Source organism: Lissotriton helveticus, chromosome 7, assembly GCF_964261635.1.
Source record: "Lissotriton helveticus chromosome 7, aLisHel1.1, whole genome shotgun sequence".
In the NCBI taxonomy this organism is placed as follows: Eukaryota; Metazoa; Chordata; class Amphibia; order Caudata; family Salamandridae; genus Lissotriton; species Lissotriton helveticus.
In genome coordinates, this window is record NC_136068.1 from 1943842134 (window position 1) to 1943986312 (window position 144179).

Here is a 144179-nt window from a genome sequence, read left to right on the forward strand (position 1 = left end):
CAGTGCCCAGGGTGAGGTGTCAGTGCCGTGGTGAGGGGTCAGTGCCTGTGGTGAGGGGTCAGTGCCCAGGGTGAGGGGTCAGTGCCCGTGGTGAGGGGTCAGTGCTCGTGGTGAGGGGTCAGTGTCTGTGGTAAGGGGTCAGTGTCCAGGGTGAGGGGTCAGTGCCCGTGGTGAGGGGTCAGTGCCCGTGGTGAGGGGTCAGTGCCCGTGGTGAGGGGTCAGTGCCCGTGGTGAGGGGTCAGTGCCGTGGTGAGGGGTCAGTGCCTGTGGTGAGGGGTCAGTGCCCTTGGTGAGGGGTCAGTGCCGAGGGTGAGGGGTCAGTGCCCGTGGTGAGGGGTCAGTGCCGTGGTGAGGGGTCAGTGCCTGTGGTGAGGGGTCAGTGCCCAGGGTGAGGGGTCAGTGCCGTGGTGAGGGGTCAGTGCCTGTGGTGAGGGGTCAGTGCCCAGGGTGAGGGGTCAGTGCCCGTGGTGAGGGGTCAGTGCTCGTGGTGAGGGGTCAGTGTCCGTGGTAAGGGGTCAGTGTCCAGGGTGAGGGGTCAGTGCCTGTGGTGAGGGGTCAGTGCTCGTGGTGAGGGGTCAGTGCCTGTGGTGAGGGGTCAGTGCCCGTGGTGAGGGGTCAGTGCCGTGGTGAGGGGTCAGTGCCTGTGGTGAGGGGTCAGTGCCCTTGGTGAGGGGTCAGTGCTGAGGGTGAGGGGTCAGTGCCCGTGGTGAGGGGTCAGTGCCGTGGTGAGGGGTCAGTGCCTGTGGTGAGGGGTCAGTGCCCAGGGTGAGGGGTCAGTGCCGTGGTGAGGGGTCAGTGCCCGTGGTGAGGGGTCAGTGCTCGTGGTGAGGGGTCAGTGTCCGTGGTAAGGGGTCAGTGTCCAGGGTGAGGGGTCAGTGCTCGTGGTGAGGGGTCAGTGCTCGTGGTGAGGGGTCAGTGCCCGTGGTGAGGGGTCAGTGCCGTGGTGAGGGGTCAGTGCCTGTGGTGAGGGGTCAGTGCCCTTGGTGAGGGGTCAGTGCCGAGGGTGAGGGGTCAGTGCCCGTGGTGAGGGGTCAGTGCTCGTGGTGAGGGGTCAGTGTCCGTGGTAAGGGGTCAGTGTCCAGGGTGAGGGGTGAGTGACCCACAGGGAAGGGGTTAAAATACACAAGGGTCAGTGCCCGGGGTGAGGGGTGAGTGACCCACAGGGAAGGGGTTAAAATCACAAGGGTCATTTCCCGGGGTGAGTGACCCGCAGGGAAGGGGTTAAAATACACAAGGGTCAGTGCCCGGGTGAGTGACCCGCAGGGAAGGGGTTAAAATACACAAGGGTCAGTGCCCGGGGTGAGGGGTGAGTGACCCGCAGGGAAGGGGTTAAAATACACAAGGGTCAGTGCCCCGGGTGAGGGGTGAGTGACCCACAGGGAAGAGGTTAAAATACACAAGGGTCAGTGCCCGGGGTGAGTGACCCGCAGGGAAGAGGTTAAAATACACAAGGGTCAGTGCCCGGGTGAGGGGTGAGTGACCCGCACTGAAGGTGTTAAAATACACAAGGGTCAGTGCCCGGGGTGTGTGACCCGCAGGGAAGGGGTTAAAATACACAAGGGTCAGTGCCCGGGGTGAGTGACCCGCAGGGAAGGGGTTAAAATACACAAGGGTCAGTTCCCGGGGTGAGTGACCCGCAGGGAAGGGGTTAAAATACACACGGGTCAGTGCCCGGGGTGAGGGGTGAGTGACCCGCAGGGAAGGGTTTAAAATACACAAGGGTCAGTTCCCGGGGTGAGTGACCCGCAGGGAAGGGGTTAAAATACACAAGGGTCAGTGCCCGGGGTGAGGGGTGAGTGACCCGCAGGGAAGGGGTTAAAATACACAAGGGTCAGTGCCCGGGGTGAGTGACCCGCAGGGAAGGGGTTAAAATACACAAGGGTCAGTGCCCGGGGTGAGGGGTGAGTGACCCGCAGGGAAGGGGTTAAAATACACAAGGGTCAGTGCCCGGGGTGAGTGACCCGCAGGGAAGGGGTTAAAATACACAAGGGTCAGTGCCCGGATGAGGGGTGAGTGACCCGCACTTAAGGGGTTAAAATACACAAGGGTCAGTGCCCGGGGTGAGTGACCCGCAGGGAAGGGGTTAAAATACACAAGGGTCAGTGCCGGGGGTGAGTGACCCGCAGGGAAGGGGTTAAAATACACAAGGGTCAGTTCCCGGGGTGAGTGACCCGCAGGGAAGGAGTTAAAATACACACGGGTCAGTGCCCGGGGTGAGGGGTGAGTGACCCGCAGGGAAGGGTTTAAAATACACAAGGGTCAGTGCCCGGGGTGAGTGACCCGCAGGGAAGGGGTTAAAATACACAGGGGTCAGTTCCCGGGGTGAGAGACCCGCAGGGAAGGGGTTAAAATACACAAGGGTCAGTGCCATGGGTGAGTGACCCACAGGGAAGGGGTTAAAATGCACAAGGGTCAGTGCCCGAGGTGAGGGGTGAGGGGTGAGTGACCCGCAGGGAAGGGGTTAAAATACACAAGGGTCAGTGCCATGGGTGAGTGACCCACAGGGAAGGGGTTAAAATATACAAGGGTCAGTGCCCGGGGTGAGGGGTGAGTGACCCGCAGGGAAGGGGTTAAAATACACAAGGGTCAGTGCCCGGGTGAGGGGTGAGTGACCCGCAGGGAAGGGGTTAAAATACACAAGGGTCAGTGCCCGGGGTGAGTGACCCGCAGGGAAGGGGTTAAAATACACAAGGGTCAGTGCCCGGGGTGAGTGACCCGAAGGGAAGGGGTTAAAATACACAAGGGTCAGTGCCCGGGGTGAGTGACCCGCAGGGAAGGGGTTAAAATACACAAGGGTCAGTGCCCGGGGTGAGTGACCCGCAGGGAAGGGTTAAAATACACAAGGGTCAGTGCCCGAGGTGAGGGGTGAGTGACCCGCAGGGAAGGGGTTAAAATACACAAGGGTCAGTGCCATGGGTGAGTGACCCACAGGGAAGGGGTTAAAATACACAAGGGTCAGTGCCCGAGGTGAGGGGTGAGGGGTGAGGGGTGAGTGACCCGCAGGGAAGGGGTTAAAATACACATGGGTCAGTGCCCGGGGTGAGGGGTGAGTGACCCACAGGGAAGGGGTTAAAATACACAAGGGTCAGTGCCCGGGGTGAGGGGTGAGTGACCCGCAGGGAAGGGGTTAAAATACACAAGGGTCAGTGCCCGGGGTGAGGGGTGAGTGACCCGTAGGGAAGGGGTTAAAATACAAAAGGGTCAGTGCCCGGGGTGAGTGACCCGCAGGGAAGGGGTTAAAATACACAAGGGTCAGTTCCCGGGGTGAGTGACCCGCAGGGAAGGGGTTAAAATACACAAGGGTCAGTTCCCGGGGTGAGTGACCCGCAGGGAAGGGGTTAAAATACACAAGGGTCAGTGCCATGGGTGAGTGACCCACAGGGAAGGGGTTAAAATACACAGGGGTCAGTGCCCGGGGTGAGGGGTGAGTGACCAGTAGGGAAGGGGTTAAAATACACAAGGGTCAGTTCCCGGGGTGAGAGACACGCAGGGAAGGGGTTAAAATAAACAAGGGTCAGTTCCCGGGGTGAGTGACCCGCAGGGAAGGGGTTAAAATACACACGGGTCAGTGCCCGGGGTGAGGGGTGAGTGACCCGCAGGGAAGGGTTTAAAATACACAAGAGTCAGTGCCCGGGGTGAGTGACCCGTAGGGAAGGGGTTAAAATACACAGGGGTCAGTGCCCGGGTGAGGGGTGAGTGACCCACAGGGAAGGGGTTAAAATACACAAGGGTCAGTGCCCGGGGTGAGGGGTGAGTGACCCACAGGGAAGGGGTTAAAATCACAAGGGTCATTTCCCGGGGTGAGTGACCCGCAGGGAAGGGGTTAAAATACACAAGGGTCAGTGCCCGGGTGAGTGACCCGCAGGGAAGGGGTTAAAATACACAAGGGTCAGTGCCCGGGGTGAGGGGTGAGTGACCCGCAGGGAAGGGGTTAAAATACACAAGGGTCAGTGCCCCGGGTGAGGGGTGAGTGACCCACAGGGAAGAGGTTAAAATACACAAGGGTCAGTGCCCGGGGTGAGTGACCCGCAGGGAAGGGGTTAAAATACACAAGGGTCAGTGCCCGGGTGAGGGGTGAGTGACCCGCACTGAAGGTGTTAAAATACACAAGGGTCAGTGCCCGGGGTGTGTGACCCGCAGGGAAGGGGTTAAAATACACAAGGGTCAGTGCCGGGGGTGAGTGACCCGCAGGGAAGGGGTTAAAATACACAATGGTCAGTTCCCGGGGTGAGTGACCCGCAGGGAAGGGGTTAAAATACACACGGGTCAGTGCCCGGGGTGAGGGGTGAGTGACCCGCAGGGAAGGGGTTAAAATACACAAGGGTCAGTGCCCGGGGTGAGTGACCCGCAGGGAAGGGGTTAAAATACACAAGGGTCAGTGCCCGGGGTGAGGGGTGAGTGACCCGCAGGGAAGGGGTTAAAATACACAAGGGTCAGTGCCCGGGGTGAGTGACCCGCAGGGAAGGGGTTAAAATACACAAGGGTCAGTGCCCGGGTGAGGGGTGAGTGACCCGCACTGAAGGGGTTAAAATACACAAGGGTCAGTGCCCGGGGTGAGTGACCCGCAGGGAAGGGGTTAAAATACACAAGGGTCAGTGCCGGGGGTGAGTGACCCGCAGGGAAGGGGTTAAAATACACAAGGGTCAGTTCCCGGGGTGAGTGACCCGCAGGGAAGGAGTTAAAATACACACGGGTCAGTGCCCGGGGTGAGGGGTGAGTGACCCGCAGGGAAGGGTTTAAAATACACAAGGGTCAGTGCCCGGGGTGAGTGACCCGCAGGGAAGGGGTTAAAATACACAGGGGTCAGTTCCCGGGGTGAGTGACCCGCAGGGAAGGGGTTAAAATACACAAGGGTCAGTGCCCGGGGTGAGTGACCCGCAGGGAAGGGGTTAAAATACACAAGGGTCAGTGCCCGGGGTGAGGGGTGAGTGACCCGCAGGGAAGGGGTTAAAATACACAAGGGTCAGTGCCCGGGGTGAGTGACCCGCAGGGAAGGGGTTAAAATACACAAGGGTCAGTGCCCGGGGTGAGGGGTGAGTGACCCACAGGGAAGGGGTTAAAATACACAAGGGTCAGTGCCCGGGGTGAGTGACCTGCAGGGAAGGGGTTAAAATACACAAGGGTCAGTGCCCAGGTGAGGGGTGAGTGACCCGCACTGAAGGGGTTAAAATACACAAGGGTCAGTGCCCGGGGTGAGTGACCCGCAGGGAAGGGGTTAAAATACACAAGGGTCAGTGCCGGGGGTGAGTGACCCGCAGGGAAGGGGTTAAAATACACAAGGGTCAGTGCCGGGGGTGAGTGACCCGCAGGGAAGGGGTTAAAATACACAAGGGTCAGTGCCCGGGGTGAGTGACCCGCAGGGAAGGGTTAAAATACACAAGGGTCAGTGCCTGGGGTGAGGGGTGAGTGACCCGCAGGGAAGGGGTTAAAATACACAAGGGTCAGTGCCCGGGGTGAGTGACCCGCAGGAAAGGGGTTAAAATACACAAGGGTCAGTGCCCGGGGTGAGTGACCCGCAGGGAAGGGGTTAAAATACACAAGGGTCAGTGCCCGGGTGAGGGGTGAGTGACCCGCAGGGAAGGGGTTAAAATACACAAGGGTCAGTGCCCGGGGTGAGTGACCCGCAGGGAAGGGGTTAAAATACACAAGGGTCAGTGCCCGGGGTGAGTGACCCGAAGGGAAGGGGTTAAAATACACAAGGGTCAGTGCCCGGGGTGAGTGACCCGCAGGGAAGGGGTTAAAATACACAAGGGTCAGTGCCCGGGGTGAGTGACCCGCAGGGAAGGGTTAAAATACACAAGGGTCAGTGCCCGGGGTGAATGACCCAAAGGGAAGGGGTTAAAATACACAAGGGTCAGTGCCCGGAGTGAGTGACCCACAGGGAAGGGGTTAAAATACACAAGGGTCAGTGCCCGGGGTGAGGGGTCAGTGCCCGTGGTGAGGGGTCAGTGCCCGTGGTGAGGGGTCAGTGCCTAGGGTGAGGGGTCAGTGCCTAGGGTGAGGGGTCAGTGCCCGTGGTGAGGGGTCAGTGCCCGTGGTGAGGGGTCAGTTCCCGGGGTGAGGGGTCAGTGCCGTGGTGAGGGGTCAGTGCCCGTGGTGAGGGGTCAGTGCCCGTGGTGAGGGGTCAGTGCCCTTGGTGAGGGGTCAGTGCCGAGGGTGAGGGGTCAGTGCCGTGGTGAGGGGTCAGTGCCTGTGGTGAGGGGTCAGTGCCCGTGGTGAGGGGTCAGTGCCCAGGGTGAGGTGTCACTGCTCGTGGTGAGGGGGTCAGTGCCCGTGGTAAGGGGTCAGTGTCCAGGGTGAGGGGTCAGTGCCCTTGGTGAGGGGTCAGTGCCTGTGGTGAGGGGTCAGTGCCCAGGGTGAGGGGTCAGTGCCCGTGGTGAGGGGTCAGTGCCCGTGGTGAGGGGTCAGTGCCCAGGGTGAGGGATCAGTGCCCGTGGTGAGGGGTCAGTGCCCGTGGTGAGGGGTCAGTGCCTGTGGTGAGGGGTCAGTGCCCGTGGTGAGGGGTCAGTGCCCATGGTGAGGGGTCGGTGCCCGTGGTGAGGGGTCAGTGCCCGTGGTGAGGGGTCAGTGCCCGTGGTGAGGGGTCAGTGTCCAGGGTGAGGGGTCAGTGTCCAGGGTGAGGGTCAGTGCCCGTGGTGAGGGGTCAGTGTCCAGGGTGAGGGGTCAGTGTCCAGGGTGAGGAGTCAGTGCCCATGGTGAGGGGTCAGTGCCCATGGTGAGGGGTCAGTGCCCATGGTGAGGGGTCAGTGCCCGTGGTGAGGGGTCAGTGTCCAGGGTGAGGGGTCAGTGTCCAGGGTGAGGGTCAGTGCCCGTGGTGAGGGGTCAGTGCCCATGGTGAGGGGTCAGTGCCCGTGGTGAGGGGTCAGTGCCCGTGGTGAGGGGTCAGTGCCCATGGTGAGTGGTCAGTGTCCAGGGTGAGGGGTCAGTGCCGGTGGTGAGGAGTCAGTGCCCATGGTGAGGGGTCAGTGCCCATGGTGAGGGGTCAGTGCCCGTGGTGAGGGGTCAGTGTCCAGGGTGAGGGGACAGTGCCCATGGTGAGGGGTCAGTGCCCGTGGTGAGGGGTCAGTGCCGAGGGTGAGGGGTCAGTGCCCATGGTGAGGGGTCAGTGCCCGTGGGGAGGGGTCAGTGCCCATGGTGAGGGGTCAGTGACCATGGTGAGGGGTCAGTGTCCAGGGTGAGGGGTCAGTGCCCGTGGTGAGGGGTCAGTGTCCAGGGTGAGGGGTCAGTGCCCGTGGTGAGGGGTCAGTGTCCAGGGTGAGGGGTCAGTGTCCAGGGTGAGGGGTCAGTGTCCAGGGTGAGGGGTCAGTGCTGAGGGTGAGGGGTCAGTGCCCGTGGTGAGGGGTCAGTGCCGTGGTGAGGGGTCAGTGCCTGTGGTGAGGGGTCAGTGCCCAGGGTGAGGGGTCAGTGCCTGTGGTGAGGGGTCAGTGCCCGTGGTGAGGGGTCAGTGCTCGTGGTGAGGGGTCAGTGTTCGTGGTAAGGGGTCAGTGCCCATGGTGAGGGGTCAGTGCCCATGGTGAGGGGTCAGTGTCCAGGGTGAGGGGTCAGTGTCCAGGGTGAGGGGTCAGTGCCCAGGGTGAGGGGTCAGTGTCCAGGGTGAGGGGTCAGTGCCGAGGGTGAGGGGTCAGTGCCCAGGGTGAGGGGTCCTGGTAATGTTGGGGCGCCCAGTGACCCCCCCGCCGCCCGTGTGTACCGGACTCCCTCTTTGCCCAGGGTCACACGGTGCGCAGTGAATGAATGAATGAATGAATGAATGAATGAGCTCCAGTACCTGTGGGCTGCCCCCCGCTCACCTGACACAAGGACGCCTTTATTTCTGGTAGGCGCAGGGACACTGGGTGATTGGCCCAGGATCACAGGATGCTGCGCCGACGCCGAGACTCCAGTCCGGCTCCCCGAGTCTAAGGTCGGCCGCTGTGGCCGCTGCGCCACAATGCGCATCCCTCCCATGCACAGATGCGTCCCCCGGGCGGGGGGTGAGGGGGTCCGAGCAGGGCTCAGTCTCGGGGCCTCATCTGCCCCCCGCTTGTGTGGCGCCCCCCCTCTTCTTGCATTCCCTCTTATGCAGGCCCCCTGGTCCCACTGCGCATGCGCACCGGACGCCCTGCTGAGCACCGAGCATGCCCCGATGGGGCCCACAGGCTCAGCATCAAAGGCATCAAACTCATCTTATTCACTTCTTGTGTTTTCCTGCTTTGATGTAGCGCCGACGCAGCTTGGGGGCCTCGGAGCGCTTTACGGTGGAAGCGAAGAAACAAACATCATAAGAGGAACATCAGAGAGAGTCACCGAGGAGGAGTGAGAACCAGGGGGAGGGGAAGGAAGGAGAGTGAGACACAGAGGAGGAGTGAGAACCAGGGGGGAAGGAGGGAGAGTGAGACACTGAGGAGGAGTGAGAACCAGGGGAGGGGAGGAAGGAGAGTGAGACACAGAGGAGGAGTGAGAACCAGTGGGAGGGAAGGAAGGAGAGCGAGACACAGAGGAGGAGTGAGAACCAGGGGGAGAGGAAGGAGGGAGAGTGAGACACAGAGGAGGAGTGAGGACCAGAGGGAGGGAGGGAGAGTGAGACACAGAGGAGGAGTGAGAACCAGGGGGAGGGGAGGAGGGAGAGTGAGACACAGAGGAGGAGTGAGAACCAGGGGAGGGGAAGGAAGGAGAGTGAGACACAGAGGAGGAGTGAGCACCAGGGGGGGAGGGAGAGTGAGACACAGAGGAGGAGTGTGAACCAGGGGAGGGGAAGGAAGGAGAGTGAGACACAGAGGAGGAGTGAGAACCAGGGGGACGGGAAGGAGGGAGAGTGAGACACAGAGGAGGAGTGAGAACCAGGGGGAGGGGAAGGAAGGAGAGTGAGACACAGAGGAGGAGTGAGAACCAGGGGGAGGGGAAGGAAGGAGAGTGAGACACAGAGGAGGAGTGAGAACCAGGGGGAGGGGAGGGAAGGAAGGAGAGTGAGACACAGAGGAGGAGTGAGAACCAGGGGAGGGGAAGGAAGGAAGGAGAGTGAGACACAGAGGAGGAGTGAGAACCAGGGGAGGGGAAGGAAGGAGAGTGAGACACAGAGGAGGAGTGAGAACCAGGGGAGGGGAAGGAAGGAAGGAGAGTGAGACACAGAGGAGGAGTGAGAACCAGGGGAGGGGAAGGAAGGAGAGTGAGACACAGAGGAGGAGTGAGAACCAGGGTAGGGGAAGGAAGGAGAGTGAGACACAGAGGAGGAGTGAGAACCAGGGGAGGGGAAGGAGGGAGAGTGAGACACAGAGAAGGAGTGAGAACCAGGGGGAGGGGAAGGAGGGAGAGTGAGACACAGAGGAGGAGTGAGAACCAGGGGGAGGGGAAGGAAGGAGAGTGAGACACAGAGGAGGAGTGAGAACCAGGGGGAGGAAGGAGGGAGAGTGAGACACAGAGGAGGAGTGAGAACCAGGGGGAGGGGAGGGAAGGAAGGAGAGTGAGACACAGAGGAGGAGTGAGAACCAGGGGGAGGGGAAGGAGGAGAGTGAGACACAGAGGAGGAGTGAGAACCAGGGGGAGGGGAAGGAAGGAGAGTGAGACACAGAGGAGGAGTGAGAACCAGGGGGAGGGGGAGGAAGGAGAGTGAGACACAGAGGAGGAGTGAGAACCAGGGGCAGGGGAAGGAAGGAAGGAGAGTGAGACACAGAGGAGGAGTGAGAACCAGGGGCAGGGGAAGGAAGGAAGGAGAGTGAGACACAGAGGAGGAGTGAGAACCAGGGGGAGGGGAAGGAAGGAGAGTGAGACACAGAGGAGGAGTGAGAACCAGGGGGAGGGGAAGGAAGGAGAGTGAGACACAGAGGAGGAGTAAGAACCAGGGGAGGGGAAGGAGGGAGAGTGAGACACAGAGGAGGAGGGAGAACCAGTGGGAGGGGAGGGAAGGAGAGTGAGACACAGAGGAGGAGTGAGAACCAGGGGGAGGGGAAGGAAGGAGAGTGAGACACAGAGGAGGAGTGAGAACCAGGGGGAGGGGAAGGAAGGAGAGTGAGACACAGAGGAGGAGTGAGAACCAGGGGGAGGGGAAGGAAGGAGAGTGAGACACAGAGGAGGAGTGAGAACCAGGAGGAGGGGAAGGAAGGAGGGAGAGTGAGACACAGAGGAGGAGTGAGAACCAGGGGGAGGGGAAGGAAGGAGAGCGAGACACAGAGGAGGAGTGAGAACCAGGGGGTGGGGAGGGAGGGAGAGGGAGACACAGAGGAGGAGTGAGAACCAGGGGGAGGGAAGGAAGGAGAGTGAGACACAGAGGAGGAGTGAGAACCAGGGGGAGGGGAAGGAAGGAGAGTGAGACACAGATGAGGAGTGAGAACCAGGGGGAGGGGAAGGAAGGAGAGTGAGACACAGAGGAGGAGTGAGAACCAGGGGGAGGGGAAGGAGGGAGAGTGAGACACAGAGGAGGAGTGAGAACCAGGGGAGGGGAAGGAGGGAGAGTGAGACACAGAGGAGGAGGGAGAACCAGGGGAGGGGAAGGAGGGAGAGTGAGTCACAGAGAAGGAGTGAGAACCAGGGGGAGGGGAAGGAAGGAGAGTGAGACACAGAGGAGGAGTGAGAACCAGGGGGAGGGGAAGGAAGGAGAGTGAGACACAGAGGAGGAGTGAGAACCAGGGGGAGGGGAAGGAGAGTGAGACACAGAGGAGGAGTGAGAACCAGGGGGAGGGGAGGGAAGGAGAGTGAGACACAGAGGAGGAGTGAGAACCAGGGGGAGGAAGGAGAGTGAGACACAGAGGAGGAGTGAGAACCAGGGGAGGGGAAGGAGGGAGAGTGAGACACAGAGGAGGAGTGAGAACCAGGGGGAGGGGAAGGAAGGAGAGTGAGTCACAGAGGAGGAGTGAGAACCAGGGGAGGGGAAGGAAGGAGAGTGAGACACAGAGGAGGAGTGAGAACCAGGGGGAGGAAGGAGAGTGAGACACAGAGGAGGAGTGAGAACCAGGGGAGGGGAAGGAGGGAGAGTGAGACACAGAGGAGGAGTGAGAATCAGGGGGAGGGGAAGGAAGGAGAGTGAGTCACAGAGGAGGAGTGAGAACCAGGGGAGGGGAAGGAAGGAGAGTGAGACACAGAGGAGGAGTGAGAACCAGGGGGAGGGGAAGGAGGGAGAGTGAGACACAGAGGAGGAGTGAGAACCAGGGGGAGGGGAAGGAAGGAGAGTGAGACACAGAGGAGGAGGAAGAACCAGGGGGAGGGGAAGGAAGGAGAGTGAGACACAGAGGAGGAGTGAGAACCAGTGGGAGGGGAGGGAAGGAGAGTGAGACACAGAGGAGGAGTGAGAACCAGGGGGAGGGGAAGGAAGGAGAGTGAGACACAGAGGAGGAGTGAGAACCAGGGGGAGGGGAAGGAAGGAGAGTGAGACACAGAGGAGGAGTGAGAACCAGGCGAGGGGAAGGAAGGAGAGTGAGACACAGAGGAGGAGTGAGAACCAGGAGGAGGGGAAGGAAGGAGGGAGAGTGAGACACAGAGGAGGAGTGAGAACCAGGGGGAGGGGAAGGAAGGAGAGCGAGACACAGAGGAGGAGTGAGAACCAGGGGGTGGGGAGGGAGGGAGAGGGAGACACAGAGGAGGAGTGAGAACCAGGGGGAGGGAAGGAAGGAGAGTGAGACACAGAGGAGGAGTGAGAACCAGGGGGAGGGGAAGGAAGGAGAGTGAGACACAGATGAGGAGTGAGAACCAGGGGGAGGGAAGGAAGGAGAGTGAGTCACAGAGGAGGAGTGAGAACCAGGGAAGGGGAAGGAAGGAGAGTAAGACACTGAGGAGGAGTGAGAACCAGTGGGAGGGGAGGGAAGGAGAGTGAGACACAGAGGAGGAGTGAGAACCAGGGGGAGGGGAAGGAAGGAGAGTGAGACACAGAGGAGGAGTGAGAACCAGGGGGAGGGGAAGGAAGGAGAGTGAGACACAGAGGAGGAGTGAGAACCAGGGGGAGGGGAAGGAAGGAGAGTGAGACACAGAGGAGGAGTGAGAACCAGGCGAGGGGAAGGAAGGAGAGTGAGACACAGAGGAGGAGTGAGAACCAGGAGGAGGGGAAGGAAGGAGGGAGAGTGAGACACAGAGGAGGAGTGAGAACCAGGGGGAGGGGAAGGAAGGAGAGCGAGACACAGAGGAGGAGTGAGAACCAGGGGGTGGGGAGGGAGGGAGAGGGAGACACAGAGGAGGAGTGAGAACCAGGGGGAGGGAAGGAAGGAGAGTGAGACACAGAGGAGGAGTGAGAACCAGGGGGAGGGGAAGGAAGGAGAGTGAGACACAGATGAGGAGTGAGAACCAGGGGGAGGGGAAGGAAGGAGAGTGAGACACAGAGGAGGAGTGAGAACCAGGGGGAGGGGAAGGAGGGAGAGTGAGACACAGAGGAGGAGTGAGAACCAGGGGAGGGGAAGGAGGGAGAGTGAGACACAGAGGAGGAGGGAGAACCAGGGGAGGGGAAGGAGGGAGAGTGAGTCACAGAGAAGGAGTGAGAACCAGGGGGAGGGGAAGGAAGGAGAGTGAGACACAGAGGAGGAGTGAGAACCAGGGGGAGGGGAAGGAAGGAGAGTGAGACACAGAGGAGGAGTGAGAACCAGGGGGAGGGGAAGGAGAGTGAGACACAGAGGAGGAGTGAGAACCAGGGGGAGGGGAAGGAAGGAGAGTGAGACACAGAGGAGGAGTGAGAACTAGGGGGAGGGGAAGGAGGGAGAGTGAGACACAGAGGAGGAGTGAGAACCAGGGGGGGGGGAAGGAAGGAGAGTGAGATACAGAGGAGGAGTGAGAACCAGGGGGAGGGGAAGGAGGGGAACGAGGGAGAGTGAGACACAGAGGAGGAGTGAGAACCAGGGGGGGGGAGAGAGGAGAGTGAGACACAGAGGAGGAGTGAGAACCAGGGGGAGTGGAAGGAAGGAGAGTGAGACACAGAGGAGGAGTGAGAACCAGGGGGAGGGGAGAGAGGAGAGTGAGACACAGAGGAGGAGTGAGAACCAGGGGGAGGGGAAGGAAGGAGAGTGAGACACAGAGGAGGAGTGAGAACCAGGGGAGGGGAAGGAAGGAGAGTGAGACACAGAGGAGGAGTGAGAACCAGGGGGAGGGGAGGGAGGGAGGGTGAGACACAGAGGAGGAGTGAGAACCAGGGGGAGGGGAGGGAGGGAGAGTGAGACACAGAGGAGAAGTGAGAACCAGGGGGAGGGTAAGGAAGGAGAGTGAGACACAGAGGAGGAGTGAGAACCAGGGGGAGGGGAAGGAGGGAGAGTGAGACACAGAGGAGGGGTGAGAACCAGGGGGAGGGGAAGGAAGGAGAGTGAGACACAGAGGAGGAGGGAGAACCAGGGGGAGGGGAAGGAAGGAGAGTGAGACACAGAGGAGGAGTGAGAACCAGGGGGGGGGGGAAGGGAGAGTGAGACACAGAGGAGGAGTGAGAACCAGGGGGAGGGGAAGGAAGGAGAGTGAGACACAGAGGAGGAGTGAGAACCAGGGGGAGGGGAAGGAAGGAGGGAGAGTGAGACACAGAGGAGGAGTGAGAACCAGGGGGAGGGGAAGGAAGGAGAGTGAGACACAGAGGAGGAGTGAGAACCAGGGGGAGGGGAAGGAGGGAGAGTGAGACACAGAGGAGGAGTGAGAACCAGGGGGAGGGGAAGGAAGGAGAGTGAGACACAGAGGAGGAGTGAGAACCAGGGGGAGGGGAAGGAGGGAGAGTGAGACACAGGGGAGGAGTGAGAACCAGGGGAGGGGAAGGAGAGTGAGACACAGAGGAGGAGTGAGAACCAGGGGAGGGGAAGGAAGGAGAGTGAGACACAGAGGAGGAGTGAGAACCAGGGGGAGGGGAAGGAGGGAGAGTGAGACACAGAGGAGGAGTGAGAACCAGGGGAGGGGAAGGAGGGAGAGTGAGACACAGAGGAGGAGTGAGAACCAGGGGGAGGGGAAGGAAGGAGAGTGAGACACAGAGGAGGAGTGAGAACCAGGGGGAGGGGAAGGAAGAAGAGTGAGACACAGAGGAGGAGTGAGAACCAGGGGGAGGGGAAGGAAGGAGAGTGAGACACAGAGGAGGAGTGAGAACCAGGGGGAGGGGAAGGAAGGAGAGTGAGACACAGAGGAGGAGTGAGAACCAGGGGGGGGAGTGAGACACAGAGGAGGAGTGAGAACCAGGGGGAGGGGAAGGAGGGAGAGTGAGACACAGAGGAGGAGTGAGAACCAGGGGCAGGGGAAGGAAGGAGAGTGAGACACAGAGGAGGAGTGAGAACCAGGGGGAGGGAAGGAGGGAGAGTGAGACACAGAGGAGGAGTGAGAACCAGGGGAGGGGAAGGAAGGAGAGTGAGACACAGAGGAGGAGTGAGAACCAGGGGGGGGAGTGAGACACAGAGGAGGAGTGAGAACCAGGGGGAGGGGAAGGAGGGAGAGTGAGACACAGAGGAGGAGTGAGAACCAGGGGCAGGGGAAGGAAGGAGAGTGAGACACAGAGGAGGAGTGAACCAGGGGGAGGGGAAGGAAGGAGAGTGAGCCACAGAGGAGGAGTGAGAACCAGGGGGAGGGGAAGGAAGGAGAGTGAGACACAGAGGAGGAGTGAGAACCAGGGGGAGGGGAAGGAAGGAGAGTGAGACACAGAGGAGGAGTGAGAACCAGGGGGAGGGGAAGGAGAGTGAGACACAGAGGAGGAGTGAGAACCAGGGGAGGGGAAGGAGGGAGAGTGAGACACAGAGGAGGAGTGAGAACCAGGGGGAGGGGAAGGAAGGAGAGTGAGACACAGAGGAGGAGTGAGAACCAGGGGGAGGGGAAGGAAGGAGAGTGAGACACAGAGGAGGAGTGAGAACCAGGGGGAGGGGAAGGAAGGAGAGTGAGACACAGAGGAGGAGTGAGAACCAGGGGAGGGGAAGGAAGGAGAGTGAGACACAGAGGAGGATTGAGAACCAGGGGGAGGGGAAGGAAGGAGAGTGAGACACAGAGGAGGAGTGAGAACCAGGGGAGGGGAAGGAGGGAGAGTGAGACACAGAGGAGGAGTCAGAACTAGGGGGATGGGAAGGAAGGAGAGTGAGACACAGAGGAGGAGTGAGAACCAGGGGGGGGGGAAGGAGAGTGAGACACAGAGGAGGAGTGAGAACCAGGGGAGGGGAAGGAAGGAGAGTGAGACACAGAGGAGGAGTGAGAACCAGGAGGAGGGGAAGGAAGGAGGGAGAGTGAGACACAGAGGAGGAGTGAGAACCAGGGGGAAGGGAAGGAAGGAGAGCGAGACACAGAGGAGGAGTGAGAACCAGGGGGAGGGGAGGGAGGGAGAGGGAGACATAGAGGAGGAGTGAGAACCAGGGGGAGGGGAAGGAGGGAGAGTGAGACACAGAGGAGGAGTGAGAACCAGGGGAGGGGAAGGAGGGAGAGTGAGACACAGAGGAGGAGGGAGAACCAGGGGGAGGGGAAGGAGGGAGAGTGAGTCACAGAGAAGGAGTGAGAACCAGGGGGAGGGGAAGGAAGGAGAGTGAGACACAGAGGAGGAGTGAGAACCAGGGGGAGGGGAAGGAAGGAGAGTGAGACACAGAGGAGGAGTGAGAACCAGGGGTAGGGGAAGGAGAGTGAGACACAGAGGAGGGGTGAACACCAGGGGGAGGGGAAGGAGGGAGAGTGAGACACAGAGGAGGAGTGAGAACCAGGGGGAGGGGAAGGAAGGAGAGTGAGACACAGAGGAGGAGTGAGAACCAGGGGGAGGGGAGGGAGGGAGAGGGAGACACAGAGGAGGAGTGAGAACCAGGGGGGGGAGGAGGGAGGGTGAGACACAGAGGAGGAGTGAGAACCAGGGGGGGGGAGGAGGGAGAGTGAGACACAGAGGAGGAGTGAGAACCAGGGGGAGGGGAAGGAAGGAGAGTGAGACAGAGAGGAGGAGTGAGAACCAGGGGGAGGGGAAGGAAGGAGAGTGAGACACAGAGGAGGAGTGAGAACCAGGGGAGGGGAAGGAGGGAGAGTGAGACACAGAGGAGGAGTCAGAACCAGGGGGATGGGAAGGAAGGAGAGTGAGACACAGAGGAGGAGTGAGAACCAGGGGGGGGAAGGAGAGTGAGACACAGAGAAGGAGTGAGAACCAGGGGAGGGGAAGGAAGGAGAGTGAGACACAGAGGAGGAGTGAGAACCAGGAGGAGGGGAAGGAAGGAGGGAGAGTGAGACACAGAGGAGGAGTGAGAACCAGGGGGAGAGGAAGGAAGGAGAGCGAGACACAGAGGAGGAGTGAGAACCAGGGGGAGGGGAGGGAGGGAGAGGGAGACACAGAGGAGGAGTGAGAACCAGGGGGAGGGGAAGGAGGGAGAGTGAGACGCAGAGGAGGAGTAAGAACCAGGGGAGGGGAAGGAGGGAGAGTGAGACACAGAGGAGGAGGGAGAACCAGGGGAGGGGAAGGAGGGAGAGTGAGTCACAGAGAAGGAGTGAGAACCAGGGGAAGGAAGGAGAGTGAGACACAGAGGAGGAGTGAGAACCAGGGGGAGGGGAAGGAAGGAGAGTGAGACACAGAGGAGGAGTGAGAACCAGGGGGAGGGGAAGGAGAGTGAGACACAGGGGAGGAGTGAGAACCAGGGGGAGGGGAAGGAAGGAGAGTGAGACACAGAGGAGGAGTGAGAACCAGGGGGAGGGGAAGGAGGGAGAGTGAGACACAGAGGAGGAGTGAGAACCAGGGGGGGGGAGGAAGGAGAGTGAGACACAGAGGAGGAGTGAGAACCAGGGGGAGGGGAAGGAGGGGAACGAGGGAGAGTGAGACACAGAGGAGGAGTGAGAACCAGGGGGAGGGGAAGGAGGAGAGTGAGACACAGAGGAGGAGTGAGAACCAGGGGAGGGGAGGAAGGAGAGTGAGACACAGAGGAGGAGTGAGAACCAGGGGGAGGGGAAGGAGAGTGAGACACAGAGGAGGAGTGAGAACCAGGGGGGGGGGAGGGAGAGTGAGACACAGAGGAGGAGTGAGAACCAGGGGGAGGGGAAGGAAGGAGAGTGAGACAAAGATGTGGAGTGAGAACCAGGGGGAGAGGAAGGAAGGAAGGAGAGTGAGACACAGAGGAGGAGTGAGAACCAGGGGGAGGGGAAGGAAGGAGAGTGAGACACAGAGGAGGAGTGAGAACCAGGGGGAGGGGAAGGAAGGAGAGTGACACACAGAGGAGGAGTGAGAACCAGGGGGAGGGGAAGGAAGGAGAGTGAGACACAGAGGAGGAGTGAGAACCAGGGGGAGGTGAAGGAAGGAGAGTGAGGCACAGAGGAGGAGTGAGAACCAGGGGGAGAGGAAGGAGGGAGAGTGAGACACAGAGAAGGAGTGAGAACCAGGGGGAGGGGAAGGAAGGAGAGTGAGACACAGAGGAGGAGTGAGAACCAGGGGGAGGGGAAGGAAGGAGAGTGAGACACAGAGGAGGAGTGAGAACCAGGGGGAGGGGAAGGAGGGAGAGTGAGACACAGAGGAGGAGTGAGAACCAGGGGGAGGGGAAGGAAGGAAAGTGAGACAGAGAGGAGGAGTGAGAACCAGGGGGAGGGGAAGGAAGGAGAGTGAGACACAGAGGAGGAGTGAGAACCAGGGGGCGGGGAAGGAAGGAGAGTGAGACACAGAGGAGGAGTGAGAACCAGGGGGAGGGGTAGGAAGGAGAGTGAGACACAGAGGAGGAGTGAGAACCAGGGGGAGGGGAAGGAATGAGAGTGAGACACAGAGGAGGAGTGAGAACCAGGGGGAGGGGAAGGAGGGAGAGTGAGACACAGAGATGGAGTGAGAACCAGGCGGAGGGGAAGGAAGGAGAGTGAGACACAGAGAAGGAGTGAGAACCAGGCGGAGGGGAAGGAAGGAGAGTGAGACACAGAGAAGGAGTGAGAACCAGGGGGAGGGAAGGAAGGCGAGTGAGACACAGAGGAGGAGTGAGAACCAGGGGGAGGGAAGGAAGGAGAGTGAGACACAGAGAAGGAGTGAGAACCAGGGGGAGGGAAGGAAGGAGAGTGAGACACAGAGGAGGAGTGAGAACCAGGGTGAGGGGAAGGAGGGAGAGTGAGACACAGAGGAGGAGTGAGAACCAGGGGGAGGGGAAGGAGGGAGAGTGAGACACAGAGGAGGAGTGAGAACCAGGGGGAGGGGAAGGAAGGAGAGTGAGTCACCGAGGAGGAGTGAGAACCAGGGGAGGGGAAGGAAGGAGAGTGAGACACAGAGGAGGAGTGAGAACCAGGGGGAGGGGAAGGAGGGAGAGTGAGACACAGAGAAGGAGTGAGAACCAGGGGGAGGGGAAGGAAGGAGAGTGAGACACAGAGAAGGAGTGAGAACCAGGGGGAGGGAAGGAAGGAGAGTGAGACACAGAGGAGGAGTGAGAACCAGGGGGAGGGGAAGGGGGGAGAGTGAGACACAGAGGAGGAGTGAGAACCAGGGGGAGGGGAAGGAGGGAGAGTGAGACACAGAGGAGGAGTGAGAACCTGGGGGAGGGGAAGGAAGGAGAGTGAGTCACCGAGGAGGAGTGAGAACCAGGGGGAGGGGAAGGAGGGAGAGTGAGACACAGAGGAGGAGTGAGAACCAGGGGGAGGGGAAGGAAGGAGAGTGAGACACAGAGGAGGAGTGAGAACGAGGGGGATGGGAAGGAGGGAGAGTGAGACACAGAGGAGGAGTGAGAACCAGGGGAGGGGGAGGAAGGAGAGTGAGACACAGAGGAGGAGTGAGAACCAGGGGGAGGGGAAGGAAGGAGAGTGAGACACAGAGGAGGAGTGAGAACCAGGGGGAGGGGAAGGAAGGAGAGTGAGACACAGAGGAGGAGTGAGAACCAGGGGAGGGGAAGGAAGGAGAGTGAGACACAGAGGAGGAGTGAGAACCAGGGGGAGGGGAAGGAAGGAGAGTGAGACACAGAGGAGGAGGAAGAACCAGGGGGAGGGGAAGGAAGGAGAGTGAGACACAGAGGAGGAGTGAGAACCAGGGGGAGAGGAAGGAGGGAGAGTGAGACACAGAGGAGGAGTGAGGACCAGAGGGAGGGGAAGGAAGGAGAGTGAGACACAGAGGAGGAGTGAGAACCAGGGGAGGGAAAGGAGGGAGAGTGAGACACAGAGGAGGAGTGAGAACCAGGGGAGGGGAAGGAAGGAGAGTGAGACACAGAGGAGGAGTGAGAACCAGGGGGACGGGAAGGAAGGAGAGTGAGACACAGAGGAGGAGTGAGAACCAGGGGGAGGGGAAGGAAGGAGAGTGAGACACAGAGGAGGAGTGAGAACCAGGGGGAGGGGAAGGAAGGAGAGTGAGACACAGAGGAGGAGTGAGAACCAGGGAAGGGGGAGGAAGGAGAGTGAGACACAGAGGAGGAGTGAGAACCAGGGGGAGGGGAAGGAGGGAGAGTGAGACACAGAGGAGGAGTGAGAACCAGGGGGAGGGGAAGGAAGGAGAGTGAGACACAGAGGAGGAGTGAGAACCAGGGGGAGGGGAAGGAAGGAGAGTGAGACACAGAGGAGGAGTGAGAACCAGGGGGAGGGGAAGGAAGGAGAGTGAGACACAGAGGAGGAGTGAGAACCAGGGGAGGGGAAGGAAGGAGAGTGAGACACAGAGAAGGAGTGAGAACCAGGGGGAGGGAAGGAAGGAGAGTGAGACACAGAGGAGGAGTGAGAACCAGGGGGAGGGGAAGGAGTGAGAGTGAGACACAGAGGAGGAGTGAGAACCAGGGGGAGGGGAAGGAAGGAGAGTGAGACACAGAGGAGGAGTGAGAACCAGGGGGAGGGGAAGGAAGGAGAGTGAGACACAGAGGAGGAGTGAGAACCAGGGGGAGGGGAAGGAGGGAGAGTGAGACACAGAGGAGGAGTGAGAACCAGGGGGAGTGGGGGGGAGGAGAGTGAGACACAGAGGAGGAGTGAGACACAGAGGAGGAGTGAGAACCAGGGGGAGGGGAAGGAAGGAGAGTGAGACACAGAGGAGGAGTGAGAAACAGGGGGAGGGGAAGGAGGGAGAGTGAGACACAGAGGAGGAGTGAGAACCAGGAGGAGGGGAAGGAAGGAGAGTGAGACACAGAGGAGGAGTGAGAACCAGGGGGAGGGGAAGGAAGGAGAGTGAGACACAGAGGAGGAGTGAGAACCAGGGGGAGGGGAAGGAAGGAGAGTGAGACACAGAGGAGGAGTGAGAACCAGGGGTAGGGGAAGGAAGGAGAGTGAGACACAGAGGAGCACAACAAAAGGAAAGAGGCGTGGTAGTAGAGGGCCCCAGCAGGCAGGAGGCGCAGATGGAGAGGATCTGGCTTTCCTCACAGGCTATAAAAGCGCCCCCTTCTCCTTTGTTAGGGACCAAGGTGGTGCGAGTTTTGTTGCAGCCAATATTAGGAGAAGCCGCGACCACTGTTCGGGTGAAGCAGCGACCACTGTTCGGGTGAAGCAGCGACCACTGTTGGGGTGAAGCAGCGACCACTGTTCGGGTGAAGGCCGCAGGTTCACCCCTGTCCGCACCATTCATTCCGTGCAATCATCCCCACGACACTCTTCTGCGTCATCTGTAATGCAAAGACTGGATCAGGAATGGCCAAACTAGCAGGTCGATGTGTTGACTACGATGTCTGTTAACTACGAATAATCAATTGATTATTCGTAGTCAACACACATCGGAGCCCGGTAAACCTCTTCAACATGAAGGAGACTGCCACTTAATATCATCCCGCAACCGCGAGCGGCACGAGTTCTACACTCCGGACACAACTCCAAGCCTTGGCCACAAACGTTGGAGATTCGTCATTCCGCAGTAACCAAGTTTTGGGCGCTCGTTTTTACTTACCTCATCGATACCTTACATCTCGTCGCCACACCAGGGATACAGTTGCAGTTTCCTAGACTGACCGGCACGGTCTTGAAATCCAGAAACGTTATTATACAGAGTTGAGCATCAGAAGTTTATCTCCGCCGCCTAAATCCACCACGACTTAGGATTTTTCCCCTGAAGAAGGGTACCTTCAGGTCCCGAAATGCATTGGGCACCATGTCTCCAGAAAATTGACTCTATGGAACTATAGTCACTATGGATCATGGTTTTCTATTCAACAAAGATATGACCAAATAGCGTATCTGATTTGCTATTTATTTAAATTTAAGAATACAAACCAATGTTATGTTTTATATTCTTGATGTTCTTCTGTAAAACCAATAAGGAATTGTTATACAACATGTTGAACAACCAACATATGAATTAAAATCAAAAAACTGAAAGTGAAATTTCGAGTATTTTCATGTTAATTACCATTATTTGATTGGTATAGAATTGTTGGAAAAGGGTTTCTTTTCCCATAGGAACAGTGCACACTACAAGTAGGTTCTCCCTACTTAACCTCTTTGTTCTTCACTTTTGTGTTAGCCAAACACAATACTGTAGTGCAGCACCCCTGGATTACACTAGATTATTTGTGTTAAAATTGCATGAGTGCTCCTCAATTTCCTATTTTTGCTTATTCACTTGATGGCGTTGTGCCACATGACTCCTTTCTACTTCTCTTTCCTTCATGGCGTCGTGCCCTTCTTCTCCGTTCTCCTTTTCGCGACGCGGCCTGGTCATCTCGCTGCTCTTGTCCTCCTGACCAGGTTTCTCGGAGCGGCGTGCACTCCGCCCGTTTCCCTCTGGTCTCGTCCTGGCTCTAGGACACTGTCTTCTTTTCCACCCTGTGACTGGACCGGTCGCCGCGACCTTCTCCTGTTGATGGTTTTACTTCTGGTTCTTGAGGATGTCGAAGTTCTTTGGTCCCTGTTCGCGGACCACGTCTTACTTGAACTTCTAGGACCTCTTGCCAGTCCACACTGCCGGTCTCTGGCAGAGGTGTTGTTTGGCGCAGGTGCTGATGGCTGGGGTGCAGGTGGTTGCCAGCCATGTAGTGACTCTGGATGATAGGCGTTGGTGACATGCTGGGAGCGTTGGATGTCCGGAGGGACTTGGCAGCCATGTGCCTCCGCATTGCTGATGTTGATCTTAGGTGGCGGCTTGACACGTAGTGTAAGGTTCCTCTCTTGCCTGTTGTGGGGCCACTGCCGACTCCATCTTGAGGCGGTGAGAGGGCGGGCACTCAGTGCTGATCTTCACCCGTGGCATCTGCGGACAGGAGCAGGGATGCCGATTGACTCAGACTGCCGACGCTCGGGGATGGACGGTCGCCTGGGGAAGCGTTGGGACGAGACGTGGTCTGCGCTTGCTGCGGCTTATGTTTGGTTAGTCCGTGGGGCTGTATCCTGGGACGTCGGTCCGCCTTGGTGGCTGTCTGGTGTGTCAGGGTGTGCTTCTTAGCTGACTGTGGGTCCCCGGTCTTCTCCCTTTGTTGGCTTGTTTAGCCCACCTGTGCTCATCCGGTCTTCGGGGTGACAGGGCTGTCACTCTTCTTCTCTTCTTCGAGGTCGTTGCGTTTGGACCTCGAGGCGGCGCTGTCGCGGCGCCGGCTTCTGCCTTTGCTCTGGAATGCTTGTCTGGACTAGTCACTTGGCGAGGTGCTCCTTGTTTGCTGGGCGACGTGACGTCAGGTCTTGTGTCGCTGTTCGTTGGAGCACACAGTGCTGTGGAGGTCTGCCATGTGGGGTGTGTGACTCCGCTCTCACCGATCTGGGTCGCGGCTGAGTCCATCTTGAGGCAGTGTGAGGGAGGACACCGTGGGTGGTCTTCGGCCTACTGCAGGGCTTCGCTGGGGCGGTGGAGACGTGTGTGATCTCCAACCTGCGTTCAGCAGTGTTTCTGTGTGGAGAGGTTTCCTGGGTGCTGGCTGTGCAGTCAGGTTCACTAGCACGACCTCCTGCGCGTTTCTGGCTTGGTGTGTCCTTTGCGTACTTAGTTTTCTTCTTGGATGCTTCCGATGATCTGTCTGATCACTGTTCTTTTTCCGTTGCAATGCTTTAGCGTTGGCGCGCTTTTGTCAGCGCTCTTCATGTGCTTTGCTGTGTCCGGAGGGTTGCACCACCGCTCCTGTGACTTTCGCTGGCGTTCCCGTGTGGGGTACCGGCTTTGGTGTCCGTGTGGTGCTTCAGGAGGGTTGCGTCACCGCTCCGTTGACGTTTTCATTGGTGCACGTGCTGTGCGTTCTCTTGAGTGTTCTTGGGTGGAGTTAAAACACTCCTGGGGCGTTCCTGCGCTTCTGGCGCATTCCTGCGCCGTCTCGTTTTGCCCGTGACGCCTGTGTAGTGGTCTGGTGCCACTCGGGCATGGCAGTGTTCATGCACACTCTTCATGCGCTCGCTGTTACCGTTCTTTTCTGTTCGTGGCGATCTGAGGTACAGGTCTCACCCTTGGTTTTGAACCTGGTGCGGTATGCAGACAGTCTTCCTGACGTCCCTGGTTGTGTTCCAGACAAGACTGCCTTTTCCTTTGGGCGCTGATGCGCTGTGCTCTTGTAGAGGTGTCACAATCCTTTGTGTGCACCGATGTTAATCTTGGATGTGTCCTGGTGCAGCTACAGGGATTGATTGTCTTGTTGCAGGCTTGTTTTTGTTCTTCCCGCAGTACTGGGAAATGGCCAAGTTGCCTATTATGAAACGTGGGCCCGGGCTGTTTGCCGGGAACTGAAGCTCCGCTCTTTTCCACTCGTCTCTGGGTGCGCAGTTGTAAGGCTTCCAGTGACCTCGGCTCCCTTTGTGGTTCCACCCCACTGGGCATAGGCAGGTAGGCTCTTTTCACACGTTATTAATCAACTGTGTGCTGTTTGAAAAGACGCCATTTGCTTGGGTGCACACGATCGGGGCACTTCTCTGCTGTTTTTGGCTGTTGGCACTGCGGGGCTTCAAAAGTGAGAGCTGCCTCCTTCCGCTGCGGGCGCTGCCGGGCACACACTGTCCTTTGGTGCCCTTTGTTCCCCTCACTTCAGGTGCCACGGGGACACGCTAATTGTTGGCCAATTGAACATTTTGGAGGTTGGCCGTTCCGGCCGGCTGCATGCCGTCACTTATCTCTGCGCTCCTCCTTAGCAGGCACTCATCTCACGGGCTGTGTGGGGGTCATAGCTGCCCAATACTGTTGCTTTACTGCTGTGTCTATGAAAACGGCCGTGGGTCGCACGCTTTCTTCCCTAGAGCTCCCCTCCCACCCGCAGCAGCTTCGCTTGTTCTTACGCTGCGGGCGAAACATTAGCGCTATCACTTTCCCGCTGTGCTGGAGCCGGGATGGGAGCTGGGGACGGCTCGCTCTCTTCGGCTGCAGGATAACTCTTCTGCGGTGAGTCAGTTTACTTTACTCTCCCCTCAGCTGGCTTGCTGCCCTAAGACGTGCGGGGTGAGGGGGGTGTCAGTGCAGCTCTCATGTACCACGCTGGGGGGGTCAGAGTGTAGCTGGCACCAGTGACTGCACGTCGAGTTGGGGCATAGTCCCTCTTTACTGCGGGTGGGCTCCGCTTTTTGACTAGGCCTTCTTGGGGTTTAAGAGAGCGGGGTGAGCTCCTGCTTCAGCCCTCGCGTACCCTCGCAGCCGACGCGGGTGGGCTACAGTCGGTCTGCTTTTTAGTTGGGGCCTCTCACCTTCGGCCGGCGGGCCTCTTCTTCCACGCGGGTGGGCTCCGCGTGGATGGTCACACTCGTGGGGGCAGTCAGCTGCGGCTCGGTTGTGGTCGTTGCGGGTGGGCTCCGCTCGTCCTCCACACGGCGGGGGTCACACTGTCGCGGCCGACGTGGATGGGCTCTGGTCGGTCCACTTGTCTTTTCTCCCCCACAGCACTCCTCGCAGGGGCAGTTCAGTGCGGGCGCGTGAGGTGCGGGGTGGGCTCCCGGTCACCTCGACATTTGCATATGGGCCCGGGGCATGGCACACGCCCCGCGGGCCTCTCGGCGGCACCGATCGTTATAAGGGGGTGCCCCTAGGTGGGCACTGTTCTCCCCTCTTCTTCCTGGGCTGTAGCACGCCGGGGTACAGCCACCCTCGTCGCCAATGGAGTGTTGGGCACTAGGCCCGCATTACGGTAATCATGGTGACGCTGACACAGGGTATTAGCTTGGTAAACTGGCCACGAGCACGAACGCTCGGCCCCCTTTATTAGCCAGGTCACCTGACTCGTGACGCTGGTGGTGGGTGGGTGCATCAGTGTGGGTTACAGATTGTAAAAGACTAGAACGGGTCCAGCAGGACACTACACACTGCACGTTTGCTCCGTCCATCCAGCTCTACTCCTATCTCGTTAGCAATCAGTCCCTCCCCCCTTTTGGGCCCCCCACGGAGCCTTCGGTATTTCACGCCTGGGAACGGGCGGGGGCCAGCACTCCACCAGTTGCGGATTGTGCGACAATGTACGGGGCGGAGGGCGTGCGATCACATTAGAGGCGTCAATAAATGCACATACAGGACGGTGCATGCTTCTCCATTAATGGCAGTGACACATAGTTTACTCGGCAATATAATCGAAGAATCGGGACAATATAACGAATACTCCACGTATGCTTCTGACTTGACATTATAAACAATATCGCGGTATAAAACCTCTCCCGGTTTCCGCCCATACACCCTGCCGATCCAGCCAGTCCAGAGCAACAAACATATACGCACTACCACCCAAATGGGCACCGAAGCACATTCCCTGAACTCCAATCGCGCCACAGAAGGATACACCAAAACACGAATACAGTGACTGCCAGGACCGCAAAAGAGCGCTGAAGCTCCAACCCACCTCCTCGAATTCTCGGCTGAAAGAACTGCCCCTCAAGTGCGTGTCGGGGTCACCAGTCCTACACGCCCCACATTATCCGGTACCCCTTGTTGGTAACACCAAGAGATAACTAGCCGCTCCCAACATAGGCGCCACACTGCCCGAATACTATGGGAGCCAGCCGCACGTTCCACTCCTCGGGCCCGTTGGTAGACCACCCCAAGAACAGATGGTGAACACGTTGCGGACGTCATCCCGTTCACGGAAGGAGAGTATTTAATCTCTTCATGTGAACCAGGCGGGTGCCGTTTACTCATGCTGCTGAGCCGCAAGGATCCATTGGAAGGTCTGGTAAGAGTGCAACGCGCACCGCCCATTCTGTTGTTTTTGTGTTCGTTGAGCGCTCAATGGATGTGGCATTTTCCCAGGAATTATCCTCGTTGCTAGTTCGCACCTCCGGGTTCTTGAGGGGTAAACTCGAGCAGCGTGTATTTTGTTTTTGGAACTTGACAGTGATCTTCTCTCTAGTGACATTCAAGTGGGGTTGGTAGGCGGCTGCCTTTCCAGCTCCTACGGCGTTGTTTCGTGCTGGGGAGTTGAAGCTCAACTCGTGCAGAGAGAACGCATTCGCCAGGATAGGCTGGCAATCTTTGTCGTTTCTCTTCTGACGTAAGAAGTAACACTTTTCCCAGGAACTACATTGGGGAATACTTGCTTTGTTAGATACAGGACGTGAGGTGTTTACTTTGCACATTTCAGTTGTTCATACAAAGTAATAGGAAGCTATTGTGATATTCTGTTTACGTTTGGATCTGAGGACATATCAGACAGCATGTCATGGCACTATCCACAGAAGAGTGTAATGTTATGCGTGGATCACTGTTGATGACCTATTCCTAGTTTAGTATCACCTCCATTTTATCCTCGTGATTTACAGTGCAGATGCACTGGTGCCTTTTGTGTTATTTCACTAACAGGGGAACAGGAACACACCAAGGTCAGCTCTTCCCCCCTGTTCTGCTTCAAGCTACATATTGAGGGTAGGTGTTTTATCATGAGCAAGAAGAGGGGCGAAGGGTTACTCTATTACGCTGACTAAGAATACCGAAGGATTTTGCTTTACAGGTATATGCAAAACCCCGTAAGGCAGGAATATGCATTACTGTGCATGTATGGTGTGTATCTTGTATTATATGGTCTCATTCTCATTACAGGTCTCCTTCCCTGCTGTCCCCATCCTTCCATTCCCCCGCTTGATCACTCCTTGAGTCTGTATACTCAACCAGACATTGGGGCTATCAGGAAGTGGACCATATAGAGCAACATTTGATCCTGAGGATTCAAGGCGGCGACACTTATCCCTTATACCCAGTAGGTAACCATGATTACTAAGGATGTCTCCATAATGACATAATAATGGTTTTCGTGTGTGTGTGTGAATAATGAAAAACTACGCAAGGTGTAATCGTAAGTTACAAGCCACTTGTTGGACACCAAATGTTGCCTAAACTACAACTTTGGTGTAGTTCTATAAGGTTTGCTTTTACACCCATGGGTGACATCAGCGATCTCACTTCAATGCACCAGTGTTGATTGTGAAAGACACTATAAGTAGGCCCACAGAATCCTATTGAATACATTTTTAAAATAGAGTTATTGCTTTTGGGTTACTAACAGTCCCTATAAACGGATCAAGGGCACCATGGTAATGGAACCAACCCTATTTTGTTGTTCACAGTATCACTCACACACAAACACACATACACCTACACGCAAACACACACACACACAAACACACGCACATACACGTTGCATTAAGACAAATGGACACTTTAGAGTAAAATAATTTATTACAATAAGAACAACCTGTTTTTCAATAAGTCTACAGCTACCCACAGTATCATAAAAACAGCAAGAAAGTATTTTAAGAGTAATAAGATTAAAGTAAACATTTCTACATGGTTAAAATGTCATCAAAAACCTGACACCCTAAAATATATTTCTAAGCGCTACAGTAGATGGCAATGAAAGCAGAGCAATTTGCAGTCTAGAGTTTCTTATGGAGGAGCGAAGCTCTGCATACTTTGTTGACACCAAAGGCTGTTGTTATCAGTGGAGGAATGAAGGCAGTGTTCCCTGCGAAGGGCACACATGTGCCGCGATAGCAGCCTTCCTCTGTGACTTGGCATTATCAGCACCGAGTGAGATGTTGCATCTTTGCAGTGCGCCAACAGTAGATGAGATCATCTTCTGGCACAATCTCAGGCGATAATCTGGGTGAAAGACCTCTGTCCTAAATGGTAAAACAGTGGTGCTTCTATACTAAATCTGATAAGAGATTGGAACTTCTGACATGAGAAAGTCAATTTAGACTACACTCTTTGACAATATGTCTAGACTTGTTCATGTGTGACATAGACATAGTGACAAGTTGACACTTAACCCAGACATATGCCACAGCAGGTGTTATATATCAATATATCTAAATAAACCTCATGTCGATGTTTACATATGCGTATTTGTACGCGATATATATGCATGGTCTAGTGTTCAAAAGTTTGCGTATTTTGCACATGGTACACAGGATATATGTGGTTATATACATATGTGTTTGTTGTAACTACCGTGAACAAGAACAGAGTTCAAAACGCGTAGGAGACTTTGCAACTGAATAAAATAACTTTTTGTAGCCAAAAGGAGTGCCGCGTTATCATCTTTGCGGGATAATTAAAAGCGAGGCACTGTCCAGGTCTCGCTGCAGGCATCAACTGTTAAGGTGTTCCTCTCACACAGGACATTGTGCGGTTCAATATATATATATATATACATATATATATATATATATATTTATATATATATATACACACACATTTATATATATATATATATATATATATATATATTCACTGAAAAAACCATAGGTTATAGACCATATATAGTTAGGAATTAGCATTTACAAAACCTTGAAAATTCACTGAAAAAACCATAGGTTATAGACCATATATAGTTAGGAATTAGCATTTAAAAAACCTTATTTTACTCACACAAAACCATTGAAATTCCATATATAGTTAGTTGCACTAACTATATATTGCGCACCCGCAATCCACTGCTGATGATGTCACATATTACATCATTCATGACATGGTCAGTGACATCACTGATGACAACATCCAGTGACTATGTTTCTGTAAAGTTAAAATATGTCTTACATATTGAAGAATGAGTGGATGTATAAGTGTCTGGACGAAGGATTTAGTAGGTGCATGACTGAATGTATGAGTGAGTGATTAAATGTGTCTCACTGAGTGCATGGGTTAGTGACTAAACTGTCTTAATTTGTGCATCATTATGTCTGTTATTCTGTAAACTGCTGCATGTGTTGATCAGTAGCTATATGAGTAACTATATGGGTTATTGATTGATTGCCCAAGTATTTGCATGGGAGACTGAGTGTGTGTGTGGCTGGATGGGAGGTGTGTGACTCTGTACAGATCAATGTGTACTTGTATCAATGATTGTATAAGAGAGTAAGTATGTGTTAGTATATGGTTGAAAACGTAAGGTGCTCTATGTTTAACTGTATAGAGTAGAAAATGGAAGTGTGATTGATTCTTTACAGGACTGACTAGGTGTGTGAGTAACTCCATGGATGAGTGGCAGAGTGTGAGTGTCTGTATAGGTGTATGAGTGCATATGATTGTGTTGTAAACATGAGTGATTGTATGTATGAATGATTGTATGGGTGAATGAGTGAATGTGTGTGTAGACGTAGGAATCAGTGAGTACGTATGTAGTAACTAGTATTGGTGTGTCAATGGTTTCAAAAATTATACTCTGTTTTTAACACTGGGTGAAACAGAGGTTATATTAAAATGTGAGGAGATGCATTGTATTGTCACATGAATGATATCATCAGTGATGTGGTCATTGATGTCAAATGAGATGTCATCAGTGATGTCATTTGAGATGTCATCAGTGATGTCATCAGTGATGTCACTGACCATGTCATGAATGATGTAATATGTGACATCATCAGCAGTGGATTGCGGGTGCGCAATATATAGTTAGTGCAACTAACTATATATGGAATTTCAATGGTTTTGTGTGAGTAAAATAAGGTTTTTTAAATGCTAATTCCTAACTATATATGGTCTATAACCTATGGTTTTTTCAGTGAATTTTCAAGGTTTTGTAAATGCTAATTCCTAACTATATATGGTCTATAACCTATGGTTTTTTCAGTGAATTTCAATGGTTTTTTAATAGCAAATATCATAAGCTGTCGAATGTCAAGTACGTGGTAAGAATTTTTTTTTTCGTGTTTATGCACACTGATCTGCTTTGATTGCTGCCCCCCACCCCTCATTTCTATTAGGAGTACTCTCTCTTTGCAGATAGTGAAGGGTAGTTAACGCAGCCCTTTCCCCCTTTGTAATCCGTCGTGCCTGCTTCTCTCTCCATTTGATTGATTGTTCTCTTTGGTTCATTCTCTATTTACAAACAAGCACAGAGTCGCAATACTCTGTTTAGTCTTTGCAGATAGCGAAAAATCGTGTAAAAAAACAAAAGGAATCGAGCAAAATCAGTAGGCCACTAATGGGATCTCTTTTTGACCTCGCTAAAATAGAAACATTAGGAACAACCTGTTGAAAATAGCAATGCGTATGTACATAAGCGGCGTTCATTTGTGTTCACAGTACCCCTTGTTGATTGTTTCAATCGAGCATTGAATTGTTCGATGTTAATTCTCTTAAGGATCTTCTCTACCTGCAAACGAGGAAGAATAGGAATATTCTCTCTCCCTTTGCAGATAGTGAAGGGTAGGTAACGCAAGCCTTTAACACGTCGTACCTATTTCATTCCTCATTGATTGATTGATTGTCCGAACATTGACTGTTTGAGAATTAGTTCTTTTTGGAGGTATTCCCTGTTTGCAAATAAACGTAGGAAAATCTTTGCAAGTAGTGAAAGGGTACGTAATGCGGACCTTTCTCCCCCGTTGTAATCTATCATGCCTATCCCCACTGATTGATGCACCTGTTTCACCCGGACCATTTACTAGACATACGTCATCTGGCCCGACCAGAGAGCACCCCTAGTGAAAAGGACATATGCAATAATAACGAAGTGATCACTGTATCCTGTTAACAGAAACTTTAGCATGAAACAACCTGGAAAGAAAAGAATAGGAAAACGAAAATCAGTAGGCCACTGATGAACATGAACTTTTATTAAACAACGAACAAAGAAACGATAACATAACGTAATGATAAAACCTATTAATGTCCTAGAAACAAGAAAACGTTAAAATATGCCAGTGGTGAGAGACCAGAAAAACAGTAAGAGAAACCAAATCACCCCTCGCTGTCCCACCGCCTGCCACGCCAAAAAAATCGATAGACTAGGGAAAATGCAAGTCAGTAGAACATCCGCCCCCACTCTGGAAACTTCCAAGGTGGGGCAGGGTTCCGGCTACGCCCAGCCGGGAGCAGCCCATATAAGGCAGGTCCTGCTGCCACGCCTCGGCCAGGAGATCCTAACGTAGGGTGTAGCCGGAGGAGAGGCCGAGACCAGCGGGACCCGGCCAGGGGATTGCCTTTACAACGCTGAACAGTTGCAGGGGGGGGGAATGTCTCCTCGACCCTCCCCTCTCTCTCCCAGTCCGGCCGCGGTGGCCCTTGAGAGTTGCAGGTAGTCCCGCCACATGCTCTTCCGGTCCGGCCACCAACGGTCGGGGGGCCGAGGCCGACGGAATCCGGCTGCAGCCGATAAACCAAGAAACCCGTTCATGGGGCCAGAGCCAGGGGCGTCCGGCCGACATCCACCGGAAGCCCGGCCCGAAGACGGACGGGACACTTCTTTCTTTTATAATGGCTGCGACAACACTGGGGGGGGATGTCTTGCACATGCCTCCGACCCCCCCCTCGTCCTCATCGCCTGGTCCGGCCATAACAAATCTCAAGCGAGACGCCGTGGGGTGCACTGGGAGGGAGAGACGGTGCGAACAGGCCTCTCCCGCCTCCCCAGTGTAGGCTTCCCAGCTGCACCCTCAGCGGTCCAGGCGCCCGGAAAAGAGTTCTTCCACTGTGGCCATGCTGCAACGTCTCGCCCGGCAGGGTGGAGCCCGTCCGTTCATTTGACCCCGCGATCGCCAGTAGCTACCGAACTCTCAAAATGGCGGTCGACCTGGCAAGAGCGGGCCCAGCATAAAGAAATGGCCCGGTCACTGGTTGACTCCACCACCGTAGTCCTCCACGACCTTGAAGATTCTAGAGGAGCCGCGGGAGTCTCCCACCCCCGATGGGGAATGACTGCCATGATCACCCGTGGAGTGACGAAACTGTATCCGCGGGACGTCGGCGCCAGCCTCACTTTGAATTACTAGAATCCTGCAGACCTCACTTCCGGTGAAAGCACAGTGTGACCCGGTAGGAAAAATTGTTGCACCCCCTCCCCTTTTTGACTGATAGTTCAAACCACCGATCCTTTCCTTTGCCCTTTTAACGGAACTTTGGACTGCCTCCCCCTCTTTTACATTTTCTAGAGAAAACAAAACATTAACCACTACATTAGCATAGCAGTTGACACCAGAACTGTTTTCAAATTGAAAACCAACAACATCTTCAACAGAATCCTTTTTGTTTCTGCTGTGACCCTGCTCCAGCACAGGCATTGTCCCCAGCAGTAATTCTGCAATGCCGGTAAGAATAGCTGTGGTGCCTACTGGACTCACTCACCCCCGCGGCGCCCCACGCCGTTATTTGCTGGGCGGCAACTTGCTAGACATCACCTTCGTGACATCCAGATTTCAGCGCGTTCTGCTGCCTTGGAACTATTCGCACAACAGACCGCTACTGACAAGAATATTTCATTATTGGTGCTGTCAATTTCAATAAATCTATTACTGTTTTTGTTTTGTTGTATATATTTATATGTTATTAAAGTTTTATATTCCTACTACTTTGTTGGAGTGCTATATATTTTTTATGTGACACATAATTGTAAAAACTTTGATGTACAAAGAGTCATTCCTGGAATCTTCCGCTTCAGGCTCGGTCCCCTCCCCAATCACAATACAGGATAGTTTTCAGATAGTAGGAACACGTGTGGTGTGACGGATCTCATCGGGTGTGGGCCTTGATCTACTATAACTCCTTTGAAGAGGGGTGATTCTTTACAGCTGGGGCCATAAACTACATCTGCAGGGCTAGCTGATAGCCTGGACAATCGGACACAGAGGAAGAGGAGTGTCAGAGGGTGCGGTAGTGAATAGGGCGAAAGGGAGGTGTCGGGCGGGCACAGTGTGATTCTCAGGGAAGAGCAGCGCAGATGGGGGGAGGTTTATTGCCCATGCATAAGACAGAGAGCGGGGGTGACCAGTGCCTGGGGAAGATGCTTGCGAGGGTGAGGAGCCATGCTACGAATCGACAGCGTGCAGAGAGTGGGTCTGGTCAAGACATCTAAAATGGCTGCCGTGCACGACAAAAGTGTGGCATTTCAAAAAAGGCAAGATGGCGCAGACAATGTTTTTCAACACTTCCTCATTTCCTTCGAATCGAACGTTAACAGACGTTGGGGCATATTACCAAAGTTAAGCGATATTTATCGCTAACGATGCTTACCAACCAATTTTTTACCACTAAGCATCGTCAGAAATTATCGAAGATAAACCTTACTATTATCAAGGTTTATCGCAAATGCGATAATAAACGGCCGCAATGCATGAATATCGCTAAAAACTCAGCGATATTCATGCATTACCGAGCTAATACTCTTAGCCATGTTATCCACCTCCCATTGGATAACATGGCTAAGAACTGCTCAGGGCAGGTGTTACTTTTTGGAGATATTCGCGCTTAGCGCGAATATCTCCAAAAGTTGGTAATAGGAGATAGATATCTTGCATGTTGTAATGCAAGTTATTGTGGTATATGGAACTCATACCATAATCTCTCAGGAAAGCAGAAACTGATCCTTTTGGGACCGCCTAAAAAGGCCTAGGGGGTGAGGAGTACTCTACTTTGCCCCCTTTTCACGTTCCGAACTATTTTATTTTACTCTCTTCTGTAATTACACAAAATACCAGCGATAAGATGCATCGGAGACACACAGTGAGAGAAAGGAGGCCGGAGATGAAGAAGACATGTCAAATACACATTGGAGATAATATAGTGGCAGAAGGGAAGTAAATATGAGTAAACTTACCATGTAACATAAAAATGTTGCACTCTATACTATAAGTCTCATTTTATACTACAATCACTTCGCTACAACCTCATAAATTAAAAATAAAAATAAATAATGTCTCAAACAATTTTTGATTTCTAAATATAAATGTATTCTTCAAAATTTTCTAAATTTGAAACAACTAGTAACATGTCCTCATCAGTAATTTCCTCTTCAATCATCTCATCTGGAATCTCCTCATTAAAAGTCTGCAATGATGATTCTTGTAACTCTATGGTCTCCAAACACTCGATAAATTCGCCATCAAGAGATTGATCAAAAAAATCATTCAAGTCATCTCCTCCTTCTGACAATATTTCATTATTGGTGCTGTCCATTTCAATCAATGTAGTGGAATCATTCAAGTCATCTCCTCGTGACAATATTTCATTATTGGTGCTCTCAATTTCAATCAATGTAGTGGAATCATTCAAGTCATCTCCTCCTTGTGACAATATTTCATTATTGGTCCTGTCCATTTCAATCAATCTAATGGAATCATACAAGCCATCTCCTCCTTGTGACAATATTTCATTATTGGTGCTCTCAATTTCAATCAATGTAGTGGAATCATTCAAGTCATCTCCTTGTGACAATATTTCATTCTTGGTGCTGTCCATTTCAATCAATCTAATGGAATCATACAAGTCATGTCCTCCTTGTGACAATATTTCATTATTGGTGCTCTCAATTTCAATCAATGTAGTGGACAATTCAAAAGAAATTGCCACGGTCTCTTCATTGTGAGCCATTTTATTTTGAAATTGCTTGCTGTAAATTGCAGAAAAAAATAATCACTTTCATTTATCGTTTTTAGTAATACATAATATAAAACTAACTTCATCAAGTATTTAGTATAACAGAAGGACTGCAAATAAATAACAGAAAACATTTTTCAAATTATCTTCAAGTGTACAACATAGTTCCCCTTACAAATTAACAACTCACCTTTTTAAAAGTAGCAGAAGTGTTAGTACTGTGTAAATCAAACACCAGAAATTCACCACCAAAAATTCCTCACAAATGTACCTCAGACAGTAGTATCACAAAATGGCTGTGGTTTCCTCTCATTTGACATATATACATAACCAATTAACTTTCATCACACACAAATACAAAACCAAAGTAACATTTTAATTGGTTCTAAATTTCAACACTTTCAAATGTGTTTTCCCCATGCAATTTTCCATAGGACATTTACATACGTCTACAGCCTGAATGGCTGAACGGAATTACACCAAACTTGGCAAAATGGTACATCAAACCTAAGAGGTCAGGAAGGATCTACTATGCCCCCTTATGGTCATTTCCCCCTTCGCTTTGGCCTCCTCTTGTCTCTCAATCCTACCGAGAGACAAGATGGCGGCCGCTACGGACTGTTTGGAATGTTGACAGACGCCGGAGAACCAATCAGCTTCGCAAAGCTCCGTAACGCGAAAAGTACGCGAAGCGGAGCGCTGTTACAGATATATATCTTTTTTTGAACGTTAATTTCTCAAAATCCACTGGAGCACATATATTGAGACCTAGCAAAGGCACATCGGGCTACCAGTCCCTAATATTTTGCCAAGTTTCGTGCAAATCCATTCAGGTGTTCGATTATTATTATTATTATTTTTTTTTGCCCCGCGGGGCCCTTTTAAAACCTCCACATCAAACCTAGGGGGTCAGCGAGGATCTACTATTCCCCCTTATGGTCATTTGCCCCTTCGCTTTGGCCTCCTCTTGTCTCTCGATCCTACCGAGAGACAAGATGGCGGCCGCTACGGACTGTTTGGAATGTTGACAGACGCCGGAGAACCAATCAGCTTCGCTTCACAAAGCTCCGTTGCGCGAAAAGTACGCGTCCTAGGACGCTGCCCGGTCCGCTGTTACAGATATATATCTTTTTTTAAACGTTAATTTCTCAAAATCCACTGGAGCACATATATTGAGACCTACAAAAGGCACATCGGGCTACCAGTCCCTACAATTTTGCCAAGTTTCGTGCAAATCCATTCAGCCGTTCGGGCTAAAAGTGAGGCCAACCGCCCTATGGAAAACTCAATGTTAAAAACACGTTTTGGGACCCCCCTTTTTTCTCGGCCCCCCCTTGACGAACCCCCCCCAAATTTTCAAGGGCTGCTCAGAAACAAAATGTGCCATTTTCCTGAAAATTTCAGCCAATTCCGTCCACAAACGCCAAAGTTATTAGACATAGAATTTTCAAAAAACCCATAGAGAAAAAATCCTAACTATATATACCTACTGGCGACCGCCAGTAGGTAATATATATATATATATATATATATATATATATATATATTACCTACTGGCGGTCGGTAATATATATATATATATATATATATATATATATATATATTACCTACTGGCGGTCGCCAGTAGGTATATATAGTTAGGATTTTTTCTCTATGGGATTTTTGAAAATTCTATGTCTAATAACTTTGGCGTTTGTGGACGGAATTGGCTGAAATTTTCAGGAAAATGGCACATTTTGTTTCTGAGCAGCCCTTGAAAATTTGGGGGGGGTTCGTCAAGGGGGGGCCGAGAAAAAAGGGGGGTCCCAAAACGTGTTTTTAACATTGAGTTTTCCATAGGGCGGTTGGCCTCACTTTTAGCCCGAACGGCTGAATGGATTTGCACGAAACTTGGCAAAATTGTAGGGACTGGTAGCCCGATGTGCCTTTGCTAGGTCTCAATATATGTGCTTCAGTGGATTTTGAGAAATTAACGTTCAAAAAAAGATATATATCTGTAACAGCGGACCGGGCAGCGCTCCGGTTCGCGGACTTTTCGCAGTACGGAGCTTTGTGAAGCGAAGCTGATTGGTTCTCCGGCGTCTGTGAACATTCCAAACAGTCCGTAGCGGCCGCCATCTTGTCTCTCGGTAGGATCGAGAGACAAGAGGAGGCCAAAGCGAAGGGGCAAATGACCATAAGGGGGCATAGTAGATCCTCGCTGACCCCCTAGGTTTGATGTGGAGGTTTTAAAAGGGCCCCGCGGGGCAAAAAAAAAAAATAATAATAATAATCGAACGGCTGAATGGATTTGCACGAAACTTGGTAAAATATTAGGGACTGGTAGCCCGATGTGCCTTTGCTAGGTCTCAATATATGTGCTCCAGTGGATTTTGAGAAATTAACGTTCAAAAAAAATATATATCTGTAACAGCGCTCCGCTTCGCGTAACGGAGGTTTGCGAAGCTGATTGGTTCTCCGGTGTCTGTAAACATTGCAAACAGTCCGTAGCGGCCGCCATCTTGTCTCTCGGTAGGATCGAGAGACAAGAGGAGGCCAAAGCGAAGGGGCAAATGACCATAAGGGGGCATAGTAGATCCTCCTTGACCTCTTAGGTTTGATGTGGAGGTTTTAAAAGGGCCCCGCGGGGCAAAAAAAAAAAAATAATAATAATAATCGAACGGCTGAATGGATTTGCACGAAACTTGGCAAAATTGTAGGGACTGGTAGCTCGATGTGCCTTTGCTAGGTCTCAATATATGTGCTTCAGTGGATTTTGAGAAATTAACGTTCAAAAACAAGATATATATCTGTAACAGCGCTCCGCTAGTAGGAGATAGCGACCATCTTGGGCTCCACTTTGCATGTGAGTGATATTTATCACTAATGACATGCAAAGTGGGCATGCCAAGATGTTAGCGACTGGAAACAGTTGCTAACATCGCTATCTCCTATTATCAACTTTTGGAAATATTCGCGATAAGCGCGAATATCTCCAAAAACTAACACCTGCCCTGAGCAGTTCTTAGCCATGTTATCCAATGGGAGGTGGATAACATGGCTAAGAGCATTAGCTCGGTAATGCATGAATATCGCTGAGTTTTCAGCGATATTAATGCATTGCGGTCGTTTTTTATCGTATTTGCGATAAACCTTGATAATAGCAAGGTTTATCTGCGATAATTTCTGACGATGCTTAGCGGTAAAAAAATCGTTGCTAAGCATCGTTAGGGATAAATATCGCTTAACTTTGGTAATATGCCCCAACGTCTGTTAACGTTCGATTCGAAGGAAATCAGGAAGTGTTGAAAAATATTGTCTGCGCCATCTTGCCTTTTTTCAAATGCCACACTTTTGTCGTGCACGGCAGTCATTTTAGATGCCTTGACCAGACCCACTCTGTGCACGCTGTCGATCCTTAGCATGGCTCCCCACCCTCGCAAGCATCTCCCCCAGGCAGTGGTCACCCCCGCTCTCTGTCTTATGCATGGGTAATAAACCACCCCCCATCTGCGCTGCTCTTCCCTGAGAATCACACCCTGTGCCCGCCCGACACCTCCCTTTTGCCCTATTCACTACCGCACCCTCTGACACTCCTTTTCCTCTGTGTCCGATTGTCCAGGCTGGTCCTAGGGTATCAGCTAGCCCTGCAGATGTAGTTTATGGCCCCAGCTGTAAAGAATCACCCCTCTTCAAAGGAGTTATAGTAGATCAAGGCCCACACTCGATGAGATCCGTCACAGCAGACGCGTTCCTATTATCTGAAAACCATCCTGTATTGTGATTGGGGAGGGGACCGAGCCTGAAGCGGAAGATTCCAGGGATGACTCTTTGTACATCAAAGTTTTTACAATTATGTGTCACATTAAAAATATATAGCACTCCAACAAAGTAGTAAGATTATAAAACTTTAATAACTTATAAATATATACAGGAAAACAAAAACAGTAATAACATATAAACATTTTTAGGGAAAAACAACGAAGTAGCGGTCGGCTGTGCGAATAGTCCCAACGCAGCACAACGTCCAGATTTCTGGCGTGGGGCGTCGCGGGGGGTGGGTCATCAGTAGCAAACTGTTGTGCGAATAGTTCCAAGGCAGCAGAACGATGGCACCAAGGTGATGTCCAGTAAGTTGCCGCACTGGTTTTGGTATCCTACAATGCTGCTCCGAATAACGGCGTGGGGCGCCCCGGGGGAGGCGGCGTGAACGGGCCTCTCCAGGTGGAGTCTCGTCTGTTGTAGTGGGGCGCCCCTTTACCGTTTCAGTTGCCATTCCGTCCGCTTTTGGTCCACTGTGTCAAAAGCCGCAATTCAGCTGAGTTGCGCCCACTCTTGCGGTGCTGCGATAGGCGGCTGTCACAGGACTCTCAAAATGGCGGCAGGCTGTTTCCTTTTTGGGCCTGGTCCACTGAAATGGCCCTGGGACACCTTGGAAATCGGACGCTTGTCTGCTAGGTCTTGGACCCCATTCTCGAAAGCGTCCCCTCCGCCTTGAGGATTCATCAAAAGTTTTGGGGGCCCCCGACTCCTGTAGGCTTCTGGTGGGGAGCGGCTGCCATGATTGCTCGCGGAATGACCACGACGGAGCTACGAGATGGTGGTGCTCTCATGCTGACGCCAGCTTCAGTCTGAAACATCCAGAAACAAGGTGGGGCTTTCATCGTTTGGGGAAAAAAAAAGTTTTCATCCAATGAAAAGTGTTGTTTTTAGGTCATATGATCAAGCCTTCCATCATTAGGAAACCAAAAGTAAAATGAACCAATGAAAAGTTTTATAAACAAGTCACATGACCTGTTATGCGGCATAGGGTATAAAATGCGGAGAAAATACGTTGGTACGTGAGGCGGCGTCAGTAGCGGACCGATGTGCGAATAGGCCGAAGGCAACACAACGCGCCAAGATCCGGATGGCACCGAGGTGGTGTCCAGCAAGTTGCAGCACTGGTGTGGCCATCCTACAATGCTGAAAGTCGGCGTGGGGCGCCCCGTTGGCCTGTGAGTTTGCGTCAGTAGCGGACCGATGTGCGAATAGGCCGAAGGCAGCACAACCCGCCAAGATCTGGATGGCACCGAGGTGGTGTCTAGTAAGTTGCCGCACTGGTGTGGCCATCCTACAATGTTGAAAGTCGGCGTGGGGCGCCCCGTTGGCCTGTGAGATGGCGTCAGTAGCGGACCGATGTGCGAATGGGGCCAAAGGCAGCGCAACAATATTTTCTGACTAGAAGACACCACAAGGCGCTGAGATGCCAAGATTCGGATGGCACCGAGGTGGTGTCTAGCAAGTTGTGGTACTGGTGTGGCCATCCTACAATGGTAAAAGTCGGCGTGGGGCGCCCTGTTGGCCTGTGAGATGGTGTCAGTTGCGGACCGATGTGCGAATGGGGCCAAAGGCAGCGCAACAATATTTTCTGTATGGAAGATACCACTAGGCGTTGAGATGCCAAGATCCGGATGGCACCGAGGTGATGTCTAGCAAGTTGCTGTACTGGTGTGGTCATCCTACAATGCTGAAACTCGGCGTGGGGCGCCCCATTAGCCTGTGAGATGGCGTCAGTAGCGGACCGATGTGTGAATAGGCCGGAACCAGCACAAGGCGCCAAGATCCGGATGTCACCGTGGTGGTTTCATAGTTGAGAGGCACTTCATCTGCAGTGGGGCGCCGAGATCCGGATGGCACCGAGGTGATGTCTAGCAAGTTGCTGTACTGGTGTGGTCATCCTACAATGCTGAAACTCGGCGTGGGGCGCCCCATTAGCCTGTGAGATGGCGTCAGTAGCGGACCGATGTGTGAATAGGCCGGAACCAGCACAAGGCGCCAAGATCCGGATGTCACCGTGGTGGTTTCATAGTTGAGAGGCACTTCATCTGCAGTGGGGCGCCGAGATCCGGATGGCACCGAGGTGATGTCTAGCAAGTTGCTGTACTGGTGTGGTCATCCTACAATGCTGAAACTCGGCGTGGGGCGCCCCATTAGCCTGTGAGATGGCGTCAGTAGCGGACCGATGTGTGAATGGGGCAAAGGTAGTGCAAGAATATTTTTGGAATAGAAAACACCACAAGGCGCTGAGATTCGGTTAGCACCGAGGTGGTGTCTAGCAAGCTATGCAGCTAAGTTGCGTGCGCACTTGCGGCGAATAGGTCGAAGGCAGCACAACAATGTTTTCTGAATAGAAGACACCACAAGGCGCTGAGATTCGGTTACCACCGAGGTGGTGTCTAGCAAGTTGCTGCACTGGTGTGGCCATCCTACAATACTGCTCCGAATAACGGCGTGGGGTGCCCGAAGGGGGGGGGGGAGGCGGCGTGAACGGGCCTTCCTAGGTGGAGGCTCGTCTGCTGTAGTGGGGCGCCCCTTTACCGTTTCAGTTGCCATTCAGCTGAGTTTCGGCTGCTCTTGATGCTACAGCGACAGGCGGCTGCAACAGGACTCTCAAAATGGCGGCCTGTTCTTTGGATTTGGGCCTGGTCCACTAAAATGGCCTTGGGACACCTTAGAACTCGGACGCTCGATTTTTTTTTCCTTTCCTGTACATGCAAAAAAAGGTAAATGCCCGGTACGTTACACGCTTCATCTGCCACGATGAACTCTCCAGAGGAACCGAAAAAAAATATAGTTATGGTAACTATACCATGCATCGTCATATGGAGAGGTGGCACCAATTAATTATAGTGCTGCATAAAAGAGAGATTTGGAGGAGAACCCCTGACCTGGTAGTACATTCATCAAAGAAGTGGCACTGACAGCATCAGAGGCAAGGGAAACGGTCCCAAATATTTAGAAGAACTTTGGAAAGATTAAAATGACATGTTTAGATTGTGGCAAATTAATTTCATGTGGACAGATGAGTGTTACTCTAATAAATACAGCATATGAACATCATCATAGTCGATGGTTGGTAGAGACATTTTGACTATATCCTGGACCTGCCCGTCCTCGCCCAAAATGGCGCAAGAATAAATGGGACTCGTAACTCATTGTTGTGTACTGGTTGCAGAACCTTGAAATCACGAGATACGTATGCAGTTTTGAAGCACATGGCGGGCGGGGACGAGAATTGATTGAATATTTCGACATCCCTATTGATATTAAGTTCTGATGTGTTATTGATTACTGTACTATTGAAAGTTCGAATTAACGTCACCCATGGTACTTGCCCGCAAATGTATATCTAGATAATTTTATTGTAACTGGCCCTGTCGTATTTTAATTATAAAATGTACGTCCACCGATTCCGTAACTGTTAGACACCTTAGTTCTTGCAACCTAATGGCCCGCCCGTTACGTTCCTCTACAGTTTAAATGTCTACTCATCATATACGATTACAGTTTGCTCCGTGGCCGGCCCACGTGGTTATAGGCTCGTATTTGTATAATGAAATTTTCACAATAAAGGTTTTTAAAAGAAAACATGGTAGTAGTATATACATTGGTAAAGTTTTTAATAATAGTCACTGTTTTAGAATCATTAAAAGGCAAGTGAAATAAAGCAGACCAATTACATGAAGGGTAAAAGGTATAATACGAAGGAAGGCAGTAAAGATAAATGGTCAAGGGCTGTTGTGTTTTCTACTCCTGCAACATAAAGTGATCGATAAGAATCTCATATTCAGGCGTATCGGCGACTAAGACAGCAGGTCGACCCTCTTTTGCTCAACGGCTCCGTCATGGGATGAAGAAACGCTCTTTTTCTCGAAAAAAGAATATATTTTACTTGCAGGACAGTTGTAAATTTTCCGGGAAAGTACATTAGCCTGGAACATTATAACATATATTTAAGAAAAAATAATGTTTGGAAGTAATAAAAAGCGTAATTTTTAGGTCATATGACCAAGCCTTTCATCATTAGAATAAGAAAAGTAAAATGAACCAATGAAAAGTTTTATTAACAAGTCACATGACTTGTTATGCTTACGTTACGCGCTGCGCGCCCCGGATGACTTCCGGATGCGCTAACGCGGCGCGTCATATGACGCATTACGCGACAACGCAGGTCCAGAATATAGTCAAAATGTCTCCACCAACCAGCGGTCGGAACACAACCCCTTTCAGCAGGCTAAATAGTTCTGTTAAATGACAACAGAAGGGACAGGCAACAAGAACCATCAGTCAAAGAGGGGAGGGCTAGTTCTTCTCTACCGGGTTACATTGGGGCGCTACCGGAACTGATCGAATTGGTAGTCTACAGTGTTTCTGGATGTTTCAGACTGAAGCTGGGGTTAGCATGAGAGCAGCACCATTTCGTAGCTCCGTCGTGGCCATTCCGCAACCAATCATGGCAGCCGCTCTTTATCGTTATTTTGGGCGGGGTGGGTGGCGGAGCCGAGCTGTTTTGCAGCCATCATTGTGTGGAGTTCAGTTCATCTCACTAGTTTTGTATTTGTCATGAGGGGTTGTTCCTAATGTTTCTATTTTAGCGAGGTCAAAAAGAGATCCCATTAGTGGCCTACTGATTTTGCTCGATTCCTTTTCTTTTTTTTTTACACGATTTTTCGTTATCTGCAAAGACTAAACAGAGTATTGCGACTCTGTGTTTGTTTGTAAATAGAGAATGAACCAAAGAGAACCAATTCTAAAACAGTAAATACTTGGATAACAATCAATCAAATGGAGAGAGAAGCAGGCACGACGTATTACAACGGGGGCAAAGGCCTGCGTTAACTACCCTTCACTATGTGCAAAGAGAGAGTACTCCTAATAGAAATGAGGGGGGGGCACCATTCAAAGCAGATCAGTGTGCATAAACACGAAAATGTTTTCACTTACCACGTACTTGACATTCGACAGCTTATGATATTTGCTATTAAAAAACCATTGAAATTCACTGAACAAACCATAGGTTATAGACCATATATAGTTAGGAATTAGCATTTACAAAACCTTGAAAATTCACTGAAAAAACCATAGGTTATAGACCATATATAGTTAGGAATTAGCATTTAAAAAACCTTATTTTACTCACACAAAACCATTGAAATTCCATATATAGTTAGTTGCACTAACTATATATCGCGCACCCGCAATCCACTGCTGATGATGTCACATATTACATCATTCATGACATGGTCAGTGACATCACTGATGACATCACTGATGACATCTCAAATGACATCACTGATGACATCACTGATGACATCTCATTTGACATCAATGACCACATCACTGATGATAACATTCATGTGACAATACAATGCATCTCCTCACATTTTAATATAACCTCTGTTTCACCCAGTGTTAAATACAGAGTATAATTTTTGAAACCATTGACACACCAATACTAGTTACTACATACGTACTCACTGATTCCTACGTCTACACACACATTCACTCATTCACCCATACAATCATTCATACATACAATCACTCATCTTTACAACACTATCATATGCACTCATACACCTATACAGACACTCACACTCTGCCACTCATCCATGGAGTTACTCACACACCTAGTCAGTCCTGTAAAGAATCAATCACACTTCCATTTTCTTGTCTATACAGTTAAACATAGAGCACCTTACATTTTCAAACATATACTAACACATACTTACTTTCTTATACAATCATTGATACAAGTACACATTGATCTGCACAGAGTCACACACCTCCCAGCCAGCCACACACACACACTCAGTCTCCCATACAAATACTTGGACAATCAATCAATAACCCATATAGTTAATCATATAGCTACTGATCAACACATGCAGCAGTTTACAGAACAACAGACATAATGATGCACAAATTAAGACAGTTTAGTCACTAACCCATGCACTCAGTGAGACACATTTAATCACTCACTCATACATTCAGTCATGCACCTACTAAATCCTTCGTCCAGACACTTATACATCTACTCATTCTTCAATATGTAAAACATATTTAAACTTTACAGAAACACACAGTCACTGGATGATGTCATCAGTGATGTCATTTGAGATGTCATCAGTGATGTCATCAGTGATGTCACTGACCATGTCATGAATGATGTAATATGTGACATCATCAGCAGTGGATTGCGGGTGCGCGATATATAGTTAGTGCAACTAACTATATATGGAATTTCAATGGTTTTGTGTGAGTAAAATAAGGTTTTTTAAATGCTAACTCCTAACTATATATGGTCTATAACCTATGGTTTTTTCAGTGAATATATATATATATATATATATACATATATATATATGTGTTTTAACAATTCAGGCATTAGTATTTTTAGCATAATATTTAAATCAGCTTCCTGTCAATGTTTACATATGCGTATTTGCACAGGATATAGATGCTACTCTTACCCGCATTGTATGTAAAGAAGAGTCTAGTACTTTTTAAATTTTGGCACTTTATTGAAATAGATTTGTTTACAAATTAGATTCTTTTTGCTTTAACATCATGCACTTACTTTATGGCCATTGAATATCAGTTTGGAGCATCCTTCGTAACTACATATATATATATATATATATATATATATATATATATATATATATATATATATATATATATATATCGAAGCTCCCAGTCCTACTACAACGGACAGAACACTCGCGGGTGGGTGCAGTCAGCGGTGGTGACTGACACTGACAAAGGCTTGAAGCCGAAACGCGTCTGTTGACTCTGTGTGAATAAACACGAGTGTGAGTATCAGCGAGTCTACGAGTGCTGTTTTCCAAAGGATCTCTAAGGATTATGAGCTACATATATATATATATATATACATATATATATATATATATATATATATATATATATATATATATTCACTGAAAAAACCATAGGTTATAGACCATATATAGTTAGGAATTAGCATTTAAAAAACCTTATTTTACTCACACAAAACCATTGAAATTCCATATATAGTTAGTTGCACTAACTATATATTGCGCACCCGCAATCCACTGCTGATGATGTCACATATTACATCATTCATGACATGGTCAGTGACATCACTGATGACATCACTGATGACATCTCAAATGACATCACTGATGACATCTCACTTGACATCAATGATCACATCACTGATGATATCATTCATGTGACAATACAATGCATCTCCTCACATTTTAATATAACCTCTGTTTCACCCAGTGTTAAAAACAGAGTATAATTTTTGAAACCATTGACACACCAATACTAGTTACTACATACGTACTCACTGATTCCTACGTCTACACACACATTCACTCATTCACCCATACAATCATTCATACATACAATCACTCATGTTTACAACACAATCATATGCACTCATACACCTATACAGACACTCACACTCTGCCACTCATCCATGGAGTTACTCACACACCTAGTCAGTCCTGTAAAGAATCAATCACACTTCCATTTTCTACTCTATACAGTTAAACATAGAGCACCTTACGTTTTCAACCATATACTAACACATACTTACTCTCTTATACAATCATTGATACAAGTACACATTGATCTGTACAGAGTCACACACCTCCCATCCAGCCACACACACACTCAGTCTCCCATGCAAATACTTGGGCAATCAATCAATAACCCATATAGTTACTCATATAGCTACTGATCAACACATGCAGCAGTTTACAGAACAACAGACATAATGATGCACAAATTAAGACAGTTTAGTCACTAACCCATGCACTCAGTGAGACACATTTAATCACTCACTCATACATTCAGTCATGCACCTACTAAATCCTTCGTCCAGACACTTATACATCCACTCATTCTTCAATATGTAAGACATATTTTAACTTTACAGAAACATAGTCACTGGATGTTGTCATCAGTGATGTCATCAGTGATGTCATTTGAGATGTCATCAGTGATGTCATCAGTGATGTCACTGACCATGTCATGAATGATGTAATATGTGACATCATCAGCAGTGGATTGCGGGTGCGCAATATATAGTTAGTGCAACTAACTATATATGGAATTTCAATGGTTTTGTGTGAGTAAAATAAGGTTTTTTAAATGCTAATTCCTAACTATATATGGTCTATAACCTATGGTTTTTTCAGTGAATTTTCAAGGTTTTGTAAATGCTAATTCCTAACTATATATGGTCTATAACCTATGGTTTTTTCAGTGAATTTCAATGGTTTTTTAATAGCAAATATCATAAGCTGTCGAATGTCAAGTACGTGGTAAGAATTTTTTTTTTCGTGTTTATGCACACTGATCTGCTTTGATTGCTGCCCCCCACCCCTCATTTCTATTAGGAGTACTCTCTCTTTGCAGATAGTGAAGGGTAGTTAACGCAGCCCTTTCCCCCTTTGTAATCCGTCGTGCCTGCTTCTCTCTCCATTTGATTGATTGTTCTCTTTGGTTCATTCTCTATTTACAAACAAGCACAGAGTCGCAATACTCTGTTTAGTCTTTGCAGATAGCGAAAAATCGTGTAAAAAAACAAAAGGAATCGAGCAAAATCAGTAGGCCACTAATGGGATCTCTTTTGACCTCGCTAAAATAGAAACATTAGGAACAACCTGTTGAAAATAGCAATGCGTATGTATATAAGCGGCGTTCATTTGTGTTCACAGTACCCCTTGTTGATTGTTTCAATCGAGCATTGAATTGTTCGAAGTTAATTCTCTTAACGATCTTCTCTACCTGCAAACGAGGAAGAATAGGAATATTCTATCTCCCTTTGCAGATAGTGAAGGGTAGGTAACGCAAGCCTTTAACACGTCGTACCTATTTCATTCCTCATTGATTGATTGATTGTCCGAACATTGACTGTTTGGGAATTAGTTCTTTTTGGAGGTATTCCCTGTTTGCAAATAAACGTAGGAAAATCTTTGCAAGTAGTGAAAGGGTACGTAATGCGGACCGTTCTCCCCCGTTGTAATCTGTCATGCCTATCTACTCCCCACTGATTGATGCACCTTTTTCACCCGGACCATTTACTAGAGATACGTCATCTGGCCCGACCAGAGAGCACCCCTAGTGAAAAGGACATATGCAATAATAACGAAGTGATCACTGTATCCTGTTAACAGAAACTTTACCATGAAACAACCTGGAAAGAAAAAAATAGGAAAACGAAAATCAGTAGGCCACTGATGAACATGAACTTTTATTAAACAACGAACAAAGAAACGATAACATAACGTAATGATAAAACCTATTAATGTCCTAGAAACAAGAAAACGTTAAAATATGCCAGTGGTGAGAGACCAGAAAAACAGTAAGAGAAACCAAATCACCCCTCGCTGTCCCACCGCCTGCCACGCCAAAAAAATCGATAGACTAGGGAAAATGCAAGTCAGTAGAACATCCACCCCCACTCTGGAAACTTCCAAGGTGGGGCAGGGTTCCGGCTACGCCCAGCCGGGAGCAGCCCATATAAGGCAGGTCCTGCTGCCACGCCTCGGCCAGGAGATCCTAACGTAGGGTGTAGCCGGAGGAGAGGCCGAGACCAGCGGGACCCGGCCAGGGGATTGCCTTTACAACGCTGAACAGTTGCAGGGGGGGGGGATGTCTCCTCGACCCTCCCCTCTCTCTCCCAGTCCGGCCGCGGTGGCCCTTGAGAGTTGCAGGTAGTCCCGCCACATGCTCTTCCGGTCCGACCACCAACGGTCGGGGGGCCGAGGCCGACGGGATCCGGCTGCAGCCGATAAACCAAGAAAACCGTTCATGGGGCCAGAGCCAGGGGCGTCCGGCCGACATCCACCGGAAGCCCGGCCCGAAGACGGACGGGACACTTCTTTCTTTTATAATGGCTGCGACAACACTGGAGGGGGATGTCTTGCACATGCCTCCGACCCCCCCCTCGTCCTCATCGCCTGGTCCGGCCATAACAAATCTCAAGCGAGACGCCGTGGGGTGCACTGGGAGGGAGAGACGGTGCGAACAGGCCTCTCCCGCCTCCCCAGGTGGAGGCTTCCCAGCTGCACCCTCAGCGCTCCAGGCGGTGGCATCCTAACAACTACAGTGCTGCACAGTTTCGGAACGACCTAGATAACGGTTCTTCCACTGTGGCCATGCTGCAACGTCTCGCCCGGCAGGGTGGAGCCCGTCCGCTCATGTGACCCCGCGATCGCCGGTAGCTGCCGAACTCTCAAAATGGCGGTCGACCTGGCAAGAGCGGGCCCAACATAAAGAAATGGCCCGGTCACTGGTTGACTCCACCACCGTAGTCCTCCACGACCTTGAAGATTCTAGAGGAGCCGCGGGAGTCTCCGACCCCCGATGGGGAATGACTGCCATGATCGCCCGTGGAGTGACGAAACTGTATCCGCGGGACGTCGGCGCTCCCATGCTGGCGCCAGCCTCACTTTGAATTACTACAATCCTGCAGACCTCACTTCCGGTGAAAGCACAGTGTGACCCGGTAGGAAAAATTATTGCACCCCCTCCCCTTTTTGACTGATAGTTCAAACCACCGATCCTTTCCTTTGCCCTTTTAACGGAACTTTGGACTGCCTCCCCCTCTTTTACATTTTCTAGAGAAAACAAAACATTAACCACTACATTAGCATAGCAGTTGACACCAGAACTGTTTTCAAATTGAAAACCAACAACATCTTCAACAGAATCCTTTTTGTTTCTGCTGTGACCCTGCTACAGCACAGGCATTGTCCCCAGCAGTAATTCTGCAATGCCGGTAAGAATAGCTGTGGTGCCTACTGGACTCACTCACCCCCGCGGCGCCCCACGCCGTTTTTTGCTGGGCGGCAACTTACTAGACATCACTTTCGTGCCATCTAGATTTCAGCGCGTTCTGCTGCCTTGGAACTATTCGCACAACAGACCGCTACTGACAAGAATATTTCATTATTGGTGCTGTCAATTTCAATAAATCTATTGGATAATTAAAAAGAAATTGCCACGGTCTCTTCGTTGTTTAAATGTTTTTACTGTTTTTGTTTTGTTGTATATATTTATATGTTATTAAAGTTTTATATTCCTACTACTTTGTTGGAGTGCTATATATTTTTAATGTGACACATAATTGTAAAAACTTTGATGTACAAAGAGTCATTCCTGGAATCTTCCGCTTCAGGCTCGGTCCTCTCCCCAATCACAATACAGGATGGTTTTCAGATAGTAGGAACGCGTGTGCTGTGACGGATCACATCGGGTGTGGGCCTTGATCTACTATAACTCCTTTGAAGAGGGGTGATTCTTTACAGCTGGGGCCATAAACTACATCTGCAGGGCTAGCTGATAGCCTAGGACCGGCCTGGACATTCGGACACAGAGGAAGAGGAGTGTCAGAGGGTGCGGTAGTGAATAGGGCGAAAGGGAGGTGTCGGGCGGGCACAGAGTGTGATTCTCAGGGAAGAGCAGCGCAGATGGGGGAAGGTTTATTGCCCATGCATAAGACAGAGAGCGGTGGTGACCAGTGCCTGGGGGAGATGCTTACGAGGGTGAGGAGCCATGCTACGAATCGACAGCGTGCAGAGAGTGGGTCTGGTCAAGACATCTAAAATGGCTGCCGTGCACGACAAAAGTGTGGCATTTCAAAAAAGGCAAGATGGCGCAGACAATGTTTTTCAACACTTCCTCATTTCCTTCGAATCGAACGTTAACAGACGTTGGGGCATATTACCAAAGTTAAGCGATATTTATCGCTAACGATGCTTACCAACCAATTTTTTACCACTAAGCATCGTCAGAAATTATCGAAGATAAACCTTACTATTATCAAGGTTTATCGCAAATGCGATAATAAACGGCCGCAATGCATGAATATCGCTAAAAACTCAGCGATATTCATGCATTACCGAGCTAATACTCTTAGCCATGTTATCCACCTCCCATTGGATAACATGGCTAAGAACTGCTCAGGGCAGGTGTTACTTTTTGGAGATATTCGCGCTTAGCGCGAATATCTCCAAAAGTTGGTAATAGGAGATAGATATCTTGCATGTTGTAATGCAAGTTATTGTGGTATATGGAACTCATACCATAATCTCTCAGGAAAGCAGAAACTGATCCTTTTGGGACCGCCTAAAAAGGCCTAGGGGGTGAGGAGTACTCTACTTTGCCCCCTTTTCACGTTCCGAACTATTTTATTTTACTCTCTTCTGTAATTACACAAAATACCAGCGATAAGATGCATCGGAGACACACAGTGAGAGAAAGGAGGCCGGAGATGAAGAAGACATGTCAAATACACATTGGAGATAATATAGTGGCAGAAGGGAAGTAAATATGAGTAAACTTACCATGTAACATAAAAATGTTGCACTCTATACTATAAGTCTCATTTTATACTACAATCACTTCGCTACAACCTCATAAATTAAAAATAAAAATAAATAATGTCTCAAACAATTTTTGATTTCTAAATATAAATTTATTCTTCAGAATTTTCTAAATTTGAAACAACTAGTAACATGTCCTCATCAGTAATTTCCTCTTCAATCATCTCATCTGGAATCTCCTCATTAAAAGTCTGCAATGATGATTCTTGTAACTCTATGGTCTCCAAACACTCGATAAATTCGCCATCAAGAGATTGATCAAAAAAATCATTCAAGTCATCTCCTCCTTCTGACAATATTTCATTATTGGTGCTGTCCATTTCAATCAATGTAGTGGAATCATTCAAGTCATCTCCTCGTGACAATATTTCATTATTGGTGCTCTCAATTTCAATCAATGTAGTGGAATCATTCAAGTCATCTCCTCCTTGTGACAATATTTCATTATTGGTGCTGTCCATTTCAATCAATCTAATGGAATCATACAAGCCATCTCCTCCTTGTGACAATATTTCATTATTGGTGCTCTCAATTTCAATCAATGTAGTGGAATCATTCAAGTCATCTCCTTGTGACAATATTTCATTCTTGGTGCTGTCCATTTCAATCAATCTAATGGAATCATACAAGTCATGTCCTCCTTGTGACAATATTTCATTATTGGTGCTCTCAATTTCAATCAATGTAGTGGACAATTCAAAAGAAATTGCCACGGTCTCTTCATTGTGAGCCATTTTATTTTGAAATTGCTTGCTGTAAATTGCAGAAAAAAATAATCACTTTCATTTATCGTTTTTAGTAATACATAATATAAAACTAACTTCATCAAGTATTTAGTATAACAGAAGGACAGCAAATAAATAACAGAAAACATTTTTCAAATTATCTTCAAGTGTACAACATAGTTCCCCTTACAAATTAACAACTCACCTTTTTAAAAGTAGCAGAAGTGTTAGTACTGTGTAAATCAAACACCAGAAATTCACCACCAAAAATTCCTCACAAATGTACCTCAGACAGTAGTATCACAAAATGGCTGTGGTTTCCTCTCATTTGACATATATACATAACCAATTAACTTTCATCACACACAAATACAAAACCAAAGTAACATTTTAATTGGTTCTAAATTTCAACACTTTCAAATGTGTTTTCCCCATGCAATTTTCCATAGGACATTTACATACGTCTACAGCCTGAATGGCTGAACGGAATTACACCAAACTTGGCAAAATGGTACATCAAACCTAAGAGGTCAGGAAGGATCTACTATGCCCCCTTATGGTCATTTCCCCCTTCGCTTTGGCCTCCTCTTGTCTCTCAATCCTACCGAGGGACAAGATGGCGGCCGCTACGGACTGTTTGGAATGTTGACAGACGCCGGAGAACCAATCAGCTTCGCAAAGCTCCGTAACGCGAAAAGTACGCGAAGCGGAGCGCTGTTACAGATATATATCTTTTTTTCAACGTTAATTTCTCAAAATCCACTGGAGCACATATATTGAGACCTAGCAAAGGCACATCGGGCTACCAGTCCCTAATATTTTGCCAAGTTTCGTGCAAATCCATTCAGCCGTTCGATTATTATTATTTTGGTTTTTTTTTGCCCCGCGGGGCCCTTTTAAAACCTCCACATCAAACCTAGGGGGTCAGCGAGGATCTACTATGCCCCCTTATAGTTATTTCCCCCTTTGTTTTGACCTCCTCTTGTCTCTCGATCCTACCGAGAGACAAGATGGCGGCCGCTACGGACTGTTTGGAATGTTGACAGACGCCGGAGAACCAATCAGCTTCGCTTCACAAAGCTCCGTTGCGCGAAAAGTCCGCGAACCAGAGCGCTAACCGGTCCGCTGTTACAGATATATATCTTTTTTTAAACGTTAATTTCTCAAAATCCACTGGAGCACATATATTGAGACCTACAAAAGGCACATCGGGCTACCAGTCCCTACAATTTTGCCAAGTTTCGTGCAAATCCATTCAGCCGTTCGGGCTAAAAGTGAGGCCAACCGCCCTATGGAAAACTCAATGTTAAAAACACGTTTTGGGACCCCCCTTTTTTCTCGGCCCCCACTGGACGAACCCCCCCCAAATTTTCAAGGGCTGCTCAGAAACAAAATGTGCCATTTTCCTGAAAATTTCAGCCGATTCCGTCCACAAACGCCAAAGTTATTAGACATAGAATTTTCAAAAAACCCATAGAGAAAAAATCCTAACTATATATACCTACTGGCGACCGCCAGTAGGTAATATATATATATATATATATATATTACCTACTGGCGGTCGCCAGTAGGTAGTTATAGTTAGGATCGTTTTATCGTTTTCCATAGGGAATCCGCAACATTCTATTGGGAATAACTTTGGCGTCGAATGAGGGATCTGCCTGTAATTTTCCTTAACTTTGCCTCGCTGCGCTCCGCTCCTTCCCCGAAAGTTTCGGGGGGATCCGTCAATCGGGGGCCGAGATAAAAGGGGGGTCCCAAAACGTGTTTTCCCCATGTTAATTTCCATAGGGCGGTTGGACTCACTTTTAGCCCGAACGGCTGAATGGATTTCCACCAAACTTGGCTAAATTATAGGGACTGGTACCCCGATGTGCCTTTGCTATGTCTCAAGATATATGCTCCAGTGGTTTTTACGAAAATTAACTTTGAAAAAATATATATTGGGCTACATTGGGCTATATATATGTTAGAGCCCAAATGTAGCCCAAAGATGGCCACCAGAGACAAAAAAAAAACAAATGTAGGCCAAATATCAGCCAGATGTAGCCCAACTATAGCCCAATGACAGAATGTCCCAGAGTGTTCTAAAGAACAACTAGAGCGCTAACAGTCTTACTTATGACAAAAGTATGGCACACCTCAAGTCATCTTGATTGGAATAAAGTGTTAACACTTAAAACATTTAATTTGCAAAGGAACAAAATGAGGGGGTTCATTTTGCCATAGAAATTATGATTAGTGCTGAAGAAAGAAAAATTGGGGCACATTTTGAGTGACTTCTCAAATCCTCTTATATTTCATTAAAAAAATTCTGATATGCAGTCTCCCAAGATGGCCACCAGAGACAAAAGAGCCCAAATGTAGCCCAAATATCAGCCAGCTGTAGCCCAACTATAGCCCAATGACAGAATGGCCCAGAGTGTTCTAAAGAACAACTAGAACGCTAACAGTCTTACTTATGACAAAAGTATGGCACACCTGAAGTCATCTTGATTGGCATAAAGTGGTAACACTTAATACATTTCATTTGAAAAGAAACAAAATGAGGGGTTTCATTTTGCCATAGAAATGTTATATATATATATATATATTCACTGAAAAAACCACAAGTTACACACCAGTTATAGTTAGGAATTAGCATTTAAAAAACCTTTGAAATTCACTGAAAAAACCATAGGTTTCACACCAGTTATAGTTAGCTGGAAATTTTACTCGCATAAAACCATCGAAATTCCCACATTATAGTTAGTTGGACTCGCTATAACTTGCACGTCTGCAATGCACTGCTGATGACGTCACATATTACATCACTCTTGCATATATTTAAATATTTAAACATTACTCGCTAATATATGTGTTCACTAAGATACACTTAATAAGCCAGTTAACCAATCATTTTTTTTTTTTTAAAACACTGTCATGAGTGATGTAATATGTGATGTCATCAGCAGTGCATTGCAGACGTGCAAGTTATAGTGAGTCCAACTAACTATAACGTGGGAATTTCAATGGTTTTATGCAAGTAAAATTTCCAGCTAACTATAACTGGTGTGAAACCTATGGTTTTTTCAGTGAATATATATATATATATATCCACCAGCAGTATCCATGTGCGAGCGCGCACAAACAGGACCACGGACTCTGGATATAGCTGTTGCCAATATTCGTGCTTTATTCCAAAGTGAAAAGGTGCAGCCTCAGAAGTGTTTCGGACACGAACTGTGTCCTTGATCACTTGACGACGTAATCCAAAGCGGGAACTTTAAACACACACAGCACTTCCGGTAAGGTGATCGGCATGGTGATAAACAATGAAAAAATACTACACAATAGTATTGTATTTACAAAGGAAGACAAGGAAGTAGTCATCTCTTCTGTCCAGTTTGTCGCCTGGTGAGTAGTGCGGCTTCATTTCATTCTATACTTTTACCATATTCTCAGCATTGATATGATTTCTAACTTTGTGTACCATAATGTGCATTTTAAGACTTCTTTAACATCATAGTGTTTCACGCATTCTTAGCACTGATAAGGTTTCTCGCCAATGTGCCTCCTCTCATGTACAGTAAGATTTCCTTTCTCATTGAACCTTTTCCCACATGCACAGCATTGATGAGGTTTCTCACCTGTGTGTGTTCTCTCGTGACAAGTGAGAGTTCCTTTAATGCTAAAACGTTTCCCACATTCAATGCATTGATAAGGTTTCTCGCCTGTGTGTGTCCTCTGGTGGCAGAGGAGTCTCCTTTTCACATTGAACGTTTTCCCACATTCAGTGCATTGATAAGGTTTCTCACCTGTGTGTCTCCTCTCATGTACTTTAAGATTTCCTTTTTCACTGAACCTTTTCCCACATAAACAGCATTGATGAGGTTTCTCGCCTGTGTGTGTTCTCTCGTGATGAGTGAGATTAACTTTAGCACCAAAACGTTTCCCACATTCAATGCATGAATAAGGTTTCTCACCTGTGTGTGTCCTCTGGTGGCAGAGGAGTTTCCTTTTCACATTGAACGCTTTCCCACATTCAGTGCATTGATAAGGTGTCTCGCCTGTGTGTGTCCACTTGTGATCAGTGAGCCTTCCTTTGAAACTGAACCGTTCCCCACATTCAGAGCACGGATATGGTTTCTCACCTGTGTGTGTCCTCTGGTGTTCAACGAGAATTCCTTTCCTACTAAAACGTTTTCCACATTCTGAGCATTGATGAGGTTTCACCCCTGTATGCATCCTCTCGTGTACAGTAAGGGTTCCTTTCGCTCTGAACCTTTTCCCACATTCACTGCACTGATGTGGTTTCTCACCTGTGTGTATTCTCTGGTGCATTATAAGATCTGTTTTCTGCGCAAAGCATTTTTTGCATTCGGAGCACTGATATGGTTTTTCACCTGTGTGTACCCTCTGGTGAGTTGTAAGATGTGCTTTTGAAATAAAACTTTTCCCACATTCTGAGCACGGATATGGTTTTTCACCTGTGTGTACCCTCTGGTGAGTTGTAAGACCTGCTTTTGAAACGAATATTTTCCCACATTCTGAGCACGGATATGGCTTCTCACCTGTGTGTATCAGCTGGTGAGTTGTAAGACGTGCTTTTGAAATAAATCTTTTCCCACATTCTGAGCACGGATATGGTTTTTCACCTGTGTGTACCCTCTGGTGAGTTGTAAGACGTACTTTTGAAATAAATCTTTTCCCACATTCTGAGCACGGATATGGTTTTTCACCTGTGTGTATCCTCTGGTGAGTTGTAAGACGTGCTTGTGAAATAAATCTTTTCCCACATTCTGAGCACGGATATGGTTTTTCACCTGTGTGAATCCTCTGGTGATCAATAAGCTTACTTTTTTCATTGAACCTTTTCCCACATTCGCTGCATTGATAAGGTTTCTCCCCTGTGTGGCTCCTCAGATGAATTGTAAGCGCTTTTGTCGTACGGAACCATTTCCAACACTCCAGGCATTCATAAGGCTTCTCATCTATGTGTGTTTTATAATGAAGAACAAGAGCTGGTCTCCTACTGAACAATTTTCCACATTTGGAGCACTGATGAAGAGTTACTCCTGTATGTGTCCTGTGGTGCCTGATTAAGGTGTTCTTGTAGCTGAAGCATTTTCCACATTCAGTGCATTGATAGGGTTTCATGTCTGTGCGTGTTCTCTGGTGTGCAGAAAGATTTGTTTTCTGACTAAAGCTTTTCCGACATTTAGCGCACGGATAGGTTTTTCCCCTGTATATTTTCTCTCATGCGTACTAAAGCTTTGTCTCTGAGTGAAGCTTTTGCTACATCATCTTCAGTCATAAGGGTTCTCACCAGTATGTGTTCTCTCACATCTAGTAAGATTTCCTTGGTGGCTGAAGCTTTGATCACATTCATTGCACTGATAAGGCTTCTTGACTCTGTGCACTCTTTGATGCGAAGTTAAACTTATTTTTTGAATATGCCGTTTCATACATTCAATACATTGTTATGGGTTCTCTTTGTATGCATTCTTTGGTAAGAGAATTTCTTTTATTCAAAGTTGCCTCATAATTAGTGCTCTAATAAGGTTTCACTCCCAAATGAGTTCTCTGGTGCTGAGGGATCTTTCCAATTATGTATTTGTCACCTTTTGTATGTATGTACATTTTGTCTGCATGCAGTATCAGGTGGACATTTAAATGTGAATCAGGTTCCTAATTGGTATAGGTTCTTCTGATACACTGTTACACTTACACTTTATTGAAGCTATTTTCACATTTAGTACATTAATAGTGTTTATTCCAGATATGCATTCTTTTGTTGACGGAAAGAGTTTCGGTGTGACTGAAGCGTTTCAAAAATTCACTGCATTCATATTGATTATTGCTAATTTTTTCTGCAAATGCTCAACATTTGTTAACTATACTTGTCTTAGATATGATCGTTAATCCCAGTGTTTCTTCGTGAATAAAAACTTTATTACTCGGACCTAAACTTTGCTTCCAGATTTCCTTTGTGTGTCTGATGTGTAAGATGTCATATTCCTTTGACTTGTTGGGACATTGAATTGGTAAGGTCACTTTCTTTTTAGAATTAGGCTGCCAGCAGTATGAATCTTCAAAGCACTCAACAGGATGTTACTTGTTGCTTTTCAGCTCACACATCAGTCACCTATAAATTAAAAAGTGTCATAGTATTAGCTTTATTCATGTTAACACATCATTATCTACATGAAACAGTGTATTTTTTCACTGGCATTACAGAGATATATCTATTTTTACATGTTGTAAAAACCAAGGCTCTGAATTTCTGTGGATTCAGGATGCATGCAGACTATCTGTACCCCAGTAGCACCCAGTCATTGAGCTGCAGAGAATAAGAGACCGAAGACAGGATTGTGATTAGCCACGGATGCCTGAAGTCATCATCCCTTGGTTCTTACCAACACCACACAGGTAACACAGCAATCTCACAACTCCAGGTCACTGAGAGATTAAACCCAAACTCCTCCCTTCCACAGAACACTTCTGAAGTCAGAGGGGAAAACAACGACCTGGAGGAATTGTTTGATGAATTGTTCTCAAAGGAATGGGCATCACAGATTTTCTTGGGTAGTTTGCTCCTTGAAGGACAACTAATCTCTGTAGCCACTTTCCCAACCAGAGGACACAGAACACAAAGCTAGGGACCATCTTTCAAAAGATGCATAGATAGCAGAAGGAACAAACACTGGCCAAGCCTAAATATCACCCCTTTGAAAGGAATTAGCTGATATTTTGGCTTTAATAATGCTTGTTGCTGCAAAAAGAAAATAATAGTCCTGGCAAAGCCAATAGGTCTAGCTTTTTAATATTGAGTGACTATTAACTGATGGGAGACTTTTTGCGTGTTTCTGTGGGGTTATATGGAAGGGTGAATCATTGAATGCAGGGGAAGTGTCAGTGCGTGACTTTAGGGTAAATAAGTGGGAGTGCTTACTAAATTAGATAATCACTAACAGTTCTCTTTGAGGTAGTGTGGTTGAGGAGTTAGGCTTATCAGAGGGTGTGTTAAGCATTTGTTGTATTCACTCAGACAGGAGTGATAGCACATACTCAAGAGACAAATCCAGACGAGTTAGGTAAGTACAAACAAGCATTTGCAATGCAATAGATCTTGCAGTTCTGAATATTTGAGCTATTGGCGTTGCTAATAATAATGCAACATCAATAGCTCAAACTCTCAGGAATGCGAGACCTATTGCATTACAAAGCAATCGCGGCATTCTCGCTTTAGCTTTAAACATGTGAAGTGCGAGTGCTGCTGTCTATTTCCAATGCATTAGCTCTCCCATTACTGAAAGTTTGAGCTACTGGTGCTGCATTTTTATTAGCAACACCAATAGCTAGTGCCTAGGCCTAGTGCCTTCAGAGACACATTCAATCAGTTCATGGGAACAGAAGATAAACTGCGCTTGAGACCTGTTTGTGGAAACCCACAACACATGCTTGAGAAACAGCTGCTTTCAGATAAACATCCAGACCCTTATGTATGAAGGGCATGCTCCACCGTCGCATCACTTTTTTTTTACGCTGTGTGGAAAAGTAAATTTTGCCATGTTCTGTGTCCCTACGTGTTCCCCACCTTATGTTATATGTGCATGATCAATATGCATATGTATTCCCCTATGATCGATTAAAGACGCAATTACAGTTGTGTCCAACTCTAGTATGCCAGTTCCCAGTTCTCGTGAAAGCTACGAGTATTAGGCCTATGTAAAGCTATGTTGCCACGTTTCACAGTGTGCACGTTAAATTCAGTAAAAGTCCCCGTTTCTAGGCCTCAAAAGGGCCCGGACACCAGATTCAGCTCCTGTCTCCTGAACCCTCGCTGAGGAGCGATACAGCCCCCACCTGCATCCCTGACCCTTCACTTACTTCCTGCCTCACAGTGCCCGGCTCGGCCTGGCTCTGCCTGCCAGTCTGCCAAGAGTATATTATGATTCTAGTTATCAGTCCAGCCCTCCTTCTCTGCATTCCTAAGCTACTGAATCGCATCAATAGTTTCAGTCATCGTCTAGCCTTTACGTCTCCATGTAAGAGAAATACTGTATTAATGGTCATTTAATATTCCTCAACACGCACTACATGTAGAATAATGCATGCGCCAGTCTTAGAGTCTGTTAGCCTTTACCCTGATAACTTTTGGATTCTATCAACATGTTCTCTAAACATCAGATACTAGATAGTGTTTAGGTACATGTCTCTCTGACTCTCCAGACTTTAGTCTCCTCTTCTAGCGCAGAAGTCATAGCCCCCAGTTCCTCCTAGTAACACGTCATTGCCAGCTTGCGCGCACCTCTAGGTCAGAGGTCCCGGCTCCTTAGGTAGCCCCCTCCATGTTTCCGCCCCATTTATGACATATTCTGTTACGTTTACATCACATGTCTATGTATACGCCCTGTACACGCCTCTTGTTACACCTACTTACTGCCTTATCTTTCGCGACTGCTACGAACCCCGCCCACTGCTACGCCTACTGTATTCACTGTAATGCAATTGTTTTAGTATATATATGTTATGTACTGTTATTAAAGCTAGCGCGCTCATCCCAGATCCTGCCCCGGCAGCTGCCGGGCCCTGCCATCCTATTCCCGTGCAGGTTGTCCTGTTGCTGTCCTTTATGCTGTATTAAAACCTGCAAACTCAAGATACCTCGAATCTTGACTCTTATTTATTGAGCTATCTGCTATTGTATATCTAGTCAAAAATAGAACAGGTATTTAATTATTTATTTACCACAGCTGGGCGGTGTAAATAATGTGCCATATTGTCGGTTATTTACAAAGTAACGCATCTAGGCAGCTGTGTCACTTTGGAAAGCCCTGCGCTACATTTGACCTGCATCAGGTATAATGTATGCGCAGTGTGTGTTCCCACGAGAAAATGCCTCGTAGAAGTGGTGCAGTGAAATGTATGAGATTTCGCTGTGCCACTACTACGACTTGACTGCGTCACAATCGTTACACCTGCTTCAAGCAGGCATACGAAGTGATGCAGGTCTTTTCACATGGGACTCACCCACGCATAATGACACATTGCTGAAGTTGCGTCAGTTTTACAACAGACTCCAGCTATGTGTCATTTTTGCGCCACCCGATGTGTCAGGATTCCTGACGTATTTGTAAACCATTGTGCCATGAAGCCCCGTATTGTAAATATGATGCATCCATGGTGTCACCAAGAAGACGCTATGAAAAGTGACGCATCGCAGTTTTTGACCAGCGATGCGCCGTTTTTCATGAATGAGGCCCACAATCAGTTAATGGGAAGAGGAGAGAAACTGAGGCTGTGGCCTAGAGCGGGGAGACACAGCCAATACAAGCTTGAGAAGCAGCTGCCCTCGGCACACAATCATTTAATTGAAATAGAAGAAAAACTGCTATCATGATCGTCATGTTGAGGTTAACATATGGACATGAAGCAGCTACCTTCATTGACGCATTCATTCACTTCATGAGAACAGAAGAGAAACTGAATTTGTGGTCTTTATGTAGTGAGACACTTTCAACACATATGTGAGAAGTACCTGCCTCCAGAGACACATATGTAGTGAGACTCTTCTAATACATACATGAGAAGTAAGCTGCCTTCAGTGACACATTTAATACTGTCATGGAAACAGAAGAGAAACTGGGATTGCGACCTACATGTGGCAGTACAGTGCTAGCACATACATACTAAGCAGCTGCCTTCAGAGACACATTTAATACTGTCATGGAAACAGAAGAGAAACTGGGCTTGTGACCTACATGCAGCACTACAGTGCTAGCACATACATACTAAGCAGCTGCCTTCAGAGACACATTTAATACTGTCATGGAAACAGAAGAGAAACTGGGCTTGTGACCTACATGTAGCACTACAGTGCTAGCACATACATACTAAGCAGCTGCCTTCAGAGACACATTTAATACTGTCATGGAAACAGAAGAGAAACTGGGCTTGTGACCTACATGCAGCACTACAGTGCTAGCACATACATACTAAGCAGCTGCCTTCAGAGACACATTTAATACTGTCATGGAAACAGAAGAGAAACTGGGCTTGTGACCTACATGTAGCACTACAGTGCTAGCACATACATACTAAGCAGCTGCCTTCAGAGACACATTTAATACTGTCATGGAAACAGAAGAGAAACTGGGCTTGTGACCTACATGCAGCACTACAGTGCTAGCACATACATACTAAGCAGCTGCCTTCAGAGACACATTTAATACTGTCATGGAAACAGAAGAGAAACTGGGCTTGTGACCTACATGTAGCACTACAGTGCTAGCACATACATACTAAGCAGCTGCCTTCAGAGACACATTTAATACTGTCATGGAAACAGAAGAGAAACTGGGATTGCGACCTACATGTAGCACTACAGTGCTAGCACATACATACTAAGCAGCTGCCTTCAGAGACACATTTAATACTGTCATGGAAACAGAAGAGAAACTGGGCTTGTGACCTACATGTAGCACTACAGTGCTAGCACATACATACTAAGCAGCTGCCTTCAGAGACACATTTAATACTGTCATGGAAACAGAAGAGAAACTGGGCTTGTGACCTACACGTAGCACTACAGTGCTAGCACATACATACTAAGCAGCTGCCTTCAGAGACATATTTAATACTGTCATTGAAACAGAAGAGAAACTGGGCTTGTGACCTACATGTGGAAGTACAGTGCTAGCACATACATACTAAGCAGCTGCCTTCAGAGACACATTTAATACTGTCATGGAAACAGAAGAGAAACTGGGCTTGTGACCTACATGTGGAAGTACAGTGCTAGCACATACATACTAAGCAGCTGCCTTCAGAGACACATTTAATACTGTCATGGAAACAGAAGAGAAACTGGGCTTGTGACCTACATGTGGCAGTACAGTGCTAGCACATACATACTAAGCAGCTGCCTTCAGAGACACATTTAATACTGTCATGGAAACAGAATAGAAACCGGGCTTGTGACCTACATGTAGCAGTACAGTGCTAGCACATACATACTAAGCAGCTGCCTTCAGTGACACATTTAATACTGTCATGGAAACAGAATAGAAACTGGGTTTGTGACCTACATGTAGCCCTACAGTGCTAGCACATACATACTAAGCAGCTGCCTTCAGAGACACATTTAATACTGTCATGGAAACAGAATAGAAACTGGGCTTGTGACCTACATGTGGCCCTACAGTGCTAGCACATACATACTAAGCAGCTGCCTTCAGTGACACATTTAATACTGTCATGGAAACAGAAGAGAAACTGGGCTTGTGACCTACATGTAGCCCTACAGTGCTAGCACATACATACTAAGCAGCTGCCTTCAGTGACACATTTAATACTGTCATGGAAACAGAAGAGAAACTGGGCTTGTGACCTACATGTAGCCCTACAGTGCCAGCACATACATACTAAGCAAGCAGCTGCCTTCAGAGACACATTTAATACTGTCATGGAAACAGAAGAGAAACCGGGCTTGTGACCTACATGTGGCCCTACAGTGCTAGCACACACATACTAAGCAGCTGCCTTCAGTGACACATTTAATACTGTCATGGAAACAGAAGAGAAACTGGGCTTGTGGCCTACATGTGGCACTACAGTGCTAGCACATACATACTAAGCAGCTGCCTTCAGTGACACATTTAATACTGTCATGGAAACAGAAGAGAAACTGGGCTTGTGACCTACATGTAGCCCTACAGTGCTAGCACATACATACTAAGCAGCTGCCTTCAGTGACACATTTAATACTGTCATGGAAACAGAAGAGAAACTGGGCTTGTGACCTACATGTAGCCCTACAGTGCTAGCACACACATACTAAGCAGCTGCCTTCAGTGACACATTTAATACTGTCATGGAAACAGAAGAGAAACTGGGCTTGTGGCCTACATGTGGCACTACAGTGCTAGCACATACATACTAAGCAGCTGCCTTCAGTGACACATTTAATACTGTCATGGAAACAGAAGAGAAACTGGGCTTGTGACCTACATGTAGCCCTACAGTGCTAGCACATACATACTAAGCAGCTGCCTTCAGTGACACATTTAATACTGTCATGGAAACAGAAGAGAAACTGGGCTTGTGGCCTACATGTAGCCCTACAGTGCTAGCACATACATACTAAGCAGCTGCCTTCAGTGACACATTTAATACTGTCATGGAAACAGAAGAGAAACCGGGCTTGTGACCTACATGTGGCAGTACAGTGCTAGCACATACATACTAAGCAGCTGCCTTCAGTGACACATTTAATACTGTCATGGAAACAGAAGAGAAACTGGGCTTGTGACCTACATGTAGCCCTACAGTGCTAGCACATACATACTAAGCAGCTGCCTTCAGAGACACATTTAATACTGTCATGGAAACAGAAGAGAAACTGGGCGTGTGACCTCCATGTAGCACTACAGTGCTAGCACATACATACTAAGCAGCTGCCTTCAGTGACACATTTAATACTGTCATGGAAACAGAAGAGAAACTGGGCGTGTGACCTCCATGTAGCACTACAGTGCTAGCACATACATACTAAGCAGCTGCCTTCAGTGACACATTTAATACTGTCATGGAAACAGAAGAGAAACTGGGCGTGTGACCTCCATGTAGCACTACAGTGCTAGCACATACATACTAAGCAGCTGCCTTCAGAGACACATTTAATACTGTCATGGAAACAGAAGAGAAACTGGGCGTGTGACCTCCATGTAGCACTACAGTGCTAGCACATACATACTAAGCAGCTGCCTTCAGAGACACATTTAATACTGTCATGGAAACAGAAGAGAAACTGGGCGTGTGACCTCCATGTAGCCCTACAGTGCTAGCACATACATACTAAGCAGCTGCCTTCAGTGACACATTTAATACTGTCATGGAAACAGAAGAGAAACTGGGCGTGTGACCTCCATGTAGCACTACAGTGCTAGCACATACATACTAAGCAGCTGCCTTCAGAGACACATTTAATACTGTCATGGAAACAGAAGAGAAACTGGGCTTGTGACCTACACGTAGCAGTACAGTGCTAGCACATAAGCAGCTGCCTTCAGTGACACATTTAATACTGTCATGGAAACAGAAGAGAAACTGGGCTTGTGACCTACATGTGGCAGTACAGTGCTAGCACATACATACTAAGCAGCTGCCTTCAGAGACACATTTAATACTGTCATGGAAACAGAAGAGAAACCGGGCTTGTGACCTACATGTAGCCCTACAGTGCTAGCACATACATACTAAGCAGCTGCCTTCAGAGACACATTTAATACTGTCATGGAAACAGAAGAGAAACCGGGCTTGTGACCTACATGTAGCCCTACAGTGCTAGCACATACATACTAAGCAGCTGCCTTCAGAGACACATTTAATACTGTCATGGAAACAGAAGAGAAACCGGGCTTGTGACCTACATGTAGCCCTACAGTGCTAGCACATACATACTAAGCAGCTGCCTTCAGAGACACATTTAATACTGTCATGGAAACAGAAGAGAAACCGGGCTTGTGACCTACATGTAGCCCTACAGTGCTAGCACATACATACTAAGCAGCTGCCTTCAGTGACACATTTAATACTGTCATGGAAACAGAAGAGAAACTGGGCGTGTGACCTCCATGTAGCACTACAGTGCTAGCACATACATACTAAGCAGCTGCCTTCAGAGACACATTTAATACTGTCATGGAAACAGAAGAGAAACTGGGCTTGTGACCTACACGTAGCAGTACAGTGCTAGCACATAAGCAGCTGCCTTCAGTGACACATTTAATACTGTCATGGAAACAGAAGAGAAACTGGGCTTGTGACCTACATGTGGCAGTACAGTGCTAGCACATACATACTAAGCAGCTGCCTTCAGTGACACATTTAATACTGTCATGGAAACAGAAGAGAAACTGGGCTTGTGACCTACATCTGGCAGTACAGTGCTAGCACATACATACATGAGAAGTAAGCTGCCTTCAGTGACACATTTAATACTGTCATGGAAACAGAAGAGAAACTGGGCTTGTGACCTACATCTGGCAGTACAGTGCTAGCACATACATACATGAGAAGTAAGCTGCCTTCAGTGACACATTTAATACTGTCATGGAAACAGAAGAGAAACTGGGCTTGTGACCTACATGTGGCAGTACAGTGCCAGCACATACATACTAAGCAGCTGCCTTCAGTGACACATTTAATACTGTCATGGAAACAGAAGAGAAACTGGGCTTGTGACCTACATCTGGCAGTACAGTGCTAGCACATACATACTAAGCAGCTGCCTTCAGAGACACATTTAATACTGTCATGGAAACAGAAGAGAAACTGGGCTTGTGACCTACACGTAGCAGTACAGTGCTAGCACATAAGCAGCTGCCTTCAGTGACACATTTAATACTGTCATGGAAACAGAAGAGAAACTGGGCTTGTGACCTACATCTGGCAGTACAGTGCTAGCACATACATACATGAGAAGTAAGCTGCCTTCAGTGACACATTTAATACTGTCATGGAGACAGAAGAGAGACTGGGCTTGTGACCTACATGTGGCAGTACAGTGCTAGCACATACATACTAAGCAGCTGCCTTCAGTGACACATTTAATACTGTCATGGAGACAGAAGAGAGACTGGGCTTGTGGCCTACATGTAGCAGTACAGTGCTAGCACATACATACTAAGCAGCTGCCTTCAGTGACACATTTAATACTGTCATGGAAACAGAAGAGAGACTGGGCTTGTCACCTGCATGTGGCAGTACAGTGCTAGCACATACACACTAAGCAGCTGCCTTCAGTGACACATTTAATACTGTCATGGAAACAGAAGAGAAACTGGGCTTGTGGCCTACATGTGGCACTACAGTGCTAGCACATACATACTAAGCAGCTGCCTTCAGTGACACATTTAATACTGTCATGGAAACAGAAGAGAAACTGGGCTTGTGACCTACATGTAGCCCTACAGTGCTAGCACATACATACTAAGCAGCTGCCTTCAGTGACACATTTAATACTGTCATGGAAACAGAAGAGAAACTGGGCTTGTGACCTACATGTAGCCCTACAGTGCTAGCACACACATACTAAGCAGCTGCCTTCAGTGACACATTTAATACTGTCATGGAAACAGAAGAGAAACTGGGCTTGTGGCCTACATGTGGCACTACAGTGCTAGCACATACATACTAAGCAGCTGCCTTCAGTGACACATTTAATACTGTCATGGAAACAGAAGAGAAACTGGGCTTGTGACCTACATGTAGCCCTACAGTGCTAGCACATACATACTAAGCAGCTGCCTTCAGTGACACATTTAATACTGTCATGGAAACAGAAGAGAAACTGGGCTTGTGGCCTACATGTAGCCCTACAGTGCTAGCACATACATACTAAGCAGCTGCCTTCAGTGACACATTTAATACTGTCATGGAAACAGAAGAGAAACCGGGCTTGTGACCTACATGTGGCAGTACAGTGCTAGCACATACATACTAAGCAGCTGCCTTCAGTGACACATTTAATACTGTCATGGAAACAGAAGAGAAACTGGGCTTGTGACCTACATGTAGCCCTACAGTGCTAGCACATACATACTAAGCAGCTGCCTTCAGAGACACATTTAATACTGTCATGGAAACAGAAGAGAAACTGGGCGTGTGACCTCCATGTAGCACTACAGTGCTAGCACATACATACTAAGCAGCTGCCTTCAGTGACACATTTAATACTGTCATGGAAACAGAAGAGAAACTGGGCGTGTGACCTCCATGTAGCACTACAGTGCTAGCACATACATACTAAGCAGCTGCCTTCAGTGACACATTTAATACTGTCATGGAAACAGAAGAGAAACTGGGCGTGTGACCTCCATGTAGCACTACAGTGCTAGCACATACATACTAAGCAGCTGCCTTCAGAGACACATTTAATACTGTCATGGAAACAGAAGAGAAACTGGGCGTGTGACCTCCATGTAGCACTACAGTGCTAGCACATACATACTAAGCAGCTGCCTTCAGAGACACATTTAATACTGTCATGGAAACAGAAGAGAAACTGGGCGTGTGACCTCCATGTAGCCCTACAGTGCTAGCACATACATACTAAGCAGCTGCCTTCAGTGACACATTTAATACTGTCATGGAAACAGAAGAGAAACTGGGCGTGTGACCTCCATGTAGCACTACAGTGCTAGCACATACATACTAAGCAGCTGCCTTCAGAGACACATTTAATACTGTCATGGAAACAGAAGAGAAACTGGGCTTGTGACCTACACGTAGCAGTACAGTGCTAGCACATAAGCAGCTGCCTTCAGTGACACATTTAATACTGTCATGGAAACAGAAGAGAAACTGGGCTTGTGACCTACATGTGGCAGTACAGTGCTAGCACATACATACTAAGCAGCTGCCTTCAGAGACACATTTAATACTGTCATGGAAACAGAAGAGAAACCGGGCTTGTGACCTACATGTAGCCCTACAGTGCTAGCACATACATACTAAGCAGCTGCCTTCAGAGACACATTTAATACTGTCATGGAAACAGAAGAGAAACCGGGCTTGTGACCTACATGTAGCCCTACAGTGCTAGCACATACATACTAAGCAGCTGCCTTCAGAGACACATTTAATACTGTCATGGAAACAGAAGAGAAACCGGGCTTGTGACCTACATGTAGCCCTACAGTGCTAGCACATACATACTAAGCAGCTGCCTTCAGTGACACATTTAATACTGTCATGGAAACAGAAGAGAAACTGGGCGTGTGACCTCCATGTAGCACTACAGTGCTAGCACATACATACTAAGCAGCTGCCTTCAGAGACACATTTAATACTGTCATGGAAACAGAAGAGAAACTGGGCTTGTGACCTACACGTAGCAGTACAGTGCTAGCACATAAGCAGCTGCCTTCAGTGACACATTTAATACTGTCATGGAAACAGAAGAGAAACTGGGCTTGTGACCTACATGTGGCAGTACAGTGCTAGCACATACATACTAAGCAGCTGCCTTCAGTGACACATTTAATACTGTCATGGAAACAGAAGAGAAACTGGGCTTGTGACCTACATCTGGCAGTACAGTGCTAGCACATACATACATGAGAAGTAAGCTGCCTTCAGTGACACATTTAATACTGTCATGGAAACAGAAGAGAAACTGGGCTTGTGACCTACATCTGGCAGTACAGTGCTAGCACATACATACATGAGAAGTAAGCTGCCTTCAGTGACACATTTAATACTGTCATGGAAACAGAAGAGAAACTGGGCTTGTGACCTACATGTGGCAGTACAGTGCCAGCACATACATACTAAGCAGCTGCCTTCAGTGACACATTTAATACTGTCATGGAAACAGAAGAGAAACTGGGCTTGTGACCTACATCTGGCAGTACAGTGCTAGCACATACATACTAAGCAGCTGCCTTCAGAGACACATTTAATACTGTCATGGAAACAGAAGAGAAACTGGGCTTGTGACCTACACGTAGCAGTACAGTGCTAGCACATAAGCAGCTGCCTTCAGTGACACATTTAATACTGTCATGGAAACAGAAGAGAAACTGGGCTTGTGACCTACATCTGGCAGTACAGTGCTAGCACATACATACATGAGAAGTAAGCTGCCTTCAGTGACACATTTAATACTGTCATGGAAACAGAAGAGAAACTGGGCTTGTGACCTACATGTGGCAGTACAGTGCTAGCACATACATACTAAGCAGCTGCCTTCAGTGACACATTTAATACTGTCATGGAGACAGAAGAGAGACTGGGCTTGTGGCCTACATGTAGCAGTACAGTGCTAGCACATACATACTAAGCAGCTGCCTTCAGTGACACATTTAATACGGTCATGGAAACAGAAGAGAAACTGGGCTTGTGACCTACATGTGGCCCTACAGTGCTAGCACATACATACTAAGCAGCTGCCTTCAGAGACACATTTAATACTGTCATGGAAACAGAAGAGAAACTGGGCTTGTGACCTACATGTAGCCCTACAGTGCTAGCACATACATACTAAGCAGCTGCCTTCAGAGACACATTTAATACTGTCATGGAAACAGAAGAGAAACTGGGCTTGTGACCTACATGTAGCCCTACAGTGCTAGCACATACATACTAAGCAGCTGCCTTCAGTGACACATTTAATACTGTCATGGAAACAGAAGAGAAACTGGGCTTGTGACCTACATGTGGCCCTACAGTGCTAGCACATACATACTAAGCAGCTGCCTTCAGAGACACATTTAATACTTTCATGGAAACAGAAGAGAAACTGGGCTTGTGACCTACATGTGGCACTACAGTGCTAGCACATACATACTAAGCAGCTGCCTTCAGAGACACATTTAATACTTTCATGGAAACAGAAGAGAAACTGGGCTTGTGACCTACATGTGGCACTACAGTGCTAGCACATACATACTAAGCAGCTGCCTTCAGAGACACATTTAATACTGTCATGGAAACAGAAGAGAAACTGGGCTTGTGACCTACATGTAGCCCTACAGTGCTAGCACATACATACTAAGCAGCTGCCTCCAGAGACACATTTAATACTGTCATGGAAACAGAAGAGAAACTGGGCTTGTGACCTACATGTAGCCCTACAGTGCTAGCACATACATACTAAGCAGCTGCCTTCAGAGACACATTTAATACTGTCATGGAAACAGAAGAGAAACTGGGCTTGTGACCTACATTTGGCACTACAGTGCTAGCACATACATACTAAGCAGCTGCCTTCAGAGACACATTTAATACTGTCATGGAAACAGAAGAGAAAGTGGGCTTGCGACCTACATGTAGCACTACAGTGCTAGCACATACATACTAAGCAGCTGCCTTCAGAGACACATTTAATACTGTCATGGAAACAGAAGAGAAACTGGGCTTGTGGCCTACATGTAGCACTACAGTGCTAGCACATACATACTAAGCAGCTGCCTTCAGAGACACATTTAATACTGTCATGGAAACAGTAGAGAAACTGGGCTTGTGACCTACATGTAGCACTCCAGTGCTAGCACATACATACTAAGCAGCTGCCTTCAGTGACACATATAATACTGTCATTGAAACAGAAGAGAGACTGGGCTTGTGACCTGCATGTAGCACTCCAGTGCTAGCACATACATACTAAGCAGCTGCCTTCAGAGACACATTTAATACTGTCATGGAAACAGAAGAGAAACTGGGTTTGTGGCCTACATGTGGCAGTACAGTGCTAGCACATACATACTAAGCAGCTGCCTTCAGAGACACATTTAATACTGTCATGGAAACAGAAGAGAAACTGGGTTTGTGGCCTACACGTAGCAGTACAGTGCTAGCACATACATACTAAGCAGCTGCCTTCAGAGACACATTTAATACTGTCATGGAAACAGAAGAGAAACTGGGTTTGTGGCCTACATGTGGCAGTACAGTGCTAGCACATACATACTAAGCAGCTGCCTTCAGTGACACATTTAATACTGTCATGGAAACAGAAGAGAGACTGGGCTTGTGGCCTACATGAGGCACTCCAGTGCTAGCACATACATGCTAAGCAGCTGCCTTCAGAGACACATTTAATACTGTCATGGAAACAGAAGAGAAACTGGGCTTGTGACCTACATGTGGCAGTACAGTGCTAGCACATACATACATGAGAAGTAAGCTGCCTTCAGAGACACATTTAATACTTTCATGGAAACAGAAGAGAAACTGGGCTTGTGACCTACATGAGGCACTCCAGTGCTAGCACATACATGCTAAGCAGCTGCCTTCAGAGACACATTTAATACTGTCATGGAAACAGAAGAGAAACTGGGCTTGTGACCTACATGTGGCACTACAGCGCTAGCACATACATACTAAGCAGCTGCCTTCAGAGACACATTTAATACTGTCATGGAAACAGAAGAGAGACTGGGCTTGTGGCCTACATGAGGCACTCCAGTGCTAGCACATACATGCTAAGCAGCTGCCTTCAGAGACACATTTAATACTGTCATGGAAACAGAAGAGAAACTGGGCTTGTGACCTACATGTGGCAGTACAGTGCTAGCACATACATACATGAGAAGTAAGCTGCCTTCAGAGACACATTTAATACTTTCATGGAAACAGAAGAGAAACTGGGCTTGTGACCTACACGTAGCAGTACAGTGCTAGCACATAAGCAGCTGCCTTCAGAGACACATTTAATACTGTCATGGAAACAGAAGAGAAACTGGGCTTGTAACCTACATGTAGCAGTACAGTGCTAGCACATACATACTAAGCAGCTGCCTTCAGTGACACATTTAAAACTGTCATGGAAACAGAAGAGAAACTGGGCTTGTGACCTACACGTAGCAGTACAGTGCTAGCACATTAGCAGCTGCCTTCAGAGACACATTTAATACTGTCATGGAAACAGAAGAGAAACTGGGCTTGTGACCTACATGTGGCAGTACAGTGCTAGCACATACATACTAAGCAGCTGCCTTTAGAGACACATTTAATACTGTCATGGAAACAGAAGAGAAACTGGGCTTGTGACCTACATGTGGCACTACAGTGCTAGCACACACATACTAAGCAGCTGCCTTCAGAGACACATTTAATACTGTCATGGAAACAGAAGAGAAACTGGGCTTGCGACCTACAAGTAGCACTACAGTGCTAGCACATACATACTAAGCAGCTGCCTTCAGAGACACATTTAATACTGTCATGGAAACAGAAGAGAAACTGGGCTTGTGACCTACATGTGGCAGTACAGTGCTAGCACATACATGCTAAGCAGCTGCCTTCAGAGACACATTTAATACTGTCATGGAAACAGAAGAGAAACTGGGCTTGTGGCCTACATGTGGCACTACAGTGCTAGCACATACATACTAAGCAGCTGCCTTCAGAGACGCATTTAATACTGTCATGGAAACAGAAGATAAACTGGGCTTGTGACCTACATGTAGCACTACAGTGCTAGCACCTACATGCTAAGCAGCTGCCTTCAGAGACACATTTAATACTGTCATGGAAACAGAAGAGAAACTGGGCTTGTGACCTACATGTAGCACTACAGTGCTAGCACATACATACTAAGCAGCTGCCTTCAGAGACACATTTAATACTGTCATGGAAACAGAAGAGAAACTGGGCTTGTCACCTGCATGTAGCAGTACAGTGCTAGCACATACATACTAAGCAGCTGCCTTCAGTGACACATTTAATACTGTCATGGAAACAGAAGAGAAACTGGGCTTGTGGCCTATATGTGGCACTACAGTGCTAGCACATACATACTAAGCAGCTGCCTTCAGAGACACATTTAATACTGTCATGGAAACAGAAGAGAAACTGGGCTTGTGACCTACATGTAGCACTACAGTGCTAGCACCTACATGCTAAGCAGCTGCCTTCAGAGACACATTTAATACTGTCATGGAAACAGAAGAGAAACTGGGCTTGTGACCTACATGTAGCACTACAGCGCTAGCACATACATACTAAGCAGCTGCCTTCAGAGACACATTTAATATTGTCATGGAAACAGAAGAGAAACTGGGCTTGTGACCTACATGTGGCAGTACAGCGCTAGCACATACATACTAAGCAGCTGCCTTCAGTGACACATTTAATACTGTCATGGAAACAGAAGAGAAACTGGGCTTGTCACCTGCATGTAGCAGTACAGTGCTCGCACATACATACTAAGCAGCTGCCTTCAGAGACACATTTAATACTGTGATGGAAACAGAAGAGAAACTGGGCTTGTGGCCTACATGTAGCACTACAGTGCTAGCACATACATACTAAGCAGCTGCCTTCAGAGACACATTTAATACTGTCATGGAAACAGAAGAGAAACTGGGCTTGTGACCTCCATGTAGCACTACAGTGCTAGCACATACATACTAAGCAGCTGCCTTCAGAGACACATTTAATACTGTCATGGAAACAGAAGAGAAACTGGGCTTGTGACCTACATGTGGCAGTACAGTGCTAGCACATACATACTAAGCAGCTGCCTTCAGTGACACATTTAATACTGTCATGGAAACAGAAGAGAGACTGGGCTTGTGACCTGCATGTAGCAGTACAGTGCTAGCACATACATACTAAGCAGCTGCCTTCAGAGACACATTTAATACTGTCATGGAAACAGAAGAGAGACTGGGCTTGTGACCTGCATGTAGCACTCCAGTGCTAGCACATACATACTAAGCAGCTGCCTTCAGTGACACATATAATAATGTCATGGAAACAGAGGAGAGACTGGGCTTGTGACCTGCATGTAGCACTCCAGTGCTAGCACATACATACTAAGCAGCTGCCTTCAGTGACACATTTAATACTGTCATGAAAACAGAAGAGAAACTGGGCTTGTGACCTACACGTAGCACTACAGTGCTAGCACATACATACTAAGCAGCTGCCTTCAGAGACACATTTAATACTGTCATGGAAACAGAAGAGAAACTGGGCTTGTGACCTACATGTAGCACTACAGTGCTAGCACATACATACTAAGCAGCTGCCTTCAGAGACACATTTAATACTGTCATGGAAACAGAAGAGAAACTGGGCTTGTGACCTACATGTAGCAGTACAGTGCTAGCACATACATACTAAGCAGCTGCCTTCAGTGACACATATAATACTGTCATGGAAACAGAAGAGAGACTGGGCTTGTGACCTACATGTGGCACTACAGTGCTAGAACATACATACTAAGCAGCTGCCTTCAGAGACACATTTAATACTGTCATGGAAACAGTAGAGAAACTGGGCTTGTGGCCTACATGTAGCACTCCAGTGCTAGCACATACATACTAAGCAGCTGCCTTCAGTGACACATATAATACTGTCATTGAAACAGAAGAGAGACTGGGCTTGTGACCTGCATGTAGCACTCCAGTGCTAGCACATACATACTAAGCAGCTGCCTTCAGAGACACATTTAATACTGTCATGGAAACAGAAGAGAAACTGGGCTTGTGACCTACATGTGGCACTACAGTGCTAGCACACACATACTAAGCAGCTGCCTTCAGAGACACATTTAATACTGTCATGGAAACAGAAGAGAGACTGGGCTTGTGACCTACATGTAGCAGTACAGTGCCCTACATGTAGCAGTACAGTGCTAGCACATACATACTAAGCAGCTGCCTTCAGAGACACATTTAATACTGTCATGGAAACAGAAGAGAAACTGGGCTTGTGACCTACATGTAGCAGTACAGTGCTAGCACATACATACTAAGCAGCTGCCTTCAGTGACACATTTAATACTGTCATGGAAACAGAAGACAAACTGGGCTTGTGACCTCCATGTAGCACTACAGTGCTAGCACATACATACTAAGCAGCTGCCTTCAGTGACACATTTAATACTGTCATGGAAACAGAAGAGAGACTGGGCTTGTGACCTACATGTAGCACTACAGTGCTAGCACATACATACTAAGCAGCTGCCTTCAGAGACACATTTAATACTGTCATGGAAACAGAAGAGAAACTGGGCTTGTGACCTCCATGTAGCACTACAGTGCTAGCACATACATACTAAGCAGCTGCCTTTAGAGACACATTTAATACTGTCATGGAAACAGAAGAGAAACTGGGCTTGTGGCCTACATGTAGCACTCCAGTGCTAGCACATACATACTAAGCAGCTGCCTTCAGAGACACATTTAATACTGTCATGGAAACAGAAGAGAAACTGGGCTTGTGACCTACATGTAGCAGTACAGTGCTAGCACATACATACTAAGCAGCTGCCTTCAGTGACACATTTAATACTGTCATGGAAACAGAAGAGAGACTGGGCTTGTCACCTACATGTGGCACTACAGTGCTAGCACATACATACTAAGCAGCTGCCTTCAGTGACACATTTAATACTGTCATGGAAACAGAAGAGAGACTGGGCTTGTCACCTGCATGTAGCAGTACAGTGCTCGCACATACATACTAAGCAGCTGCCTTCAGTGACACATTTAATACTGTCATGGAAACAGAAGAGAGACTGGGCTTGTCACCTGCATGTAGCACTACAGTGCTAGCACATACATACTAAGCAGCTGCCTTCAGAGACACATTTAATACTGTCATGGAAACAGAAGAGAGACTGGGCTTGTGACCTGCATGTAGCACTACAGTGCTAGCACATACACACTAAGCAGCTGCCTTCAGAGACACATTTAATACTGTCATGGAAACAGAAGAGAAACTGGGCTTGTGACCTACGTGTAGCAGTACAGTGCTAGCACATAAGCAGCTGCCTTCAGAGACACATTTAATACTGTCATGGAAACAGAAGAGAAACTGGGCTTGTGGCCTACATGTAGCACTACAGTGCTAGCACATACATACTAAGCAGCTGCCTTCAATGACACATTTAATACTGTCATGGAAACAGAAGAGAGACTGGGCTTGTGACCTACATGTAGCACTACAGTGCTAGCACATACATACTAAGCAGCTGCCTTCAGTGACACATTTAATACTGTCATGGAAACAGAAGAGAGACTGGGCTTGTGACCTACATGTAGCACTACAGTGCTAGCACATACATACTAAGCAGCTGCCTTCAGAGACACATTTAATACTGTCATGGAAACAGAAGAGAAACTGGGCTTGTGACCTACATGTAGCAGTACAGTGCTCGCACATACATACTAAGCAGCTGCCTTCAGAGACACATTTAATACTGTCATGGAAACAGAAGAGAAACTGGGCTTGTGGCCTACATGTAGCACTACAGTGCTAGCACATACATACTAAGCAGCTGCCTTCAATGACACATTTAATACTGTCATGGAAACAGAAGAGAGACTGGGCTTGTGACCTACATGTAGCACTACAGTGCTAGCACATACATACTAAGCAGCTGCCTTTAGAGACACATTTAATACTGTCATGGAAACAGAAGAGAAACTGGGCTTGTGACCTACATGTAGCACTCCAGTGCTAGCACATACATACTAAGCAGCTGCCTTCAGTGACACATTTAATACTGTCATGGAAACAGAAGAGAAACTGGGCTTGCGACCTACATGTAGCACTCCAGTGCTAGCACATACATACTAAGCAGCTGCCTTCAGAGACACATTTAATACTGTCATGGAAACAGAAGAGAGACTGGGCTTGTCACCTGCATGTAGCAGTACAGTGCTCGCACATACATACTAAGCAGCTGCCTTCAGTGACACATTTAATACTGTCATGGAAACAGAAGAGAGACTGGGCTTGTCACCTGCATGTAGCACTACAGTGCTAGCACATACATACTAAGCAGCTGCCTTCAGAGACACATTTAATACTGTCATGGAAACAGAAGAGAAACTGGGCTTGTGACCTACATGTAGCACTACAGTGCTAGCACATACATACTAAGCAGCTGCCTTCAGAGACACATTTAATACTGTCATGGAAACAGAAGAGAAACTGGGCTTGTGACCTACATGAGGCACTCCAGTGCCAGCACATACATACTAAGCAGCTGCCTTCAGAGACACATTTAATACTGTCATGGAAACAGAAGAGAAACTGGGCTTGTGGCCTACATGTAGCACTCCAGTGCTAGCACATACATACTAAGCAGCTGCCTTCAGAGACACATTTAAAACTGTCATGGAAACAGAAGAGAAACTGGGCTTGTGACCTACATGTAGCAGTACAGTGCCAGCACATACATACTAAGCAGCTGCCTTCAGAGACACATTTAATACTGTCATGGAAACAGAAGAGAAACTGGGCTTGTGACCTACATGTAGCAGTACAGTGCTCGCACATACATACTAAGCAGCTGCCTTCAGAGACACATTTAATACTGTCATGGAAACAGAAGAGAAACTGGGCTTGTGGCCTACATGTAGCACTACAGTGCTAGCACATACATACTAAGCAGCTGCCTTCAATGACACATTTAATACTGTCATGGAAACAGAAGAGAGACTGGGCTTGTGACCTACATGTAGCACTACAGTGCTAGCACATACATACTAAGCAGCTGCCTTTAGAGACACATTTAATACTGTCATGGAAACAGAAGAGAAACTGGGCTTGTGACCTACATGTAGCACTCCAGTGCTAGCACATACATACTAAGCAGCTGCCTTCAGTGACACATTTAATACTGTCATGGAAACAGAAGAGAAACTGGGCTTGCGACCTACATGTAGCACTCCAGTGCTAGCACATACATACTAAGCAGCTGCCTTCAGAGACACATTTAATACTGTCATGGAAACAGAAGAGAAACTGGGCTTGTGGCCTACATGTAGCACTACAGTGCTAGCACATACATACTAAGCAGCTGCCTTCAGAGACACATTTAATACTGTCATGGAAACAGAAGAGAAACTGGGCTTGTGGCCTACATGTAGCACTACAGTGCTAGCACATACATACTAAGCAGCTGCCTTCAGAGACACATTTAATACTGTCATGGAAACAGAAGAGAAACTGGGCTTGTGACCTACATGTAGCACTCCAGTGCTAGCACATACATACTAAGCAGCTGCCTTCAGAGACACATTTAATACTGTCATGGAAACAGAAGAGAGACTGGGCTTGTCACCTGCATGTAGCAGTACAGTGCTAGCACATACATACTAAGCAGCTGCCTTCAGTGACACATTTAATACTGTCATGGAAACAGAAGAGAGACTGGGCTTGTCACCTACATGTGGCACTACAGTGCTAGCACATACATACTAAGCAGCTGCCTTCAGTGACACATTTAATACTGTCATGGAAACAGAAGAGAGACTGGGCTTGTGGCCTACATGTAGCACTCCAGTGCTAGCACATACATACTAAGCAGCTGCCTTCACTTACACATTTAATACTGTCATGGAAACAGAAGAGAAACTGGGCTTGTGACCTACATGTAGCAGTACAGTGCCAGCACATACATACTAAGCAGCTGCCTTCAGTGACACATTGAATACTGTCATGGAAACAGAAGAGAGACTGGGCTTGTGACCTGCATGTAGCAGTACAGTGCCAGCACATACATACTAAGCAGCTGCCTTCAGAGATACATTTAATACTGTCATGGAAACAGAAGAGAAACTGGGCTTGTGGCCTACATGTAGCACTACAGTGCTAGCACATACATACTAAGCAGCTGCCTTCAGTGACACATATAATACTGTCATGGAAACAGAAGAGAAACTGGGCTTGTGACCTACACGTAGCAGTACAGTGCTAGCACATACATACTAAGCAGCTGCCTTCAGTGACACATTAGTTGGTTCATGAGATGTTTCACATCTGACAAGTGACAGAAAAGGCAGATAATGAACCTGTCAGTGGCATAATTACTGCACAATGATAGCAGCAGTGAAAGTGACATCTTGTGACCTTTTCCCCTGACTGGTGAACAGAATTACACCACAAAACCTTTGATCCCACTCCTCTTTGGCAAAGTCAGTGCACGTTTTAACAATTGTAAGTGTGCGCTTGAAATTACAGCATATTCATAAACTGGCTTTGGTGTAATTTTTGATAGGAAAAGTGAAAATGAAAATGAGATCTTTTGACTGGGTGTGAGTGTTTGATTGGTTCAGATGCTCCGTCCATCACCACCCCCTTTTGTACCGCTTTTGGCCGCCATAAGTGTGGCAGGGTATGCTCAGACGTGAGTCCCTTGCTCACTTTGCCACTGGATTCAAGCAAGCCGGGCTGAAGACGGCTGTAATGCCAGAAACCGGTCCTCGGAAGCTTGTTTCCGGTCCAGGGAAGACATGGCTTGGCAGTTCGGGCTGGAGTGTTCCCAGGAGGCACAGGGTCAGACTGATTTGCATATAGCCATGTCTGAACAGGGGCGGCAGAGTGGGCTAAAGAAATTTGCTGCTTGATTGATTGATTGAGGTGGGTATTTCAGAAGGGACGCGACTGCATGAAGGAGTACACGTGCAGGGAAGCAGCGGGCAGCTGAGATGGAGGCAGGGGTAGCAAAGGACATGAAGGAGTGTGCGCCTTTAAAAAGGGAGCAGTGTGTACCCCCTCCCCCACACTACCTCCCCGAGATCACATTGACTTTTTTTACGTGCAGTTTTACATGTCCTTTTATAACCATTACTGTACATGCCCCAAGATGCAAAGTTTGGTTGGCTACAAAGAGCTGTGACGACTGTGCCCAGTCATCATGGGAGCATGACTGACAGGTGCATGCTTAAAGGGACAGGCATGTTAACGCTTGGATTTACATTCCCACCTCCATGTTAGAAATGCACCACATTGAACAGGAGTGTACGAGGGTTGCAACATTCGAAACGTACAGTCTACGTAGTGACCATATGCTAGTATCACCCCACCTACTGCACACATTTGATCAACTTTGGAAGAATAAAAGCATGAGCTGGCCTGCCGCGGACAGAGAAACGCCATCTACAGTTTGATAGCTGCAGGCGCATGAAGCCTCTGAGCAACCTTCCATGGTTGCTCGTGGAGAATGTAGTGTCATTGCTGGCAGTGATATGCAAAGGTACCTCCTCTACCCTCTTTGCCCCTCCCACTCCTTTTCATATCACAGAAGGAACATTTGCCTTATTCCGTCTGCACTTTTTTAAAATTCTACTGTTCACGTCTTGCCTGCGTCCATAAAAGGGGAGGGGCTGGCTCTGGAACATGAATAAAATAAAACGATATCAGTCCATGCCAGCCTGCCACCCGAAGGAAGAACAGAACCACAGTCTGGTTGTCTCCAGCTACTTCCAGCCCCAAAAAAGTAAAGTTCCAGCAAACGAGAGAGTCCAACAGAAGTGGGAGAGAGGGAGAGAGGGAGAGCCGAAAGAGCTGAATCAAAAATTAACTAGCATTCGCGCCAAGAATTTTCAATTCTATTAAGGACACGGAGGCGAGGATTATGCTTCTCTTTCTTATATTTGCTACTCACAGTAGCCAATGAAAAACGTTTTGTATGCAAATAAAACGACATTTCCCATGATGCTTGTACATACATCACATCCTGTATAGCCCAATAGGAGCTGCTGTACCCTGTGTCTCCTCCTTTTTCTTTGCTCGAACTTATATAGTCCACACATTAATAAATCCAGTCCAATCCACGGAATATGAGTCCCAATAAACATCCTTCAACCTGGAAGAACCATCTTCAAACTGGAAAGTTTACGTCTTCTAAGCCAGAAGAACACCTGCTCCTTCTTCTTTACTCGAAGCTAAAAGGAATGAGACAGGAAAACCCGTAACTTCTGCTGATACAGAGTCTCAAGAATATGCGGGTGGGTAATTATTACCAATACTGTAATAAACCGGGTGGGATAATCCTCACCTCCGTGTCCTTAATAGAATTGAAAATTCTTGGCCCGAATGCTAGCTAATTTTTGATGCTATTACAGGACCGGAGGCTTCGGATTATGCTAGTTTAACGCTTATCCAGACAACTACAGTCTTAAATCTCCCACCGGTACATAATATACTGTTTAAATAGAGTCTGAGAAACTCAATCATATCGTCTGAGAAAATCAATCATTAGAATTGAAACTTGCTAAACAATGAGAATCAGCAAAACAAGAATGATAAGTATGGTTCTTTGAACAGACTGCGTCTCACCATTGGCTCTGAACACCCATTCCGGCAAAAATGCCCTCAACCATCGGATTTAATAGCCTCGGACCCACATATAAAATGTCAATAATCATCAACAATAATATGAACAATTATATGCGAAAACCTCAGATAGTAAATTCGAGAATCACCGTTGTAAGCCTTAACCACTTCCGCGCTAATGACAAAGCCAGCTCGTCATGGGCGTTACCTGCGCTACGCGGATGACGAGCTGGCTTTGTCACAAACCACGCATTTTTGAAATTCCAGCGCACAGCGGGAAAGCGCGGTAGCGGTTAAGGAATAGGAAGAAACACCCATAAAGTGCATTATTTCGAATTCGTGTGACCAGGCACTGTCCATATGCAGTCCAGACATTGCTTACAGAGCAAACTTCCTAGAGTAGATACGGTACCTGTAAAACGCGGGCTTGCCTCGCCGTAGGAACACCTAAAGGTGTAATGCCTCGTAACACAGCCTGACCATATATAATGTCCGGTCGACATACTATTATTTGTCTATTAATAAAAAGGAAATCACAAGAATTATTCCGGGCTGCGATTTTTACACCACCAAAAGGAACTCGAAAGAAGGACCCGACGCAAGTTCAGCAACTTGCCCTGGACCGAGAATGAACCGCAGAAAAACGGCCAAAATGGCCACTATAAGGTGAAAGCTACTGAATTCCCCGTACATTATTGGATAAATAATTCACAAATTAGAGAAATCAGTCCTCACAAAACTGCCACATGGTGTACATACCAACAAAAGTGACCCTCTATTGTCCAAACGTATTGCGTGAGTGGAAGGACCCAGAAATACGAAATGGACGCCCTCAGCGCGTTAGAAAACCTGGAAAGCATTGTAGATACCGGAAACTTGATCGTAAATAAAAGCAAAGCCGGAATACATACCACATTGGGAAAAACTGTACTTACCACATTGCCATGTGTCAAACCCAGACCCGTGCTTACTAAAGGCAACGATTAATCTGCGAGGCGTAGCTCCCTGGTGAATCATAAAACATTTGCCTCGATCTACATGAATATTGATGCACGAGAAAAAAGGAAAATTGTAAGGTAAGGCAGGAAACCGAGCCGCCGCTGCCGATCCAAGGAGCATTGGAAGTACAAAATGGAGACCTCCATGCGCGAAAGTTGCGACCCCAGTCGCCGGAAATACTCTGAATCGGAGGGAACAAAATCATTTCCCTCGACTTTCGTGGGACCAGACCTACATTCTTTTCTAATGGAACTGACGTCCAACTGTAACGACTGTAACTGACAAATCAATCCTGCCCCGAAAGGATCTGTGAGGAAGAACTCGAAGGGCTTACAATTACTGACTGTCTTTCGGATGAGTTGCCACCCATAGCCATCTGAAGGTACCCAAGGTACCAGTCCTTTACTGTCCTGTATGCTATAGGAGGTATTCCGCAGTAACCTAAATCTGAGAATTTCGGCAGAATGGCCTGAATCCTGGAACGAGCCCACTAAGAAGGTGCCCTATATGCCTATACCCGCTGATAGTTCTCGCAGTCGAGATAGTGCGCATGCTGATCAGTAAGCCTCAAGAGGCCTGCACGATAAAGAACCCGAATAACTGAAAGATCGGAAAAACTGTTTGATTGACGGTGCCCAACGCACCGCTACTTTGGCACTCACCCGAATGGAACTCTTGCACTGATACCATCGGAATTTTTTTTCTAGCACTGTAGTTTGGGTCGTACAACAACTGAGTTGCGTAGGATTGAGATAAACCTGGAAACCTAATCTAAGAGTCACAATTGTATGAAGGTTATAACCGGACTAGTCCAGTACATCATAATCCAATGTCTGGAAGTGTTAAGATAGACCTATCCCTACGTATATATCCCGTTAACTCGAAAAGTAAAATAACTTGGTACTCGGAGAGCCCTAGAGAGCTGAGAGCTTGGGATAACATACCTAGCATCAACCATCAGAACCGTCACCGGAACAACCGCCAATGAAGGGAAGGTGGAGACCACTAGACGCTCTCCTGAACGCTATATGGAAGAAACTGCAGAATATGATGGGAACATATGCAAGCAAAATACGTCTAGCCATTATAGATGCACCTAATAACAAATCTGTCCCAGAGGGATCTGTCACAAAAGGCCTACCTGGATCGGATGTCAGGATGCCCAACCTTGAAAGGATTTGCGACTCTCGGAAGAGCTGGCGCGAGAGGCGTCCTACCGACGCCTATCGCCGATCGTGGCTGACTACGACTAGGATATTGATTTGCAGCCTGTCTAGTCTGAATAATCCCTTTCTGAGACGACTAGAAAGGAAGAAACCTGGCGACGCCGTCGGGGAATTCTTCAACCATACCCAAAGGGGAGGTCGCAATGCCCTAGTCTAGGTCCCGTCGCACGCATGCTGCTGCTTTACGTATTGGCGAAAAAGGAAAATGCTAAATAAAATAAATTAGAATAAAAATAAAATAAAACAAAATCATGCTCAAGGATTTGTGGTAGAAGAACAATGACGGGCATCAATCAAGCCCTGTAACCCTGAGTCAGGGAATGTCATACCTGGGGCCCTGTTGACCACACAAGAACGTGGAGAACCTGGGTGTCAACATAATTAGTTCAGGAGACTCTTGCGCTCCAATCGATTAGTTGCCATCCTCCAATATACATCTCACCAATCACCTTCAAGGGATATCCGTATTCAATATATAGTAGTGCAAAGCACAGCGCAATGGAGGAGTAGAGGGGGAGCCAACCCTGTGCACACTAAAACAGAGAAATGAATAATGTATCGGCTCCTCAGCAAAGCTGTAGTCATTATACCAGCCCAGTGGGCATCGGAGTCATCATAAAATACCAGGAGCGTGTGCGCACTCCGAGGGCCAGCCTATTGTTATTGCCTGGAGGCTACCAGGACATCTGCTCATGTAAAACACGAGGCAATGTGACCTCGAAACAAACAGGGGACGCGTGCGACGTGGGTCACGCACACCGGAGCGTTATGAATCCATAACCGCACTCAGTTACTAGGGAAAGCCTTTGGCGGAGAAAGCGGGAGACCTCGCAATGATCCGAATAACCCTAAGGAAGTGACAGGAATAGTGTTAATTCAGCAATCATAATCCTTGAAACACCTAATCTTTGAGCCAAAAAATCTATACACAAACCACTGTGACTCATTTTGTAGCGTTCCAACGCCAGCGCAGTATCACAGCTCTTGAAGGAGCGTTTGATTCAGTGTGCGGCCAAGCCAGGCCTTGTCATGAAGATCAAGCGCCGGTCCAACAGGCATGTCGCAGATATCATCTGCGTGACATTTCCACTCCCGCGGGAGATCGCATTGTGGACTCTGGTGGGTGAAACCAATAGCGCTAGCACGTGCACACAAACCATTGCAGTACAACTACTGAAAACATTCATCCGATTAATACCAATCCTAATTGTAATTTAATATAATTTCGTAATTGTGAAAAACACAATCTGAAGAACCTGGAATCGAACCCTGAACCTCTGGGATAAGAGTCAAAATCCTTACCCCTAGGCCACATTGACTCAGTGCAAACCAATAGGCACGTGAGTCTGAGGGGGTCTGTGGACTCTGTCAATGGGGGAAGGCTACCGAGTGCAGCGCGGTTTGAGAGGTCAGCGGGGCACAATTAAGCCTGATTAGGCCACCCACGTTGAATTTACACTGCCGAAACCGCCGTTAAGAAAAATACATGGCGGCGCGCGCCCACTAAAGATCTAAATGGGCCATGACGGCAGCGCGGCACTCAGAGGCAGCAGGGAATGAAGCAAAGCCCGAACGGGCCGTCGGTGTAATCCTCAAACTCTGCTCCGGGCGGGAGCACATCTTCATTACGGCGCTCCCAGCGGGAACCCTCTCAATTACCAGCGGGCAATCGGGAAAGTGAAAACGTACCGGGGGGGTTCCCAGATAACCAAATACAATGCTTCAGTGGGAGCCCCCCACAAAATCACACCGCTCCCAGCGGGAGCTTCTGAAACCGACAATAGCCTGAAAACAATCGCGCCAGCGAGCGCTAATCGAGAAAGCATGGCATTTTACAAGGAAAAGCATAATGGCCCCTAATACAGGCAATACACATACCGAACACAAGTATGCAACATAGCGCGATATAAGCACAAACATAATCGACACATCACCAAGATAATTCAACAATCAATTACGATCATAACATAATGTTCAGAGCACTTAACTGTCTGCGTGAGCAGCAAAGAAAGAGGAGGAGACACAGGGTACAGCAGCTGTTATTGGGCTATACAGGATGTGATGTATGTACCAGCATCATGGGAAATGTAGTTTTATTTGCATACAAAAGGTTTTTCATTGGCTGCTGTGAGTAGCAAATATAAGAAAGAGAAGCATAATCCGAAGCCTCCGGTCCTGTAATAGAATCGGAGTCAAATGACTCGCCGGCCCTCTCGCCGTACCCTAACTGCTCTTTACCTTATTCCCAGCAGTGCTCCCCATTGGGGCGTGCCAGAGCAGGAAAGGGCAGGCCTACCTTCCAGGCTACCCATCTCCGCTCTGAGGCAGGCTAGGCTGGAGGTAGTTTTAGGCAGAAATAAACAAAATATGCCAGAGAAACTTTATAGAAAGAATAAAAATGTACCTTTGGCCATCTGCTCGGAAGCGGTGCTGTGCATGCCTCCTGCTCCGAGTAGTGAGCTCTCAAGAGTACCCTCCCAGCGACCGGAGCAAAACAAATGGAGGCGCAAATCACTGGCACAAATGAGTTGAATTATGGGAAAGACTGAAACTTCAAGTGACGTTCGCAGAACGTCTGCAGGTCATTTGTACAAGTTACAGTGAAGATTGTGGAACCAAACTGAACCCAACGGAGTACGTTGCCCTTTCTTTAGACAAACTAGGTCTAAAGAAAGTAGCACAACCCCATTAAAGGTTAAGCACTGAATGCGGCACTTGATAAAAAAACAAAGTAGTCCATAAACAAATAGATGAAACCCTACAGTGTAAGGAAACTAGTTGGCGGGTGCTCTAGGCATAGAAACAGGAGTGATGTATCCGGAGCACCGGCCAATAAGGAGCCAGGAAACAATAGCATTGGAGTTCTGAACCAATGGCAGGCAGCAGCTGTAATTTCACTCTGTCGACTGACTACAACTGGGTCTTGCATACAGCGCGTGCGCGCTGATTCTCGACCTAAAAAGGTATACTTATATTTTATTTCTAGAGCCAAGCAGCACTTGGCACAGGCAAGTACAGAATACTTTCAAATGCAAAACTTTACAAGGGAATGGAATTGGAGTTGAAAAGAATTATTACAGGTTTGTATTTACTTTAAAAACAGTTCAGATTACTGTGAAATTACTTTTGATTACTTTGGCATTACTTTTCAGTTACATTGACTACTCAGGGTGATATGCTTAGATATCACACCGTAGATCCTACAGTACAAATGTAAGTAAGACAACTTTACTTTCTAAGCATAGTTACTTTTGTTTCTTACAAAAATAGGTTGACATAGAACTTTTTGGGGAAGGAAAAACCACAACATGGATTCCTATGGGAAAAATAGTTTTATCGTTTTTCATTTTTGGGAGGGAAAAACCACAACATGGATTCCTATGGAAAAAATAGTTTTATCGGTTTCCAGGTAAATAAAAGACCTTCAAGAATAGTTAGTGGGGGATTAAAACCAAGGAATGCATAGTTGCATAAAAATCTACGTCGACTCAACGAATACCCTGAATAATCATTTCCAATGCATTTGTGACATATCTGCCTTTACTAGAAAATAGGGCCCAAAAGTGCCAGGATGGCAGTCGGTGTGGGCAGGTAAAGAATCAGTCATCAACCAGCGCGGACACGTAAATAGAGCCACCCCAAGCCAGCAATGTAACCAACACTGTCCTGGTCAGGGAACAGAAGATGGGGACCTCCTGGCAACAGGTAAAGCAGTACCCGGTATCAATCCACCAAAGCTCAAAAAAGAAAAAGAGAATTTAAATAATTGTTGATGACAACATAAAATGATCCATTAACAAAAAGAGAGGTAATTACGAGAATAGAAATAATAGCACTAGACGAAAGAGGACCGCCAATCGCGCTTACAAAAAAAATTAAAATCACAATATGAAAACTCCATTAAAAACAGATTAAAAGAAGCTACAGACGAAGGAAAGACAAAATTAACTATCTGGGCTGCCTTTGTTCAAAGGGAAGCCTGGGCACAGTTACAAACGGCAAGCATGACCGAGAATTTACAAAAAGAAAAGATAAACCAATGGGAGGGGTCTACCCATGAAGCTGGTCACACGTTAGATAGCATCTTAACGTCAGTCCACAGCCTTATCTCTACTGAAACCATGCCTCTAACTTGGTCTGATCACTCGTTTGTCAAATTTACTCTTCCAATCACCTCCTCCGGACCTAACAGGACTTCCAAGACCCCTGTTATGACCAAAAGAAACTGGGGTTCAAAGGATAGAAAAAACCTCCGCACCCAGCTGGAGGTTTCCCGTCCGCAGCTACATGGGCCCCCTAATACTACAGCCCCTAAGAATTCCAAATGGTCAAACGATGCATTTAAAGCTTCCGTACCCTTTAAAAAAATAACAGGAAATAGGCAAAACCCTACAGCTCCTTGGTTCTCCGACAATCTTCGGAAAGAAAAACAGAAATGCCGACAATTAGAAAGACGTTGGCGTGCCAAATATTGCCCGAACGAGAACATAATTAACAAAACAGCCCTAGCACAGTACAAAAGCCTTCTGATAGCTGGAAAAAGAGATTTTTACACCAAACAAATTGAAGAAGCAAAAAACTAATCTAAATAACTTTTTGCAGTGGTGAACAAACTAACCACTTCCAAGACCCTATGGATTAAGAGTGACCAAAAGCTATGTGATAACATTGCAGCCGCCTTTAAAACAAGTGTTGAACATTTAAAAAAAATTTCAAGACTTAACCCATTCCCCTTCTAGCGAACCCTCCACTAGAGAGCTCAACACTAACACGCTTCTTGCGTTTTCTCCCATCGCCACTGAAACTGTAGCCAGACTTATTCAGGAATCTAAATCTGGGTCTCCCACTGACCAATGTCCATCAACTTTTTTTTAAAGAAATCGTAGAGCTGGTGAGTCCAGGACTTACAGAAATGTTTAATTCTATGTTCATTTCTGGGACCTTCCCTTCAATTTGGAAGGACACGTCAATTTTACCACTGCTGAAAAAACCCTCGCTGGATGCTTCAGACCCCAATAGTTACCGGCATATAGCCCGGCTACCACTGCCAGCTAAAATAATTGATGAAATTATGAATTCCCAGTTGACCCAATTCATCAACGAGAACAACTTGCTGGATCCCTCACAGTTTGGCTTTGGTTGTGACTATAGTACCGAAACTGTACTCATCAAAGACACAGAAGAGATCAGGGCGGTGATGGATCGGGGCGGCACAGCGGTGCTGATACTCCTCGATCTGTCAGCTGCCTATGATACCGTTGACCACTCTCTCTTGCATAAGCAGCTCGAGAGTTTAGGGGTCGGGGTAATGCATTGGCCCTGTTGTCCTCCTTTCTTAAGAATAGGAGGCTAACGGTCTCGGTCCACACATACCATTCTGAATCTTATACCCTTCCATGTGGAGTGCCACAGGGCTCCTCATTGAATCCATCACTTTTCAATGTGAACGTCACTGTACTGGCTCCGCTAATTCAGAGTTTTGGTTTTAACCTTACATCTTATGCCGACGATACTCAGATTGTGGTAACAGCATACAAAAATGAGACCCCCCCACTACCCTGCAATTTCAAAATTGCATGCATACCGTCAACTAATGGATGAACACACATTGCCTTAAGCTAAACGCTAACAAAACAGAGATTCAGATTTTTGGCAATTTGCTACCTAGCTGGAGTAATCTGTGGTGGCCAACAGAGATGAGTGACCCCCCAAACCTGTGGTGAAGGCCAAGAACATGGGGGTGCGGCTGGACCACAAAGTCTCTCTTATCCAACACACCAACGCAACGGTTTCCGCCAGTCACTTTCTTATTAAAAAGGTGAGGAAGATCCTTCCTTACCTCCCTGTAGAAACTAGAAAAACCATAGTCACATCCTTAATCCAGTCAAAATTGGACTACTGCAATGGACTACTGGGAAACATTCAGAAGCAATGCTTGAAAAAACTTCAAAGTGTACATTACTTAGCGGCACGGCTACTATCTAATATTCCTAGAAATAACTCTGTCACCACGGAAATTCGAAGGTTGCATTGGCTTCCAGTGGAACAACGGATCAAATTCAAGGCACTCTCCCTTGCCTACAAAGCCCTGAGCCAAAAGGGGCCGCTTTTTCTGCAAAATCTTTTTGCCTGGTATGAACCAGCCAGACACCTTCGCTCCTCCGGAACCAAACTTCTGCAGGTGCCGAAAATCCGCACCTTACAATGGGGTGGTCGCAGCTTCCATTTTTACACCTCCAAGCTCTGGAACTCCCTTCCTTTCGAGCTCAGAAGCGCAACCACCCTCACTTCCTTTAGAAAGGGCTTGAAAACCTGGCTGTTCCAGAACTAGATGTCAGTGCAGACCCCCGCCGTCCCTAGCGCCAAGACACCTCCGGGTATACATGCGCTTTATAAATTAAAATAACATAACAAAAAATAACATAACAATTGTAGCCTCCAAAGCACTGTGCCCGATGAGTACCTTCATACAGGGACGTGTTTTTTTCATAAGTGTGACCTTAATGATATCAGAGCTTAGGAGTGGGGGCGGGGGCAGTGGAAGAAGAAGAGAGGGTGGTTAGGAAAGCCTATGGCACATAATACCCAGGTTTAAAGATCATTTCCAACTGTTGTCTCATCACACTGAACTGTTTAGTAACTGGACAATAGACAAATGGCATTCAATCATTTTTACTAGGCCTAGAAGAAAAAAGATTTGTTTTCCGCAATTGGCGATCACAAAGAGGACCTCACGAGAGACGTCCATCAGGTTTAAAGACCTTGGTCATGGAGGTGTGGCCTGGGCCCAACTGATCGTGGGGCACCCTATAATTAAGGAGACAGAGGTTTTTTATCTTAAAGATAGTTTTATTAGCAGTTTTTATACATTGTACAACACCACACAATATTATCTTTTACAGACATACAGAATGGGTTCTCCTACTCGTGGCGTTAGCAATTACATATATTCATTACATTCGAGCCGTACAATAGGATGCCAGACCCCCTTACATCAGTAGTCACGGCAGTACAATCTGCACCAATAGGTGGGCATGGGTGCGAAACGGTGAAGGAAAAACGAACAGGATATACATGGCAATGTTCAAGTATTCATGCCCACCAAGTCGGGCTTGTATATGCACCGTATTTTGACATTGACTGCAGTAATAAAACAAAACTTTCCCAACAAGTAAGTCCCTCCCCCCACTCTCCAGTCCATTGAGCACGTGTGAGTGGGGAGAGGTGTGGCGCCGCGGCCAGGGCGACGGACGCTGGAATCTGGGGATCAGGGTTTGATCCCCGGCTCCGGCGGCAGGTTAGCCCAGCACCATGTGACTCTGGGCAATAGCTTGCTTAATCTTCCAGCGCCTAGAGACCCTTACGGGTGATTGTGCGCTTTACAAATGTGGATTATTATTATTATTATTATTATTATTATTATTATTATGAGTAATCTAAGAAAGAGGCCATCTACACGGAGTTGACTAATGTATACAGTCCAATACCATCCCTTGCATAAGTAATCGGAGACAAATACCCCTCCCAGTGTTTTTCTGTCTAAGGAACTGGCAATGCGGGAAAAAACAGACATAATTATCGGTAACGTGTACTATATAGGTTCATGGGGACCAAGGGTGTTACTGCGAGTTGGAACGGGATCCCACCACATCCACCTCTTGTGTTTTGAAGGATTCTAGTATTGTATCCCACTCTAACACTATCGGGGTTTTACGCAAGCCTCTGGTCTCCTCACGCCTTAAAGCTGAACTTTTCGCACTTCCCCATCTGAGCACTTCTCCATGCCACATATGTAGGGGGGGTGGTTTCGTAGATTTCCACCGCATGGTGAAGGCCCTTATTGCTAGGATCAATGACAGGTTGGCAAAGCGGAGCTGCACTTTGTGTTTTGAGGGGATTTATGTAGGCCAAAAATGCACACCTCTATAGTACTGGCAATGTCCCTCTGTATGGTTGCAGAAATGAGTCATCTCGTCGAGTCCCAGAAGCACCTCAGGTGGGGGTAGGACCACAGCATATGTGCTATACCCACCCCCTCCGCATAGCACCTAAGTCAATGGTGTCGTGATTGTGGGAACATTTTGTCCAAGCGGTGTGGGGTGAGGTAGGCCCTGTGGAGGACCATGGCCTTGATAAACTTACATTTTGTGTTCCAAGTGACTTTTTTAGGGTGTTCTATGATTTCCCCCCACTTCTTCTCTTCCAGGGCCCGCCCGATGTCTTCCGACCAGGCATCTCGCAATTGGGTAAGGGGTATACCAGCATTTGTGCGGATCTCTGCATAGAGCCATTTCACCAGGTGCCTGCCCCGTCCCATGTAATGCAACAGTGTGACTAATTTGAGTGTATCAGGTTCCCGTCTAAGCGGGTCCCAATGTGATTTCACATGGTGCGTCACTGCCGCATGCAGGATATATAGATGCTCCGGCACCCCGTGTTCCTAACAAAGTTATCGTAGTCTAACAAATGACCTTCGTGGAACAAATCCGAAACTGTACTGACACCTGCATCAGCCCAAGGGGCGATAGCGTGGCGTGTAATACGTCCAGTAGCCAAAGGTATACCCACTATTGGGATGTTGCCCGAATAGGCAGGGGAGGTGTGTGTATAGAGTAGAGCTGCCTTCCAGGACTGCAGCGCTGTGCGTAATAAGAAAGGGAGCTGACGGGGGACTTTACAACGTGGTAGCAACAGCTTGTGCAATGCTCCTGCTGCTATGAAGGAAACAGAGTTTCACAAGCAGCTGCGATTTGAAGTCCCTAACAGGCCTCCTGACAATAGGATTTCCCGGCAGAGGTCCCCTGACTGATCTTTTGGAGTAGGCATCTTGTCTAAAGACCAGTGGCTGCACGTAATCAACACGAGAAGAGATAGAGGAGCAGCGAGACCCCAGAAGACTGCGCAGCCTTCAAAACCACTGTCACCGCACATCACCACCTCATTAGAACAACAAAGAAATAAAACACTGATGCACTCAATAGCAAAGAACTTTTTGTCGTGATCAAAGAATTGACCTCACCCAGCACAGAGACAGCAGACATCCTACTCTCACAAGACCTCTGCCACAACCTCAGCAACTTCTTCTACCACAAGATTAAGGAGATCTACGACAGCTTCAACGACCTCGATACCCAAGACCCTGCCACCCCAGTTACAACCCCTGCGCCCAACAACACGAGACCCCAGCAGACCCTGCTCAGCTGGACTCCCCTCACCACTGATCACATCCTCAAGATCACGAAGAGCATCCAATCCACAGCACCTTCGGACCCCTGTCCGCACCACATCTTCAACAGAGCCAGCACCTCCATCGCCCCCGAACTCTGCCACACCATCAACTGCTCCATCAACACCGCCACATTCCCAGAAGACCAAAATACGAAGAGATAAACTCCTTGCTGAAGAAACCTTCTGCTGACCCAACGGACCTCAAGACCTTAAGACCTATCTCTATGCTCCCCTTCCCAGCCAAGGTCATTGAGAAGGCCATCAATGCTCAACTTTCTGAATTCATCGAAGCGAACCACATCCTGGACCTCTCCCAATCCGGCTTCTGAAGTAACCACAGTACAGAGAACGCCCTCCTTGCCACCAGAGACGATGTCCGCACCCTCCTCAACCAAGGCGATACTGCAGCATTAATCCTCCTGTATCTCTCGGACGCTTTCAACACCGTCTCCCATCGCACCCTATGCACAACACACCACAATGCCGGCATTCGCAAGAAAGCCCTGGAATGGATCCGCTCCTTCCTCACCGGCCGAACACAGAGAATCATACTACCACCGTTCCACTCTGAACCCACAGAGATCAGTTGCCAGTGCCTCATGGCTCCTCCCGGAGCCCCACTCTCTTCAACATCTACATGGCCCTGCCCACAGCCATCTCCTACGCGGACACCCAGCTGATCCTCTCCCACATCAATGAACCCACTGTCACCAAGAACATCTTCCACGACAGGATGAAGGCTGTCGCCACCTGGATGAACTTCGAACTTGCCCTCACGAGGAACTACTTTAGCTATAAAGATCAGCTATACCTGCAGATCTCTGGTACATCAATGAGGGCCACTATGGCCCCCAGCCTGGCCTGTATTCATGTCGGACAATTCGAGGAGCACGTCGTCTACCCTGCCAGCAATCCCTTCCAGAGCAATTTACGTCTCTGGAAGAGGTATATCGACGACGTGCTCTGCATCTGGTCAGGAACTGAGGAGGATCTTGTTGACTTTCTTCAGTGGCTAAATATCCAGGATCCCAGTTTGAAATTGACTTGGTCCTATGATCATTATAGGGCAGTGTATCTGGACCTGGTTATTGAATTCAAGGATGAGGCCATCAACACCTGTGTTCATCAGAAGCTCACAGACAGGAATTCCCTGCTTCTGTATGACTCATACCACCCCAGGGCACTTAGGGATAATCTCCCAGTGGGACAGTTCCTCCGTTACAGGAGGAATTGCTCCACGACCAATGATTTTTTGGAAAAGTCACAGGATTTGACCACTAAGTTGAAGAATCGTAACTATCCCCCAAAGTGGTCAGACATGCTAAAAAGAGAGCCCTTAACACTCCGCGCAGTGCCCTTCTCGAAAAGAATGTGAGGAGTAGAAAGGACTGCGTTCCGGTGGTCATGACATTTGACCCCATGGCGACCTAAATTAGACAGTCTATACGCAAACATTGGTCCCTCCTTTCTAAGGATTTCCGTATGCCACTGCCCAGGTTTGCATTCAGGAGAGCAAGCTATCTCAAGGATAAACTCGCACACACACGTGAGCCCATGGATGGAGCATTGAGCACCACCACCATTCCCAATGGGCACCATCCATGTGGCTCATGTTCGGTGTACCCGTTAACCAAGAAAAGCACTAGTGTGATGTTGTCATCAGGCAAAGAATGGTTCTTGAATCATTTTAGTAGTTGTAATACCACCCATGTGGTGTATCGTTTGCTGTGTTAGTGCGGCCTGCAATACATTGGGCTCACGTCACGAAAAATAAAGGTCAGAGTACAAGAACACTTGAGCACCATAAGAGCAGGCAAGCTCACGACAAATTAGTGCAGCACTGCTTTAGTGAAAAGCATTGTTTTACTTGGACGGTTCTAGAAAGAGTCAAGGGTACCACACAGAACATTGAGAACGTGCTGCTATCAAAGGAAGCACGTTGGATATACAAAGAGAAAAGCGACCAACTTGGGCTCAATGAAATTATAGAGTGGAACAGGATCAAGCTGTAGGCTCTTAGGAATCAGCCTTTTGCTCTTTGGTGTCCGCCAGGGCTCTGGTGGACTGTCCTGCTAAATGCTAGGTGCCCCTGTTTTTACACACTACGGAGGTATAATGACCACATAATTTAATATTTGTATTATTTCATCTTTTCCTTGGCAAACTGAGAAATTGACAATATTTTATACATGCCCATGGGGCTCATAGCAAGGCGCTTTGAAGAAAAAACGAGCAGGGCTTTGATAATAAGCCTATTTGCAGTCGAAAAACGCAATTGCCACACCATTCCAAGATGGCGGCCGCGACGCTGACGCTGGTCATGTGACTGTTGTCACTGAGCGTATACGCGTCTAGGAAACTTTATTGTGAAGGGCGGAGCACGTCTTAAAGTAGAAGGAGATGACGCGCTCGGCGAGGTCACATACGGTGAGGAGTAGGGTAGCCGGGCTATGAGGCATACAGGCTAATGCCTCTCTTTAATGGCTGGTTTGAGGCTTACGAGGCACCGTGTTCTGGTGTCTCTTTCTAGCATTGTTGATATGCCAGCGGAGGGCCATTGCGAGAAAGGGGAATGTTATCGATACACTTCGCATAAAATCGTCGATCACATACTTTTGACAAACCCATAGTGTAAGCAGCGTAAAGACTACGACTCACCTTTTTAGTGAAAGAGGTTACGGTGGTCGTTGGAGACACACGTGTTTTATATGCTAATAGTGATATACTAGTGACTACATGAGAGTGGCAGGCGGGCTCCCATTATTAAGGTGTTTAAGAAAATAGGTTCCCGCTTCTGATTACACATGATGAGAATGTCACTGAGATTATAGACTCGATTGGCAAACAGCCGTTTGGTGAAAGCAACGTACAGACACCTATTAACTCCACGCGCTGAAGGAGTTCCATAGTGCCCCATGAGTCCTATGTGTCTGTATTAAAGCGCTAATATGGGAATGAGCCACACCAGTGACTATGTGAGAATTTGGAGAATTCGTTAAGGTTTTTGTGAGCACGCATGTGTGCTAACATTTGTCTATAATTAAAAAACGAGCGTGGTTGACAATTATGGTGTATCGTCTTGTATGTGTCTTTCAGATTGATGATTACAATCGCAAGGGCAAACATTAAAATAAGAAAAAACTCACTTTAGGAGCCCTATGATATGGTTATTTACCTCTGCAGCTGGTATGAGTTAAGGGGCTGTTAGAGGGTAAATATTATAAATATGGCAACTCACATACGGTCTTGGAAGGTGGCGCATTGGGTGTTTTTAATTAATGTTGTTATTATTGTGCTTCCCTCTACTTGACAGTCTACATAGAACGAAGTGTCCAACAGTGGTGCGGTGACAAGGTGTGTAGCCCTGACGAATTAGCCGCAACTTTTGAGGCAGAGAAACATGTTGGCGATAGGTAATGGTATGCGATGGTAGCTACCAGCCTTTTAAATTCAACCGATCACGCCTGATAATTAGGAATAAAGTTGCGAAGAGGTGTGTCTGTTGAATTTTAACACTTTTTCTGTCACGAGCAGAGTGATAGTTTCTGCTATTGCGCACTTTTCACTTCTTGGTTGTTTTTGTTTGGACACATTTTTGTTTCTTCTTTTTTCGAACTGAATGACGACCAGTGACGAGTACCTGCCAGTTACCCCGAGGGTGCTGTTCCCGTGAGGTGTCATTCTTTTCGCCACACATTTTTTGCAATGTTTTGCAAACTTTCAACTTTTGGTGTATGGATGCACTGTGTAGATTAAGGTTTCAGACATATTGCAGTAATACGCCCCCGAAAAAAACGAAAGTGGATAGGGGAGTGCAACAGTAATTATTGACATGAGACTTATCTGTTGCAAGGCAAAGTGACATACTTTACGTCCACAAGACAGGGTTTTGTGGTTTTTGATGAGTTTATGAGTGGAGGGCGACCCTGGTCTTTTTCTTCCCTCTGGGCTCCTTTTTGGGATAGCCACCTGGATGAAGGACAGCTGCCTCAAGCTAAACTCAAAGAAGACCAAACTCCTCAGCCTGGGCTTCTCCCCTCTGCCTGGGACAACTCCTGGTGGCCCCGCAGCACTTGGAACCCCCCCACACCCACAGACCATGCACAAAATCTCAGCCTCATTTTGGACTCCTCGCTCACCATGAATGCCAGATCAACACCGTCTCATTATCCTGCTTCCACACGCTACGCCTGCTCCAAAAGATCTTCAAGTGGATCCCAACCGAGTCCAGAAAGACGGTCACCCACGCACTCATCAGCAGCAGACTCAACTACGGCAACACACTCTATGCCAGAATCACTCAGAAACCTCTCAAGAAACTGCAGAACATTCAGAAAGCTTCTCTCAGACTCATCCTCAATATCCCCCCCCCCAAACCACATTACCAGCCACCTGAGAGACCTCCACTGGCTCCCAGTCAACAAAAGAATCACCTTCAAGCTCCTCACACACGCCTACAAAGCCCTACACGACAAGGGACCTGCATATCTCAAACACTGCATCACATTCCACATCATTACCAGAGACCTCCACTCTGCCCAACAGGCCCTTGCTGCAGTCCCACCTATCAGTAAGACCACGTCCGGGGGAAGATTCTCCTACCTCAAAGTAAAAACTTGGCAGACCCTGCCTCTCTACCTCAGGCAATCACCGTCACGGCCACAATTCAGGAAGGACCTCAAGACCTGTCTCTTCGACTGAACCACAGGGCCTTAGACGAATCAGCAGCCCCCTCCACCAGCACCTCGAGAGCCTTACGGGCGAGTAGTTGCGATTGATTGTAAAATGAAGAAATTCATTTCAAAGTGTTGTTGTTGTTGTATAAATTCGGAGAATAGATTAGACGAAGAGGTTCCCACTCCATTTGAAGACAGTCCAGGTTGGATATTAATGGTGAAGAAAGGAGTGTCTGTGAATGTGTATAACAAATCATGGACTAAGTATAATAAGGAGAATGAGGAATTACAGTTCACTCGCAATTAAATTTGCAAAATTGCAGTACTTACAAGAGTGTTTGATGCAAAGAAAAGTATGTCCTGCATTGTTAGAAGTTTTTAAAATATGGGGAAATGATGCATGCACACTAGTAATGAAGGAAAAACTAAAAAGAGAGAAACAACAAAAAATGCTAGAACAAACTAAAGCATCTGAACATGATGCTAGGAGGACAAAGGAAAAACTTGGGATAAATAGATGTGGAACTTAAAATAAAGACAGAAAAATGTTTTGTGTCACAAACATAAAGAACGGGTCAAGATGAAGAAGAACTCCTTTTAACAGACTTTTTGGATAAATAGCCTCGTCTAATATAGCCCAACAACCTTGTAGTGAAGCTCCACACGGCACAGGATGAAGGTAAGAAGATTTATTAAGTAATTCGGCCAGACAATGAACAGCGCGACTGTCAGGTACAGGAACAACTGTCAACTGACCCAGCAGCGCTGTGCAGATAGAAAACATTCAAAACATAACCAATTATTACATAGTTAAGATTCTAAGCTTCCCTCATGGAGCCCCTCACGAGAGCCATCGCGAGGGAAGAAAAAGGAAGAAACACTACAAACCTGCACCCCCATTACCCCAAAAATGATTGCCCCCACTGGTGCGGATCGCTTCAAACGCACCACCAGCACCCCTTGCACCTAATTCCATAGTGCCAAATGTTAGCCAACGTACCCTACCCCTACTACTAGGATACCAGCGTGTCCACAGATAGGGCCCAATATTGTTAAGCCCTTCGGTATGTCAGATAGCTGGGAGCTGTCTGATGCCACAGTGGGCATGAGTCTCTGATGGCTCCTGGCTGTCCTAGCACCCACCCACAGGGGAAGCGCTGACGCTCACCCAGTGGGCTGGCCTTCCGGTTGCCCCCACCAGGGATGGCAGCGGAAGCCAGTTGGTTCCAGAGCATTCAAGGAGAAGGTGAGTTTCTCCCTGGGGAGGGGGGGGGCGGGTTGATCCAAAGATGCATCGGGGGAAAGGAAAGGGTTTTCCTTTCCTCCAATGTCTCTTTGGAGCACTCCTGCTGCCTGATCACGCATGGGGCTGGGATCGTGCAGCAGGAATGCCCACTAGACACCAGAGACTTTGTTTTTTAATCAGTTGCACTTTGGCGGGGAGCGGCCCCTTGGGGAAAAGTCGCTCCCTACTAAGGAGCATTTTTGCTGCCCATTTCTGACCCCTACCCCTTTGGGGCAGATCGTTTTTTTTTTATAGCCACTAGGCCACTAAGCAGGTGCAGTGCAACAAAAGAAAGGTTGTTTACACAGGCTATTGGTTGGAAAATGCAGCTTCACGGACGGGTGATGGTAATTTTTTTTTATATTTTACTTTTGCACAGAGGCTGTACGTGGCTGAGACAGCCTCACACATATGAAATGAAATGAAATGAAATGAAAGCGGGATTTCTAGAGCGCATGGCTGCCCGGGGGCGTCCCAGCGCTGGGATTGTACTAGCAACTGAGGGGAGGAAACAGAAACGGGAAGGGAAAGCGCAGATTATTGTGGGAAAAGGTGGGTTTTGAGTAGCTTGCGAAATTTGTTGTGATTCGTTTCCGCGCGTAGATGGGTTGGTAGGGCGTTCCACAATATTGCAGCTGCAACTGAGAAACGGCGTCCTCCAGTACGGGCTTTCTTAATTTTGTGTACTGTGGCCAAGTTGCCATGGGAGGAGCGCAGAGACCTATTGGGTTTGTATGGGCAGAGCCTGAATTTATGCAACGGGGGCCCTGGTCTTGTAGAGCTTTGTGCGTAATGCATAGGGCCTTAAACTTGACCCTTTCACGGATTGGCAGCCAGTGAAGTGCCTTCAATGCAGGTTTGGCTGATGTTCTACGGGGTGTGCCTGTCAGGAACCTAGCAGCGGCATTTTGAGTTCTCTGCAGGATGTTCAAAGTTGTTTCAGGGGCTGCCAGGAAGAGGGCATTGCCATAATCTAGCCTAGATGATATCAGCCCTTGTATTAAAAGTTTTTGAGAAGGTGCAGGGAGCAGAGGGAGAATTTTCCTGGCTGAACGGAGTAAGCCTACGCAGGTGCCTGCTGTTTTTTTGGCCTGGGTTTTAAGTGAAAGGTCCTGTTCTAGCCAAAAACCAAGGCTTTTGAGCTCCGTCTTGGGTTGAGGAAGGGTACCTAGGCAGGATGGCCACATTGCGCTGGGGAGGGGTGATGTTTGGGGTCCAAGTAGCATAAGCTCGGTTTTAGAGCCGTTCAGTTTCAGCCTGGAATCACACATCCACTGATAGATCCCTTCGAGGCAGTCATTTGGGTGTCATCAGCGTATGTGATGGTTTTTATCCCGAAAGGGGTAACCACTTCCTCCAGGGGGGCCATATAGGTATTAAATAGTGTGGGGCTCAATGAAGAGCCCTGAGGGACCCCACACTGGAGGGGGAAGAAGTCAGATCGCTCATTACCTTCACAGACCTGAAAGGTTCTGTCTTTAAGAAAGGATGTGAGCCAGCGAAGTGCCATGTTTCTTATTCCTAAATTAGACAGTCGCTGTATCAGGATCTCGTGGTCAACCGTGTCAAATACAGCGCTTAGATCCAGGAGGATCAGTAACACCGATCCCCCTGAATCCAAGATGCATCTGGCTTCCTCCACCACTTGAAGAAGGGCGGTCTCGGTCCCCTGACCAGGACGGAACCCAGTTTGAGAAGGGCGAAGAAGGTTGTTGGTTTCTAAGAAGGCCGATAGTTGCTGATTAACAACCTTCTCAGTGATTTTACTTAACCCTGGCAATAGGGAGATTGGGCGGAGGTTGGAGAGGTCAAGTGGGTCAAGACCTGGTTTTTTCTGTAGGGCTTTCACAACTGCGTGCTTCCAGCTATGGGGGACCACTCCTTGGCTAAGGGAGGCGTTAATGAGATTGGTGGCTAGGTGTGAGATAGTGGGTCCCACTCGTTTGAGAATATGAATGGGGGCTGGATCATTAGGAGAGCCACTTTTCATGCCTGAGAGAGTTTTAAGAAAATCTTCATTGGTCAACTGATCGAAACTGTCAAGGATAGGGCCGTTCGTTGGAAGTGCCGAGGTTTCTGCGGGTATTTTGTCAGATTTGGGGGGGAGGGTTTGAAGGATGGTTGTTATTTTACTCTGAAAAAAAGTTGCTATTTGATTGCATCTAGCAACAGAGGGTACCTGGGTGGGGGAAGGGTTAGGAATTTTTAATAGGCTTTTAAAAATTTTGTAGGTCTCGCGGGACGAGTTGGAGGCAGATTTAATTTTTTCCTCATAGAAGGAGGCCTGTGCTGACTTTCGGGCTAATTTATAGATATTCATTGATTTTTTATATTCTTCTTTGATAAGTGGGTCCCAGTTTTTTCTCCATTTGCGTTCTTGGACTTTGCAATTTTTTCGTAGAATCCTGAGTTCTTGGGAATACCAGGGGGATTTAAAAGAAGTGCATTTTTTCTTTAGATATTTCTTAGGAGCGACTTGATCTAAAGTTGAAGTGAGCCAGTTGTTAAACATTTTGTCGGATTTTTCCGGGTCGGGATCTGCGGAGGGGGCAGAGTGGATTACATTTTGCGTCCAATTTTCAAATGATAATTTGGACCAAATTCTTTCCTGTTGTCTGGGAATTGGGATCTGGGGGGTGTCAGGAGTAATCTGCCAAATAAAAGGGATAAGGAAATGATCTGACCATGGAAGGGGGTGTGGGTGAGAGATTTCTAGATTGTGAAGATTGGTGAAGAGTGGATCTAAAAGATGTCCTTTGGCATGAGTTGCTTCGGAGTTTTTGAGTAGGAGGTCGAATGCTTTTAATTCTGAAATTATATCTCCGGCAGCTTTATCTTTATTATCCTCAAAGTGGAGATTTAAGTCTCCCAGAAGGAGAAAGCTGGAGGTCGATGTGTCAGTGGAGATGGTGGCCTCTAGCAGTGAACTGACAAAATTTCCTAGGCTGGCGGGAGGACGATAAATGAGAAATCCCGAAAGGGTTTTATTGGGATTTATTTGGAGAGAAAAGTGGATATTTTCGCAGTCCTCTATTCCTCCATCTTGTATCCTACAGGTAAGAGTGTTTTTATAAACAATCGCTAACCCTCCTCCTTTACCCTTAGTTCTATTTTGGTATAGTATGAGGTAGCCTGCGGGTAGCATGTTGACGATGTCGGCTTCGGAGTGGGGCGTTAGCCACGTTTCCGTAAGGAAAAGGACATCTAATGTCATATCCTGGATAAGCTGATTAATTTCTACGGAATGTTTAGATGCGGATCTACAATTCAATAATGCTAGGTTGACTGATTTAGTTGCATGGTGTTTCCCTCTAGTTTCGTCAGAAGGTAGCGGTATGGGGGAGAGGGTAGATACGGTCGAGCGGTATTGAAGAAGATGATCCCTCGAGTATTGTAGTCGCTTTTCTCCAGATTTGGGCATAGTAAGTGGCCCTGTGCCCGGCCTTGCCCGGACGGGCCCAGACGGGCTTGCCTCTGGCGCGCCTCCGGCGCGCCATCGGCGCGCCCGCTGTGCCCGCCCGCTGCGAGGACGAGAAGAGGACTTCATTTTATGGGGAATGGGCCGAAATCGCCCAGCCACTAGAGCGCTGTCCAGGCCCCTATCTAAGATGGCGGCCGTGGATTGAGTGCCTCGTGGAGAGTTAACAAGGCAGACCGGGAGCCCTAAAACTGCTTCAGGTCGTGCAATTAATCTGCACGAGGAAGCGGCTCAATCCGGTTGGAATTACAGGAATAATGGGCAATATTAAAGGTATTTTCAAAATCACAATAAAAACGAAGCTATGCAATGTTAAAAAGCACGAGTGCTGGTAAAACTTTTTGTTAGTCAAAACGAGCTTTGCAGGCTAATTAATAGGAGCAGCAATTATTCAGCTACTCGAACTCTAGCCTCCCGGCTTCTGCCTCAGGAGGGTACAATCATTGCCACATATGCCACACTTTATCTTTAACAATGCTTGTTGTAAACTGGAGACTCGTCTGCCGCTGACAGGCTATTGGTTAGAAAATGCAAGCCCGCTAAATGGACGCAACGCTCGTATACAAGCACTGTTAACGATGAAGTGCAACGTATGTGGGAGGCTGTCAAAACGACAAAAATAAACAAAAAGTAGTGCAGTGAAACCAAATACATTACCCAAACTGAAAGGATCCATGTAGCAGGGGCAATCTCCAGGGCTGGGACAAAACGCCCACAAGGCAGGACAAATTTACCCTGTGCACCAACCAAAACAATGGAATTTATAAAGGCACGCCAAGCAACCAATCAAAAAGCGGTAGGCGTGTTTTAAGCCATAGAGGAATTACTAAATGCCTCGCAGAGCAGCGCATGTGTGCTGCCTCTGGGCTCGACCTAAAAACAGTTATACCGATGTCAGGCTAATATTTTCAGACTCCATTAATTTCTGCAGATCCCCAGAAAGCTGAATAGCCAACTCCAAAGGTCGCTTTTCAAACACCAGGCACCAGTACAACCATCCCAACACATCATATAACTCATATCGTAAACATGAGAGTACAGAATGGATAACATAGAGGAAATACTGCAAAGCACAGAGCTTAGTAACCTGTGAGTTGGAGATTGAAACTATACGATGGCATGGACAAGCTCTCTCAGCTACTGGTGATGAGAAAGTCTGCAAGCTATTTAACAGAGGTGAGAGGGATGAAAGGATCGATGACTCACAGTTGTCCAGCTAGATCTGGGGAGCTATGGGCAAGCCTACCGAAGGGTCTCAGGAGGCAGGAGGTGTGAGACCCTACTACACAAACATACATTCTGAGCAAGGGACTAACGGGAAAGCATAATGGAACGCAGAAAGAGAGCTGCAAGGCCCGCAGACCGTATTGTGCAGACATCCACCATGGGTTATAAGTAAGAAGAGGTTGAGGAATGCTGCAGGACCTCGAGCAAGGAGGGATTTAAGGGTTAAAGTTCACACTACTGAGGGCTACTTGCGTCTTGGAACTGGTATTTACATTTGAGCACTAGTGCGGTTCACCTGAACCTGCCCCACATTGAACCTTGTAACTCATTGGAATTTTAAATTCACTAATTACCCGGCGTTGGTTTTATAAAGCGCATCACCCACTTTGCACTGGGTTCCACTTCGTTCACTCGCACCACTTGGACTTTCACACAATACAATCACAACGGCACTTAAGGTTCATTTCTGGCCTCCTCTTTTTTTCTCCTTTTTTTCCCCTTTTCCTTTTTCGCCTCTTGCTTTTCTTTCAGAAAAAAGAAATGTTGGATATAAAGTGTTCAAACTCACCCGGTTTTCTTGGATACTTACCTACATAACTGTTAACTCATCTGACACATCTTGAATTGTAAATTTATATATAGGTGTGAATTATATCATTGTCTATCCTCTGTCATAATTAACACATATGACACAAGCTATTTTCCATGTTGTCTCCAGCCCTGAAGAAGTCTAGGGTTTTACAACCCATTGACGAAACACGTGTTGGCTGGCTTGTTCGAGAACACCTCATTCAAAACGAACATTACCAACTAATGACATCGTTGTCTTCACTTGAGAATAACAGACACTGTGTTGTACTGTTTATTTACTCTTTTGTGTGTGCATAGGACGTGTTGCATTTTTTTAGTCGGACCACCTGGTATCAATTTTGGGGGATCAAGGGTTTTTCCCCCCACCTGTGGCACCGCATTAATTTGTCTTCTCCAGCATAATTACCTCCATGTCAATGGTTAAGCGCCGTTTGAGAACCTGTAAGAATTAACACCCCCCCCCCTTTCAGCCTGCTTTTTTATTTATTTGGTAGTTCACGTAGCAGTATTTGGGAACAAAAGCCCTACTGCTGTGCCTGTGTTACTTTGTCTCCCGCTCACTCGTCAAACACGTGGAGGAGCGGGTTACCTGCACTGGCAGGTGGCACACAGTGTGCAGAGGCGCAACTAGAGCCAAATTTCGGAGGGGCTACTAAAATGTGGGGTTGAGGGCTAATTCTTTCGGCAATATGCATAGTGGAGATACAGCAGTTTTAAGAAGGGGTGAAAACATAACAAAGACTCCTTAGCAAGTAAATGGTCTTTTAAAGACCTATGAAGTACTCGGTGCGGCTGTTTGTGTGAGAAGGAAGCTGTCTCAGCCCGGGCTGTCGCACGGGGGGGTGGTGGCTGAAACCCTTTCAGCCCAATGAGCGTTGCACTGCTGACTGTGGGTGTACAGTACCAAAGGCAATGCCAGGGCTCACAACCCGGCGGTTCCTTCCTGCAGCCCATAGCTCCTATTCGTAATCTGTTGTTTTTGCTTAGCTCCCAAAAAGGTTGCTAAATAAAGAAACAATTTAAACAAGAAATGGTTCTGTCAGGTAGAACAAGCGTTAGTTGGGGATGCTCAAAATGCAATCTGGAAAGTATTCTCTGCAACACGCAACATATGAACAATCACTCAACACTTAAAGAATAAGCACTGAGCTATCTTACTCGGCACTTAATGAATAAGAACTGAGATGAATGGTTTGGTGATGTTATTTATATCAGAATTACTTCATTCAATGATATATACAATACAATGGTAGACTGTCAAGATCAATTATTTACAAGAATACAAAGTGAGTAGGGGTGACAATTGTGCACAATGCTCAAGTGGTGTACAATATATACAGTGAAATCATGGTTGTTTACATATATACAAATCTAATGTAGGGCCAGAAACTGATTTAAATCCAGAAATTCTTATCTTGCGTAGTATAGAATCCCGGAAGTACTGGACCTTGCATAAGCGTCGACGTTTCAACCCAATGGTGCCCCAGTTGATGGTCACGGCGGCTCTTCCTCAGGACAGGTAGAAGAGGAGGGGGGAGGTTTGGCTGACAGTCTGAAAGACAATGCGATGCATGTGTGAAAGAGACTACAGGTGCATGAACTGATTACACCAAGTACGAGGGGCTGAGCTACTCACTCTCTTGGCAGCCGGAGGAGTCTCAGCCTGGAACACTGGGGCGCGAGGTTATTCTGTACGTGTCCCCAGGAGTAACAATCTGTGGGCGAGGGGAGGTTCTCAATTAGGTATTGTTCAAAATGCTCTCATTACGGATTAGTTAAACTCCTAGAAAGGTGTGCCAGAGCGTGAGTGTTGAAGTGCCTAACTACGAGCGCCCCGTCGGCAGGCGTGGTTACGTGCTTCAAGTTAGTGCAGTTAAGCCTAGACATGTGTTGAGGCAGATCAGAGCGTGTACTGCAAAGACGGCGTAGGGGAAATATCCAGCCTCTGGTGATCGGTTTCGAAGCGGGGCATATCTAGCTTGTTAACGAGTCAGTAAAAAGGAAGCATGCAGTGATCTGTTTAAAAACCGGAATTATTTTGGTGTGGTAATACGGGCTGGTTAAGTTACAACAAGCGCCGTGGGTCAGATGCATGGTGTCGTTAAAATGGGGAACCCATCCCTCAGACGCCTAACCCTTTCAATAGTGCGGTAACATGAATAATAAAATCAGAGGTTAGATACAAGCGCAAATGGCTCCGATTTAGCTGCGCTGGGGTCCCGATTCAAGCGTGCATTCTGTCACAATCGTTGCCAGAGGCTCACCTCTATTAGGAGATTAAGTAACTGGATAGACGGTCCGCGATCCCATCCATCTTCTGCTAAAAGTCAGACTGGATGGCGCGCGGTGATCATCGGGTAATATGCCGAAAATGACGTGGCCGTGAAGCCGCGTGCACGTCGCAGCTGGGCTGGGTTGCCTAGGAACGACGTAAGCGTCCTTTCCTGTATCACGCACTCTGCGTGAGAGCGGGCGCTGTCTGAAGGTGTGTGCTGACAACGCTTCATGAAACCTAGATACAAGTGATATAGGTCATTGCATCCATAGTCCAGCCGGGTGGTCTGGGCTAGGAAAGATTATACAATAAAGTGGAGACGACCTAATATTCTCGGTGTTGACAAAGTAGGGGTCATTCAATCAGTGATGTACACGGGTCACAAAGACTGCATAACCCATGCGAGTATGTTGCTTATGCACAGGGTTATGAAAACCTATAGAGACTTGAACCTGGTTGTGGGGCAACACATTTGTAGTTGTAGCGTTTGTCAATGCGGTGTTATAGATGTGCATACTCAAAGCAGGTATTGGCAGTACATGTGTAGTTATAACATTGTTAAAGTGGTAAAGACCACCATAAACACTAGTCGGTTATTCACACACGCCGTCTTTGCAGTACACGCTCTGATCTGCCTCCACACATGTCTAGGCTTAACTGCACTAACTTGAAGCACGTAACCACGCCAGCCGACGGGGCGCTCGTAGTTAGGCACTTCAACACTCACGCTCTGGCACACCTTTCTAGGAGTTTAACTAATCCGTAATGAGAGCATTTTGAACAATATCTAATTGAGAACCTCCCCTCGCCCACAGATTGTTACTCCTGAGGACACGTACAGAATAACCTCGCGCCCCAGTGTTCCAGGCTGAGACTCCTCCGGCTGCCAAGAGAGTGAGTAGCTCAGCCCCTCGTACTTGGTGTAATCAGTTCATGCACCTGTAGTCTCTCTCACACATGCATCGCATTGTCTTTCAGACTGTCAGCCAACCCTCCCCCCTCCTCTTCTACCTGTCCTGAGGAAGACCCGCCGTGACCATCAACTGGGGTACCATAGGGTTGAAACGTCAACGCTTATGCTAGGTCCAGTACTTCTGGGATTCTATACTACGCAAGATAAGAATCTCTGCATTTAAATCAGCTTCTGGCCTACATTACATTTGTATATATGTAAACAACCATGATTTCACTGTATATATTGTACACCACTTGAGCACCGTGCACAATTGTCACCCCTACTCACTTTGTATTCTTGTAAATAATTGATCTTGACAGTCTACCATTGTATTGTATATATCATTGAATGAAGTAATTCTGATATAAATAACATCACCAAACCATTCATCTCAGTTCATATTCATTAAGTACCAAGTAAGATAGCTCAGTGCTTATTCTTTAAGTGTTGAGTGATTGTTTATATGATGCGTGTTGCAGAGAATACTTGCCAGATTGCATTTTGAGCATCCCCAACTAACGCTTGTTCTACCCGACAGAACCATTTCTTGTTTAAATTGCAACTTACCCCGGTTCTGAGGGACACAGGGTTACCCCTTTATGGGAAACATCCTTTACCACGCGGATTTTACTCCGCAAGGCTTTAACAACGCGTCCATTACAACGCAAGTGGTAACCACGACTTGCGTTGGAGGGCGCTAGAGGATTAAGAATAGTATATTTACTATTCCAACACCTTCCCTAGTGTCCACAGGGACTGGTGTTAGAATAGTAAATTATACTATTCTCAATCCGCGCCCCCAAAGCAAGTCATGGTAACGACTTGCGTGGTAAGGGACGCGTTGTTAAAGCACGCGTTGTGACGGTACGCGTCGTACTGTCATACACCTTCCCTCTTTATATTTAATAGCTAAATGAAGAAAGCCCCCCTCGTACAGCTAAGGAGTATGGTCAATGGTTTAGATGCTGTGCGATAAATGGATTTAATCAATTACGTTCCATCCGCAAAGTTCGTGATTTTTACTTCATGAGATGTATTTAACAGCATGAGGTGGGTGTAAATAAAGACTGAACAAGGTTGGACTGAGCCAAGAACCTTGGGGGCTCCTGTCCTCAGCTTTTTGAAGGCAGACTGAAAAGTTTGAAGCTGTATCGCCTGGTGCTGATCACACAACTTAGACTTACAACACTGTTGTGTTTCCCCTTTGGTGCCCACCTCCGCCAGGTTTGTGTTCAATATATCATGGAACACTTTATCAAACGCGTCAATTGCGATTTCACTGACATAATGTTGTGTCATCTCACACCATCACTTTTTCTGAATTCCACACCATACATCAGGCAATCCCTTGGATTCAGTGGAAGGGGCTTCTTTCTTTCTTAATTCCCTAAACTGACTTCAAATGTCAGATTCTTTTTAAGTTCAATTCCTCCTGGCTCTATTGCTCCCACTCAAGTCGAGCAGAACAGTTCAAACTTTTTTCTTCCCAAAGTCTTTTGACAACCTGTTCTCCTTCAGTTAATCCCAATGTATCACTCTCCTAAAATATCAACTGATGCTTCTGGTAACTGCGCGAGCACACTGAAACCTGGGTTTGTGGAAAAGAATTGGTGCAAAAGCAGATTTTTAATATTCCTCAAGAGTTTATCGACCTACGACAAAGGTACAAATGGTGTCGGCATCTCAGATCGACCTGGCACTACACAAGCGCACAGAATCATGGGAAGTGTGACCCCTACCGTCACCTCTCAAGGATGCCACTAAGGTGTGACAGGTGGGATTCTCGAGATATAAGCTTGAAAAGCATGGTGACTGGTTCATGCTCAGAACATATTACTATCACCTCAGACACAGAGGAACTCATTTTAACAATTCTCACAAGCCCTTTGAACCACGCGTGTTTCTGATTCAAACCCCCGTTCCCTGGCGGTGCTGCCACTGACTAGGACAGCCGTCTCTGCTCCGGTCTTTACCTGCTGGCTTGGGTGACCCTGGACTCCACACATTCCTTTTGCCAGGGCTGAGTAGGTTTTGGTTTCACCAGGGATTATGAACTCTATAGAATCTATGATCCTGGAAAGAAGAAAAGACAAACTGAGGTCAGCTCACAGGAGGCGTGCGTCACAGGGATTTACAGACAATGTGAGAACAGTGAAGAGGGAGACAAAGGTTTGAGAGAAAGTTGAGAGATAGAAGAAAAGGAAAAGTGAATCAAATGTATAATGAGGGGGAAAGAGCCGAAGTAACGGAGAACAAGTCACAAACGAAAAGAACCCATCTAGGAGGGGTGCAGATGAGAATCACAAGCAGAGCAAGGGCCAGAGATTCTTCCAGGAACGAGGGGTGAGTGACCCGCAGGAAAGGGGTTAAAATACACAAGGGTCAGTGCCCGGGGTGAGGGGTAAGTGACCCGCAGGGAAGGGGTTAAAATACACAAGGGTCAGTGCCTGGGGTGAGGGGTCAGTGCCCATGGTGAGGGGTCAGTGTCCAGGGTGAGGGGTCAGTGTCCAGGGTGAGGGGTCAGTGTCCAGAGTGAGGGGTCAGTGCCCGTGGTGAGGGGTCAGTGTCCAGGGTGAGGGGTCAGTGCCCGGGGTGAGGGGTCAGTGCCCGGGGTGAGGGGTCAGTGCTGAGGGTGAGGGGTCAGTGCCCGTGGTGAGGGGTCAGTGCCCGTGGTGAGGAGTCAGTGCCCATGGTGAGGGGTCAGTGCCCATGGTGAGGGGTCAGTGCCCATGGTGAGGGGTCAGTGCCCGTGGTGAGGGGTCAGTGTCCAGGGTGAGGGGTCAGTGTCCAGGGTGAGGGTCAGTGCCCGTGGTGAGGGGTCAGTGTCCAGGGTGAGGGGTCAGTGTCCAGGGTGAGGAGTCAGTGCCCATGGTGAGGGGTCAGTGCCCATGGTGAGGGGTCAGTGCCCATGGTGAGGGGTCAGTGCCCGTGGTGAGGGGTCAGTGTCCAGGGTGAGGGGTCAGTGTCCAGGGTGAGGGTCAGTGCCCGTGGTGAGGGGTCAGTGCCCATGGTGAGGGGTCAGTGCCCGTGGTGAGGGGTCAGTGCCCGTGGTGAGGGGTCAGTGCCCATGGTGAGTGGTCAGTGTCCAGGGTGAGGGGTCAGTGCCGGTGGTGAGGAGTCAGTGCCCATGGTGAGGGGTCAGTGCCCATGGTGAGGGGTCAGTGCCCGTGGTGAGGGGTCAGTGTCCAGGGTGAGGGGACAGTGCCCATGGTGAGGGGTCAGTGCCCGTGGTGAGGGGTCAGTGCCGAGGGTGAGGGGTCAGTGCCCATGGTGAGGGGTCAGTGCCCGTGGGGAGGGGTCAGTGCCCATGGTGAGGGGTCAGTGACCATGGTGAGGGGTCAGTGTCCAGGGTGAGGGGTCAGTGCCCGTGGTGAGGGGTCAGTGCCCGTGGTGAGGGGTCAGTGTCCAGGGTGAGGGGTCAGTGTCCAGGGTGAGGGGTCAGTGTCCAGGGTGAGGGGTCAGTGCCCGTGGTGAGGAGTCAGTGCCCATGGTGAGGGGTCAGTGCCCATGGTGAGGGGTCAGTGCCCGTGGTGAGGGGTCAGTGTCCAGGGTGAGGGGTCAGTGTCCAGGGTGAGGGGTCAGTGTCCAGGGTGAGGGGTCAGTGCCTGTGGTGAGGGGTCAGTGCCCGTGGTGAGGAGTCAGTGCCCATGGTGAGGGGTCAGTGCCCATGGTGAGGGGTCAGTGCCCATGGTGAGGGGTCAGTGCCCGTGGTGAGGGGTCAGTGTCCAGGGTGAGGGGTCAGTGCCCATGGTGAGGGGTCAGTGCCCGTGGTGAGGGGTCAGTGTCCAGAGTGAGGGGTCAGTGCCTGTTGTGAGGGGTCAGTGTCCAGGGTGAGGGGTCAGTGTCCAGGGTGAGGGGTCAGTGTCCAGGGTGAGGGGTCAGTGCCCGTGGTGAGGAGTCAGTGCCCATGGTGAGGGGTCAGTGCCCATGGTGAGGGGTCAGTGCCCGTGGTGAGGGGTCAGTGTCCAGGGTGAGGGGTCAGTGTCCAGGGTGAGGGGTCAGTGTCCAGGGTGAGGGGTCAGTGCCCGTGGTGAGGAGTCAGTGCCCATGGTGAGGGGTCAGTGTCCAGAGTGAGGGGTCAGTGCCCGTGGTGAGGGGTCAGTGCCCGTGGTGAGGAGTCAGTGCCCATGGTGAGGGGTCAGTGCCCATGGTGAGGAGTCCGTGCCCATGGTGAGGGGTCAGTGCCCATGGTGAGGGGTCAGTGACCATGGTGAGGGGTCAGTGACCATGGTGAGGGGTCAGTGTCCAGGGTGAGGGGTCAGTGCCCGTGGTGAGGGGTCAGTGCCCGTGGTGAGGGGTCAGTGCCCGTGGTGAGGGGTCAGTGCCGAGGGTGAGGGGTCAGTGCCCGTGGTGAGGGATCAGTGCCCATGGTGAGGGGTCAGTGTCCAGGGTGAGGGGTCAGTGTCCAGGGTGAGGGGTCAGTGTCCGTGGTGAGGGGTCAGTGCCCGTGGTGAGGGGTCAGTGTCCAGGGTGAGGGGTCAGTGCCCGTGGTGAGGGGTCAGTGCCCGTGGTGAGGGGTCAGTGCCGAGGGTGAGGGGTCAGTGCCCATGGTGAGGGGTCAGTGACCGTGGTGAGGGGTCAGTGCCCATGGTGAGGGGTCAGTGACCATGGTGAGGGGTCAGTGCCCATGGTGAGGGGTCAGTGCTGAGGGTGAGGGGTCAGTGCCCGTGGTGAGGGGTCAGTGTCCAGGGTGAGGGGTCAGTGCCCGTGGTGAGGAGTCAGTGCCCATGGTGAGGGGTCAGTGCCCATGGTGAGGGGTCAGTGCCCGTGGTGAGGGGTCAGTGTCCAGGGTGAGGGGTCAGTGCCCATGGTGAGGGGTCAGTGCCCGTGGTGAGGGGTCAGTGCCCATGGTGAGGGGTCAGTGACCATGGTGAGGGGTCAGTGTCCAGGGTGAGGGGTCAGTGTCCATGGTGAGGGGTCAGTGCCCGGGGTGAGGGGTCAGTGCTGAGGGAGAGGGGTCAGTGCCCGTGGTGAGGGGTCAGTGTCCAGGGTGAGGGGTCAGTGCCCATGGTGAGGGGTCAGTGCCTGTGGTGAGGGGTCAGTGCCCATGGTGAGGGGTCAGTGCCCATGGTGAGGGGTCAGTGCCCGTGGTGAGGGGTCAGTGTCCAGGGTGAGGGGTCAGTGCCCATGGTGAGGGGTCAGTGCCCGTGGTGAGGGGTCAGTGCCGAGGGTGAGGGGTCAGTGCCCATGGTGAGGGGTCAGTGCCCGTGGTGAGGGGTCAGTGCCCATGGTGAGGGGTCAGTGACCATGGTGAGGGGTCAGTGTCCAGGGTGAGGGGTCAGTGCCCATGGTGAGGGGTCAGTGCCCGGGGTGAGGGGTCAGTGCTGAGGGAGAGGGGTCAGTGCCCGTGGTGAGGGGTCAGTGTCCAGGGTGAGGGGTCAGTGCCCATGGTGAGGGGTCAGTGCCCGTGGTGAGGGGTCAGTGTCCAGGGTGAGGGGTCAGTGCCCATGGTGAGGGGTCAGTGCCTATGGTGAGGGGTCAGTGCCCGTGGTGAGGGGTCAGTGCCCATGGTGAGGGGTCAGTGCCCATGGTGAGGGGTCAGTGCCCATGGTGAGGGGTCAGTGACCATGGTGAGGGGTCAGTGTCCAGGGTGAGGGGTCAGTGCCCATGGTGAGGGGTCAGTGCCCGGGGTGAGGGGTCAGTGCTGAGGGAGAGGGGTCAGTGCCTGTGGTGAGGGGTCAGTGGCTGTGGTGAGGGGTCAGTGCCCGTGGTGAGGGGTCAGTGCCCGTGGTGAGGGGTCAGAGCCGAGGGTGAGGGTTCAGTGCCCGTGGTGTGGGGTCAGTGTCCGTGGTGAGGGGTCAGTGCTCATGGTGAGGGGTCAATGTCTGTGGTGAAGGGTCAGTGCCCAGGGTGAGGGGTCAGTGCCCGTGGTGAGGGGTCAGTACCGAGAGTGAGGGGTCAGTGCCCAGGGTGAGGTGTCAGTACCGAGAGTGAGGGGTCAGTGCCCGTGGTGAGGGGTCAGTGCCCGTGGTGAGGGGTCAGTGCCCGTGGTGAGGGGTCAGTGCTGAGGGTGAGGGGTCAGTGCCGGTGGTGAGGGGTCAGTGCCCGGGATGAGGGGTCAGTGCTGAGGGAGAGGGGTCAGTGCCCGTGGTGAGGGGTCAGTGGCTGTGGTGAGGGGTCAGTGCCCGTGGTGAGGGGTCAGTGCCCGTGGTGAGGGGTCAGTGCCGAGGGTGAGGGTTCAGTGCCCGTGGTGAGGGGTCAGTGTCCGTGGTGAGGGGTCAGTGCTCATGGTGAGGGGTCAGTGTCTGTGGTGAAGGGTCAGTGCCCAGGGTGAGGGGTCAGTGCCCGTGGTGAGGGGTCAGTGCCCAGGGTGAGGGGTCAGTGCCCGGGGTGAGGGGTCAGTGCCCAGGGTGAGGGGTCAGTGCCCGTGGTGAGGGGTCAGTACCGAGAGTGAGGGGTCAGTGCCCAGGGTGAGGTGTCAGTACCGAGAGTGAGGGGTCAGTGCCCGTGGTGAGGGGTCAGTGCCCGTGGTGAGGGGTCAGTGCCCGTGGTGAGGGGTCAGTGCTGAGGGTGAGGGGTCAGTGCCCAGGGTGAGGGGTCAGTGCTGAGGGTGAGGGGTCAGTGCTGGTGGTGAGGGGTCAGTGTCCAGGGTGAGGGGTCAGTGCCCGTGGTGAGGGGTCAGTGCCCGGGATGAGGGGTCAGTGCTGAGGGAGAGGGGTCAGTGCCCGTGGTGAGGGGTCAGTGGCTGTGGTGAGGGGTCAGTGCCCGTGGTGAGGGGTCAGTGCCCGTGGTGAGGGGTCAGTGTCCGTGGTGAGGGGTCAGTGCTCATGGTGAGGGGTCAGTGTCTGTGGTGAAGGGTCAGTGCCCAGGGTGAGGGGTCAGTGCCCGTGGTGAGGGGTCAGTACCGAGAGTGAGGGGTCAGTGCCCAGGGTGAGGTGTCAGTACTGAGAGTGAGGGGTCAGTGCCCGTGGTGAGGGGTCAGTGCCCGTGGTGAGGGGTCAGTGCCCGTGGTGAGGGGTCAGTGCTGAGGGTGAGGGGTCAGTGCCGGTGGTGAGGGGTCAGTGCCCGGGATGAGGTGTCAGTACCGAGAGTGAGGGGTCAGTGCCCATGGTTAGGGGTCAGTGCCCGGGGTGAGGGGTCAGTGCTGAGGGAGAGGGGTCAGTGCCCGTGGTGAGGGGTCAGTGCCCAGTGTGAGGGGTCAGTGCCCGTGGTGAGGGGTCAGTGCTGAGGGTGAGGGGTCAGTGCCGGTGGTGCGGGGTCAGTGCTGAGGGTGAGGGGTCAGTGCCTGCGGTGAGGGGTCAGTGCCGAGGGTGAGGGGTCAGTGCCCGGAGTGGGGGTCAGTGCCCATGGTGAGGGGTCAGTGACCATGGTGAGGGGTCAGTGTCCAGGGTGAGGGGTCAGTGCCCGTGGTGAGGGGTCAGTGCCCGTGGTGAGGGGTCAGTGCCGTGGTGAGGGGTCAGTGTCCAGGGTGAGGGGTCAGTGCCGTGGTGAGGGGTCAGTGTCCAGGGTGAGGGGTCAGTGCCCGTGGTGAGGGGTCAGTGCCCGTGGTGAGGGGTCAGTGTCCGTGGTAAGGGGTCAGTGTCCAGGGTGAGGGGTCAGTGCCCGTGGTGAGGGGTCAGTGCTCGTGGTGAGGGGTCAGTGCCCGTGGTGAGGGTCAGTGTCCAGGGTGAGGGGTCAGTGCCCGTGGTGAGGGGTCAGTGTCCAGGGTGAGGGGTCAGTGTCCAGGGTGAGGGGTCAGTGTCCAGGGTGAGGGGTCAGTGTCCAGGGTGAGGGGTCAGTGCCCGTGGTGAAGGGTCATTGCCCGTGGTGAGGGGTCAGTGCCGAGGGTGAGGGGTCAGTGCCCATGGTGAGGGGTCAGTGCCCGTGGTGAAGGGTCAGTGTCCAGGGTGAGGGGTCAGTGCCCGTGGTGAGGGGTCAGTGTCCAGGGTGAGGGGTCAGTGTCCAGGGTGAGGGGTCAGTGTCCAGGGTGAGGGGTCAGTGTCCAGGGTGAGGGGTCAGTGCCCGTGGTGAAGGGTCATTGCCCGTGGTGAGGGGTCAGTGCCGAGGGTGAGGGGTCAGTGCCCATGGTGAGGGGTCAGTGCCCGTGGTGAGGGGTCAGTGCCAGTGGTGAGGGGTCAGTGCCCGTGGTGAGGGGTCAGTGTCCAGGGTGAGGGGTCAGTGTCCAGGGTGAGGGGTCAGTGCCTGTGGTGAAGGGTCAGTGCCCAGGGTGAGGGGTCCTGGTAATGTTGGGGCGCCCAGTGACCCCCCGCCGCCCGTGTGTACCGGACTCCCTCTTTGCCCAGGGTCACACGGTGCGCAGTGTATGAATGAATGAATGAGCTCCAGTACCTGTGGGCTGCCCCCCGCTCACCTGACACAAGGACGCCTTTATTTCTGGTAGGCGCAGGGACACTGGGTGATTGGCCCAGGATCACAGGATGCTGCGCCGACGCCGAGACTCCAGTCCGGCTCCCCGAGTCTAAGGTCGGCCGCTGTGGCCGCTGCGCCACAATGCGCATCCCTCCCATGCACAGATGCGTCACCCGGCGGGGGGTGGGGGGGTCCGAGCAAGGCTTAGTGTCGTGGCCTCATTTGTTACGTTTGCTGCCCCCCCTCTTCTTGCATTCCTTCTTATGCACCCCCCCCCCTGGTCCCACTGCGCATGCGCATCGGATGCCCTGCTGAGCACCGAGCATGCCCCGATGGGGCCCACAGGCTCAGCATCAAAGGCATCAAACTCATCTTATTCACTTCTTGAGTTTTCCTGCTTTGATGTAGCGCCGACGCGGCTCGGGGGCCTCGGAGCGCTTTACGCTGGAACAGAAAAAACAAACATCATAAAGGGAACATCAGAGAGAGTCACCGAGGAGGAGTGAGAACCAGGGGGGGGGGAAGGAAGGAGAGTGAGACACAGAGGAGGAGTGAGAACGAGGGGGGGGGGGAAGGAGAGTGAGACACAGAGGAGGAGTGAGAACCAGGGGGAGGAAGGAGAGTGAGACACAGAGGAGGAGTGAGAACCAGGGGGGGGGAAGGAAGGAGAGTGAGACACAGAGGAGGAGTGAGAACCAGGGGGAGGGGAGGGAGAGTGAGACACAGAGGAGGAGTGAGAACCAGGGGGGGGGAAGGAGAGTGAGACACAGAGGAGGAGTGAGAACCAGGGGGAGGAAGGAGAGTGAGACACAGAGGAGGAGTGAGAACCAGGGGGGGGGGAAGGAGAGTGAGACACAGAGGAGGAGTGAGAACCAGGGGAGGGGAAGGAAGGAGAGTGAGACACAGAGGAGGAGTGAGAACCAGGGGGAGGGGAAGGAGAGTGAGACACAGAGGAGGAGTGAGAACCAGGGGGAGGGGAAGGAAGGAGAGTGAGACACAGAGGAGGAGTGAGAACCAGGGGGAGGGGAGGGAGAGTGAGACACAGAGGAGGAGTGAGAACCAGGGGGGGGGAAGGAGAGTGAGACACAGAGGAGGAGTGAGAACCAGGGGGAGGAAGGAGAGTGAGACACAGAGGAGGAGTGAGAACCAGGGGGGGGGGAAGGAGAGTGAGACACAGAGGAGGAGTGAGAACCAGGGGAGGGGAAGGAAGGAGAGTGAGACACAGAGGAGGAGTGAGAACCAGGGGGAGGGGAAGGAGAGTGAGACACAGAGGAGGAGTGAGAACCAGGGGAGGGGAAGGAAGGAGAGTGAGACACAGAGGAGGAGTGAGAACCAGGGGGGGGGGAAGGAAGGAGAGTGAGACACAGAGAAGGAGTGAGAACCAGGGGGAGGGGAGGGAAGGAGAGTGAGACACAGAGGAGGAGTGAGAACCAGGGGGAGGGGAAGGAGTGAGAGTGAGACACCGAGGAGGAGTGAGAACCAGGGGGAGGGGAAGGAAGGAGAGTGAGACACAGAGGAGGAGTGAGAACCAGGGGGAGGGGAAGGAGGGAGAGTGAGACACAGAGGAGGAGTGAGAACCAGGGGGAGGAGAAGGAGGAGAGTGAGACACAGAGGAGGAGTGAGAACCAGGGGGAGGGGAAGGAGGGAGAGTGAGACACAGAGGAGGAGTGAGAACCAGGGGGAAAGGAAGGAAGGAGAGTGAGACACAGAGGAGGAGTGAGAACCAGGGGAGGGGAAGGAGGGAGAGTGAGACACAGAGGAGGAGTGAGAACCAGGGGAGGGGAAGGAGGGAGAGTGAGACACAGAGGAGGAGTGAGAACCAGGGGGAGGGGAAGGAGGGAGAGTGAGACACAGAGGAGGAGTGAGAATCAGGGGGAGGGGAAGGAAGGAGAGTGAGACACAGAGGAGGAGTGAGAATCAGGGGGAGGGGAAGGAAGGAGAGTGAGACACAGAGGAGGAGTGAGAACCAGGGGAGGGGAAGGAGGGAGAGTGAGACACAGAGGAGGAGTGAGAACCAGGGGAGGGGAAGGAGTGAGAGTGAGACACCGAGGAGGAGTGAGAACCAGGGGGAGGGGAAGGAAGGAGAGTGAGACACAGAGGAGGAGTGAGAACCAGGGGGAGGGGAAGGAGGGAGAGTGAGACACAGAGGAGGAGTGAGAACCAGGGGGAGGGGAAGGAAGGAGAGTGAGACACAGAGGAGGAGTGAGAACCAGGGGGAGGGGAAGGAGGGAGAGTGAGACACAGAGGAGGAGTGAGAACCATGGGAGGGGAAGGAAGGAGAGTGAGACACAGAGGAGGAGTGAGAACCAGGGGAGGGGAAGGAAGGAGAGTGAGACACAGAGGAGGAGTGAGAACCAGGGGGGGGGAGGAGGGAGAGTGAGACACAGAGGAGGAGTGAGAACCAGGGGGAGGGGAGGAGGGAGAGTGAGACACAGAGGAGGAGTGAGAACCAGGGGAGGGGAAGGAAGGAGAGTGAGACACAGAGGAGGAGTGAGCACCAGGGGGGGAGGGAGAGTGAGACACAGAGGAGGAGTGTGAACCAGGGGAGGGGAAGGAAGGAGAGTGAGACACAGAGGAGGAGTGAGAACCAGGGGGACGGGAAGGAGGGAGAGTGAGACACAGAGGAGGAGTGAGAACCAGGGGGGGGAGGAAGGAAGGAGAGTGAGACACAGAGGAGGAGTGAGAATCAGGGGGAGGGGAAGGAAGGAGAGTGAGACACAGAGGAGGAGTGAGCACCAGGGGGGGAGGGAGAGTGAGACACAGAGGAGGAGTGTGAACCAGGGGAGGGGAAGGAAGGAGAGTGAGACACAGAGGAGGAGTGAGAATCAGGGGAGGGAAGGAGGGAGAGTGAGACACAGAGGAGGAGTGAGAACCAGGGGGAGGGGAAGGAAGGAGAGTGAGACACAGAGGAGGAGTGAGAACCAGGGGGAGGGGAAGGAGGGAGAGTGAGACACAGAGAAGGAGTGAGAACCAGGGGGAGGGGAGGGAAGGAGAGTGAGACACAGAGGAGGAGTGAGAACCAGGGGGAGGGGAAGGAGTGAGAGTGAGACACCGAGGAGGAGTGAGAACCAGGGGGAGGGGAAGGAAGGAGAGTGAGACACAGAGGAGGAGTGAGAACCAGGGGGAGGGGAAGGAGGGAGAGTGAGACACAGAGGAGGAGTGAGAACCAGGGGGAGGAGAAGGAGGAGAGTGAGACACAGAGGAGGAGTGAGAACCAGGGGGAGGGGAAGGAGGGAGAGTGAGACACAGAGGAGGAGTGAGAACCAGGGGGAAAGGAAGGAAGGAGAGTGAGACACAGAGGAGGAGTGAGAACCAGGGGAGGGGAAGGAGGGAGAGTGAGACACAGAGGAGGAGTGAGAACCAGGGGAGGGGAAGGAGGGAGAGTGAGACACAGAGGAGGAGTGAGAACCAGGGGGAGGGGAAGGAGGGAGAGTGAGACACAGAGGAGGAGTGAGAATCAGGGGGAGGGGAAGGAAGGAGAGTGAGACACAGAGGAGGAGTGAGAATCAGGGGGAGGGGAAGGAAGGAGAGTGAGACACAGAGGAGGAGTGAGAACCAGGGGGAGGGGAAGGAGGGAGAGTGAGACACAGAGGAGGAGTGAGAACCAGGGGGAGGGGAAGGAAGGAGAGTGAGACACAGAGGAGGAGTGAGAACCAGGGGGAGGGGAAGGAGGGAGAGTGAGACACAGAGGAGGAGTGAGAACCATGGGAGGGGAAGGAAGGAGAGTGAGACACAGAGGAGGAGTGAGAACCAGGGGAGGGGAAGGAAGGAGAGTGAGACACAGAGGAGGAGTGAGAACCAGGGGGGGGGAGGAGGGAGAGTGAGACACAGAGGAGGAGTGAGAACCAGGGGGAGGGGAGGAGGGAGAGTGAGACACAGAGGAGGAGTGAGAACCAGGGGAGGGGAAGGAAGGAGAGTGAGACACAGAGGAGGAGTGAGCACCAGGGGGGGAGGGAGAGTGAGACACAGAGGAGGAGTGTGAACCAGGGGAGGGGAAGGAAGGAGAGTGAGACACAGAGGAGGAGTGAGAACCAGGGGGACGGGAAGGAGGGAGAGTGAGACACAGAGGAGGAGTGAGAACCAGGGGGGGGAGGAAGGAAGGAGAGTGAGACACAGAGGAGGAGTGAGAATCAGGGGGAGGGGAAGGAAGGAGAGTGAGACACAGAGGAGGAGTGAGCACCAGGGGGGGAGGGAGAGTGAGACACAGAGGAGGAGTGTGAACCAGGGGAGGGGAAGGAAGGAGAGTGAGACACAGAGGAGGAGTGAGAATCAGGGGAGGGAAGGAGGGAGAGTGAGACACAGAGGAGGAGTGAGAACCAGGGGGAGGGGAAGGAAGGAGAGTGAGACACAGAGGAGGAGTGAGAACCAGGGGGAGGGGAAGGAGGGAGAGTGAGACACAGAGAAGGAGTGAGAACCAGGGGGAGGGGAGGGAGGGAGAGTGAGACACAGAGGAGCAGAAGAAGAGGCAGAGCAGGGGCAGTAGAGGGTCCAGCAGGCAGGAGCCTCGAACAGCCGCAGGTGGAGAGGTCACGGGGTCAGAGGGCAGAGCAGTCACACTCACCAGGTCAGTGGTCTCGCTCCACCTTGGATGTTATTGATGTCCCAAAGGATCTGGCCTTGCTTACAGGCTATAAAAGCGCCCCTTTCTCCTCTGTTAGGGACCGAGATGGCGCGAGTTTTGTTGCAGCCAATACTAGGAGAAGCAGCGACCACTGTTGGGGTGAAGGCCGCAGGGTCACCCCTGTCCGCACCATTGATTCTGTGCAATCATTCCCACGACACTCTAAGGCGTCATCTGTAATGCAAAGACTGGATCAGGAATGGCCACACTAGCAGGTCTTAGTGTCTGCTAGAACAAGGACCCCTTAGAGCATGCCCGCGCTTTAGAAGCAAACACATTTAAATTCTTCCAGTTCCGTGCTTTTATGGGCTTTCATTTCGGCATTTGAGATTCTTGCCTTGAAGTCGCCACTATTATCATTTGGGAGTTCCTTCCTGACTCCAGGATACTTTCAACCGTGTCAAATATCTCATTCATCTTTTACGGGCCAAGCTGGCATCATTGTTGAATTGAAATAAAGTGTCCACCGTGTGAGCATTTGCTTTAGTTAGTTTAATTTTCGATGCATTGTCTATGGTTACTCAGAAGTGGTATTATTTCAACTTCCCCCTGAATCTCAATTGTAAGGAGAGTGGAGAGGCCATCCTCAGTGTGGCCTTTCTTAACCCTTCTAGCAGTGTTGGACTTGGCCCTTAGGGCAGGTTCACCCCTAAACTTTTTTGCTTTTATTTGTGACCCTGTGTTAGTGATTTTTGGGTCTCTGCGCACTTTTTCCCTGTGTCCCAGAGTGAAGTGCGTGCGTGTAGTATGGCTGGCCTGCCCTCCCATAGGAATGCATGGGGAATGTATGTGTCCCTGGTAGTTCCTGATGCGTGGGGTGTACAGGCTCGAGGTTGGTATGTGTGAACTCGTGTGATTAAATAATTCGCAATGATGTATGTGGCATGATTGTGTCTTGTGCGGAAGTACCACTTCTAGACATGGCTATGTGTGTGCTGTGAAGGTGCTGGCGTGTGATTGGCTGGAGCTGGCTGGCATGCCAGGCTCCAGGAAGTCTGGATGGGTCTGCCCGGTGGTGAGTGTGAGATCAGCATGAGTGATGTGTGGGAGGAGTGTACCTGTGTCCTGAATGGGCTGGGTTCTCCCCACACAATGCTGGCTCCGCCCCCATGTGGTATGTCTAACGACCCTAGCCCTGCCAGTGAATGAAAGGGGTGGTTGGCCCATCAAGAGTGCTCCAAGACCAGCTGCAACTGGTCTCCCCCCACCCTGCACCTCCAAACAAAGGAATGTGGTGTATTAAAATGGGGCGGTGTCCCCACAGAAGGGGTTCTCTTTTCTGATCCTGCCAGAGGGGGCTGTTGCTACTGCTGGGCCAGAGGACCGCCACTTGGACTGTCTCCCTGCCTGGAGACCCAACCTGGCCCCCTACCTGCCTCCAGCCCTTGCTGGAGCCTTGTCCTGTCCTCCACTGCTGGGGAGCACTGAGGATTCCTTGCCTATAGTCCTGAGAGCGCTGTCCCCCAGTGCTGGGAGCACCGGCAATCCTTGCTTAGCGCTTGAGAGCGCTTCATGTGGCTTCTAGCGCTGAGAGCGCTTTATTTCATCCCCTGGCGCTTGGGAGCGCCTTTCCTCCGTGGCTAGCGCTGCTAGCGCTGCTAGCGCTGTGGGTGCCCTTCGCCGGTGCCCACCCGGCATCTGATCGCCCCGTGAGATGATCTAGCGGTGCGGGTGCCACCCTGCTCATTTGCCGCTTTTATTGTGCCCGTTTTGGTGATTTAATCACGGAGGGAGCCCACCCCTCGTGAATGCCCCGTGTGATCACCGCCGCAGCACCGGGCCGAGAAGGAGGAGCAGCCGCGTCATAGCCCGGCCGCGCTGGGATTGGCCCAGGCGGCCGAGCCTCCCGCCGCGTCACCGAGGACCGGAGAAGCAGAAGCATCCGGCCGTGCTCGAGGCTCCCCGAGTGGAGAGGAGCCCCGCGTTGCCGGAGAAGAGAAGCCGGCAGTGTTTCCCGCCCCCCCCGCAGCACCAGTGAAGTCCCGGTGAGTGCGGGGGCGGGTTCTCCTTGATCCCTCGAGCGGTCCCGTTGGTAGGGGGCCGCTCCGACGTATGCAGCAGTTCCTTGTCCGTGAGCCTGTGAGGCTCTTCGGGGCTGTGGCCCCTGCTCTGAGTCCCCCGTGAGGGACTCCAACCAAGCCCCCACCAGTGTTGAGGAGCCCCGAGGCTCCTAGGGGCAATTCGTTCTGTGAGCCCAGAGAGGCTCGAGGTCAGTTCTTTGTGTGTGAGCCTGCGAGGCTCGAGGAGGGCATCCCATTGTTCTTTGAGCCCCGAGTGGCTCTCCAGTTGTTCTGGGGTCCCCCGAGAGGGGCCCCCCTGCCCACATTTGTGACGAGCCCTGAGAGGCTCAGGGCATTTCCGGTTCTTTCGAGCCCAGAGAGGCTCTTGCGCCCACAGTTGCTTTGCATGCCCCGAGAGGCTCAGGGTGCCAGTTCGTTGTTTTAGAGCCCAGAGAGGCTCATCAGTGCCACAGTGGTGGTCCTTGAGCCAGAGAGGCTCCAACGTTGTCCTAACTTTCCCTGCACCAGTTGCCCAGCACTTTGTGGGCAACTGCCACGTTTAGGCCCCCTGACTTTGGACACAGGGCGGTCTAGCCCTAGAGAGGCCAGTTGGCCTAGGGACAGTCACAGGTGGTGACTTCTGTGAGTTTGGCGCAATTGTACTTTTCCTGCACCTCTGAATGTGTTTTTATGCGTCATGTGCCTTGTTCTACACCTCTGAATGTATTGTTGATGCATCATGTGTTTTCCCTCCTTACACCTCTGAATGAATGTTATGCATTGCATCATGTGTTATGTTCTTACACCCCTACAGGTATTGTGATACTTAGGTGGTTGTTTTCTCCCTAGTGCAGGTGGTGCTAGTGAGGTCCTGGTTACCAGTGATTACTGGTTGTGTGTTCTATTTTTATATTGTGTGCTACAGTGATTTTATTTTCTACAAGTGCTAAGTTCTAAAAGTGCATACCCTTGACAGTGGTCCAGGTGGCCCTGTCCTGTACATTATCGCTTGTAAATTCCGCCCGTGCCTGTTGGCACAGTGTAACAAGATGTGTGTTTTATCTAATGTATGTTTATTATAATACAAAGACTATTTTTATATAACCTTGTGTGGAGTTTCCTTTGTGGTGGGCCCTGGGTGTTGTTGCTGGGGTGCGTGCGCAAATACTTAACTTACATCGCCTCCAAGTTTAGCCTTGCTGCTCGCGCCACGTTACCTAGAGGGTGAGCAGGGGTTATCTTGGCGTGTAACTCCCTTGCCCTGACTTGGGAATTGGGATCTCTGACTGACTTTGGCGAAAGCCCTGGCCAGCCGGGGGTCCCGTTTCCAACAAGCAGGAACATCAATAAGGAAGTCATTCTCCCAGTTGAATTTTGCATAAGACCAGGTCTCTAGGAGACAGATGATTGCTGGGCAAAATCTCATCAAGCTATGCACCTATATGTTTCTAGGCCAGCCAGGTTTCAAGAGATAATCGCCAAATTGCCACTAAAAAAGAAGCTTGGGGTCTTTTGGGGGGAATTTTATAAAGTGCAAACTTGACCCGAAGGTATCAGAGCGCTTTACACGAGCACCAATGGTGTTACAGATGGACACACTCATTTTGTTAGGCACGGGGAGATCGCCCAGAACCCCAGGATGTTGAGTGGCCCTTCTGAGACTCGAACCAGGTTCCCCAGCTTCAAGGTCGACCACTCTAGCCGTTAGGACACATCCTCTCCCCTTTACTGTTTCATTTATTTTCACTTAACCCTTCCTGACAGCAAAGACCTAAAGACATCAGTTGTTGCATTAACCACTTTGAACTGAGTTCATTTCCATATCTGTTCTGCCATGACTCGAACCAGGTTCCCCAGCTTCAAGGTCGACCACTCTAGCCGTTAGGCCACATTCTCTCCCCTTACTCATTCATTTTTTTTTCACTTCGGCTTCTCGACAGCTAGGACCTAAAGACGTCAGTTTTTGCATTAACCCCTTTGAACTGAGTTCAGTTCCATATCTGTCCACCTTCTTTATCAATCTGTGGTTGTGCGGCGATTCAACAGCAAACCAGTTCTGGTGCTCCTGGTAAGTTAAAGGGATTTCCAAATCTTGGTATACCCTATAACGAGCTAGAGGGTCTACCGTTCTTTAGGCTTTAAACGGCCCGAGGCAGCACTGATAGGGTCAAACCCCTTACCCCACCCATGAGTAAAATCTTTCAAAGGCATATCCCCCGGGTGCAGGTCGCGTCATTGTAACAGACCCCGCCTCCCACCACAAACACCTCAAACTTTGAGATGTTGAGCAACTGCTTCCCCGTAAAAGGCCCCTATCGCAACAGGCCTCCATAGTAAATGGATTCAATTTAATATGGAATCAAAGAAATGGAAAAATGATAGAATGGGAAATACATTTTTTTATTTCAAGCTTGACAATAGGTGCTCCCTTATTGTCAGGTCGCACCAGAGGGGCATCCGGAGAACACTGCAGAGACTCAGGCAACCTAAAGACGCCACGGACTTCGGATGAACCTCAGTTCCCATGAACAAATGGTGAACACGTTGCGGACGCCATCCCGTTCACGGAAGGAGAGTATTTCATCTCTTCATGTGAACCAGGCGGGTGCCGTTTACTCATGCTGCTGAGCTGCAAGGATCCATTGTAAGGTCTGGTAAGAGTGCAACACGCACCGCCCATTCTGTTGTGTTTGTGTTCGTTGAGCGCTCAGTGGATGTGGCATAGTGCCAACATCGGCCCATACCCCAGCCCGCTCACAACAATTCCCCATAATAACAGACACCACACAATGTTTTGTTGGAGAAAATTGTTGCAGCTTTATTTGCATAAACAATATGCCAACATGTTGGGTTATCTTACGGGCGATCCAGGGTCAGGCCGCCTCTCGCCACCTGTCCACCTGATGAGCCATAAACCCCCTGAGGTGTTAACCGCGGGGGTGTTGTCAATTTTGGGGGTAGGGCTAGCCCCTCCCCCCAGCGGACCTCCAGTCCACCCCTTACTCACGCCCCTCCCCACTACAGGGGGCTGAACGTTGCAGGCAACCCCCGGTTGCTCAGGTCCACAACCGCCTGAAGGACTAACGGGGCGCCGTCACTCCTCAAGGATCCCACCGAGGATCTCCCTGGGGATAATTGGCTCTCGCACCCTTACTGTGCTCCTGTAGAGGGTACCCTTCTGTACTTTCCAGCGTTGGATCGCCCTGTAACTCCGCCATGGCTCTGGGTGTGGCTGCCGCCACCCCAGAGCCCCCCACCTTCTATTGCTCTTTTATTTCCAACCTGCCGCTACCAACGCTTCCGCTACATCTAGCAGGAAGAGGTCCATCCCCACTTCGGATAGGTGTATGCCATCTTCTTCAAAGCACCCTGTGCATTTTGCATGTGGCAACCCATTGGATGACAAAACCAAATCCTCTTTGCTTTGTGAATTGTGCATCGCGCTGTTCACCCGCCTGCGCGAGGTCTGAATGCCTCCCATGCCTTGCGATGCCTCCCCTGACCTTGCACCCCGCCAAGATAGCCTCAGGGTCATATCGGACCACCATATCTCACCGGTCCCCAGCAAGTTGCTCAATTCGCCCAAAGGCTCCTTATCATGTGCCGCAGGCCCCTGCGCCCCAGGTAAACCAACTCATCAACTCCTAGGTGTATTACTGATAAATAGGGTGGTGAGTCTGCCCAGTCTCTGAAGAATATTCTGCTTCAGGCTATTCCAGTGCATGTCAGGGGTTCCCAGTCACTGAGCCTTCACTTCCAACCTGCTGCTGCCAATGCTTGGCCTTATTTTAGCAGACATAGGCCTATTCCTAATTTGGGCAGTTGAATCCCATCAACCCCAAAGCACCGTTGCTACTCCATGGTCCAACGTGAGGACCTCCCTGTGGATATTCGGCTTTCGCACCCTTACTTTGCTCCTGTAGAAGGTACCCTTACTGTACCTTACAGCCTATGGATCGCCCTGTAATTCCGCCACAGTACTGGGTTTGGCCACCGTCCCCTCAGGGCCCCCCACAGACCTGGATACCTACAGTCTGTTCATACAGAGGCCTCCCTAGGCTCAAGCGAGGACATGTCCTATCCTCCTCTGGACATCTGTGCTGCCCCGCCACCAAAATCCCCTATCAGTTCTGCCTCTCCCCGAGACTGTGAACTGTATCAGCAATGACCCTGAACCTCTCAACTATCACTGAAAACTGAGTTCTGGAGATGTCCCTATTGGCGCTCCATCCCCTCCATTTCAGCACTGGCACGGCCCATCGCACCCTCCTGGGAATGGCTCACTCGCGCCCCCTGCCCACCAAAAGGCCTATTTATGTGTAACCCATAACCTTGCAACTATTCCCGACAGTATCAGGGTTCTGTTGAAACATAGTTTGCTTGACTGCCGAGTGCACATTGCTCCGTCCCGGATATGATTTTCTCTACTCCGTTTCCGGCTGCTGACCTTGCCCAACCCAACCCTGGGCGAACTGAAAGAGGCTATACTTCGATCCCTATAAGCAGCTGCAGTTGCTAATGATGGTCCCATACAGAACTGGCAAACTAGATGCTGTCCCATATCACTTAAACATGATACAGCACCCCTTGGCCCATCACATCAACTTTACAACCCAGGAGAAAGCCTGCGCTGGCTGCCCCAGGTCCATGCTGCACACGCCTTAGTCTAAGGAGCTCTACCCAACGGAGCATATGTCCCACATAACTGACCCCATTTGTATCCCCCAACAGTGTCTCAAAAGAAGCGAACCAGGCCCCCTTACGGCTAAAAGGATGCCCTGGGCCAAGGCAATTGTCCCTCATGATCTTGGCGGGCCCAGCCGCGCTTACGGAAGTCCAGACTTGACAATACCGTTGCCCCTGTCCACCTGGACCGGCCCTCTCCCCTGCTGTGTGCAAACCCTTTAGTGTGCCACAAGTACCGACCTTCAGATAAGTTCTGGAGAAGACCCCTGGGCACCCCCTTAATAAAACCATACCAGTCTTCTGCCTGTTGGACTTGGCCCGCAGGGCATGTTCACCCCTAAACCTTTTGCTGTTATTTGTGACCCTGTGTCAGTGATTTTTGCGTCTCTGCGCACTTTTCCCTGGGTCCCAGAGTGAAAGTGCGTGCGTGTAGTATGGCTGGCCTGCCCTCCCATAGGAATGCATGGGGAATGTGTGTGTCCCTGGTAGTTCCTGATGCGTGGGGAGTGCAGGCTCGAGTTTAGTATGTGTAAACTCGTGAGAGTGAATGCTGCGAGATGGTGTATGCAGCATGTATGCGTCTAGAAGGGAAGTGCTACTTCTAGACATGGCTGTACGTGTGCAGTGAGGGTGCTGGAGTGTGATTGGCTGGAGCTGGCTGGCATGCCAGGCTCCAGAAAGTCTGGATGGGTCTGCCCGGTGGTGAGTGGGAGATTAGCATGAGTGATGTGTGGGAGGAGTGTACCTGTGTCCTGGATGGGCTGGGTTTTCCCCACACAATGCTGGCTCCGCCCCCCTGTGGTGTGTCTAACGACCCTAGCCTCCCCAGTGAAAGAAATGGGTGGTTGGGCCATCAAGAGTGCTCCAGAGCCAGCTGCAACTGGTTTTCCCCCCACCCTGCACCTTGAAACAAAGGATTTGTTGGTATAAGAAGGGGCTGTGTCCCCTTGGAAAATGTTCTTCTTTTGGATCCTGCCAGAGGGGGCTGTTGCTGCTGCTGGGGCCAGGAGGACCACCACTTGGGGTGTCTCCCTGCCTGGAGACCCAGTGTGCTGGCTCTGGCCCAGCCTTGCCCCCCTGCCTGCCCTGAGGAACTTTTGCTGGGCTTATTAGCCCCCAGCGCCTGGGAGCGCTTTTTATTGCCTTTTGGCGCTTGAGAGCGCTCTGTGGTGACCCAGCGCTTAATAGCGCTTGATTTGCCACTTTAGCGCTGGGAGCGCTTTACTGGCCTTTATAGCGCTTGGGAGCGCTTTGTTCGTGAAGGCCGGTGCCCACCCGGCATTGCCCAGGTCCGTGATTTATTGGATTCACGAGGGAGCCCACTCCTCGGATCCTGGGAAGCTGCCTGCCTGCCTAAGAAGCGAGCCGCCGCGCTGCCCGCGGCGACCCGGAAGCACTGGGCCGGCTGACCAATTGCAGCGCGGCCCGAGACAGGCAACCCGGAAGTCCCGCCCCTCGCAGCAGAGAAGCTGCCGGCCGGGTCCCCGAGGCTCCCCGAGTGGAGAGGGGAGCCCCGGGACGAGAGAGAAGGAGCAGAGCCTGCCACGTCTGGTTGAGGCCCCAGGACGAGAGGAGAGGAGCCCCGCCCGCGGCCCAGCTGCAGCGCCAGACAGCCGGTGAGTGTGGAAGAAGCCGGCAGTGGTTCCCGCCCCCCGCAGCACCAGTGAAGTCCCGGTGAGTGCGGGGGCGGGTTCTCTTTGTTTCCTCGAGCGGCCCCGTTGGTAGAGGGCCGCTCCGACGTGCACCCCAAGCCCCCCCCAGGGTTGAGGAGCCCCGAGGCTCCAGGCGCTAATTGTTTACCGAGCCCATAGAGGCTCAAGGGGGCCTGCTGGTTTCGTGAGAGCCCTAAGAGAGGCTCTGGTGCCCATTTTCGTTTTGAGAGCCCTGAGAGGCTCTGGGGCAGTGGTTCTGGAAAGAAGTGCCTGAGCGAGGCTCAGGGCGCCATTTCTTGTCTGGAGCCCAGTGAAGCTCCGCAGTGCCACAGTGGTGGTTCTTGAGCCCAGAGAGGCTCCAACTTTGCCCTAACTTTCCCTGCACCAGTTGCCCAGCACTTTGTGAGCAACTGCTACGTTTAGGCCCTGACATTGGGACACAGGGACTGTCACAGGTGGTGACTGATCTGGGTTTTGCGCAATGTTATTGCTACACCTCTGAATGTTAATGCATCATGTGTTTTGTCTTTACACCCCTACAGGTATTGTGACATGTAGGTGGTTGTTTTCTCCCTAGTACAGGTGGTGCTAGTGAGGTCCTGTTACCAGTGATTACTGGTTGTGTGCTCTATTTTTATATTGTGTGCTACAGTGATTTTTATTTCTACAAGTTCTAAAAGTACTGATACCCCTGACAGTGGTCCAAGTGGCCCTGTCCTGTGTAATATCCCTTGTAAATTCCGCCCGTACCTGTTGGCACAGTGTAACAAGATGTGTGTTTTATCTGATGTATATTTATTATAATACAAAGGCTATTTTTATATAACCTTGTGTGGAGTTTTCCTTTGTGGTGGGCCTTTGGTTGTTGTTGCTGGGGTGCGTGCGCAAATACTTAGCCTACATCGCCTCCAAGTTTAGCCTTGCTGCTCGCGCCACGTTACCTAGAGGGTGAGTAGGGGTTATCTTGGCGTGTAACTCCCTTGCCCTGACTTGGGTGTGGTGGTCTCTGACTGACTTTGGCGAAAGCCCTGGCCAGCCAGGGATCCCATTTCCAACATTGCCCATCTACCCTTGTGGTTACCCCTCCTGTCACCTATGAGCTGAGGCCAGCAGTTGCATAAAGTACTTGAGCACAACTGGGGCTGATGTGTAATGGGGGGCATGGTAAATGCACAACCGCTACACTTAACCCTGCTTCTGCTCTCCCCTACAGGAAGTCAGAACCGGGATGTCACCTTGCCCCCCGAGAGCACTTAACCAGGAACAGCATTCAGGCTCCGAGCCCGGAGCCCCCTTGGCCCTTCCTGCTTCCGTTCCCACCAGTCCTTCTCAGAGTGGTGCCTGTGTACTTGATCCGATTGTCCTGAAATTAGAACACAGGTTACACTCCAATCCTGGACGTGCTGACCCAGAACCTCACATTCCCTTATTGCACATGGGATGCAGGATATGCCCAGATACACCAGTATGTTTAAACGAAAACGCATTATATTTTGTCTCAGGGAATGCATGGTGTGCCCACACTCTGCCACTGCATACGGAGAGGCACCCCAATTATTGCCCAGTAAAACAACAAATTGCCCAGCCGCATCAGTTGTTTTTACAAGAGATAACATCCAATTATTGCACAGGGGCTACCTGCTCTGCACCGACTCACCAGTTAACTACCAATGTCTAATTCCATGGGGTGTAACTTGCACCCCACAACCGGGACAGTAATGGCACCTGGGGAGAACCTGGGAATCCCAGACCCCAGCACACTGCCCCCAGTGTTCATGATATGCCAAGACCCATCAGTTGTGTAAAAGAAAACGCATTACAATTTTTTATCACAGGGCATGCATGATTTGCCCAGTCTCCCACTGCTTGCGACAGAACACCCCAATTATTGCCCATTAAATCAACAAATTGCCCTGGTTCATCCGATGTTTTTACAAGAGAAAACATCCAATTATTTTACAGGAGCTACCTGCTACGCTCAGATTCACAAGTTGACTATGAATGTAATACTTCCATTGGGTGTGACCTGTGTGCCCCACAACAGGGACAGTCCTGACACCTGGGGAGAACCTGGGAGTCCCAGACCCTAGCACACTGCCCCCAGCGTGCTATGACCCTTTTACCTGTTGACATTTCAGGTGAACCCCCATGTGAGTAGGGCGGTTCTCCGGCGCGGTTCCTGCATTTGAGAAATAAAACAACCATTAGAAGCCCTGCCCCCCCTCCATATTAGCAATATGGATTCTCTGCAAGAGTCAGTGGCCATCAATGCCCCCCAAGCTACCAAGGCCAAGCCTGTTTGTCAGTTACGAGGACTAGTTTGTAAAACTGACCTCAAAGTTCTCCTCCCTCAAAGGCACTTCCAAATGTAATTCATGCCCTCTCTATTATCAGATGGACGACCTTATTAATGATGACTAGGAAGAATCATCCCAGTGTGCCCTTGTGGTTTGAGAGTCTGTCATTTACTGCAGTGTTACCGTTTTTTCCCCGTGTTTGGCACTCTATAGTAACATGCACACGTCACTTTTCTCTTATAACACACTGTTTGCTACCTCTTACATTGTGTTTGCTTTCGATACTTGCACAAGTGCCACCCTTGCCTCATGTAACGTATGTTCTTGTGTTTGAGTGTCTGCCCTGTATTGCAGTACTAGACCTCTACTTGTACTTTATAAGCAGGCACGGTTAGCGCGCTCATGTGAACCCAGGACAGTAACTGCTGTAATCTGCGTACTTGCAAACATTGCATTCCCCCTATGAATCGGCATGAGACAACCAACTTAAACCTTTTTCTTGCGCACACAGCATCGGAGGTAGTGTAAAGAACTTCGTATGATGACAGAACGGTCAAGTAGGCCACGAAAAGAGGAACATGCTGGCGCATGAGCCACAAGCACCACAACAGAGATCAAGCAGCACTCCTGCTGTGATAAAGAAACCTTGCCGCCACGACCTACAGACACACTGCATCCTGCAATGGAAATTGCAGCAGGGATGCACTAATCACTTGCCGAACGCCCAAGCCTCGGGCCCTTGTTACCGCGGTCACTCGAGACCCAAAAGAGCCCACACCGGACCCCAACCGTGAGGGCACAGCCATATAAACTGCTTACCCTCTGCGTGGGCACTGCCCCGGGAGAACGACCAAATTAACCCCCTCTGACTGCCCCGAACTGCGGGTGTGCCGCCTCCGTGTGACACCTCCACACTAGTGCCCCCAAGAGTGACATGAAACGGCCATGACCTGCCATGTCTCCCGCCCGCTACACTGTGCAACAAAAGGCCCGGGGTCGCAACATCCGAAATTACCCACTCGAACCCGAACAAGCTCCCAAAACTTTGCGCTGCAACCACAAAGAGATGTACTAAGTTGAATGACATACAATGAAGCAGCGCAGTGCAATATGCTCTAAGGCTCACTCTACGCCCCCTTGTAAAACCAATAACGAAAGATGCAGTCCTGTAAATAAACTTGCCGGAAACAAAGACTCTCCCAATATAGCCTATTGGTGTGTTCTATCTGACCTTAACGTAAATAGTTGTGAAATGACTGCCTTGAAACCACATCATGTGGTCCTCAACCCTGGACAACAACGTGCAAATTAAACTATATTTAAGAAATGTTTCTACGAATGAACAGTGGAGCAGCGCCATCCACTGGCGTAAATACCCATCGTCGTAATGCTACACAGACTGACATCACATATGAACAGGCCAACAAATTGTCCTGACCTTGTTCAATCAACCCTTCCATCGTCAATTACACTGCATTGTATGTAGCTCGCAAACCTGATAACAACATGCCATAGCATTAGCAGTCCTAATCTATCGCAAAACAGTGCGTTCAGACGGGCTCGTGCATATAAGCCAAACAAGGTAACCTATTATCAAATAATATACCATATTTATCTCGTAGAGCGGGAGGGGGGATTTGGCCACTGCATCTGGGAACTTCCTGCCGTCCCAGGCATTGCCACAGCGGGTAATTTATGACCGCGTTTATGGGGGCGCTAGTGTATTGCACTGTGTAGTGTTGGGCACTAGGCCTGCATTACGGTGATCATGGAGACGCTGGCACAGGGTATTAGCTTGGTAAACTGGCCACGAGCACGAGCGCTCGGCCCCCTTTATTAGCCAGGTCACCTGACTCGTGACGCTGGTGGTGGGTGGGTGCATCAGTGTGGGTTACAGATTGTAAAAGACTAGAACGTGTCCAGCAAGGACTCTATATTGCTCCCCAACTTAATAAAAGTTGAGACAAAGCAAAAGTCCGAACCTGTGGGAGGAAAAACACAAAAATATGCAATCTCCTAACTTTTGAAGGAGTCTCTTCAGCTGCTTGCTAGCTGACGACGGTGGAAACTTTCAGCTGAAATGTTCGTTCTCTTGGGCTCGGCGTCCTGGTCCTCAGTGGGCGTGTTCTTCTGGACTTGCGCCATGGCAGGGTGTTCTTCATTCCATTGAGATCTTGCTTTCGGGGTGACGCCGAACAGGACGACCAGATGGTAGCCATGAGGGATGTTATCTTCTACTAGTCCATCTGTTTTCTTCACTGTAGGCAGCTTGGCTTCCCATTGCAAAGGAGGGAGAGGTTGAAGGGCATCCCTCTCACTGGGACGCCCCTCTCGCGGGTCTTCTCCTGCCACGAGATGTCCCGGAGGCCCTCTTTTTGCAGGTTTCCGCTGGGCAGGGTGTTCTCTGCAGCGTTGCTCCAACTCCACAATCCGGTGTGAATGGAGGAAGCGATGAGATTACTACCTCGCATCCGTAGTTCCACCTGGAGGGTGTCTGTTGACTCTTTCCTTTGCGCACAAGTTCCTCTTCTTCCTGGGACGTGCAGGGTAGACGGCGATGGATCCATCTCTCGTGTTGGGGCCGTCTGCCACCTGTGTCCCTGAGGCCTTTGCCCCTTGGATATCCACGGGCTGGTGTGGAGTGGTCAGTTCTCCTTCTGCCAGACGTCTGAGCTCTCTCCGCATCCAGGCTTCCGCTCAATCCCAAAGGTGGGTGTTGCCAATAGTCCAGCCTGTTCATTCCTGCAGTCGACGGGTTGTCAGAGGACTTATAGGTAGAGGCCTGTTCTTTACCTAGTGCTGCCGATGTTCCCCTGGACTTGTAGGCCCTTGTATTCGATGTTGTGGCGCGTGTCACCTTCTCTTCTGGTGGGTGTGCAGACTTGTCACACCTCTCCTCACCTTTCTGGACGTTGCTGTTCTTGATGGCGTTGTGCCACATGACTCCTTTCTACTTCTCCTTCCTTCATGGCGTCGTGCCCTTCTTCTCCGTTCTCCTTTTCGTGATGCGGCCTGGTCATCTCGCTACTCTTGTCCTCCTGACCAGGTTTCTCGGAGCGGCGTGCACTCCGCCAGTTTCCCTCTGGTCTCGTCCTGGCTCTAGGACACTGTCTTCTTTTCCACTCTGTGACTGGACCGGTCGCCGCGACCTTCTCCTGTTGATGGTTTTACTTCTGGTTCTTGAGGATGTCGAAGTTCGTTGGTCCCTGTTCGCGGACCACGTCTTACTTGAACTTCTAGGACCTCTTGCCAGTCCACACTGCCGGTCTCTGGCAGTGGTGTTGTTTGGCGCAGGTGCTGATGGCTGGGGTGATGGTGGTTGCCAGCCATGTAGTGACTCTGGATGATAGGCGTTGGTGACATGCTGGGAGCGTTGGATGTCCGGAGGGACTTGGCAGCCATGTGCCTCCGCTTTGCTGATGTTGATCTTAGGTGGCGGCTTGACACGTAGTGTACGGTTCCTCTCTTGCCTGTTGTAGGGCCACTGCCGACTCCATCTTGAGGCGGTGAGAGGGCGGGCACTCAGTGCTGACCTTTACCCGTGGCATCTGCGGACAGGAGCAGGGATGCCGATTGACTCAGACTGCCGACGCTCGGGGATGGACGGTCGCCTGGGGAAGCGTTGGGACGAGACGTGGTCTGCGCTTGCTGCGGCTTATGTTTGGTTAGTCCGTGGGGCTGTATCCTTGGACGTCGGTCCACCTTGGTGGCTGTCTGGTGTGTCAGGGTGTGCTTCTTGGCTGGCTGTGGGTCCCCGGTCTTCTCCCTTTGTTGGCTTGTTCAGCCCACCTGTGCTCATCCGGTCTTCGGGGTGACAGGGCTGTCACTCTTCTTCTCTTCTTCGAGGGCGTTGCGTTTGGACCTCGAGGCGGCGCTGTCGCGCCGCCGGCTTCTGCCTTTGCGCTGGCATGCTTGTCTGGACTAGTCACTTGGCGAGGTGCTTCTTGTTTGCTGGGCGACGTGACGTCAGGTCTTGTGTCGCTGTTCGTTGGAGCACATGGTGCTGTGGAGGTCTGCCATGTGGGGTGTGTGACTCCGCCCTCACCGATCTGGGTCACGGCTGAGTCCATCTTGAGGCAGTGTGAGGGAGGACACCGTGGGTGGTCTTCGGCCTACTGCAGGGCTTCGCTGGGGCGGTGGAGATGTGTGTGATCTCCAACCTGCGTTCAGCAGTGTTTCTGTGTGGAGAGGTTTCCTGGGTGCTGACTGTGCAGTCAGGTTCACTGGCACGACCTCCTGCGCGCTTCTGGCTTGGTGTGTCCTTTGCGTACTTAGTTTTCTTCTTGGATGCTTCCGATGATCTGTCTGATCACTGTTCTTTTTCCGTTGCAATGCTTTAGCGTTGGGGCGCTTTTGTCAGCGCTCTTCATGTGCTTTGCTGTGTCCGGAGGGTTGCACCACCGCTCCTGTGACTTTCGCTGGCGTTCCCGTGTGGGGTACCGGCTTTGGTGTCCGTGTGGTGCTTCAGGAGGGTTGCGTCACCGCTCCGTTGACGTTTTCTTTGGTGCACTTGCTGCGCGTTCTCTTGAGTGTTCTTGGGTGGAGTTAAAACACTCCTGGGGCGTTCCTGCGCCGCCTCCTTTTGCCCTTGACGCCTGTGTAGTGGTCTGGTGCCACTCGGGCGTGGCAGTGTTCATGCACACTCTTCATGCGCTCGCTGTTGCCGTTCTTTTCTGTCTGTGGCGATATGTGGTACAGGTCTCACCCTTGGTTTTGAACCTGGCGCGGTATGCAGACAGTCTTCCTGACGCCCCTGGTTGTGTTCCGGACAAGACTGCCTTTTCCTTTGGGCGCTGATGCGCTGTGCTCTTGTAGAGGTGTCACAATCCCTTTTGTGCACCGATGCTAATCTTGGATGTGTCCTGGTGCAGCTACAGGGATTGATTGTCTTGTTGCAGGCTTGTTTTTGTTCTTCCCGCAGTACTGGGAAATGGCCAAGTTGCCTTTTATGAAACGTGGGCCCGGGCTGTTTGCCGGGAACTGAAGCTTCGCTCTTTTCCACTCTCCTCTGGGTGCGCAGTTGTAAGCCTTCCAGTGACCTCGGCTCCCTTTGTGGTTCCCCCCCACCGGGCATAGGCAGGTAGGCTCTTTTCACACATTATTAGTCAACTGTGTGCTGTTTGAAAAGACGCCATTTGCTTGGGTGCACACGATCGGGGCACTTCTCTGCTGTTTTTGGCTGTTGGCACTGCGGGGCTTCAAAAGTGAGAGCTGCCTCCTTCCGCTGCGGGCCCTGCCGGGCACGCACTGTCCTTTGGTGCCCTTTGTTCCCCTCACTTCAGGCGCCGCGGGGACACGCTAATTGCTGGCCGATTGAACATTTTGGAGGTTGGCCGTTCCAGCCGGCTGCATGCCGTCACTTATCTCTGCACTCCTCCTTAGCAGGCACTCATCTCACGGGCTGTGTGGGGGTCATAGCTGCCCAATACTGTTGCTTTACTGCTGTGTCTTTGAAAACGGCCGTGGGCCGCACGCTTTCTTCCCTAGAGCTCCCCTCCCACCCGCAGCAGCTTCGCTTGTTCTTACGCTGCAGGGGTGGGGGCGAAACATTAGCGCTATCACTTTCCCGCTGTGCTGGAGCCGGGATGGGAGCTGGGGATGGCTCGCTCTCTTCGGCTGCAGAATAACTCTTCTGCGGTGAGTCAGTTTACTTTACTCTCCCCTCAGCTGGCTTGCTGCCCTAAGACGTGCGGGGTGAGGGGGGTGTCAGCGCAGCTCTCATGTACCAAGCTGGGGGGGTCAGAGTGTAGCTGGCACCAGTGACTGCACGTCGAGTTGGGGCATAGTCCCTCTTTACTGCGGGTGGGCTCCGCTTTTCGACTAGGCCTTCTTGGGGTTTAAGGGGGCGGGGTGAGCTCCAGTTTCAGCCCTCACGTTCCCTCGCAGCTGATGCGGGTGGGCTCCGGTCGGTCCGCTTTTTAGTTGGGGCCTCTCACCTTCGGCTGGTGGGCCTCTTCTTCCACGTGGGTGGGCTACGTGTGGATGGTCACACTCGTGGGGGCAGTCAGCTGGGGCTCGATTGTGGTCGATGCGGGTCGGCTCCGCTCGGCCTCCACACGGCGGGGGTCACACTGTCGCGGCCGACACGGGTGGGCTCCGGTCGGTGCACTTGCCTTTTCTCCCCCACAGCACTCCTCGCAGGGGCAGTTCAGTGCGGGCGCGTGAGGTGCGGGGTGGGCTCCCGGTCACCTCACCATTTGCATATGGGCCCGGGGCACGGCACACGCCCCGCGGGCCTCTCGGCGGCGCCGATCGTTATAGGGGGTGCCCCTAGCCAGGCACTGTTCTCCCCCCTTCTTCCTGGGCTGTAGCACGCCGGGGTACAGCCACCCTCGTCGCCAATGTAGTGTTGGGCACTAGGCCCGCATTACGGTGATCATGGAGATGCTGACACAGGGTATTAGCTTGGTAAACTGGCCACGAGCACGAGCGCTCGGCCCCCTTTATTAGCCAGGTCACCTGACTCGTGACACTGGTGGTGGGTGGGTGCCTCAGTGTGGGTTACAGATTGTAAAAGACTAGAACGTGTCCAGCAGGACACTACACACTGCACGTTTGCTCCGGCCGTCCAGCTCTGCTCCTATCTCGTTAGCAATCAGTCCCTCCCCCCTTTTGGGCCCCCCACGGAGCCTTCGGTATTTCACGCCTGGGAGCGGGCGGGGGCCAGCACTCCGCCAGTTGCGGATTGTGGGACAATGTACGGGGCGGAGGGCGTGCGATCACATTAGAGGCGTCAATAAATGCACATACAGGACGGTGCATGCTTCCCCATTAATGGCAGTGACACATAGTTTACTCGGCAATATAACCGAAGAATCGGGACAATATAACGAATACGCCACGTATGCTTCTGACTTGACATTATAAACAATACCGCGGTATAAAACCGCACCCGGTTTCCGCCCATACACCCTGCCGATCCAGCCAGTCCAGAGCAACAAACATATACACACTACCACCCAAATGGGCACCGAAGCACATTCCCTGAACTCCAATCGCGACACAGAAGGATACACCAAAACACGAATACAGTGACTGCCAGGACCGCAAAAGAGCGCTGAAGCTCCAACCCACCTCTTCGAATTCACGGCTGAAAGAACTGCCCCTGAAGTGCGTGTCGGGGTCACCGGTCCTACATGCCCCACGTTACCCCATACCCCTCGTTGGTAACACCAAGAGATAACTAGCCGCTCCCAACATCGGCGCCACACTGCCCGAATACTATGGGATCCAGCCGCACGTTCCACTCCTCGGGCCCGTTGGTAGACCATCCCAAGAACAAATGGTGAACACGTTGCGGACGTCATCCCGTTCACGGAAGGAGAGTATTTCATCTCTTCATGTGAACCAGGCGGGTGCCATTTACTCATGCTGCTGAGCCGCAAGGATCCATTGGAAGGTCTGGTAAGAGTGCAACACGCACCGCCCATTCTGTTGTTTTTGTGTTCGTTGAGCGCTCAGTGGATGTGGCATTTTCCCAGGAATTATCCTCGTTGCTAATTTGCACCGTTGTTTGCACTCACCTCCGGGTTCTTGAGGGGCAAACTCGAGCAGCGTGTATTTTGTTTTTGGAACATGACAGTGATCTTCTCTCTAGTGACATTCAAGTGGGGTTGGTAGGCAGCTGCCTTTCCAGCTCCTACGGCGTTGTCTCGTGCTGGGGAGTTGAAGCTCAATTCGTGCAGGGAGAACGCATTCGTCAGGATAGGCTGGCAATCTTTGTCGTTTCTCTTCTGACGTAAGAAGTAACACTTTTCCCAGGAACTACATTGGGGAATACTTGCTTTGTTAGATACAGGACGTGAGGTGTTTACTTTGCACATTTCTGTTGTTCATACAAAGTAATAGGAAGCTATTGTGATATTTTGTTTACGTTTGGATCTGAGGACATATCAGACAACATGGCATGGCACTATCCACAGAAGAGTGTAATGTTACACGTGGATCACTGTTGATAACCTATTCCTAGTTTAGTATCACCTCCATTTTATCCTCGTGATTTATAGTGCAGATGCACTGGTGCCTTTTGTGTTATTTCACTAACAGGGGAACAGGAACACACCAAGTTCAGCTCTTCGCCCCTGTTCTGCTTCAAGCTACATATTGTGGGTAGGTGTTTTATCATGAGCAAGAAGAGAGGCGAAGGGTTACTCTATTACGCTGACCAAGAATACCGAAGGATTTTGCTTTACAGGTATATGCAAAACCCCGTAAGGCAGGAATAGGCATTACTGTGCATGTATGGTGTGTATCTTGTATTATAAGGTTCTCATTCTCATTACAGGTCTCCTTCCCTGCTGTCCCCATCCTTCCATTCCCCCGCTTGATCACTCCATTGAGTCTGTATACTCAACCAGACCTTGGGGCTATCAGGAGGTGGACCATATAGAGCAACATTTGATCCTGAGGATTCAAGGCGGCGACACTTATCCTTTATCCCTAGTAGGTAACCATGATTACTAAGGATGTTGTAGTGTAGCTCCTATTTTCCCAATAGGCTCTGCACATTGGAATAGTACCTACAGCAGTAAAGGCCTAGGCCAGACGTTAACTAGGTCTACTACTGTCGATACTAGACTTAATTTTTGGGTTTGCCAGCTAAGCTCAGAGTTCGCTAGAAACTTTCTCGAATGTTCAAGGAAGGAATTAACTCCCCTGATTAGACAAGAAGGGATTTAGTTTCTGACAACCATAGAACATGACAACTTTGCTCTCCCCTAATCAAGAGTCAATCTCAAGAGTCGTGTGAGCACAAGGCAATTATTTTACTCAGTCAGTACGTGCATTCTTAGTCTCATCAGAATGTAGAGAAAAGGAAGAGACGGGCGTGTTCAATAAAAGATGTTATTTATTGATCAGTCTCTTTTCTCGTACAAGAGAAATGGATCGATATTATTGCAATACTTATAGTTAAGTAAAGTGCATACATTAGAAGCAATAGTATAAAATAATACTGTAAAAACATTGATATGGTTTCTGAGCCATATGATGTTTAAAATGATTAAAATATATTTACATACACATATACATTTGACTAAACGCACTCAACTGGTGTTTCTAAATACGCCTACCCCGTGTACCTGACCTAAGTCTAATGCGTGGGCGGGAATAGAAAGTTACAGTTTAAGTTAAGTTTGTTTTTGCCAAGTGAATAACTAAAGAATTCTCTAGGAGGGGTTATTCAGTTCTGTACCTGGAAGTTAGGATGAAATGAGGAATGGTATCTCTTTCTCTGCTCTCGATATTCCAGGCTGCCTGCGAGGGCTACCCGGAAGCGCCGGTGCTGGGTCTCTCGGCTTGAGATAGCAGCGCGTCTCTCAGCGCGTCAGGAAGGCGGGGCTGCTGCCTGTGGGGTCTGCTTCCGCTCTCGGCTTCGGCAAGTATGGCTGCTCCGTCTTGTCACCACGCGTGTGTTTGCATAGGGCAAGGTCGGCAATATTTATACCTTAAAGGTGCCGAGATTGACGTAAGGATGGACATAGGTACGTCAATAAAGATGTCATACGACTTGCTCGTTAGCACATTCTTTACTAAAGTTCTCTGTGAAATCAAAACAATGGCCGCACGGATTATCCAGGTTGTCATAGGTTTGATTTGTTATGAGAACGTCGTATGCCTTATCAGGGGCTGGAGGAATGTCGCTTGTCTAATTAGATCTCAAGCGTTATGACCTAATCAGATAACACGTTCCTGTGCCGTAGTGTGACTGCGTCAGATAACGGTATCTGCATCATGGGGGTTTTGTTGCCTCATGGGCTGACTGTTAGTTAACTTGATAGTTAGTTTAACCAGAATAGGGTCAGGAATAGGGGGACTGATTCAGAACCTATAGAAATACACGACACCCACTCCACGCTAACTATGGTCATATCTACTAAACTATGCATAGTATAACATAGTACAACATACTATAGAGTATAGTGTATACCTTACCACCCCAAAATACATAAATGCATTTCGAAATTTTCAAATATACTGAAAAATTGCAGTCATATATATTGTATGCACTTAAGCTATGAATTAAATGCAAAAGTAAACACGCATTGTTATGCATTATTGCTTGTTGGTATATGAGAAATACACATGAAATGGCTCTTAATATGGCTATACAGAAAAAAAGTCGAAACCATTTCATCACAAAAATATATTGTGAACATACCAGCGGGCAGCTAAAGTCTATATAAAGTCTATAAAGTATCTAAAAAAATAGAAATCTTAGTTCTCTAGGAATAGTTTCTTACTTTAAGCAGAAGATCAGTGTCCCGGGAAAAAATATATAGAAAAATATTTTAGGGGCTTGCTGAAAAAAGTTGCTGTCCGTGAACTGGATTGTAATTGTTCATGTGACTTTATTGTTAAAGTTGAAGGCCGAATTCAGGGAACGCCGTGTGCGAGTTTACTCAAAAGTCTCTATTTCTGTTCCGGAGAGAACATCATATCATTCAGGCTTTCGAAAAAACTGTCAACAGCTTCATGGGAAAGTTCCTCTAAGTCGGAAATAGGGGTAACCATGCATTCGTGCGCATGATTGTCTCCATTGACATTCTGATTTGCATTGCTGACAGAAGGTCGTACCTGTTCGATGCTGCTTTCATCTTGAACTTCACTACTCTTCAATCGCAGTGGTGAAGATTCCAGGAATGCCGTCATCAGAATTGGCAGCCTTTGAGGGCAGCACAGTGCGTGAACCTTGGTAGGAACCAACAGTGTATCTGCATCCACCGGCGCATCCGATTGTAGCGTCAGACAGGTGTCTAACACGCATTCTTCTCCGCATAGCAGACACCTTAGTACAGGTAAAACACACCTTTGCCACATTGGTCGAAATGATAGAAACCAAGTCATGTTCAGGTCTCTAAGCCAGGAGAGTCCCAGGATTTTTGATATCCGGTCCCGGTATCCAATGGCTAGGATCGTTTCTTCCATTGTCGTCAGAGTTTGGTCTGTGACATGGGTTGCCATAACGAAAAATAAGGACTAGGAATAGGATTCCTGCAATTAGTCCCAGGATCAGGGGAAGTCCGCCAAAAATCGAATGGACGAAATCTGGAAAAATACCCAGTATGGCTTTGAATGGTGTTAATGCCATCGAAAATACTGTCTTAAATACCCTTGAGACCCCAGTGGTATCAGAAATATTTAAGATTTCGCTCAGGATTTCCGCGAAATGTACGGGGGAATTGGTTGATAATAATGTATGTATCTCTGCAGTCGTCCTTGCGACTTGTAGATCATACGTTTCTTTTGATGACGTGAGCCTTGTAGGCGTCTGAAGAAGCACTGTTTTCATTCTGCTTAAAGTGTCTATTCGAATAGAAGTAATTTTCAAACTGGGCCATGCCCTCGCCTCCCTGTCTGGAAAGGAGCTGGGGAACAAAGAACGTCCACAGCACTTGACCTTCGCTGTTGTAGTTACTAGATAAGGAGTCCCGGGCATAAGACTGCAACATCTGCGGTCTACAATAAGAATGTAACTCCCATTATAGAGTCTTTGAAAGAATGGTTCTATTTCAGTTGCAGGTGCGCCTTGCTGGTGACATGAAAGGTTGTATGAATTCCCTTCACAGGCTCCGTGCAAACTAATACCGTTACATAGAAGCGTGCCGCTTAGTGACATAGCACAATTGTTGCCACTAAGAAACACTTTCTGTCCTTTATTACTGACACATGCATGTGAATAGGGCAGGTTCCATGTTGTTTTAAGGTACCCCTTTCCCAATTTCTCGTACATGCCAGCCTGTATATATTTTTGGCAGTATTGAAACCTGAAGGTTGAGATTGGAATATTTATGATTCCGTGGATTATCCATTCACTGACAGGTCGTTCTGACATTGTCATTGGTAATCTTTCTAGTTTTTCAATGCTCAAGATTGTATAATCAGCACCCTTCTGCGCCATACCGATTTGTCTATCAGTAAGGTTAAAGATTTGGAATAGTGACGTTGTGTTGATTAAACGCCAAGGCACGTAGCCTGAACGCAGATTTTGTAACGTCCAGCCAAGCTGTACAATAGAGCGCAATTGTGACTGACCATGTTGTAATAACAGTAAGTCTTGCGATAATATATCGATTGCTGAAGACACAATGCTGTCCAATGAAAAAATTCCGGAGGACAGAGTCATTAACCCATTGTCCACTACAGAAAGTGATTTTTCCAAATTAATACGATCAATTTCACGTATTCTCTCTGCTGTCTCAATTTGAGTAACCTTCCAGGCCTCATTGTATGCTGCATATACAGAGGCTGCTATGAAACGCTTTTGACGCTGTTTGCGTGGTCCCATTATGAAATCACGCAAGTCAGCACCATCAGTAAGTAAAGTTAGGTGTTGCTTAATTTCAGGCAGTGTGGAAGTTTGTAGCCATTGAAGGCATAATTTGCCCACACTGTAGGTTGTTATTATCCCTGGGTGATGTCTTTGGGGATATCTAGGGTCTGGCCTGGTCATTTTGAAACCCTGTGTTTTATTCAGGAATCTATCTTGACAGTTATTTGTATCTGTGGGCCAGATCAACCATTGTTTCCAATCAGGATGTGTTCTGTTTTGGTTAAGTATATGGTTTATGTCTATTTCTTCATCTGTATCAGAGTTATTGCTAAACATTGTTGGCTTTGGAATAGACAGGTTATTTAAATCTTTGATTTTGGCTAAGCCAAGACAGGTGGTTTGTTGAACAGTGTCATTTAAAAATATCATTTGTTCGGGGATCATGCAGGCTCTAAACAAAGCTTCTATACCCTGTACTTGCCATTCTTTTGTACCCCAAACACTTTTCAAATCAACATTTTTGTCCCAATAATTAAATCCAAAAGTATTCATTTGTTCAAAGAATAAGTCAGAATAAATCAATTTTGTGTTGGTTATCATGGTTTTGGTCCCTGTCTTGTTTGACAATTTAAAATAAAATGTTTCCGCATTACTTGTGTTAAAACCTGAAAAATATGAATATTTGCCATACACGGTTCTTGAGCTCCCTTTTGGAGGTGTAGCACAATGTTCCCATTGATTAAAATTTAAAACATTTCTAGGTTGTGCAGATTTATGCAAGAAATGGTTACCATAATGGTTATAGCAATACATACTATCATAATTTGTAGAACCCTGCTAATAATCATGTTTTGTAAATTTAGCAGACATTACTAAGTCAGACATCATATTATTTATACTTTCAAAGTCCCAATCATCAGCAAATGAGTTTGGTTTTGCAAAATCACTCAAGGAGATCTTGATTTGGTGTGGATATTTCAGGATCTCGACCGGACCATAAATTTCATAGTCAGTGTTGTCCCAGGCTACCCCACCAGGTATTGGAATTGCTGTGAAGTTGGCTGAAGAAAGTTCTGAAGAAAGTTCTCGTTTCTCGACGTGTGAAGATGTGTGTGGTTTGAGGACCAAGTTGATGTTCTGACTTGCTGTGTCCATTTTAGCATATTTTCCCTCAATGAAGCGTCCCAAGGTAAATACCATGATGAGCCAAAGTATGAGGATAAATGCACCAAAACCCACCCAAAATTCAATCCATGGAGAAATCAGATATGTTTCTTTTAGTTGTTTCAAAAGTTCCTTTGCTTTGTCTTTAAAGGATTTTGATGATGGCTGTGTCTTTTGTTCACTGAAGTCGTCAGAGGAATCATCGAAGTTGATGAAGTAACCAGATGCAGTTCTGTCAATTGTTCCAATTGGTTCAGGATTTTTGTTTTTTGCATTTTCACTTGGTACTTCAGTATAGATTGGTGTCTCTCTGC

At 49.4% G+C, this 144179-nt stretch overlaps 1 protein-coding gene across 1 annotated transcript; it reads right to left on the reverse strand.

The window, feature by feature from the left end:
• Positions 1-54458: 54458 nt before the first annotated feature.
• LOC144770956 (uncharacterized) lies at positions 54459-115368 on the reverse strand. The gene is made up of 3 exons (XM_078655803.1): positions 115176-115368; positions 108859-108958; positions 54459-57501 (listed from the first exon to the last, which is right to left on the reverse strand). The coding sequence occupies exon 3, from the start codon at positions 56511-56513 to the stop codon at positions 54897-54899; it is 1617 nt and encodes a 538-aa protein (XP_078511929.1). The 5' UTR covers positions 56514-57501; positions 108859-108958; positions 115176-115368; the 3' UTR covers positions 54459-54896.
• Between the last annotated feature and the right edge of the window lie 28811 nt (positions 115369-144179).

Coding starts and splice junctions, on each gene's coding strand:
- LOC144770956 (XM_078655803.1), bottom strand. CDS start 56,513: ATGAAACCCTATCAATGCACTGAATGTGGAAAATGCTTCAGCTACAAG.